The following is a 144,179-nucleotide window of genomic DNA, read 5'->3' as shown; positions in this document are numbered from 1 at the left end:
GAAGGAGTGGATTGGGACAATTTGTTTTATGGGAAGGAGGTAGTAGAGAAATAGAAGTCATTTAAAGGTGAAACTTTGAGGGTACAGAATCTTTATGTTCCTGTTAGATTGAAAGGAAAGGTCAATAGTTTGAGAGAGCTATGGTTTTCAAGGGATATAGGAAGCATGGATTGGAAAAAGAGAGATCTACAATAAATATAGGCAGCATGGAGTAAATGAGGTGTTCAAGGAATATAAAGAATGTAAAAAGAATCCTAAGAAAGAAATTAGAAAAGCTGAAAGAAGATATAAGGTTGCTTTGGCAAGTAAGGTGAAAATGAATCTGAAGGGTTTCTACAGTTATATTAAGAACGAAAGGATAGTGAGTGATAAAATTGGTCCCTTAGGGAATCAGAGTGGACAGCTATGTGTGGAGCCAAAAGAGATGGGGGGAGATTTTGAACAATTTCTTTTCATCTGTATTCACTAAGGAGAAGGATATTGAATTGTGCAAGGTAAGGGAAACAAGTAGCATAGTTATGGAAATTATGATGATTAAAGAGGAGGAAGTACTAGAGCTTTTAAAGAATATAAAGGTGCATAGTCCTGACAGGATATTCCCTTGGACCTTGAGGCAAGTTAGTGTGAAATTGCAGGGAGTCTGACAGAAATATTTCAAATGTCATTATAAATGGGGATGGTCCTGGAGGATTGGCATATTGCTCATGTGGTTCTATTGTTCAAAAGGGCTTCTAAGAATAAATCTAGCAATTATTGGCCTCTAAGTTTGACGTCAGTGGTGGGTAAGTTAATGGAAAGTATTCTTAGTGATGGTATATATCATTATCTGGGTAGACAGGGTCTGATTAGGAGCAGTCAACATGGATTTGTGCATGGAAGGTCATATTCGACAAATCTTATTGAATTTCCTGAAGAGGTTACTAGAAAGTGGATGAGTGTAAAGCAGTGGATATTGTCTATATGGACTTCAGTAAGGCCTTTGACAAGGTTCCACACAGAAGGTTAGTTAGGATGGTTCAAACATTAGGTATTAATATTGCAGTAGTAAAATGTATTTACCAGTGGCTGGGTGGGAGATGCCAGAGAGTAGTGGTAGATAACTGTTTGTCATGTTGGAGGCTGGTGACTAGTGGGTCCAATGTTGTTTGTAATATACATTAATGATCTGGATGATGGGGTGGTAAATTAGATTACTAAGTATGCAGATGATACTAAGATAGGTGGTGTTGTGGATAATGAAGTAGGTTTTCAAAGCTTGCATGAGATTTAGGCCAGTTAGAAGAGTGGGCTGAAAGATGGCAGATGGACTTTAATGCTGATAAGTGTGAGGTGCTAAATTTTGGTAGGACTAATCAAAATAGGACATACATGGTAAATAGAAGGGCATTGAGGATTGCAGTAGAACAGAGTGATCTAGGAATAATTGTGCATAGTTCCCTAAAGGTAGAATCTCATGTGGATAGGGTGGTGAAGAAAGCTTTTGATATGCTGGCCTTTATAACTCAGAGCATTGAGTATAGGAGTTGGGATGTATTGTTAAAATTGTACAAAGCATTGATGAGGCCAAATTTGGAGCATTATATGCAGCTCTTGTCACTGAATTATAGGGAAGATATCAAAAATTAGAGAGTACAGAGGAGATATTCTAAACTGTTATCTGTGTTTCAACACCTAAGTTACAGAGAAAGGTTGAACAAGTTAGGTGTTTATTCTTTGGAGCGTAGAAGGTTGAGGGGGGACTTGATAGAGGTATTTACAATTATGAGGGGGATAGATAGGGTTGATGTGGATAGGCTTTTTTTCCATTGAGAGTAGGGGAGATTCAAATAAGAGGACATGAGTTGAGAGGCAAAAGTTTAGGGATAACACGAGAGGGAACTTCTTTACTCAGAGAGTGGTAGCTGTGTGGAACAAGCTTCCAGTGGAAGTGGTAGAGGCAGGTTCAATTTTGTTATTAAAAAAAAATTGGATGGATATATGGACAGGAAAGGAATGGAGGGTTATGGGCTGAGTGCATATAGGTGGGAGTAGGTAAGAGTAAGCATTCGGCATGAACTAGAAGGGCTGAGATGGCCCGATTCCGTGCTGTATTTGTTATATGGTTATATAGTAATATCTTCTCCCATCTTCTTACTTCACCCCCGCCCCCACCCACCTGGCTTCACCTATCACCTTCTGGCATGGCCTCCTTCCCCCCCTCCATGTTCTTATTCTGGCATCTTCTCCCCCTTTCTTCTCAGAGCTGAAGAAGGGCCTCAGCTCGAAACATCGACTGTTATTCATTTCCACAGATGCTGCCTGACCTGCTGAGTTCCTCTGGCATTTTGTCTGTGTTGCTCTGGATTCCAGCATCAGCAGAATCTGGTGTCTGACAGTAGCATTGTGAATGCATCACTTGCCACTTCTCTGCCCGTGCACAGACATTGTCGGAAACTTGCATGCAAGTGCTGTTTCACTTCCCAAGGAGCCGGTAACAGAAGGGAACGATGCACACGGTAGGCTTATTCAGAACATGGGATCCAGGGCCTGTACTATTCTATGTTCTAAGTTCTATGTTGACACGTCAGGAGCGGACATGGAATGGACCCAAATGCAGGACACAGGCACTGAAGTACTAGGTGTAGGACAGGATGGGGATGCCATGGCATGCAAGGGGTAATGCAGGCGGGGCTGGATCTCGGAGTTCGTGGCGGGCAGGAGGATCCCAGAGTTCGTGGCGGGCAGGAGGATCCCAGAGTTCGTGGCGGGCAGGAGGATCCCAGAGTTCGTGGCGGGCAGGAGGATCCCAGAGTTCGTGGCGGGCAGGAGGATCCCAGAGTTCGTGGCGGGCAGGAGGATCCCAGAGTTCGTGGCGGGCAGGAGGATCCCAGAGTTCGTGGCGGGCAGGAGGATCCCAGAGTTCGTGGCGGGCAGGAGGATCCCAGAGTTCGTGGCGGGCAGGAGGATCCCAGAGTTCGTGGCGGGCAGGAGGATCCCAGAGTTCGTGGCGGGCAGGAGGATCCCAGAGTTCGTGGCGGGCAGGAGGATCCCAGAGTTCGTGGCGGGCAGGAGGATCCCAGAGTTCGTGGCGGGCAGGAGGATCCCAGAGTTCGTGGCGGGCAGGAGGATCCCAGAGTTCGTGGCGGGCAGGAGGATCCCAGAGTTCGTGGCGGGCAGGAGGATCCCAGAGTTCGTGGCGGGCAGGAGGATCCCAGAGTTCGTGGCGGGCAGGAGGATCCCAGAGTTCGTGGCGGGCAGGAGGATCCCAGAGTTCGTGGCGGGCAGGAGGATCCCAGAGTTCGTGGCGGGCAGGAGGATCCCAGAGTTCGTGGCGGGCAGGAGGATCCCAGAGTTCGTGGCGGGCAGGAGGATCCCAGAGTTCGTGGCGGGCAGGAGGATCCCAGAGTTCGTGGCGGGCAGGAGGATCCCAGAGTTCGTGGCGGGCAGGAGGATCCCAGAGTTCGTGGCGGGCAGGAGGATCCCAGAGTTCGTGGCGGGCAGGAGGATCCCAGAGTTCGTGGCGGGCAGGAGGATCCCAGAGTTCGTGGCGGGCAGGAGGATCCCAGAGTTCGTGGCGGGCAGGAGGATCCCAGAGTTCGTGGCGGGCAGGAGGATCCCAGAGTTCGTGGCGGGCAGGAGGATCCCAGAGTTCGTGGCGGGCAGGAGGATCCCAGAGTTCGTGGCGGGCAGGAGGATCCCAGAGTTCGTGGCGGGCAGGAGGATCCCAGAGTTCGTGGCGGGCAGGAGGATCCCAGAGTTCGTGGCGGGCAGGAGGATCCCAGAGTTCGTGGCGGGCAGGAGGATCCCAGAGTTCGTGGCGGGCAGGAGGATCCCAGAGTTCGTGGCGGGCAGGAGGATCCCAGAGTTCGTGGCGGGCAGGAGGATCCCAGAGTTCGTGGCGGGCAGGAGGATCCCAGAGTTCGTGGCGGGCAGGAGGATCCCAGAGTTCGTGGCGGGCAGGAGGATCCCAGAGTTCGTGGCGGGCAGGAGGATCCCAGAGTTCGTGGCGGGCAGGAGGATCCCAGAGTTCGTGGCGGGCAGGAGGATCCCAGAGTTCGTGGCGGGCAGGAGGATCCCAGAGTTCGTGGCGGGCAGGAGGATCCCAGAGTTCGTGGCGGGCAGGAGGATCCCAGAGTTCGTGGCGGGCAGGAGGATCCCAGAGTTCGTGGCGGGCAGGAGGATCCCAGAGTTCGTGGCGGGCAGGAGGATCCCAGAGTTCGTGGCGGGCAGGAGGATCCCAGAGTTCGTGGCGGGCAGGAGGATCCCAGAGTTCGTGGCGGGCAGGAGGATCCCAGAGTTCGTGGCGGGCAGGAGGATCCCAGAGTTCGTGGCGGGCAGGAGGATCCCAGAGTTCGTGGCGGGCAGGAGGATCCCAGAGTTCGTGGCGGGCAGGAGGATCCCAGAGTTCGTGGCGGGCAGGAGGATCCCAGAGTTCGTGGCGGGCAGGAGGATCCCAGAGTTCGTGGCGGGCAGGAGGATCCCTGGGGCGGCAAATAACTCCTGGGCAGGGATGCCTCCCAGGCAGGAACATGGAGGCCTGGGCAAGACACGGAACCCTGGGCGGGTGCGGGAACAAGCCAAAGGGAGCAATGGGTGGAAAGGGTCGGAGTCCTCAGGACGGGCCGCATCCTGGGCAAGACTGCCTCCCAGGCAGAGACACGGAGGCCTGGGCAAGGTATGGACACATGGGGAGGTGCAGGGAACAACCCATCTGAGGTGAGGGGTAGAAAGGGATGGAGTCCCTCTGCTAGGCAACGGCAGACGGCCTGGCTTCCCCGACGGAGGCGAGGGGCAGGAAGGGGCAGAACCACCCATAGGGTAATGGCAGTGGCCTGGCTTACCCGGGTGAGGCGAGGGAACAGAAGTGATCTGGGTCCAGGATAAGCAGCAGGACTACAGTGATACACCAGTAAATTGGGAAAGGCAACCGACAACGTGACAGCATGGGCAAGGTGAAAAAGCCGGAACATCGGGACCAGTGCACGTGAGAGAAGCAGGGTAACAAGACCAACTGGACACAACAGATACAGAGCAGGCCGACAACTTGGGCAGAACAGGATTCCGAGCAGGCTGGCAACCAGAGCAGAACGGGATACAGAGCAAAGCAGGATTCGGAGCCGGCGGACCAGGTGCGGAGCGGGATTCGAGAGCCGGCGGACCAGGTGCGGAGCGGGATTCGAGAGCCGGCGGACCAGGTGCGGAGCGGGATTCGAGAGCCGGCGGACCAGGTGCGGAGCGGGATTCGAGAGCCGGCGGACCAGGTGCGGAGCGGGATTCGAGAGCCGGCGGACCAGGTGCGGAGCGGGATTCGAGAGCCGGCGGACCAGGTGCGGAGCGGGATTCGAGAGCCGGCGGACCAGGTGCGGAGCGGGATTCGAGAGCCGGCGGACCAGGTGCGGAGCGGGATTCGAGAGCCGGCGGACCAGGTGCGGAGCGGGATTCGAGAGCCGGCGGACCAGGTGCGGAGCGGGATTCGAGAGCCGGCGGACCAGGTGCGGAGCGGGATTCGAGAGCCGGCGGACCAGGTGCGGAGCGGATTAAACCAGCTTCGGAGCAGGATGCCCCCCCCCCCAACTAGGCTCAGTCCCCGAGCCCCTTATAAACACCTGCCCCCTAATAGGCGACAGGTGTACCTCCTTAAGCCAAGATGATCCAATGGTTCCGTGTGACAGGAGGGCTGGCTGCAAGGCCCGGAGTCCAGAGTCTGCAGACCGGAGCAAGACCCGGAAGGCGGGCTCTGGACCGGACCCTAACATGATACCCTTCAGTCAACATCTCCCTCTGATCTTGCAAAGGAAGATAGGGCTCTGAGGACAGAGGGCTTTCCACTCCCTCCATGCAATTTCTGATCTATACAGCTGTTGGAAGCCAGTGTAATGAGATCTGAAGGATTATACAATATGGACTGTTCCTTTAAAAAGTTAGAGAGAGCAGAAAGCATGTGTGCTATTTCAGCGAGAGAGAGATCAACAAGAGCCTGTGAGTTACCTAGGAAACAGCAAGGTGGAACTTTATGATGGACAGCTGGTGTTCAGCACTTGTGGAATATATACAAGGTCAACTGGCTTTGTAATCAGACACACCAGAGGTACAAGGAAGACACTGACTGTGGCTGAGCTTTCTGTGCCCACAACAAAGGTGGGTTTTGCTCAGAGTGTGGACAAAGGGGTGACCGTGGAAAGCTATCAGTGTGTTTATCCCTCGTCTTGGTTGATAGCTTTACTGTGGGAAACTGGCACTCTCTTTTGTATGGTCACAGTCGGTGACTTTAAAAAGCTTCGGGAGCAGGAGGATGACATGGAAGTTTCGACGACATCAGCACTGGGAAGACAAATCATATCTCGTTCTCTCTCCAATCTATTCAATTAAATATCCAGAATTGAACTGACTTCATACCTGTACTGACTGTACAGACTGTATCATTTCACCACCTAAGCTTGAAGAAATTTGGGAACTTTATTTACTCACTTACATATGCACTTACTCTGCTAAACTGTTTGCCTTATCTTGTTTTATATTACTTTATCACATAGTTATTAATAAAATAGTGTTTATAACAGAAAACTCGGACACCCGGTGTGTCCATTTCTGCTGGTCCTTTTTAACCTGTTACGTGGTACGTTTCACCAGATTTTCTTTTTATTTAACAATAGAAGTTCTAACAGTTTGTTTATTTCTCACTGAGCTTCTCCTTCACCTTTTGCTGAATTTCTCAATCCTTGGACTTTTATTTGGATCATCAAAAGGTGAATCCTTTGATGCTGAACTTCCTTTAACTGGGTTACGGTGGTGCCAAAGGATCTGTTTCTATCTTGTAGTGCTCAATGACTCTAGGAAGCAATCTTCCAGGTGAGTTTGGAAGACAAATATGCCTTGCACAGTAACATGAAGGTATAGGTCTCACAAGGTTTGGATATGGCCCAAGTGCAGAGTGAAAGACACTGAATCAGATCGATAGTTCACAGACTTTAATGCAAACCGTATTATTGGCACTAGGCCAAACAGGACCATTAACTGAAACTCTCAAACTCTACACTGAGAATGAAAAGAACAATGAAAAGTAATACAAATACTACTAGCCTTCAGAGTCAGTTGACTCGACAGTCCAATTTATGAGGCAAGGTGGAATGCAAGGAGGCATCCAATCATAGCTGTGTCCAAGTCTTGACACACACATTATGACAGAATTAATGGAGTGTGATGGGGTCCAGAAATTACCCTAGTTTGTGACGGGGTTCAGGATTAACCCTATGAACGAGGGAGAGGGAGAGATGTTATGGTTTCTCTACAAGCTTGTTTACCTTTCCACAAAGACTCTTGCCTGCTTGTAAAACTCTTACAGAGAGGAGGACGAAGCAGGTTGATGGACAGCAGGTGTCCAACATGTGGAGATAAAAACAAGGTCTGCTGATACAGCCAGACACACGGTTTTAGATACTGAACGAGTTTTTGCGCCCACAGGAAGGCAGGGTTTATGGAGTATCGATTCAGGGAAATGGATCAGTGGCTCCATCACTGAAGAATGGTCACAACTGTTATGGTCATAGTCGGTGACTACAACAGGGCTTCGGAAGACAACGGGAAGATCGACGGCATCAGTCTCTCTCTCTCTCCCTCTCTCCCTCCCTCGAAGTGAACTGAACTCGCTTCATCCATCCACCCCAGGTTTGAAAGAGCCTAGTTTTGTTCCTATTTCCACACTCATGTAGATATATATCATTGCTAACCTGTTTGATATGTCTGCATTTATAGCACTGTATTGCATAGTAACTAATAAACGCTATTGGTTAATAGCAATCCCAGACTCCAAAATGTGTTTCCATTTCTGCTGTTTCTTTAACCCGGCACGGGTACGTACCAAAATTGGGGGCTCGTCCGGGATTTGAACAATTGTTTGGGGGCTTGTTCGAATTGATTTGGAGAAAATCCCTTATTTGATTTTGTTGTGTGGAAAAACAGCATAAATGTATGTTGAGGGTTTTCTAGAAAGACCAGACCCTATGCCCTTAAAGACAGCTAAAAAGGAAGTGTTGTGGGAAGTTGTTGATGCATTGAGACTGACAAAGGGCAAGAAGGGTATGACAAAGGCAGAAATTCAACCGAAAATAGCTGAAAATTATGTCTGGGCAAAGGAATTTGATGAGGAGGCGTTAGAGGGCTTTCCTATAGGGAAAGGGGAAGTCCAGGTACATCTGAAACATCTGAAGTTAGAGGAGCTTAAGTAAGAGGCTGATGAAGCAGAAAAGAAGAGAAAAGAAGCAGAAAGACAGAGACAGTTCCAGAGAGAGAGAAATGGCAACATGCAGAGCACGTGGCATACCGTGGGGAGAGGTTTAATGTCAGTTGAGAATTAAATTGGTACCTCCATTTGAGGAAACAGAAATTGATAAGTACCTCCTGCACTTTGAAAAACTGGCCATAAATCAGCACTGGCCATGAGATAAGTGGGCTGTGTTGTTTCAAAGTGTATTAAGGGGAAGGCTCAATGTGCATATTTGGTGTTGTCCACAGCAGACGCAAATGATTATGATGAAGTGAAAGGTGTTATACTTAAGGCTTATGCCAGAGGCATATTGACAAAAGTTCAGAGATTTGAGGAAGCAATGGAACCAAACTTTTGTGGAATTTGCCTATGAGAAACGTGTGTACTTTGATCGTTGGTGCACTTCAGAAGAGATGGGTGAGGATGTTGGCAAATTGAGGGAGTTGGTTTTGATTGAAGAATTTAAAAATTGTGTCACTGACAACATAAGAACATACCTGAATGAGAAAGAGGCTAAGACCCTGTCAGAATCTGCTAAGTTAGCAGACGAGTATGCTTTAACCCACAAGGTAGAGTTTTTCCCGAGCAACAGCTATCAAAAGGGTAACAGGGATAACAGAGATAGCCCACCGACAAAGCCAGAAAGTAAGCTGGGGACTAGCGACAAAGGTAAGGAGGAAGAGAAGCAGTCAGGAGAAAAGTTCCCCAGTTTAACGTGTTTCCATTGTGGGAAGCCCGGTCATGTAGTGTCTAGGTGTTTCACTCAAAAAACAGATAAGGGAAAAGGAAAGGCGACAACCCCAAATGCCTGTATCAAGCCGGTTAAAATACCACTGAGGAAGGAGGGGTCAGGCCGAGTTCAAGAAGGATGCAAGAGATTTATTTCCAATGGGTTTGTGTCTAAAGGAGGGGTTAACCCCAGTTCCAATGAGAAACTGGAGAGATACTGGAGCTTTTTAGTCATTAATCTTAAAGAGTGTTTTGGAATTTGGTGTTGAGATGGAGACTGGTGAAGTGAATGTTATCAAAGGTATTGGAAAAGGGACTGAGGCTATACCTTTGCATAAGATAATTCTGAAGTGCAACTTGGTATCCAGTCCAGTCACAATATGGGTGCAATCTGAACTACCAATAGACAATGTTGGGGGGACGTCACGTGATGACATAGGGTCGAGACGTTGGGAATCCAGCTCCCTCGTAAAAAGTAATGAAATAGGGTTTAAATGAAGAAGAAGTTAATAAATATCTACTCGAAACTATTTATAAGAAACTCAGGATTATTTTTTGATATGGCTCCTAAACCGAAACTGAAGAAAGCTACTACTTTGAAGACAACGCAAATCGGCGTGGAAAAAGGCCTTACTGTCTCGGCGAAGCCTCGGACTCCAGTTGGATCTCCTCCCGGTGAAGTGCATGGCACTTCTGATGATGCGGTACAGGAAATTACAGCAATGTCGGCGGTCTCTGAGAAGAAACGGCAAGAACAATGCACGCACGAAGAAACAAATATGCATGAACAGATATTAACAAAACTACAAATCCCAACTATGGCTGGAAGTGAATCGGAAGTGGAATCAGACTCTTTGGGAAATACAGTGGATGAAGAAGATGAAAAGAAGAAAGAGATTAAAGGAGACATAAGAGATATCCTGATATATATGATGAATGAATTAAAAGCTATAAGAACAGATATAAGAAGGATGCAGAATACACTTGATAATGTGGTGGAAAATCAAAAGAAGATGGATAATAAAGTTAAAGAGATGGAAGTAAAAATGGAAGAAAACACTGAAAGAATAGATCAGATAGAAGACAATCATCTTGCCTGGACATTAGAAAGAAAATGGATGTTGGAAAAAATAGATGCGCTTGAAAACTCTAGTAGACAAAATAATATTATAATTGTTGGTCTTATGGAAGGTACAGAGGGAGAAAATCCAATAAAATTCTTTCAAGAACGGATTCCGAAAATATTGGAAATGAAAGAAGGAAGCCAAGTAATTGAAATTGAAAAAGCACACGGAGCTTTAAGACCAAGACCACAACAAGATCAAAATCCAAGATCAATTTTGATAAAATGCTTAAGGTATCAAGATAAAGAAATAATCTTGAAGGCAGCTACTCAAGGTGCTAAAAAGAGAAATGGGCCATTGATAATAGAAGGGAAAAGAGTTTTTTTTTTATCCAGACATAAGTTATGATCTTCTGAAGAGGCGAAAGGAATTTAATCCAGTGAAAAAATCTTTATGGGAAAAGGGCTATAAATTTTTATTGAGCTACCCAGCAAAATTGATAATTTTCCTGGATAACGAAGAAAGAAGAGTTTTTGTTGATTACCGGAAAGTGGAGAAATTTGTACAAGAATTACCTGATGTCCACGAAGAGGAGTAAAGAATTATAGAAATGAAGTGGACTAATGATGAAGACTGAAATAAGGTTGGACTTGATGGACATTTATAAGGAAAACAAAAATAGTTGAGGAGTATTAATTGGGAATAGAGACATTAATTATTTTCTTTTTTTTTCTTCACTAATGTATTTACTTTCTGTTTTTTTTGGCGGGGAAGCTGGAGGAGCTCCTGATCGATGACTGTGAGTTTCACATGTACAATCATGGCGATTACCATGACCCGTAAAATGGGGGGGGTGATGTTGTGTTCTTTTTATTCGCAACATTAATGTGGGGTATTTTGTTTTTTTTTTCTTATATATTAGTTACCTTTTACTTCTTCTTTGCCTGGATGGTTGGGGACAAACTCATAGCAACATGGAGAATTTCAAAGAGTCCCCAAGGTATTATGAATGATTAATTTACTTAATTTTTTAAGTTCTAATGTTAATGGACTTAATGGACCTTTGAAAAGAAAATGTGTTTTGAAACAGAACATAAGAAATTAAAGAGAGATTGGTTTGGAAATGTCATTGCAGCTTCATTTAATTCAAAATCGAGAGGAGTTGCAATTTTGGTTAATAAAACTTTACCAATTAAAATACAAAATGTAGGAATTGATTCTGTGGGGAGATATGTGATTATACATTGTCAATTTTTTTCAGAATTATGGATTTTTATGAATATTTATGCACCAAATAAAAATGATGCAAAATTCATACAAGAAATTTTTTTGAACTTGGCTGATGCACATGATAAAATATTAGTAGGTGGAGATTTTAATTTTTGTTTAGATCCAGTTTTGGATAGGTCAAATAAACTTGCTACAAAATCAAAAGTAATAAAATTAACTTTAGCATTAATGAAAGATTTTAACCTGATTGATATATGGAGAAAAATTAATCCAAGGAGAAAGAGATTATTCATTTTATTCATATAGACATATAACTTACTCAAGGATTGATTTTTTTTTATTATCAAAAAATATTCAGGATAGAGTGAAAAGTGTGGAACATAAAGCAAGAATACTGTCAGATCATTCCCTCTTGATAATGACAATGATAATGATGGATAAAGAGGAATCGATCTATAGATGGAGATTTAATTCAATTTCAATAAAACGTCAAAATTTTTGTGATTATATGAAAAAACAGATTCAACTTTTTTTGGATACAAATTTACATTCAGTTGAAGATAAAATTGTATTAGGGGAAGCAATGAAAGCATATTTAAGGTGTCAGATTATAAGTTCTACATCTAAAATTTAGAAGGAATACATGGCAGAAATAGATCAATTGGAAAAAGATATCATAAAGTTAGAAAAGGAATCTCAAAGATATATGACAGAAGAAAAATGAAGACGACTTGTTAATAAAAAATTACAACATAATACACTCCAGACATATCGTACAGAAAAAGTAATTATGAGAACTAAACAGAAATATTATGAATTAGGTGAAAGATCTAATAAGATTCTTGCTATATATATAGGTGATTGTTTTGAAGGAGGTATATTGATGTTGTTTGATCACTTAAAAATAAATATAACATATCAAACAAATCTCTTTTCTGTTATTTTCTATTAAAGGCTTATTTACAAGAAAAGCTGGGTCAAACAATGTTGATGCCAAAACCTAGTGAAATAGAAATATTAATTCAAAAAGGAAAAATTAAAAAAAATAACTTTTGTATGTACAATTTGATTCAAAAACAGTCAATTGAATCTGGAATTCATAAATCAAGACAAAAATGGGAATCTGATTTGAATGTTAAAATTGATGGAAAAAGTTGGTCAAGATTATGTTCTGACAGTATGATAAATAAATGTTTGACTTAGATTAATACAATATAATTTTTTACATCAATTATATATAACACCACAGAAAATAAATAGATTAAATTCAAATATGTCTGACCAATGTTTTCGATGTAATCAAGAAACTGGTACTTTTTTACATTCTACTTGGTCTTGTTTTAAAATTCAATCATTTTGGATAAATCTAAGACTTTTATTGGAACAAGTTACTGGAGTACAACTCCCACATAGTCCAATATTATTTTTATTAGGAGATATTGAAGGGACAATACGGAAATTTAAATTGAATAAGTATCAGAAAAAATTTATAAAAATTGCATTGGCAGTAGCTAAAAAAGTTATCGCAGTTACTTGGAAATCTGATCTATATTTAACTATGGATCGTTGGAATAATGAAATATATAGTCGTATTCCACTTGAAAAAATTACATATAATCTAAGAAATGAATATGATATATTTTTGAAAATTCGGCTCCCATACCTACAAAAGATGGGGTTAAATATATAGGTCCTTTGAAGATTAAATTATAAATTAATTGGGGAAAGTAAAAATAAATATTAAAATTATTTTGAACTCCATGGAGCATGTGGGGATCCTCCGATATCCAGGCAATCTTTTTCTTCTTTTTTTCTTTAGATAAGGGTTAAGGGGGGGGAGGGTTAAAGGGAGGGGGGAGCATTAATATTATTTTTCTTTTTCTTACTAATTTTTCATTACATTTATTCTTTGTAATTTTCTAAAAAATTAATAAATAATTGTAACACTTGCCCAACAGGCTGGTATATGTCTAGGGGAAAAGGAGATCCAGCCACACACCAACCCCACCTCCCGTACACGCAGGTGCTGTGAAATCAAGTTTATGCCTTGCGCCGGCCCACAGTATCAAACCCATAACAAATACCGTTATGAAATACACTTTAAAGTGTTTACTAAAATTAAAAGAGTACTAGGCAATACAATATATATGCAAGGGAAAAAAACAAAAAGGCGCCAACTTATCAAAGTTCAGTCAGTTTAGTGCACATCGTTGGAGCTCAAACATCGAACTATTCGACCCCTCGTCGCTTGCCTCCGACCTCCACGTCTTCGCACCGAGGACCACCCCCGGTGGTCTTCCGAGCAGTGCAGCGCACGTCCACCTTCCTCGGTGTCTTCCTCCCGACTCTCCACCAAAAGCCTGCGAAAACCCCCTCCCCCAAGTTCCCAGCCTCACAAGACTAAGTAACATTCCCCATTGGTTAACAAATGAATACAATTAACATATCAGCAAGTATAAAGCAAAACAACTGCGAGAGAAACACTTATCAGACAAAGAAGCATTCCTACTCTTAACAAACCAAAAAACAAACCATTTTGCGTAACATACACAGGACATTGTACATTCTCTCCCCACCAGCAAATGTCATGCCCTCATGGCATTACCAGAGTTCCCCAACGCTTCTTGCAACACACAAAACCCAACCCAGGTGCAGAAAACAGTGACATAACTATCCAGAGCAGTAGACAATAGACAATAGGTGCAGAAGTAGACCATTCGGCCGCTCGAGTCTGCACTGCCATTCTGAGATCATGGCCGATCATTCACTATCAATACCCAGTCCATGCCTTGTCCCCATATCCCTTGATTCCCCTATCCATCAGATATCTATCTAGCTCCTTCTTGAAAGCATCAAGAGAATTGGCCTCCACCGCCTTCCGAGGCAGTGCATTCCACACCTCCACAACTCTCTGGGAGAAGAAGCTCTTCCTCAACTCTGTTTTAAATAACTGACCTCTTATTCTCAATCCATGCCCTCTGGTACTGAACTCTCCCAACATCTGGAACATATTTCCTGCCTCAATCCTATCAAATACTTTAATTATCTTAAACGTTTCAATCAGATCCCCTCTCAATCTCCTCAATTCCAGCGTTTACAAGCCCAATCTCTCCAATTTCACTGCGTAAGACAGCCCTGCCATCCCAGGAATCAACCTAGTGAATCTACGCTGCACTTCCTCAATTGCCAGAATGTCCTTCCTTAAACCTGGAGACCTAAACTGTACACAATATTCCAGGTGTGGTCTCACCAGGACCCTGTACAAATGCAAAAGGACATCCTTGCTCTTGTACTCAATTCCCCTTGTAACAAAGGCCAACATTCCATTTGCCCTCTTCACTGCCTGTTGCACTTGCTCATTCACCTTCATTGACTGGTGAACTAGGACTCCGAGGTCTCTTTGCATTTCTCCCTTACCTAACTCTACACCGTTCAGACAATACTCTGCCCTCTTGTTCCTGCTTCCAAAGTGGATAACTTCACATTTATTCACATTGAATGACATCTGCCAAGTATCTGCCCACTCACCCAGCCTATCCAAGTCTCCCTGTATTCTCCTAATGTCCTCTTCGCATGTCACACTGCCACCCAGTTTAGTATCGTCAGCAAACTTGCTGATATAGTTTTCAATGCCCTCATCTAAATCGTTGACATAAATCGTAAAGAACTGTGGTCCCAATACAGAGCCCTGTGGTACCCCACTAGTCACCCCCAGCCTGTCCGAGAAACACCCATTCACTGCTACCCTTTGCTTTCTATCTGCCAACCAGTTTTCTATCCATGTTGAAACCCTGCCCCCAATGCCATGAGCTCTGATTTTACTCACCAATCTCCTATGTGGCACCTTATCGAATGCCTTCTGAAAATCTAGGTACACAACATCCACTGGCTTACCCTCGACTAACATCCTTGTTACACCCTCAAAAAACTCCAACAGATTAGCCAAGCATGATTTGCCCTTGGTAAATCCATGCTGGCTCGGCCTAATCCTATTTCTGCCATCAAGATGTGCCACTATTTCGTCCTTAATAATGGACTCAAGCATCTTCCCCACGACTGACGTTAGGCTAAAAAGGCGATAGTTCTCCGTTTTCTCCTTCCCTCCCTTCTTGAAAAGTGGGATAACATTAGCCACTCTCCAATCTTCAGGAACTGATCCTGAATCTAAGGAACATTGGAAAATGATTACCAATGCATCCGCAATTTCCTGAGCCACCTCTTTTAGAACCCTCGGATGCAGACCATCTGGACCCGGGGATTTATTAGCCTTCAGTCCTACCAGTCTACTCATCACAGTTTCTTTCCTAATGTCAATCTGTCTCAATTCCTCTGATATTCTATGACCCTGACCCATCCATACATCTGGGAGATTGCTTGTGTCCTCCCTGGTGAAGACAGATCTAAAGTACGCATTAAATTCTGTTGCCATTTCCCTGTTTCCCATAACAATTTCTCCCAATTCATTCTTCAAGGGGACAACATTGTTCTTAACTATCTTCTTTCTCTTCACATAGCTAAAAAGGCTTTTGCTATCCCCTTTTATATCCCTGGCTAGTCTGAGCTCATACCTGATTTTTTCTCTCCGTACTGCTTTTTTAGTTAAGATCTGCTGTTCCTTAAAACCTTCCCAATCATCTGTATTCCCACTCATCTTAGCCCTGTCATACTTCTTTTTCTTTAATGCTATACAATCTCTGACTTCCTTTGTCAACCACTGTGGCCCCTTCCCCCTCTTTGAATCCTTCCTTCTCATTGGAATGAACTGCTTTTGCATCTTTTGTATTATGCCCAAGAATATCTGCCACTGCTGATCCACTGTCTTTCCTGCCAGGGCATCCGCCCATTTAACTTTGGCCAGCTCTTCCCTCATGGCTCCGTAGTCTCCTTTATTTAATTGCAACACTGACACCTCTGATCTGCCCTTATCCCTCTCAAATTGTAGATAAAAACTTATCATGTTATGATCACTACGGCCTAATGGCTCCTTTACTTCAAGATCACTTATCAATTCCTGTTCATTACACATCACCAACTCCAAAATAGCCTCGTTCCTGATTAGCTCAAGCACAAGCTGTTCCAAAAATACATCCCTGAGACACTCCACAAACTCCCTATCCTGGGGTCCAGCACCTACCTGATTCTCCCAGTTCACCTGCATGTTGAAATCTCCCATAACGACTGCATTACCTTTAGCACATGCCAATGTTAACTCCCTAATCAACGTGTACCCAATATCCACGCTACTGTTTGGGGGTCTGTACACAACACCCATTAGGGTCTTTTTACCCTTAATGTTCCTCAGCTCAATCCACACAGACTCTACTTCCCCTGTTCCCAAGTCACCTCTTGCTAAGGACTGAATCTCATTCCTCACCAACAGGGCCACCCCACCCCCTCTTCCCATATTTCTGTCTCTACGATAGCACATATACCCTGGTACACTCAATTCCCAGGCCTGATCCCCTTGCAGCCATGTCTCCGTTATCCCAACAATATCGTAGTTCCCCATTTTCATCTGAGCTTCAAGCTCATCTGTCTTATTTCTGACACTACACGCATTCAAGTATAGAATTCTTAGCTCATTCCTCCTCTCTTTGCTTAAAACACTGTCTACTGTACCTAAACCAGCTCCTTGAACTTCCATCGGGCTAATTGCACCCTGAATTTTGATGACCTTCTCAAGATCACCCAAACATTTAACCCCATGCTCCTTCTGACCAACCCTCTGGATCTGGATCCCTGCACCCTGCACATCTAGTTTAAACCCCCCCCCCCCCGAGCAGCACTGGCAAACACTCCTGCAAGAATGTTAGTACCCCTCCGGTTCAGATGTAGACCGTCCCTTCGAAACAGATCCCAATGTCCCTGGAACAAAGACCAATTATCCAAAAACCTGAACCCTTCCTTCCTGCACCATGCTCTCAGCCTCGTATTAATGTGCATAATCATTCTATTCTTCGCCTCACTCGCACGTGGCACAGGTAGCAATCCCGAGATTGTCACCCTGGAGGTCCTGCCTTTCAGCTTCACTCCTAACTCCCTGAACTCTCTAAGCAGGACCCCCTCACTCACCTTACCTACATCGTTGGTCCCTACATGGACCACTGCATCTGGGTTCATGCCCTCGTTCTCAAGAATAGCCTGCATCCGATCTGAGATGTCCCAGACCCTGGCACCAGGGAGGCAACATACCATCCGAGACTCCCGATCTGCCCCACAAAATCTCCTATCTGCCCCCCAACTATAGAATCCCCTAAAACTATCGCTCTCTTCTCTTCCCTCCTCCCCTTTCTAGTTGAGGGTTCAACCTCTGTGCCAGAGGCAGGACCACTACAACTCATTCCTGGTAGGTCATCCACATCAACAGTATCCAGTACGGTATACTTATTGTTAATGGGAATGGCCGCAGGGGTGCTCTGCTCTCTCTGCCTGCTCCCCTTGCCTCTCTGGACCGTCACCCATCTGCCTACTTCTTGGTTTTTTGGTGTGGCTATCTCCTGATAACTCCTATCTATCTCTGCCTCTGCCTCCCGAATGATCCGTAGTTCATCCAGCTCCAGCTCCAACTCCCTAACTCGGGCTGATAGGAGCTGCAGCTGGACGCACCTCTTGCAGGTGTGGTCATCAGGGACAATTGTGTTGACCCTGACTTCCCACATACTGCATACGGAGCACACCACTGCTCTGACTGTCTTCCCCATACCTGAACTGAATTAATAGAATAAGTCTAAAAAGCACCTAGCGACCTTACCTTCTTCCCCTCAGCGAGCAATCACACAGGCTTACCGAAGTCCCCTTACGCCGAAGCCCACTTAGCCAAAGCCCAGGACTCTGCTTCCACGGACTCCGCTGCCCGCTCTGAAAAGAAGTCCTGCCTTTTAAAGTGCGCGCTCGACGCTGACGTCACTCGCGCCTGCGCAGTTCCCCCTCCTCCACAGGTATTGGCCAGGTTGGCTTCAATCCTACCTACACGGTCGAATTCTTTGAGCTCCCAGCTGAATCACAAGCTGTAACTTGCTCCCGAGTAGAAATCACACTTGGTTCTCCTGGCACCACATATGTCAACCGCTCCGGGGGGGGGGGGGGGGGGGGGGGTGCGCCTAATCCTCTGAGATCTCCGTACCCCTTCTACACCACTGGGCTCCCTCTTCACCTGCGAACCCACTGTCTCGGACTCCCCAGGTCTGCCTGACAGACCCTCACCCCCCTTCTTCGCGGGGGTCCTCTCTCACCTGAGATCTCTCCGGCTCACGCTCGGGTTCCACCCTCTCTCCCCCCAATGTTGGCTGCCTCTCCATCTGACCCCTCCTCTCACCCAACTCAGTATGGGAAGGGCCAGGAGCCTCCTCTTCTGGTACGGGAGCGACAGCGAATGGGTACAGAGGCCACTCATCTGAGTGGTCCTCTTTCGAATTGGTAGCCATTCCCGGGTGAGGGACCCGTCCCCGCTCTTCAGCAGCGGCTCTTCCCTTTCTCCGCGCCCTCGCAGAGTCCTTGTACTAGGCGCAACCTCCCACTCGGGCTCCTTATCCACCTGCACCGCTTGACCCAGGGGCAGCAGGTGATTCCGATGGAGTACCTTGATAGGTCCTTTCCCATCCTCAGGTTTCACCTGGTATACTGGCAGGTTCGGCATCTGGCTCTCTATTACATAGGGGCTGGCCGCCCATCGATCGGCCAGCTTGTGCATACCAGGGAGTCCCAAAATCCGTAAAAGGACCCGGTCGCCCGGCAATAATCGGACAAACTTCGCCTTTCGATCATACCGCATCTTATTCCTCTGATTTTGTTTGGTAGCCGCCGCCTCGGCCAACTCGTACGCCCGCTGTAACTCCCTCTTCATGTCGGACACATAGTTTAGATAGGACTTCCCGGGTAATTCACCCACTTCACCCCCAAAACATGTCAATTGGCAACCTCGCTTCCCGCCCGAACATCAGATAATAGGGCGAGTACCCTGTAGCATCATTGTGAGTACAATTGTAACAGTGAACCAATTGTCCAATATGACGACTCCATCTACTTTTCTGCCCAATCTCCACCGTCCCGAGCATATCCAACAGGGTCCTGTTGAACCTCTCTGGCTGAGGATCACCCTGGGGGTGATAAGGGGTAGTCCTGGATTTTTCAACCCCAAGCATAGTCAGTAATTCATGGATAAGGCGGCTCTCAAAGTCCCACCCCTGATCACTATGGATTCGCCTAGGAAGGCCGTAATGAACAAAATACTTTCCCCATAACACCTTCGCCACTGTCGTCGCCTTCTGATCCTTAGTGGGAAATGCCTGAGCAAAGCGAGTGTAATGATCGGTGATGATTAAGACATTCGCGGTTTTGTTCGTGTCAGGCTCAATCGACAGGAAATCCATACATACCAAGTCCAGAGGTCCCGCACTCTGCAAGTGCGACAGTGGAGCCGCCGACGCTGGCAGGGTCTTCCTCCGGATGCAACAACTGCATCCCCTACAGTATTCTTCAACTTCCCCCCTCATCCGGGGCCAGTAGAACCGGTCTTTGAGTAATCCATAGGTCTTTTCCATCCTCAAGTGTCCAGAATCATCATGTAAGGCCTGGAGTACAGCCTGTCGATACTCCTCCGGCAGGACCAGTTGCCAACAGCGGGGTTGGTCCGGAGGCGCCGTTACCCGGTACAAGATCTGGTTCTTTAACTTTAACCGAGACCACTCCTTCAATAACAGAGGCACGAATGGGTGTTTCGCCTTCTCAGCCAACGCCACATTCCCCTTCTCGACCGCTCTCCATACTGTGCCAATACCCGGGTCATTTTGCTGAGCAGCTGCCACTTCCCCCGGACTCAGTTCCAGCAACTGTTTAGTCCGCAGTGCGGTCAGGTCACAGTAAGCTAGGGGTATGGCGTCGTCAAAAAACCCCAAATGGTCCACAGCTCTTTCCATCCTCCCTCTTCTCTCGGCCTTCACGGTGATAGCAAACTGACACATCGCCTTCACTCCAGGGGCAGGGACACTCTCCCACTCCTCCTCCTTCTCCTGTTCCCCCGGCTCCCGACGTGACAAAGCATCTGCATCGACGTTCTTGCTTCCGGGGCGGTACCTCAGGCTGAAATCATATACAGACAAGGCCGCCAGCCACCGATGTCCTGTGGCATCCAGCTTCGCCGAAGTCAAAATATAAGTGAAGGGATTGTTATCCGTTCTCACCTCAAACTTGGCTCCGTACAGGTAATCGCCCAGCTTGTCCACCACCGCCCACTTCAGCGCCAGGATCTCCAATTTGTGAGTGGGATAGTTTCTCTCAGATGGCGACATGCTTCGGCTGACAAAGGCTACCGGCCTCAATGCTTTGCCATGCTCCTGGTACAGAACAGCCCCTAGACCCTCTCGGCTGACATCCGTGTGCAGCACATATGGCTTCTGGGGATCGGCAAAAGCCAACACCGGGCCCTGGGTCAGTGCTCTTTTAAAGATCGGAACGCCTCTTCACATCGATCATCCCATCTCGAGCCAAAAGGTTCCGGCGGGTTCCAGTATCCTCCAGTATCCTGCCTCTGGTCGCCCTTCCTTTTCTTTCCCACCGGGGGATAGCCACACAACAGCTGAGTCAACGGGTGACACATTTCGGCGTATCCTTTCACAAATTGGCGGTAATACCCACAGAACCCCAAAAATGAGCGCAGAGCGCCCACTTTCTGGGGTCTCGGCCAGGTAGTTACGGCCTCTATCTTGGTTGGATCAGTAGCCACTCCCTCTCGCGAAATGATATGGCCAACATAGCTAACCGATGACTTGCAGAACTGGCATTTGTCCAGGGAAAGCTTCAACCCTTCTTCATAAAGCCGGCCCAACACCTTCAACAGCCTCTCCTCATGTTCCTCCAAAGTCGATCCGAACACTATCAAATTGTCCAGGTACACCAGCACCTCTAACAGATTCATATCCCCCACAGTTCTCTCTATGAGCCTCTGGAAGGTGGCTGGGGCTCCCGATATGCCTTGGGGCATTCGTTCGAACTGAAAGAACCCCAGCGGGCAGATAAAAGCGGTCTTCTCTTTATCGGGATCTGGTAATACCCACTTCCTAAGTCCAGCACACTGAACCACTTCACACCGCTCAGGCAGGCCAACGCATCTTCGACCCTCGGGACGGTATATTGATCAGGGACAGTTCGCCGATTCAAAGTCCTGTAGTCAACACACATGCGCACTCTCCCATTCTTCTTCCGTGCCACCACTATTGGGGACGCATAAGGACTTCGAGACTCAGCTATGATTCCGGCCTCCTTCAACTTGCACAAGTGCTGCCGCACATCCTCAATATCTGCCGGAGCCAGCCGCCGGGATCTCTCTCTCCGTCACCTGGATGGTGTGGCGAGTGCTTTTGGAGCAGCCAACATCAAACTCGCCCCGAGAAAAAACAGCTTCCATCTTCAGCATTTTCTCCACTAGCCTGCGTTTCCACTCCGGCGACACTGGGGAATCCCCGAAGTTAAAGGCTTCAGCGGTCAGCTCCCTTCGATGCTCCGATCCCTCCCCGGTAGGGGTCCTCACTGGTGCGCTAGACATTACCGTCACCGGGGACAGATGTGCCAGCGGCATTCCCCTCTTAAAGGTGATTTCTCTCGCCGTGGTGTTCCTGACACTTATAGCTATACGCCTCGCATGTACCACCTCTGGTCTCTGCACTTCGGGCCTCACCAGCGCCCCCGCCGGAAATCGTGTCTCCCCTTCAAGATCGTCCAGGGCGTCTACGAACAGGGCTTCGCCCTTCGGCACTCCGGAGAATCTGGGGGTCCCCATCACTAGTGCTACCTCCCCTGGTCGGATCACCTTGGGCCTCGCCTGCGTACACCACACCGTCCCTCGTTTACACTCCGGGTCCAGCCCTTGGGAGGCAACCCCTTCTTCGAACACCGCTCGAAACACTGAATGCACCGAGAGGATTTCTATTCATTGGAGCATAGAAGGTTGAGGGGGGATTTGATCGAGGCATTTAAAATTTTGAGAGGGATAGATAGAGTTGACGTGAATAGGCTGTTTCCATTGAGAGTAGGGGAGATTCAAACGAGAGGACATGATTTGAGAGTTGGGGGCAGAAGTTTAAGGGAAACACGAGGGGGTATTTCTTTACTCAGAGAGTGATAGCTGTGTGGAATGAGCTTCCTGTAGAAGTAGTAGAGGCCAGTTCAGTTGTGTCATTTAAGGTAAAATTGGATAGGTATATGGACAGGAAAGGAGTGGAGGGTTATGGGCTGAGTGCGGGTAGGTGAGACTCGGTGAGATTAAGAGTTCGGCACGGACTAGGAGGGTCGAGATGGCCTGTTTCCGTGCTGTGATTGTTATATGGTTATATGATCTACAGAAAGTCTTCCCCCCCCCCCTTTCTCCTTACAAGCTCCCAGGAGCCGTCGCACAACGGGGGAGTTAGTCCCCACCAGGAGGGCAGCACCACCGGTTTCCACCGGGTCAGGACACACCAACACCAACGTCTCAATAGCTTCAGACATTCCCACATCGCCCTCCGAGAACTCCAATCTCACCGATAGGTACCCATCGTACGGGTAGTCACCCTCGCTCACACCCCGAATCTGCAGGGCGTCAAATGGGGTTACGGGCAAATGCTTTATATATTGATTGTAGAAAGACCGGTACAATAAGGTCACCTGCGATCCCGTATCAAGAATGGCTTTTGCGTAAACTCCCTCTATCCGTAGACCCACACTGGCACGGGGTCCTACCAGCCCATCCGGAATAGAGGCGTGGGCACCCGGTGGTCTTCCGGCTGATCTCTGGGAACATGTTCCTCCAGAGGCTCCAGTCCGTTCCCTCACTGAGCCTCTCCTAAGTTTCCCGACACCTCTCCCTTCTTAGTCGCAGGAGGGCTTGTCCTCCGCGGGACTCCTTGTCTCTCACAATCCCACCTAAAGTGTCCCTCCTCTCCACAGCTATAGCACACCCTCGGCCGCCCACAGTCCCGCCTGAAATGCCCCTCTTTCCCACAGTTAAAGCACACGCGGCCTGCCGCCCCTCCTCTCCCAGGACGGCTCCCGCTCCCAACCCACTGCACTGGTCGCCCCCGGGAGTGGGTACCTCCCCTGTCCCTCCCCTCCAGTGGAGGTTCCCTACTCCCCGGGGGGTTGTCAGTCATCTACCCAGCCACCACTTCCTGTATCCCTGAGGATCGCTCCCGTAGGCCTGGCCCCTTTTCCGCCCCAACGCTCTCTCTTCCTCCCGTACTTCTCTAATCAGTTGCCCGAACGATGGAGGGGGGCCTTTCCTATAAGCCTGCCGGATAGTCCACGCCACCTTGTCCTCCTCCAGAGAGCCACTGAATATCTGACTCATCCTCACACTAGCCACGTCAGGCGCCTTCACTACCCCCCCCCCCCCCCCCAGCGCCGCAACCCCGTAAGCATCCCTTCCATCCTAAATATGTACATATGTAAATATGTACCCTCTCCGTTGTTCCAGGCGTTGGAACTCTGCTAAAAGCAGCCAGGGTGCCCCTGACAACCCAAACGCCCCCTCCAAAACTTCTATGCATTCCTCCACTGAGGCCCCAGGCTTCTCAGCTTTCAACTCCCGGACTGTTTTGGCTGCTAAACCCCTCAAACTTCCCACCAATCGCTGCCTCTTCTCCTCCTCTGAGCCTGGTCACTCCTCTAACATCAAAGACGTATGTTCGATCCAGGTCTCACAGTCCTCCCACCCACTCCCCGTCCAGAGTAGGCTTGGCTCCGGAGAACAACACCAGCTTCAGCCGTGGCCTCTCGGCCACTCCCACCAGGGAGTTAAGTACGGCTGCCAGCTCCGAGGCTTCCACCCTACCTGGGGAGCGGGGCCTAGTCACATCTCACTCCTCCCACCTCCCTTTACTAGTTCCAGGCACCTCTCTGGGGTCCACCTCTAGCTCTAGTTCCTCAGCCTCATCCTCAGAGAGGGTGTGGAGCCCCCACGGCCCCACCTCCCCCAGAACACTGACCGTCACCGGCAGTTCCGACGTCCTGACGTCAGCACCCATACGAACCAACACCCAGCTAGACTCCACTTCTTTACCACACCATCTAGCTACCAATTCTACCTGCCCAATACCCTTCACCGAACTTAAGCCCCGCACTAACGCTTCTCCCGAAAATCGAAAATCCACTCTGCTCACTGCACAGGCATACTGCACCGGTACACCTTCAAATTCGCACCAGCTAACAATCTTATCTCTGTCCATCTCTGCTCTGTTGCCTGCGCGATTCCACAGCCCCTGGAAATCCAATCCCGGACGAACCCCCACAAATGTAACACTTGCCCAACAGTCTGGTATATGTCTAGGGGAAAAGGAGATCCAGCCACACACCAACCCCACCTCCCGTACACGCAGGTGCTGTGAGAATCAAGTTTATGCCTCGCGCCCGCCCACAGTATCAAACCAACAACAAATACCGTTATGAAATACACTTTAAAGAGTTTACTAAAATTAAAAGAGTACTAGGCAATACAATATATATGCAAGGGAAAAAAACAAAAAGGCGCCAACTTATCAAAGTTCAGTCAGTTTAGTGCACATCTTTCGAGCTCAAACATCGAACCATTCGGTCCCTCATCGCTTGCCTCCGACCTCCACGTCTTCACACCTAGGACTACCCCCGGTGGTCTTCCGAGCAGTGCAGCGCACGTCCACCTTCCTCGGCATCTTCTTCCCGACTCTCCACCAAAAGCCTGCGAAAACCCTCTCCCCCAATTTCCTAGCCTCACAAGACAAAATAACATTCCCCATTGGTTAACAAATGAATACAATTCCCATATGAGCAAGTATAAAGCAAAACAACTGCGAAAGAAATACTTATCAGACAAAGAAGCGTTCCTACTCTTAACAAACCAAACAAAAACCCATTTTGAGTAACATACACAGGACATTGTACATAAATAAATATTTTTTAAAAAGTCAATGTTGATGTCTTACTGGGTAATGACCTTGCAGGTGGAGATGTGTATCCAGCATTTCAGCTAACAAGCAAGCCTGCTGCTGCTGAGGACCCGTCCATAGATTCTGAAGTTTATCCTGCCTGCGCAGTAACTAGAAGCATGTCGAAAAAGGCTGCTGATACAAATGTTGATTTGTCCGAGACTTTCCTACCATCCCTGTATCAACAGGACTTAGAGGATAGTATGGCTAAGGAGAGTCAGGGGGATGAGACAGATTTGTCTTTATCGAGGAAAGAATTTACGGAGGAACAGAATAAAGATTCGGAAATTGTGGCTTTGAAAGAGACAGCTCTCTCTGTGGAGGAAATTCAGAATGAGTCAGTGGGATATTACCTTAAAGATGGGGTGTTGATGAGGAAGTGGAGACCTGCTACGGTGCCTGCAAATGAGGATTGGGTGATTGTGCATCAAGTAATGGTTCCAAAGGTTTACAGAGCTGAAATTTTAAACCTGGCCCAGAAGATTATGAGGGAGGTTTATGGGCCTAACATGAGGAAAGCCATTGTTAATTACTGCAGAAGGTGTCATACATGCCATGTGGTGGGAAAGCCTAATCAGGCCATCCCAAAGGCACCACTTCAGCCAATACCTGCTTTTATTTAACCATTTTCACTGGTCATAGTGGACTGTGTGGGCCATTGCCAAAGACTGCAGCTGGTAACCAGTATGTGCTAACAGTTATGTGTGTTGCATCTGGGTTCCCTGAGGCTGTGCCTCTTAGAAACGTTCAAGCAAAAACTGTGGTAAAGGCACTCATAAAGTTTTTCACACTGGTAGGTCTGCCTAAAGAGATTCAATCAGATCAGAAAAGTAACTTCACATCAAGAACATTCCAGTGGATAGTTTCTGAGCTGGGGGCTAAACAGATTATTTTATTTGCCTACCACCCGGAGTCTCAAGGGGCTATGGAGCGGTTTCATTCAACTTTAAAAAAGATGATTAAAACCTACTGTCAGGAGAATGACAGAGACTGGGATGAGGGTATACACCTATTACTCTTTGCCATGAGGGATACCATTCAGTCCATTTGACTGTTTTAGTTGGAATGGAATGGTTTAGTCCACTTGAGCTCGTTTTCGGCCATAGGCTAAAGGGACCTTTGACCTTGCTTAGGGAGCAGAGGTCTAACCTGACAGTGTGTGTCAGTGTGATAGATTATATTCTGAAATTCCGTGAAAGACTTTGTAGGGTATGCGACCTTGCAAAGAAGAATTTGCAAGACTCCCAAGTCAAAATGAAACATTGGTATGATAAGAGAGCTTGGGAGCACTGTTTGAAGTTGGAGATAAAGTTCTGGTTTTGTTTCCTTTGGTGACCAACCCCTCCCAACGAAATTTCATGGACCCTATGAGGTAATTAAGAAGATTGACTCTTTGAACTATGTTATCAGAACTCCTGATAGGAGAAAGGCTAGCCAATTAGTGCACATAAATATGCTAAAGCCGTATTATGACTCTGAGATAGCACCAATCAGTACTGTCATGAAAACAAATGAGGTTGTGGAATCTGATAATGAGGGGCAAGACCATTTTAACAAGTTAAATATCATGTCAACCAGACTGGAGAATTCCATTATTTTGACTGACCTTACTGATGAAGTCTGTCATTTGGAGCCTACACAGAGAACCCAATTGACAGAGTTAATTAACAGGCATAAGGATTTATTTCCAGATATTCCAAGACAGTGCATGATGTCATTGTAAATTCAGCCCAGACCATTAAACAACATCCCTACAGAATGAACTTAGAGAAAAGCAAGTTGATGGAAAAAGTAATTTGAATACATGCTAGCAGCCGGTATCATTAGGTGATCTACCTCAGACTGGCCGGCATCTTGTGTTCTTGTTCCCAAACAAGACGGTAGCATGAGATTCTGTACCGACTACAGGAAAATAAATGCATTAACCAAAACAGATGCTTATCCTATCCCGAGAGTAGATGATTGTATTGATAAAGTGGGAAAGGCTAAGCACCTCACAAAAATTGAGTTGCTGAAAGGATATTGGTGTGTTCCTTTGACTGAAAGGGCTAAAGAAATCTTAGCATTTGTCACACCTTCAGGGTTGTACGAATATAATGTTTTACTTTTTGGAATGAAAAATGCTCCAGGGGCATTTCAAAGAATGATTGATTCAGTGATTAGAGGTTTGGAAAACAGGGGCTTATATCGATGACTTAGTGGTCTGGAGTGACACGTGGGAAGAGCACATTGTGGCTGTGGAAAAATTGTTCAAACGGCTGTCCGAGGCAAATCTCACAGTGAATCTCGCTGAAAGTGAATTTGGCCACGCCACTGTCACGTATCTCGGGTATGTGGTAGGCCAGGGCCAACTGGCTCCTGTACAAGCCAAGGTACAAGCTATTGCTGAGGTTCCCATTCCGACTGGCAAGAAAGCTTTGAGCAGGTTTTTCGTAATGGTGGGGTATTACCGGAAGTTTTGTAAAAACTTTGCAGATATCGCTTTCCCCCTAATAAATCTCCTGGGGAATAGTGACAGATTTGTATGGACTGACTTTTGCATGGAGGTGTTTGAATGACTAAAAACTATATTGTGTTATCATCCCGTGCTCAAAGCACCTGATTTTTCAAAACCATTCTCTGTAGCAACAGATGCCAGTGACAAGGTTGCTGGGGCAGTATTGTTACAAAAAGATGTGGATGACATTGAACACCCAGTAGCTTATTTCTCCAAGAAACTTAATGTGCACCAAAAAAATTATTCCACTGTTGAAAAGGAGTTAGTATCAATTATTCTGACTTTACAATATTTCGAAGTCTATATTTGTCCCGCCCAGGTAGTTTACAATGATCATAATCCGTTGGTATTTCGGACTAATTTGAAGAATAGGAACAGAAGGCTATTGAACTGGAGTCTGATGTTCCAAAAATTTGACCTCAAAATAAGACATGTAAAAGGTACCGACAACGTGTTAGCTGATTGTTTATCTAGATGTTAAATTTGAAATTGCACACTTCTTACTTTGTTATCCGTTGATTATATATGTGTGGTTTCAAACCCTGTGATGTACATTTAAACCAAAAAAAAATTTCCTTCGTCAAAATTTTCTTAAAAGGAAGCGGGTGTAGCGGGGTCCAAAAATGACCCGAGTTTGTGACAGGGTCCAAGATTGACCCTATGAAATGTGCTGCTATTAAGAGAGAAAGGGAGACATCTAACACAGTGAGAGAGAGAGAGAGAGAGAGGGAAAGACTGCTCCAGAGGTTGATGTTATGGTTTCTCTACAAGCTTGTTTACCTTTCCACAAAGACACTTGCCTGCTTGTAAAACTCTTACAGAGAGAGGAGGATGGAGCAGGTTGATGGACAGCGGGTGTCCAACATGTGGAGATAAAAACCAGGTCCACTGATACAGACAGACACACGGTTTCAGACGCTGAATGGGTTTGTTGCACCCACAGGAAGGTGGGGTTTTTGGAGGATCAATTCGGGAAAATTGATCAGTGGCTCTCGCAGTGTGAAAAGGTGTGACCGGTGGGGAATTATTTGTGTGTCCACCCTTGCCTGCCATCACTGAATGTCATAGTCAGTGACCACAACAGGGCTTCAGAAGACAACTGAAAGATAGACGGCATCAGCTCACCTCTCACCTCTCCAATGTTACTCAACTACCTCGAACTGAACTTCACTCTCTTCATCATCGTAAGACTATATCCATCCACCCCGAGGTTTGAAAGAGCCTAGTTTTGTTCCTATTTCCACACTTATGTGTGTATAAATATATATATAATTGATAACCTGTTTGATATATCTGCATTTATCATACTGTATTGCGTACTTACTAATAAACACTATTAGTTAATAGCAATCACAGACTCCAAAATGTGTTTTCCATTTCTACTGGTTCTTTAACCCGTCACGGGGTACGTGGCAGGAGTTAAATACTATCACAATGAAATAATAATTAGGTGACACATGCATATTCATGAGCGCAATTGCCATATCTCCTGCGTTGCCAAATCCGTGGTTGTGACAGGGCCCCGCGCTCTAGGCGGAGCCCCTGAGGCGCCACTGACTTGTGTCCACTGGAAGTCCCGAATGAGGGATTTGTCCAAGATGTCCTTCAGTGATGCTGGTAGATAAGTGTCATGGTGTGCACTGCCAATATCGGAGCCAAAGACTTCCACGTAGAGACAGAAACAAGAACTTTTATAAAAATAACTCGACCAAGTGACATCGTGAGATGAATCATTCTCAAAATGAGAACCCACCGATCGGAGCTAATCGGGCATCTGCTTCAACAATAAAACTAACACAGAATCCCTGAGTCGACAAAATAAACTTAACAAATTTAAACAGAAAGCACCAGGAAACAGCATCACAAAGAGCGAGAAAAACACAAGGACTCTTGGACCATTAATAATTGTTGCTAAGCAACAATTAGCCAATTCAGGTGCTCTGAAGGCCTCTGAGCCCAATGCTCACTGATGCCCTGCAAAGGCCTGAAGAAGTCACGACAGGACCCCCTCCCTATAGCTGGCAGCTGATGGCCCAGGAAGACCTGATACCTTGAGATCCAGGAATGACTCGAGAAGAGGGAGGCATGGGGAACTTGAGAGGCAGGGAGACTCAGGAATCCAGAGGGACCCGAGAACCCCAAGAGACGGAGAGACCAGGGAACCCCAACAGACTGATTGACCCGGGAACCCCAACAGACTGAGAGACCCGGGAACCCCAACAGACTGAGAGACCAGGGAACCCCAACAGACTGAGAGACCAGGGAACCCCAACGACCAGTTTGTCTTTGGACTGTGGGAGGAGAATGTACAAGCAATTGAACCCAGGTCACTGGCACTGTAAAAGATTTACACCAGCTGCTACCTTACCATGCTTTTATCTTGATTTTAAGGTGGAATTGGCAACTCTTTGGCTGTAAAGGCCACGGGGAGATGCCTCATACCAAGTCTATTTTATGCTTAATGCTTCCCCAGTGACCCGGAGACTTGACATCAGTGCCCTCACAGCTCAGTGCAACATTCAGCCTTGCTCCTCAGCAATACGGGTGTCGGTGTCATCAAGCTCCAATAACACACAGTGATTCCAGTTAATGGGCTCATCAGGACCAGCGCATCTCAGCACAAAGAAGCAGCCGTCCTAATCAGCCAAAGATTCATGGAAATAGTTAAAGAGATATAAAAAAGACAAACTGAGAAAGAAATTATGTATTTAAATGAAATACAGAACAAATTAGAACACCATCAATAGTACTACAATACCATCAGACTATATTAGTCTGATAATTATTGACGGAGGAATTCATCCAATGTAAGCTGCTGTTTCGTTCTGATTGACTGTAATTAAAACTATCTTCTTCAATGGCAAAAGGGGATGAGTGACCAGTGTGACACGTAGACAGCTCTCTCTCTCTCTCTCTCTCTCTCTCTCTCTCTCTCTCTCTCTCTCTCTCTCTCTCTCTTCAATGAGGATGAAAACCTGTCAGTTCCTTGAGATGGGTGGGTGGTTCTTGGAGAAGCGATGTGGAAGGTTGTAGAATCAGAACGGTGAGCTTTGCTCTCCACTCCCGTTGTTGCAGGTGTGATCTCTCTCCCTCTCTGAGCCTGTCTGAGACACCAATGTGCTGGATTATGGACTGCAGATTTGATGGACTCTGGATCAAGGTCTCTTTGAGGGGTTTCTGCTGTTGCTTGCATGGTGGGGGGTGGGCGGTGGGGGGGTGGTTAACGGTTTTGCTGCTGCTTGTGTGGGTAGATTGGCGGCGCGGATTCAGGGCTTCGATGTTTCTCTCATTCATTCTAAGGGGTTTCTTCTTTTGTGGATGTCTGTGAAGAGTAAGATTTTCAGGTTGTATACAGTATACATTCTGATATGAAATTAACCTTTAAGCACTTGGATACTCTTCTAGACAAATGTCTGAACAGCAATTCACTGCAAACTTCAGTTTTCCTTTGAGGATGTACCTTTGAGACAACTAAATGATCTGGCACTTTTGTGATCTCCTGGGAGGTCTAGCGAAGATGAGAGTGGAGAATGCCATCACTGGAGATGGCAGTTTCAAGGCCTGATGGTGGAAGACAAACTCATGATTAGTTCCATTACTCAGTGCCAAGATTAAAATTGTCCATTTCCAAGCTCCTATCACAATTAAGCAGCAGAGTGTCTCAATGAACTGAAGGGAATCGTGTCTATTTTCTCAAACAGTTTTTGTTTTTTAAGAGTCATCCCAATAGGTGGCTGCCCCAATTAACTAGAATACACTGTATTTCAGAAGCAAAGACATGCCAGGAGGAGTCAGTAGTGAGTGCTGTCTCTCCTGGACTGAGGATGGAAATGGTGCAGCCTCCTCCCCCGGGTTCAGTCGTCTTTGCCGATTACTATTTCTTCACCACCTCCGCATAGATCACATCTGAAACACAAAAATCAGATATTAGTTCAGACAGTGAGGGAAGATTGAAGGCTGAGGATTGAAGACTGAAGGTTGGTGACTGAAGTTTGAAGACTGAGGATTGAAGACTGAAGTTGGCCTGCCCAGAAGTTAAGGCCCAGGGTTGGCATGTCTAGAAATCCAAGACCTGATGTCTGTGAGCCCACTGGCAGCTGAAGGTCCGGAGGTGGTCTATCCCAGGTTTGGAAGCCTGACAGTGTGGGGATGGGGTGAGAGGGAGGAAAGGGCTTGTATGCAGTGCTTGTTTCTTTCATGGTTGTTGTTCTCTTGTTGCTTGTGTTGTTCTGCTGAATATTGTGGGTGTGCGATTTTGGTGCCAGAACGTGTGGTGACACTTGCGGGCTGCACCCGGCACATCCTTGTGTTGTGTTGGTTCTTTACGCAAATGACATTTCACTGTATGTTTCGATGTATGTGTGATAAATACGTGAATCTGAGTCGGAGACTGGCCAGGCCTCTCTGATGAACAGGAAGCTCAAAGGGCCTGTGCAGTCAGCTCACCATTCCCGATTCCTGTCTCGTATGCCACTGTTTCCTAGCTAGTGTCCTCACCTGTGCAACAAGAGCAAACGAAGTTTGCTTCCCTCCTCTTCTTCCCCCTCCCCTTCCTTTTTCTCCCTCTCCCCACCTGCTCCTCATTCCTCCTCCCTCAATGTTCCCCCTTCCCCTCCCTCTCTCCTTCCATTGCTCCATACATTTCCCCCTTCCACCACTCTCTCCCTTCCTACCATTCTCTCCCCCTCTCTCCCTTCACCGTTCTCACCCCCTTCCTCTCTCTACCCCTCCCTCTCTCTCTTCCCCACTCAGTCCCCTCTCTCTCTCCCACTTCCCTTATGCCTTTCCTTCACCCCCTTCTCTTTCTCCTTCGTCCCTCCTCCTCGCTCTCTTTTATTCCCTTTCCCCTCCCTCACCCTCTCTCCCCTTTCCCCTCCCTCTCTTTCGTTCTCCCTCCCCTCTCCTCTCCCACTCTTCATTGCTTCTCCAATCCTTCCCTCCAGTCTCAGTGCGGTGGACTGCAGGACCCAGTGGCAGCCAGACACACACCCTGTGAGTGGGAGGGACGGGTGAATGGAGCAGTTGAAGGAGATCATTTTCAAGAATACCTTGAGAGAAAGCCTCACCTGGAGGTCCAGCTTCCTGCTTCTGCCCACCTGGAATTGAAGAAGAACTTTCTGTTAGTCAGCAGGATGACCTCGAAGTGATCCAAGAAATGGTGAAAGGTAAGCGGAGACTGTACCTTGATCTTCAGCTTGTGGTTTGCTTGCCTTCTCACCTCTAATCAAAATAGTGGCATAAGTGCAGGAATCTGGCTGCTCTGTAAGGAGAGGGATTCGTCTGAATCGACAGCAAATCGAAGTCAGGAGTTGCAATGTTATGTTGAAACTGTATAAGGCCCAGTTTAGAGTATTGTGTGCAGATTTGGTCACCTAACTACAGAAAAGATATGAATAAGATTGAAAGTGCAGAGTGCAGAGAAAGTTTACAAGGATGCGGCCAGAACTTGGTGACCTGAGTTATAGGGAAAGATTAAAGAGGTTGGGTTTTATTCCCTGGAGTGTAGGGGAATGAAGGGAGATTTGATAGAGGCATGTGAAATTATGAGGGGTAGTAATAAGATAAGTGCAAGCAGGCTTTTTTCACTGAGGTTGGGTGAGAAAACCCACTGAGGGGGCACAGTCCTAAGGTGCTTGGAAGTAGGTACAGAGGAAATGTCAGGGGTAAGTTTTTCACAGACAGAAAGTGGTGGGTGTGTGGAATGCACTGCCAGCGAAGGTGGTAGAGGTGGATACAATAGGGTCTTTTAAGAGACTCTTAGATAGGTAAATGGAGCTTAGAAAAATAGAGGACTACTCAGTAGGGAAATTCTAGGCAATTTCTAGAGTAGGTTACATGGTCGGCACAACATTGTGGGCTGAAGGGCCTGTAATGTGCTGTAGATTTCTATGTTTCTATGAGACTAGAACTAGAGGTCATAGGTTAAGTGTAAAGGTAAAATGTTTAAAGAAAACATAAGACCATAAAACAGAGGAGCGAATTAGGCCATTCAGCCCATCGAGTCTGCTTCACCATTCCATCATGGTTGATTTATTTTCCCTCTCAACCCCATTCTCTTGCTTTCTCCCCATGATCTTTGACACTCTGACTAATTAAGACCTTATCAATTTCTGCTTTAAATATACCCAGTAACTTGGCTTCCACATCTGTCTGTGGCAATGAATTCCTCACTACCCTCTGGCTAAAGAAATTCCTCCTCATGTCTGTTCTATAATGACATCCCCCCATTCTGAGGCTGTATCCTCTGGTCCTAGACTCCCTCACTTTCGGAAACATGCTCTCCAATTCCGCCCTATCTAGGTTTTCAATATTCGATGATCAGCAGGAAGTCTGAGAAATGGTGAACAGGAAATGGAGATTGTACCTTGATCTTCAGCTTGAGGTTTTCTTGCCTTCCCAAGTCCTGTCAAAATGCTGGCATAAGTGAAGGAATCTGACTGCTCTGTAAGGAGGAGAGTGATTAGTCCGAATCGACTAATGTCTGAAAGCAAGAAATGTTACAACACCTTGCAGCTGACATTTATATGGAGCCTTAAACTACCTACAGACTGTACAAGACCTTGGAGAGTGGTGTCCACAGGTACATAGTGTTGTCAAAAGAGTTTTGTACGATAGCCTTCATAAATCAAAGTACTGAGTCAGGTGTACAGGTGTACCTAATAAAGTGGCCATTGAGTGTAAATACAATATTCTCAATCACTGACTCATATCTGTTTCAGCATCTTTAAGAAAATTGAAAGGTTCTGTTGATCATTTGCTTAAGTTCTGAATAAAAATTGGATAAAATTCCTCAGCAAATGAGGCACTGATGTTGACCTCTCTCACTGCGATTGAAGAGAACGCTGTCGTACACACTGCCATTGTCTTGTGCTGTCACAAAACACAGGATGGTCACGGGACAGAAGGAAGTTTGGCCCTTGGAGTTTATTCTGGGTCCTCGTTCCATGGGACTTGCTTTTTCCCCTGTGAATTAGCTGAAATGTTCGGGCTGTTTGTTTCTGTAGGCCTTACATATCTGAGTCTAAAACCTCTCCAGAGTAACACACTCAAATGCTAAAGGAACTCATCAGGTCAGGCAGCATCTATGGAGGGGAATGAAGGTCTCATCCTGAAACATCAAACGTTTATTCCTCTCCAGAGATGCTGCCTCTTCTAAGAGGATCACAACCTTGTCATAGGGTTCTGAGGCCCGTGTTCCTCAATGACTCGGAAAGCTATGTTGGCTGGAGCTTAGGTTTTATGCTTTGGCTCTTGGTAGGGTCAGCCATGCCAAACAGGTCAAAGGGCAGAGGCCGGTGTAAGAATGGTCCACCGGTTCTCCAGTTTTGGGGTTCAGCTCAGGGCTAACAACCCTGACTGGTCAATCAAATCTGTTATGGAAACAGCAATGAAGAATCCTTCTACATCTGAGTGCAATGGTATTCCTGAGTCTCCACTTGGGACTTGCGTGACTGACAGTTGTGAAAGCTACCGATATGATGAAGTAGGCCAGAGATGGAGGTCCGCCATTGCTGCCCGAAACCTCAGTGGTGTAACAGACAGGAGAGTAGATAGGTGCTGAGTTCCTGAATTGAACTGAACTGAATTGACATTATTACTTACATCCTTCATTTACATGAGAGTAAAAATCTTTACGTTACGTCTCCATTCAAATGAGCAATGTTCAATTTAGAGTAATTTATAATAAATAGTATGTACAACAGAATAGTCAATATAACAAAGAAATAAAATTGTATCAGAGCCTGTTGGCCCTGGCTTTTATGCTGCGGTACCAATTCCCGGATAGTAACAGCTGGAACAGAGATGTCGTGATGGGAGATTTTAATTTCCCAAATATCAATTGGCATCTCGTAGACCAAGGTGTTTAGATGTGGTGGAGTTTGTTAGATGTGTTCAGGAAGGTTTCTTGACACAAGAGGAGAGGCTGTACTTGATCTGGTACTGGGAAATAAACCTGGTCAGCTGTCAGATCTCTCAGTGGGAGAGCATTTTGGAGATAGTGATGACAATTCTGTCTCCTTCACAATAGCATTGGAGAGGGATAGGAACAGACAAGTTAGGAAAGCATTTAATTTGAGTAATGGAAAATATGAGGCTATCAGGCAGGAACTTGGAAGCTTAAATTGGGAACAGATGTTCTTAGGGAAATGTACGGAAGAAATGTGCCAAACGTTCAGGGGATATTTTTGTAGAGTTCTCTATAGGTACGTTCCAATGAGACAGGGAAGTTATGGTAGGGTACATGAACCACGGTGTACAAAGGCTGTAATAAATCTAGTCAAGAAGAAAAGCTTACGAAAGGTTCAAAGAGCTAGGTAATGTTAGAGATCTAGAAGATTATAAGACTTTTAAGAGAGTTTTGGATAGGTACATGGAGCTTAGAAAATTAGAGGGCTATGGGAAGCCTAGTAATTTCTAAGGTAGGGACCAAAGGGCCTGTATTGTGCTGGCTGTAGGTTTTCTATGTTTCTTACCTACTGACTCACTTTCAAGAACTCTTCATCTCATGTTCTCAATACTTATTGCTTATTTATTTACTATAATTATTTCTTTCATTTTGCATTTATACAGCCTGTTGTCTTTACACACTGGTTGTTTGCCTTGTTGGTGAGCTCTTTCATTGATTCTATTATAGTTATATGATTTATTGAGTATGCCCACAGGAAAATGGATCTTAGGGTTGTATATGGTGACAGATGTGTACTTTGATAATGAATTTACTTTGAATTTTGAAATGTTAGCAGGAACTCAGCAGCTCAAAGGAACGGAATTGTTGACATTTCAGATTCAGACCCTGCAAACCATTGATAATTTATTTCTCCCCGACAGACACAGTTCAACCTGCTGAATTTCTCTACCAGATTGTGTGTAATTCCAGTTCCCAACACTCTTGTCGCTACAAATGAAGTCAAAACTCTCAACCAGTAAGGTGCTGGTATTTACCTTTGTTGTTGCTGCTCGGGGCAATGTTGTCGTACAACAGGCTGCTGTCTTGCACTGTAACACAGATCAGAGAATCAAGTTCAAGTTTTAAGTTTAGTCACAAAATAATATCAGCACAAGTCCCTCGGTGTTAAGCATGAAGATTGGTGTAGCATGGGATGCTGTCCTGGAGCCATGTTTCTGTAAGAATAAGCATGTAGCAGTTCCTCATCTCACGCCTGTGCACCAGTGCATATGCAGACCAATGCAATCCCGCTTGTTTTCATTGAGTGAACACTGGAGGGCAGCACTGATAGCATACAGCAGGAGATTCAGCCCATCAAGTCCATACTAGCTCTTAGAAGGACAATTCTATCATCCCATTGATCCTTCTCTTATCCCATGGTCCTGGACGTTATCTCCTGCCAATCCAATACTCTGACGAATGCCTTTCCTTTTACAGATTTAGGGTCAAAACAATCTTAACCCCTCCCCTTCTAACTTCTGGCCAGCTTTATCACACTATGCATCTTGTTTAAAAAGGGAACAGGTTCTCTCTTGGATTTATGGGTGAGAAACTGAAGTGCACATAGTAGACCATACTCTCTGCTCCGCCATTCCATCAAGGCCAATTTATTTTCCCTCTGAAGCCCCATTCTCCTGCCTTCTCCCTGTAATCTCTGGACCTGCTCCAATGTAGCACACGCTTCCTTAGATATGGAGTCCAAAACTGCTGACCAAGTGTGGCTCGGCCGATGCCTCGTGCCTTGCAGAGGTGGAAATGCATTGGGGTATCAGGAGGTGGGCTGCTTCCCCCAGAGACACAGCCTCTAGCTTGCTTGGTGCTTACAGAACTAGTCCAGATGAGTACCTGCTCGGTGGTAACCTCCTCCCAAGGTATGAGGGTCCCAAAGTGGTAATGCAACTGAATATGTCCTGCAGAGCTCTGTGGGGAGCCGTAGAGTGCTGGGTGTCTCAGTTTCTTCAGCACCTGTATTTGCTGATTGTTGCCTTAACGAGAGTCCTTAACTGAATTGACTTTATGAAGACTAAAAATCCTTACATTAATTCTCCATCAAAATGTGCAATTTATAGTCATTTATAATAAATAGTAAGTAGAGCGGACAGTCAATATCATATAGAAATACAATTGTATCAGCATGAATTAATCAGTCTGATGGCCTGGTGGAAGAAGCTGTCCCAGAGCCTATTCATCCTGGCTTTAATGCTGCGGTATCATTTCCTGGATGGTAGCAGCTTGAACAGTTTGTGGTTGGGGTGACTCAGGTCTCTAATGATCCTTCGGGCCCTTTTTACACACCCGTCTTTGTAAATATCCTGAATAGTAGGAAGTTCACATCTACATATCTGCTGGGCTGTCCTGCGATTGAGGGGAGTACAGTTCCCATACCAGGCAGTGATGTGGCCAGTCAGGATGGTCTTAGTTGTGCCCCTGTTAAAAGTTCTTAGGATTTGGGGGCCCATCCCAAACTTCTTCAACTGTCTGAGGTGAAAGAGGTGCTGTTGTGCCTTTTTCACCACACAGCCAGTATGTACAGACCACGTGAGATGCTCAGTGACATTTATGCCAAGGAACTTAAAGCTGTTCACTCTCTCAACTCCAGATCCATTGATGTCAATAGGGTTGAGCCTGTCTTCATTCCTCCTGTAGTCCACAACCAGCTCCTTTGTTTTTGCGACATTGAGGGAGAGGTTGTTTTCTTGACACCACTGTGTCAGGGTGGTGACTTCCTCTCTGTAGGCTGCCTCGTTATTATTTGAGATGATCAGTGTAGTGTTGTCAGCAAAATTAATTACAGATTGGAGTGGTGGGTGGCGACACAGTCATGGGTATACAGAGAGTAAAGGAGGGGACGTAGTACACAGCCCTGAGGGGCACCTGTGTTGAGGGTCAGAGGGGTGGCGGTGAGGGAGCCCACTCTCATCACCTGCTGGCAATCTGACAGGAAGTCCAGGATCCAGCTGCACAAGGCAGGGTGAAGGCCGAGGTCTCTGAGCTTCTTGTCGAGCCTGGTGGTGGGGTGGGGGTGGTGGGCGGGATTCTGGTGTTGAATGCTGAACTGTAATCCAAGAACAGCGTTCTCACATAAGCATCCTTCTTCTCCAGATGTGTAAGGACAGTGTGTAGAGCTGTGGCTGTTGAATCATCAGTCGATTGGTTGTGTCGGTGGGTGAATCGTAGGGGGTCCAGTGTGGGTGGTAGCAAGCTGTAGATGTTGTCCTTGACCAGCCTCTCAAAGCATTTGCTTATTACTGAGGTGAGTGCAACAGGACGCCAGTCATTCAGGCACGTTACCTTGGCCTTGTGTTTTCTGTTTAATCTGGTCAAGTTAATTGTGACTGGCACGGGCTTTCTGCTTTCCATGATTATTGAAAGGGGACTCTCATTTAGTGCTGAGTGCAGTGCTTGTGTTTGTGGAGAATGATTAGTCTCACAGTGTCACTCGATCGTCTCTCTGATACTCTGTTGGTATTCCAATGTCTAATCCCTTGTTTCCGTCTCTTCATGGGAGCACCTGGGTTCAGTCACGCCGGCGTTCACCATGACAGAGTCTGCTGTTCCTCCGCTCCTGGGTTGAGTCATCGTCAGCACTCACTGTGACAGAGTCTGCCATTCGCTCACTCCTGGGTTCAGTTGTCGTCAGTGCTCACCGTGACGGAGTCCAAAGTTCCTCTGCTCCTGTGTTCAGTTGTCGTCATCACTCACAATGACGGAGTCTGCCGGTCCTTTGTCCCTGGGTTGAGTCATCGCCAACACTCACTGTGACAGAGTCTGCCATTCCTCCACTCCTGGGTTGACTTGTGCTGGTGCTCACCGTGACAACGAGGCAGCCGGTCAGACTCCTGGTGGCAATGGTCACGGTCTGGCATGGCTTTCAAATGATGGTTCCTTCCCACTGACAGGCAGCCTCGAAAAGTTATTGACGCTCAACTGTCAATCGTCTGCTGAGTCTAGTGTTCATTCTGATCAGAAGGGACAGCAGATCGCAGTCACCCTTCAGAGAGAGAGACATTCTTATATCCATTACTCTCACTCTCCTGAGAGCATCAGAATGGGAATGCAAGGGAATGAGAGGGTTACCAGATGAGGAACGTCTGACAGCTCTTGGGCTGTACTCCCTCGAGTTCAGGAGAATGACGGGGATCTCATAGAAACATTCCAAATGTCAAAAGGCCTGAACAGATTAGAGATGGCAAAGTTATTTCCCATGGTAGGGGAGTCCAGAACAAGAGAGCACAACTTCAGGAATGAAGAACATCCATTTAGAACTGAGATGAGGAGAAATTACTTTAGTCAGAGGGTGGTAAATCTGTGGAATTTGTTACCACAGTCAGGTGTGGAAGCCAAGTCATTGGGTGTATTTAAGGCAGAGATAGATAGGTTAGTGATTAGCCGGGGCATCAAACGGAATGGGGGAGAAGGAAAGTGGGGATGACTGGAAGAATTGCATCATCCCATGATTGAATGGCAGAACAGACTTGATGGGCCAAATGGCTTACTTATGCTTCTATAGCTTATGGTGGTTAAGTGGTTAAGTTAGAAACATTGAAACTCTACGGCACAATACAGGCCCTTCGGCCCACAAGGGTGTGCCAAACATGTCCTTACTTTAGAAATTACCGAGGGTTACCCATAGCCCTCTATTTTTCTAAGCTCCATGTACCTATTGAGGAGTTTCTTAAAAGACTCTATTATATCCAACTCCACTGCCATCACCAGCATTCCATTCCACACACTCACCATCCTCTGTGTAAAAAAACTTACCTCTGACATCTCCTCTGTACCTATTTCCATGCACCTAAAAACTGCTCACTCATGTTAGCTATTTCAGCGCTGGGAAAAAGCCTCTGACTATCCACACAGTCAATGCCTCTCATCATCTTATACACCTCAATCAGGTCACCTATCATCCTCCGTTGCTGCAAGGAGAAAAGGCCGAGTTCACTCAAACTATTCTCATTAGGCATGCTCCCCAATCCAGGCAGCATCCTTGTAAATCTCTTCTGCACCCTTTCTATAGTTTCCACATCCTTCCTGTAGTGAGGCAACCAGAACTGAGCACAGTACTCAGAGTGGGGTCTGATCAGGGTCCAATATAGCTGCAACATTACGTCTCAACTCCTAAACTCAATCCCACAATTGATGAAGGCCAATGCACCGTATGCCTTCTTAACCACAGAGTCAACCTGCACAGCTGCTTTGAGTGTCCTATGGACTCAGACCTCAAGATCCTCCTCATCCTCTACACTACCCAAAGTCCTATCATTAATGCTATATTCTGCAATCTTATTCAACCTACCAAAATAAATCACCTCACACCTAGCTGGGTTGAATTCCATCTGCCACTTCTCAGCTCAGTTTTGCATCCTATCGATGTCCCGCTGTAAGCTCTGTCAGCCCTCCACACTATCCACAACGCCCCCAATCTTCGTGTCATCAGCAAATTTACCAACCCATCCCTCCACTTACTCATCCACGTCATTTATAAAAATCACGAAGAGTAAGGGTCCCAGAACAGATCCCTGAGACACTCCATGGGTGACCGGTCTCCATGCAGAATATGACCTGTCTACATCCACTCTTTGCCTTCTGTAGGCAAACCAGTTCTGGATCCACAAAGCAATGTCCTCTTGCATCCCATGTCTCCTTACTCTCTCAATAAGCCTTGCATGGGGTACCCTGTCAAATGCCTTACTGAAATCCATATACACTACATCTACTGCTCTTCCTTCATCAATGTGTTTAGTCACATCCCCAAAAAATTCATCAGGCTCGTAAGGGACGACCTGCCTTTGACAAAGCCATGCTGACTACTCCTAATCATATTACGCCTCTCCAAATATTCATAAATCTTGCCTCTTAGGATCTGTTCAATCAACTTACCAACCACTGAAATAAGACTCACTTATCTATAATTTCCTGGGCTATCTCTACTCTCCTTGAATAAGGGAACAACATCCGCAACCCTCCAATCCTCCGGAACCTCTCCCTTCCTCATTGTTGATGCAAAGATCATCGCCAGAGGCTCAGCAATCGCCTCCCTCACCTCCAACAGTAGCCTGAGGTACACCTCCAACTTGATTTATCATACTTGATGCTTTCCTAAAGCTCCAGCTCATCCTCTTTCTTAATATCTATATGCTCAAGCTTTTCAGTCTGCTGTCAGTCATCCCTACAATCGCCAAGATCCTTTTCCGTAGTGAATACTGAAGCAAAGTACTCATTAAGTACATCTGCTATCTCCTCCAGTTCAATATACACTTTATCACTATCACACTTGATTGGTCCTATTCTCTCCATCTTATCCTCTTACCCTTCACATACTTGTGGAATACCTTGGGGATTTCCTTAATCCTGTCCACCAAGGGCTTCTCCTGGCCCCTTCTGGCTCTCCTAACTTCATTCTTAAGCTCACTCCTGCTAGCCTTATAATCTTCTAGATCTCTATTCATTATCTAGTTTTTAGAACCTTTCATAAGCTTTTCTTTTCTTCTTACTAAATTTACAACAGCCTTTGTACACCACGGTTCCTGTACCCTACCATCCTTCCCATCTCATTGGAAAGTTCCTGTGCAGAACTCTATGCAAATATCCCCTGAAAGTCATTAAGAAGGCATACGGTGGTTTGGCTACATTAGTCGGAGGACTGAGTTCAAGACCTGTGAGGTAGTGTTACAGCTCTATAAAACCCTGCTTAGACCACACTCGGAGTACTGTGTTCAGTTCTGGTTGCCTCATTACAGGAAGGCTGTGGAAGCTTTAGAGAGGATGCAGAGGAGATTTACCAGGATGCTGCCTGGATTAGAGAGAATGTCTTATGAGGATTGGTTGAGCAACTTAGGGGTTTCTCCTTGGAGTGAAGGAGGATGAGAGATGACTTGATAGAGGTCTATGAGATGATAAGATTGTGTGGTCAGCCAGAGGTGGAAATGGCTAATACGAGGGGCATACTTTTTAATGTGATTGGAGAAATACATTGGGGTGAATGTCCGAGAAGGGATTCTCACACGGAGAGTGGTGGGTGTGTGGAATATGCTGCCAGGGCTGGTGGCAGAGGCAGATACGTAACAGACATTGAAGAGACTCTTGGATAGGCACATGGGTGATAGAAAAATGGGGGGCTGTGTGGGAGGGAAAAGTTGGATTGATCTTAGAGTAGATTGAAGGGTCAACACAACATGGTGGGCTGAAGGGCCTGTTCTGTGCTGCACTCTGCTACGTTCCAGTGAATCCAAAGCTGCTCTGATCTTTCCTCGGCTGGTGGAGCTCCCTGCCTGTTCTAGATTTGTTATTGATCGTTCCGCTGGGAGCCGTGACTGGTTCACCCCCTCACGCTGTCAGCTCAGTACCTGACTGAGGCGGCTTCTGTTCCTGCTCCGATCGTGAAACATTCCTGTCGAGAAAAGAACCGATATCATGAAATCACAGCATGCTCCCAGTTGTGGTTATCCAAGATTACAATGGACCCAGTGGGCCAAGAAGGTCTAGATGGCCTGTTTCTGTGCTGTAATTGTTATATGGTTACATGGTGATAACTGCATCAATATATTGGGACCAGGTTAGATCCTCAGAGATCTTGACACCCAGGAACTTGAAGCTGCTCACTCTCTCCACTTCTGATCCCTCTATAAGGATTGGTATGTGTTCCTTCATCTTACCCTTCCTGAAGTCCACAATCAGCTCTTTTGTCTTACTGACATTCAGTGCCAGGTTATTGCTGTGGCACCACTCCACTGGTTGGAATATCTCACTCCTGTACGCCCTCTCATCACCACCTGAGATTCTACCAACAATGGCTGTATTGTCTTGAAATAAATAGATTATATATATATAAAAAACATATAGATATGAGATAGATAAAGAGAGACAATTAAAATAAAGAAAGCTTTTGGCACACTGGCCCTGATTATTCAGAGTATTGTGTGCAGGAGATGGGCTGTTATGTTGAAGTTGTATAAGACGTTGGTGAGGGCTAATTTGGTATATTGTGTACAGTTCTGGTCACCAACCTACAGGAAGTATGCCAATAAGGTTGAAAGAGTGCAGAGAAAATTTACAAAGATATTGTTGGGACTTGAGGACCTGAATGACAGTAATAGGATGAATAGGTGAGGATGATATTCCCTGGAGTGTAGCAGAATGACAGGAGATTTGATAGAGATATACAAATTATGAGGGGTATAGATAGGGTTAATGCGATCAGGCTTGTTTCAGTGAGGGTGGGTGAGACGAGAGCTAGAGGTCATGGGTTAAGGGTGAAAGGTGAAATATTTAAAGGGAGCATGAAGGGGAACTTCTTCTCTCAGAGAATGGTGAGAGGGTGGAATGATCTGCCAGCAGACATGCCGGATGCAGGTTCCAGTTTAAAACTTAAGAGAAGTTCAAGTCACTGCCCTCAGGGGGTCACTGGTTCAAGCCACTGTCCTCAGAGGGACCACTGGTTCGAGTCACTGCCCTCAGGGGGTCACTGGGATGAGTCACTGCACTCAGAGGGACCACTGGTTCGAGTCACTGCACTCAGAGGGGTCACTGGTTCGAGTCACTGCACTCAGAGGGGTCACTGGTTCGAGTCACTGCCCTCGGAGGGACCACTAGTTCGAGTCACTGCCCTCAGAGGGGTCACTGGTTCGAGTCACTGTCCTCAGAGGGACCACTGGTTCGAGTCACTGCCCTCGGAGGGGTCACTGGTTCGAGTCACTGCACTCAGAGGGGTCACTGGTTCGAGTCACTGCCCTCGGAGGGACCACTAGTTCGAATCACTGCCCTCAGAGGGGTCACTGGTTCGAGTCACTGCCCTCAGAGGGGTCACTGGTTCGAGTCACTGCACTCAGAGGGGTCACTGGTTCGAGTCACTGCACTCAGATGGGTCACTGGTTCGAGTCACTGCACTCAGAGGGGTCACTGGTTCGAGTCACTGCCCTCAGATGGGTCACTGGTTCGAGTCACTGCACTCAGAGGGGTCACTGGTTCGAGTCCCTGCCCTCAGAGGGGTCACTGGTTCGAGTCACTGCACTCAGAGGGGTCACTGATTCGAGTCACTGCACTCAGAGGGGTCACTGGTTCGAGTCACTGCCCTCAGAGGGGTCACTGGTTCGAGTCACTGCCCTCGGAGGGGTCACTGATTCGAGTCACTGCACTCTGAGGGGTCACTGGTTCGAGTCACTGCCCTTGGAGGGACCACTGGTTCGAGTCACTGCCCTCGGAGGGGTCACTGGTTCGAGTCACTGCCCTCAGAGGGGTCACTGGTTCGAGTCACTGCCCTCGGAGGGTCAATGGTTCAAGTCACTGCCCTCAGATGGGTCACTAGTTCGAGTCACTGCCCTCAGATGGGTCACTGGTTCAAGCCACTGTCCTCAGAGGGACCACTGGTTCGAGTCACTGCACTCAGAGGGGTCACTGGTTTGAGTCACTGCCCTCGGAGGGATCACTGGTTCGAGTCACTGTCCTCAGAGGGACCACTGGTTCGAGTCACTGCCCTCAGGGGGTCACTGGGATGAGTCACTGCACTCAGAGGGACCACTGGTTCGAGTCACTGCCCTCAGATGGGTCACTGGTTCGAGTCACTGCCCTCAGATGGGTCACTGGTTCGAGTCACTGCCCTCGGAGGGGTCACTGGTTTGAGTCACTGCCCTCGGAGGGGTCACTGGTTTGAGTCACTGCCCTCGGAGGGGTCACTGGTTTGAGTCACTGCCCTCGGAGGGGTCACTGGTTTGAGTCACTGCCCTCGGAGGGGTCACTGGTTTGAGTCACTGTCCTCAGAGGGACCACTGGTTCGAGTCACTGCACTCAGAGGGGTCACTGGTTCGAGTCACTGTCAGAGGGGTCACTGGTTCGAGTCACTGCCCTCAGAGGGGTCACTGGTTCGAGTCACTGTCCTCAGAGGGGTCACTGGTTCGAGTCACTGCCCTCAGAGGGGTCACTGGTTCGAGTCACTGTCCTCAAAGGGGTCACTGGTTCGAGTCACTGTCCTCAGAGGGGTCACTGATTCGAGTCACTGCACTCAGAGGGGTCACTGGTTCGAGTCACTGTCCTCAGAGGGGTCAGTGATTCGAGTCACTGCACTCAGAGGGGTCACTGGTTCGAGTCACTGTCCTCAGAGGGGTCACTGATTCGAGTCACTGCACTCAGAGGGGTCACTGGTTTGAGTCACTGTCCTCAGAGGGGTCACTGATTCGAGTCACTGTACTCAGAGGGGTCACTGGTTCGAGTCACTGCCCTCAGAGGGGTCACTGGTTCGAGTCACTGCACTCAGAGGGGTCACTGGTTTGAGTCACTGCCCTCGGAGGGATCACTGGTTCGAGTCACTGCACTCGGAGGGGTCACTGGTTTGAGTCACTGCCCTCAGGGGGTCACTGGGATGAGTCACTGTCCTCAGAAGGGTCACTGGTTCGAGTCACTGCACTCAGAGGGGTCACTGGTTCGAGTCACTGCACTTGGAGGGAACACTGGTTCGAGTCAATGCCCTCGGAGGGGTCACTGGTTCGAGTCACTGCCCTCGGAGGGACCACTGGTTCGAGTCACTGCCCTCAGAGGGACCACTGGTTCAAGTCACTGCCCTCGGAGGGTCACTGGTTTGAGTCACTGCCCTCAGGGGGTCACTGGGATGAGTCACTGCCCTCAGAGGGACCACTGGTTTGAGTCACTTCCCTCGGAGGGTCACTGGTTCGAGTCACTGCCCTCAGAGGGACCACTGGTTTGAGTCACTGCCCTCGGAGGGTCACTGGTTCGAGTCACTGTCCTCGGAGTGGTCACTGGTTCGAGAGGGGATGCTCTCAGAGGTGGTATTGAAATTCTGAGATTTATAGATTGGACTGTAGTTCACATTGGCCTCTTTTGGTTCGATGTGTTTTTTCCGTGTTCGTATCCATTCTCTCTTGTTGCCGATTGGCAGTCTGGGGGTTTGGGTTGGATGTTCTTGTTGCTGGGTCTCCGTGTGGGGGATCTGTTAGTTTTTGTGCGAGGGAGGAGTTTGGGGTTTGCAACTTTTTGTTTCTCTTTGTTTTCATGTGGGAGGGATTTGATATCTTTTCTTTCAACTGCTTCTATGGTTTTCTATATTTCATGGCTATCTGGAAAAGGCAAATCTCAGAGTTGCATTCTGCATACATACTATGATAATAAAATTAACATTTGAACATTTAAAGTTTAGGTAAGTATACAGATGGGAGGGGTAGAGGGATTTTGATGGCTATGATCCTGTGCAGGTTGATGGGAATAGACAGAATAACAGTTTGGCATGGATTAGATGGGCCAAAGGGCCTGTTTCTGTGTGTTGTGATCTGTGAGTTTATGACAAACCAAGGCAAGAGTTCAGAATCAGGTTCAATATCACTGACATATGTTCTGAAATTTGTTGTTTTGTGGCAGCAGTGAAGTGCAATGCATCAAAAATCTAGAAATTACAAGAAGAAATATACTTAAAAATATTGTGAAAAGAGAGCAAAAATAGTGAGGTAGTGTTTGTGGGTTTGTGGACTGGTCAGAAATCTGATGCTGGAAGGGAAGGAGTTGTCCTGAAACATTGAGGGTGTGTCTTCAGGTTCCTGTGCCTCCTCCCTGACGGTAGCACTGAGAAGAGGGCGTGCCCTGGGTGATGGGTCCGTCATGGTGGATTGCTGACAGAGTGAATGGTAGGGCTCAGGAGATAGTTGCAGAAGAGAGACTGAGGGATACAGGTACATTGTTCCCTGAAAGTGGAGACACAAGCAGTCAGGGCAGTGAAGACATCACTTGGCACGTTTGACTCCATCACGGACTACATTGTACATCAGCCATACCGGACTGCATTTGGAGTACTGCGTACAGATCTCGTCACTCTGGATAGGAGGGACGTCAGTGACAGAATGCAAAAGTGTGGATGGTACTGGGACTGGTTATGAGGGGAGACTGGACAGGCTGGGTCTATTGTACCTGAACGTAGGAGACTGAGGGGACTTCACAGAGATAAGATGATCTTTCCCCCAGGGGAGGGGGTTTAAAACTGGAGGGTATACAGTACTGGCTGAAAAGCTGAGACACATACAGTATATAGACAGTGTGCCTAAGACCTTTGCACAGGACTGTAGTAATTTTATGCACTGCTGCCATTAAAAAAAACAAATTTCATGACGTATGTGAGCAATGATAAACCTGATTCTGATACGGGTCTCTATTGTGGACTGAGAGTGGGAAGGGGGCAGGGAGAGGGGAATCACGGTTGGGAAAAGGGGGAGAGAGAGAGGGAGCAGAAAGCGCCAGTGAGACATTCTGTAATGATCAATAAACCAAGTGTTTGGAATCAAATGATCTTAACTAATTCTCAGGCCTGGTGTGACTTCACCCACACCACCCCCACCCCCGGCACACCATCTCTGCCACCTGTCCCACACCACCCCCACCCCCGGCACACCTTCTCTGCCACCTGTCCCACACAACCCCCACCCCCAGCACATCTTCTCTGCCACCTGTCCCACACCACCCCCACCCCCAGCACACCTGCTCTGTCACCTGTCCCCCACCACCCCCACCCCCGGCACACCTTCTCTGCCACCCGTCCCTCACAACCCCCACCCCCGGCACACCTTCTCTGCCATCTGTCCCACACCACCCCCACCCCCGGCACACCTTCTCTGCCACCTGTCCCGCACAATCCCCACCCCCGGCACACCTTCTCTGCCACCTGTCCCACACCACCCCCACCCCCAGCACACCTTCTCTGCCACCTGTCCCGCACCCCTCCCGCAGCGCTCCACTCTTGCCATTCCCAACATTGCTCCTGCCAGATTTACAAGCTCGCTGTCCACTCCTGACAAATTCATTGCCGTGCAGAAGCTGTTGGCACCCCAGCTTATACAGTGTCATTTGCAAATCAGCGAGCACTGTGCAGGGGGCAGCCTGCAAGTATTGTCACGCTTCCAGCACCAACACAGCATGTCCAGAACTCACTAAGCCTGACCCAAATGTCTTTGGAATGTGGGAGGAAACCAGAGGCTTCACTGGAAACCCGCACAGTCACAGGGGGAACACACAAACTCCTTACAGGCAGCAGCTGGAATCGAACCCAGATCTCACCGCTGGCACTGTGAAGCACTGCTACTGTGGTGTGTAAGGTGAAAGATCAAAGGGGAAAGGTTTAAAAGGAAGCTGAAGGGCTGTGTTCTCCACATAGAGGGTGGTGGGTGTGGAACGAGCTGCTGAGAGACCTACAGTTACATCATTTAAGAAGCATTTGGAAGGCACATTGATAACGAGGGTTAAGAGGGCAGGCATGGAGTTGGGCTGAAGGGCCTGTGTTTCTACTGTATAACGTGTCAAAAATATGATAAACTGTGGTCACCTTCCCGTCACACCAGACAAAGGCAGATTTCAAAGTGTTGGGTGAATCGATTGAAACCTGTCACATATTGAAAGGCCTCAATAGAGTGGATGTGGAGAGAACGTTTCCTGTAGTCGGGGAGTCTAGGACTGGGAGGCACAGCCTCAGAATCCAAATAAGTCCATTTAGAATAGAGATGAGGAGGAATTTCTTCAGCCAGTGGGTGATTAATCTGTGGAATTCTTTGTCACAGATGGCTGTGGAGGACACACTATTGGGTATATTTAAAGCAGAGAGTGATTGGTTCTTGATTAGTCAGGGCATTGAAGGTTACGGGGAGAAGGCAGGAGAATGGGGTTGAGAGGTATAGTAAATCAGCCATGATGGAATGGAAAAGCAGACTGGATGGGCTGAATGGCCTAATTCTGCTCCTCTGGTTTTGGTAATTATCATTGAATCGATAAACCCTGGTGCAGGTATGGAAATATAGAAAACAACTCGTCAATGTAGACCTGTGACCATCCACATGGTACTCGACATTTCTAGGAAGTGAGGGCATTTCAGCCCTGGAAAATTCTAATCTCCATGGGTGGATGCCTCAAGGCTAGGGACAGTAACTGGTCTGATAGGACGGTAAGAACCTGCAGAGAGTTGTGGACACGTCTCAGCACATCACAGAAACCAGTCACCCCTCGCTGAACTCTGTCTACACTTCCCACTATCTTTATAATCAAAGACACCCCACTCACTCTGGATAGTCTCTCTTCTCCCTCTCCCACTGGGCAGAAGGTACAGAAGCCTGAAAGCATCTGCAGATTTTCTCTTGTTAATGCTAACACTTACATCAGGATTCTGTGTATTGACTACAGCTCAGCATTTAACACAATCATTCCTGCAGTTCTAATCGACAAGCTCCAAACCCTGGGCCTCTGCACCTCCTGGATCCTCGACTTTCTCACTGGAAGACCAGTCTGTGTGGATTGGAAATAACATCTCCACCTCACTGATAATCAACACTGGTGCATCTCAGGGGTGTGTGCTTAGCCCACGGCTCTACTCTCTCTACACTCATGACTGTAAGGCTAGGCACAGTTCAAGTGTCATCTATAAATTTGCCCATGTCACAAATATTGTTGGAAGAATTTGAGGTGGTGACGAGGAGGCGTACAGGACTGAGAGATCAGCTAGTTGAGTGGTGTTGCAACAACAATCTTGCCCTCAACATCAGTGAGACCAAAGAACTGATTGTGGACTTCAGAAAAGGTAAAACAAGGGAACACACACCAGTCCTCATAGGGTTCAGAAGTAGAAAGGGTGAGCATTTTCAAATTTCTGGGTGTCAACATTTCTGAGAGTCTATCGTGGCCCCGACATATCATTGCAGTTACAAAGAAGACAATACGATGGCTATGTTTCTTTGGAGTTTGAGGAGATTTGGTGTTGTTATGTACCCCTAGGGTTCATATTTTCTGTGGACAATCATTTTAAAATGTCTGGAGAATGAGACTGGCTTTTGGACACTGTTTGAGCTGTTACAAAGAGAGAGAGGGAGGTGTCCAGTGTAATATGAAAGAGAGAGGGGGGGTGGGGGGAGAAGAGAGAGAGAGAGGAGAGAGAGAGAGAGGGAGAGAGGGAGAGAGGGGAGAGAGGGGAGAGAGGGGAGAGAGGGGAGAGAGGGGAGAGAGGGGAGAGAGGGGAGAGAGGGGAGAGAGGGGAGAGAGGGGAGAGAGGGGAGAGAGGGGAGAGAGGGGAGAGAGGGGAGAGAGGGGAGAGAGGGGAGAGAGGGGAGAGAGGGAGAGAGGGGAGAGAGGGAGAGAGGGAGGAGAGGGAGAGAGGGAGAGAGGGAGAGAGGGAGAGAGGGAGAGAGGGAGAGAGGGAGAGAGGGAGAGAGGGAGAGAGGGGAGAGGGGGAGAGGGGGAGAGAGGGAGAGAGGGAGAGAGGGAGAGAGGGAGAGAGAGAGAGAGAGAGAGAGAGAGAGAGAGAGAGAGAGAGAGAGAGATGTTGTGGTTTCTCTGAAAGATGTTTACCTTTCCACAAGGTCAGCTGTCTGCTTGTTAAAGTTCCTTCAGAGAGAGGAGGACGTAGCAGTTGATGGACAGCTGGTGTAAATACCAGGTCCGCTCTTACCCAGACACACACACGGTTTTGGAGACTGGGTGAGCTTCTTGTGCCCACAGGAAGGTGGGGGTTTTTGGCGGATCGATTCGGGAAATCGATCAGTGGCTCGCGCAGTGCAGAAAAGATGTGACCGGTGGGGAGTTATTTGTGTGTCCAACCCTGGCCTGGGTTGATAACTCTACCACAGAAGAACGGTCACCTTGGTTATGGTCACAGTCGGTGACTTTAAGGAGAGAAGAGGGGAGAGGAAGGTTTGAAACAGAAGAAACCTAGTGACAAAGAGGTCACTGTTTGGACTCTCTCCTCTGTAGCCTGTATGGGTGAGTTTGAGTTCCATTCGAATACTAGGTGTGACTGTCACATAGTTAATCCACAGGAGTGGATTCTCTGGTGAGGGGGAAACCTTTGTGATTACCACTTGTGTGTTACCCTTGTTTGGGTGTGGTAGTTCACCTGAAGAAAGGCGCCCCTGTGGCAAATCGCTGTAGGGGTTATTTCATATGTCATGGAACTGGATAAGTGGCTATCACGGTTTGTGTGTTTGAGGTAACCTTGTGGAATCTACCTGTGTGTGATAATCCTGGCCTGGGTTGGTAGTTTTACCACTTGAAGATGGTACTAATAAACACTATTAGTTTCTAGCAATCCCAGGCTCCAAAGTGTTTTCCATTTCTGCTGGTTCTTTAAACCGTCACGGGGTACGTGACAGTACGTCAACAAAGACTCCAGCAAATTTCTACAGATGTAACATGGAAAGCATTCTAACTGGTTCCATCTCTATCTGGTATGGGGGAAATTCCAGACAATTCCCCTTCCCCCTCCCGCTCTTTCTCTCCCTTCCTCCCTCTCAATTCCCCCTCTCTCTTTCCCTCCCTACCCCTTCTCTCCCTCTCTCCCCTGTGTAATGATTTGATCTGTATGAACAGAATGCAAGACAAGCTTTTCAGTGTGTCTCAGTACATGTGACCGTATTACCCCAATTCTCTCCTAAATCTCAAGGTCTAAGTTAATTCAGGTCAGCAAGGTGGATGTTTAAATTTGAGGGTCAAAAGCGAGTGAGAATCGAAGTGAGGGTGGTCACTGCTGCCTTTGGAATGCCTCCTTCGGCAAGTCTACGTTTAACCCGGCATTCACCCCTCGTTTGCACAGATGGATCGACGCTCACTCACAAACGAATCTCAGTGGCTAAACTGCAGGTGGAAAGGCAGTGCAGTGGTTAGCGTAACACTCTACCCCACCAGCAACCCGTGTTCAATTCCCACCGCTGTCTGTAAGGAGCTTGCACGTTCTCCCCGTGACCACGTGGGTTTCCTCCGGGTGCTCCGGTTTCCTCCCACAGTCCAAAATCATACAGGTTAGGGTCAGTAAGTTGTGGGCATGTTATGTTGGTGTTGGAAGCATGACAACACTTGCCGACTGCCCCCAGCGCAATCTCAGACTGTGTTGGTTATTGACACAAATGACACATTCACTGTATGTTTTGACATTAAGTTCCAGCTGCCATTTTTCAGCCCATTTTTCCAGTTGGTCCAGATCCCTCTGCAAGCCGTGATAGTCTTTCTCACTGTCCACTACACCCCCAATCTTGGTGTCATCTGTAAATTTGCTGATCCAGTTAATCACATTATCATCCAGATGATTGATAGAGATGACAAACAGTGGACCCAGCACCGATCCCTGTCGGACTCCACTGGTCACAGGCCTCCAGTGACTAATCAGATCTCTGAACAACACTGTGCTCGACCTGTGGGTGACAGACCTCCCATTCAACCCCAGCCTGGTCTCCGTATCGATTCACCTTACCTTTTCGTACCTCTGATGAAACCCATCAGCCAGATGTGAACTGAAGAAATAAAAAGACAATCAGTATTGTACTTAAAAACTGAAATCCGTGTTATGCACCAAGAAGTGCAGAGTAAGAAAGGTTTGTAGACAAAAGGAACTCTGCCCCCTCCCACCACTGAATCCCCTCTCACATCCCACAGACACTCTCCCCCCACCCACTCAATCCCTTCCCACAACCCACGGACACTCTCCCCCACACACCACTGAGTCCCCTCCCACAACCCACGAACACTCTCCCCCATCACCGACTCCCCCACTCACTGAATCCCCTCCCACATTCCACAGACACTCTCCCCCACACCCACTGAGTCCCCTCCCACAACCCACGGACACTCTCCCCACATCATCCCCCCGATCATGGATAAAGATAGATCTGGTCCTCGGGTTGAAGTTCTAAACTGGAAAAAGGCCAAATTTGAAGAAATAAGAAAGGATCTAAAACGTGTAGATTGGGACAGGTTGTTCTCTGGCAAGGATGTGATTGGTAAGTGGGAGGCCTTCAAAGGAGAAATTTTGAGAGTGCAGAGTCTGTATGTCCCTGTCAGGGTTAAAGGCAAAATGAATAAGAATAAGGAACCTTGGTTCTGGAGGGATATTGGAACTCTGATAAAGAAGGAGAGATGTATAACATGTCTAGACAACAGGGAGCAAATAAGATGCTTGAGGAGTATAAAAAGAGTGAAAAAATACTTAAGAAAGAAATCAGGAGGGCTAAAAGAAGACATGAGGTTGCTTTGGCAGTCAGGGTGAAGGATAAGAGCTTCTACAGGTATGTGAAGAGCAAAAGGATAGTAAGGGATAAAATTGGTCCTCTTGAAGATCAGAGTGATCAGCTATGTATGGAACCAAAAGAAATGGGAGAGATATTAAATGGGTTTTTTTGCATCTGTATTTACTAAGGAAATTTGAATGGAGTCTATGGAAACAAGGCAAACAAGTGGGAAGTCATGGAACATACAGATTAAAGAGGAGGAGGTGCTTGATGTCTTGAGGCAAATCAGAGTAGGTAAATCCCCAAGACCTGACAGGGTATTCCCTTGGACCTGGAAGGAAACTAGTGTTGAAATTGCAGGGGCCCTGACAGAAATATTTAAAATGTCAATATCCACGGGTCAGGTGCCGGACGATTGGAAGATAGCTCATGTAGTTCCGTTGTTTAAAAAAGGCTCAAAAAGTAAGCCGGGAAATTATAGGCCAGTAAGTTTGACATTGGTAGTAGGTAAATTATTGGAAGGAATGCTAAGAGATAGGATCTACAAGTATTTGGATAGACAGGGACTTATTCGATACAGTCAGCATGGCTTTGTGCGTGGTAGGTCATGTTTAACCAATCTATTAGAGCTTTTCAAGGAAGTTACCAGGAAAGTGGATGAAGGGAAGGCAGTGGATGTTGTATATATGGATTTCAGTAAGGCCTTTGACAAGGTCCTGCATGGGAGGTTAGTTAGGAAGATTCAGTCGCTAGGTATACATGGAGAGGTTGTGCTGTCTTTACGACAGTTATTTATAATATTTTAGCTTAGTAATTCACTCGATAGTATTTTCTAGTTAGAATTAGAAGTGTTTAAAGTATATTCATTGCATGTAAAATATATCGGCATGCGATGACGTCACATCCGGTTTCGTGCGTCTTGTGGGAAAGTACCAGTTTGAAATTAACGCGAGGGTGGGGGCTCACCACGAGGCATACCTGAGCAGAAGTTGTTTTGCAGGCATTAGAAATCACAGTGAGAGCAACGCTGTAAGTTAATAGATAATCGATATATTGAACTAAGATGTTAATGCCGATCCTGTTAAAAGTAACGACGGTCGATAATGTTTATGCTTTAAAGAGTTAAAGAGTTGCGGATAGTTTGCATTGAAGTGTATTTAAAGTAGTCAATGGAGCAGGTAAACTCTCCCTGTATACTGCACCTTAATGTAATGTAGTTATAGTCACCTTTGCAAGTATTTACAATTGAAATGTGATATTAAGAAAGGAACAAATACTGTATCAATCTTGTATTGTTTTATCAACAGTTTTCACCATATGTTAATGTGAAGAGTTAACAGTAAATGGTTAATCTTACTGCGATCTGGTTTCATTGACTGTGGTTTATCTCGACGTTGAATTTGGCGTTATTAGTTACACCCAAAGGAGAACGTTACAGTGAAAAAGCAGCATTATCAGGTGTTTCAAGTGCTGCAATGTCAGCTCGATCCAGCATCAAGTCGACGCCGCCCAGCGACAAGGGCAGTAGACCGACATCAAGTAAGCCCACCCTGGCGTTATCAGGTGTTTCAAGTGCTGCAATGTCAGCTCGATCCAGCATCAAGTCGACGCCGCCCAGCGACAAGGGCAGTAGACCGACATCAAGTAAGCCCACCCTGGCGTTATCAGGTGTTTCAAGTGCTGCAATGTCAGCTCGATCCAGCATCAAGTCGATGGCGCCCAGCGACAAGGGCAGTAGAGTGACATCAAGTAAGTCCACCCAGGCAAGAGCCAGGGCAGAAGCCACCAAGGTGCGACTGCGCTACGCCAGACAAGAAGCAGCTTTGAAAATGAAACAGGCCACCAGAGAAGCCGAAATCCAGAAGGAAAAGGCCGCCAGAGAAGCCGAAATCCAGAAGGAAAGGGCCGCCAGAGAAATGGAAGCGGCCGCCAGAGAAAAGGAAAGGGCCACCAGAGAAGTCGAAACCCAGTTGGAAATGGCAAAAATATCAACAGAGTTGCAAGTGCTGCAGCTAGAAAGAGAAGAAGAAGCTGCCAAGGCGGAAGCAGAGTACATAGAAGAAGCTGAAGGGACTCATGATCTGACCGAAGTAAGATCTACTTTAGAAAGGACCAGATTGGAACGCACAAGCGACTATGTACAATCTCAAATAGACAGGCAGGCTCGTCTCTCCTCTCCATACGTATTCGATAACTTCCCCAGCTACAAGGAACCTCAGAGAGGCACGATTGCATCACATCCATACGAGGAAGACAATTTACCCTCGCGACTCCGTGATGAAGTCAAGAATGAAACAGCTGACAACCGATACTTCTCGACACCAAACTTACAAGGTTTGATGCGAAGAGATGCAGAGGTCGAATCCAGGACGGCAAATTCCATAAGAAACGTACGCTCTCAGTCATATAGGCGCCAACGTACTTCTCCAGCCCACATGCCGCTTACAGCTGATCCCACGATGCAGTATTTAGCACGACGGGATCTCGTCACTTCGGGACTGTACCAGTTTGACGATAAACCTGAAAATTACCGTGCATGGTACTCCACATTCACCAACGCGATCGACGGAGTCCAGCTCAGTGCAACCCAAAAGTTGGACCTTATGGCGAAATGGCTGGGGAAAGAATCACGCGACCAGGTGAGACGCATATGTTCAGTGTACATCAACAAACCCGAGCTAGCCTTAAGCGAAGCGTGGGAGAGACTTCAGGAGAGATATGGGGCCCCCGAAATTATTGAAGCGGCGCTATATCGACGTCTGGAAAACTTTCCTAAGGTGTCAGCCAAAGATCACTTTAAGTTAAGAGAATTCGGAGATTTACTCATGGAGATCCAAGGCGCCAAAGAAGATGGCTACTCAGCTGGTCTAGTATACCTAGATACTCCATCCGGGATTAGACAAATCGTGGACAAACTTCCATTTGGGCTGCAGGACAGGTGGCTGACTGTTGCCTCAGAGTATAAGGAAGGCCCCGGTGGTCAATTTCCTCCCTTTAAGCACCTCACTGAGTTTGTGCGCAAGGAGGCGAAGAGGCGAAACGACCCTAGCCTCGTGGGTCCAGGAAGCAGTTCGATTTACACCAAGCCAGGTAGATCCTCTTCGAATGTTTTCAACATTGATAAACCCGTGTCAGTGCTCAAGACTGAAGCCCTTACAACTAACAACGACCCTGGCAAGTATTGTCCATTGCATAACAAACCTCACCCCCTCAAAGGATGCAGAATGTTTAGGGAAAAACCCCTTGCAGAGAGGACGGCCCTTCTCAAAGAGAAAAGAATATGTTTTAGGTGCTGTTCCTCAACCTCTCGCCTCGCCAGAGAGTGTACGATCGCCGTGAAGTGTCCGGAATGTGATAGCACGGATCACGTCGGGGCCATGCATCCCGGCCTGTCACCGCAAACCGACGGCGCTCCTTCTCCCCCACAACAGGACGGCGGGGAGGGAGAGGCTCACTCTAGGTCAACAGTTGTCAGCACGAACTATACAGAAGTTTGCGGTCAGGCTCGATCAAGCCGTTCTTGTTCCAAGATCTGCCTCACTAAGGTGTACTCTAAAGGAGCCAAAGACAAGGCCATCAAAGCCTATGTGATTCTGGACGATCAGAGCAATCGCTCACTAGTCAGTCCAGAGTTCTTTAAACTGTTCAACATTGAGAGTGAGCAGTTCCCATACTACCTCAAAACTTGCTCAGGCAACATGGAAACCCAAGGAAGGAAGGCAGAAGGCATCCAGATCGAGTCCCTGGATGGTAAAGTCGTCATCTGTCTCCCTCCGCTCTTAGAGTGCGATGGAATCATGAATAACCGCGCTGAGATCCCGACACCAAGTGCGGCGCTACACAAGCCACATCTCCACCATATCGCCAAACACATCCCAGAACTGGATCCAAAAGCGGAAACACTCCTGCTATTAGGAAGAGATGTTATCCAGGTACACAAGGTTAGGCAGCAGGTCAATGGACCACTCGACGCCCCCTTCGCGCAACGTCTGGATCTGGGCTGGGTGGTGATAGGAGAGGTGTGTCTCGGTGACGTACACAAACCGACGGTTAACACACTCAAGACCAATGTGCTAGAGAGTGGCCGCCATTCGATTTTTCAACCCTGCACAAGTTCCATGTATATCAAGGAAGCACAACAAGGCGTTAACAAGCGCGAGGCAAGCGACGAGTCGCTGAGCCAGTCAGTCTTCGCTCAAACGAAGTATGACAATAAACTTGCTCCATCAGCTCAAGACGTCTTCTTCTTAAAAATGATGGACACCAAAGTCTTCAGGGATGAAGCAAATAATTGGGTCGCCCCACTACCCTTCAGAGAACCACGCCAGCGCTTGCCAAATAACAAAGAGCAAGCGGTCAAGCGGTTCATGTCCTTACAAAAAACCCTGAACAGGAAACCCGAGATGCAACAGCAATATATAGCATTTATGGGAAAGATCTTCGCTAACGGACATGCCGAAGTAGCGCCACCACTGCCGGAAGGCGGGGAGTGCTGGTACCTCCCAACATTTGGAGTTTACCATCCACAAAAACCCAATCAGATCAGGGTGGTCTTCGACTCCAGTGCCCAGTGTTCCGGCGTCTCCCTAAATGACGCGCTTCTCACAGGCCCCGACCTTAACAATACCCTACTCGGGGTCCTGCTGCGCTTCCGGAAGGAGAAGGTCGCAATCTTAGCGGACATCCAGCTTCTTAGTACAGGAGGACTATCGTGATTTCCTCCGTTTCTTATGGTATAAGGACAACGACATCAACAAGGAAGTTATCGAGTACCGGATGAAAGTCCACGTTTTCGGCAATAGTCCGTCACCTGCCGTGGCCATCTATGGGCTGCGAAGAGCCATCAGAGAGGGTGCACAGGAGCACGGTGACGACACCGTTAAGTTTGTAGAAAGGCACTTCTACGTCGACGATGTTTTGATATCACTACGGACAGAAGATGAAGCAATCGATCTGCTCCGACGTACACAAGCCTCACTCGCGGAGTCAAACCTCTGCTTGCATAAGTTTGCATCAAACTGTCAGGCAGTAATGGAGGCCTTTCCACACGATGACTGTGCTCCGGCAATCAAAGACCTAGATTTAGATGGAGAAACCATACCTACACAAAGGAGCTTGGGTCTCCTCTGGGAGATAACGACCGACTCGTTCACATTCTCTGTGCCGACCGTGATCAAACCATTTACCCGCCGTGGAGTCCTCTCCACTGTCAACAGTATTTTCGATCCTTTGGGTCTACTGGCACCAGTTACGATTCAAGGAAGAGCCCTTCTCAGGGAACTTACGTCTGAGTCCTCTGACTGGGATACTCCTCTGCCTGAAGACAAGCTAAGCAAGTGGGAGGCTTGGAGAGATTCACTCTCGGATTTAAAACAGCTTCATATCCAACGCAGGTACACTGCGACCTCACCCACTGAGGCAAGGCACACTGAATTGTGTGTTTTTTCGGATGCGTCCACCAAGGCCATCGGCGCTGTGGCTTACTTGAAAGTAGTCGGAAAGGACGGCCAAGTCGAAGTGGGATTCGTAACGGGTAAGGCGAAGCTCACTCCTCCGTCGGAGCCGACGATTCCAAGGCTTGAACTGTGCGCAGCCGTCCTGGCCGTGGAAATGGCAGACCTTATCCAGGATGAGCTGGACCTTGAGTTCGACGATATCAAGTTCTACACAGACAGTAAAGTCGTGCTTGGTTATATTTACAATGAATCAAAACGCTTCTACATGTACGTTCATAATAGAGTTCAACGCATCCGCCTGTCATCAAAGCCCGAACAATGGCATTATGTACGTACCGAGGATAACCCTGCAGACCATGCATCGAGATCCTTACCTGCATCCCGTCTGGCTCAGACTACCTGGTTTACCGGACCCCCCTTTCTGCATCAGCCACCATCGGAAAGGACTCAAATGAACGAGATATTTGAACTGATCGAACCCGAGAGAGACTCGGAAATTCGGCCGCAAATACAAACAGGAGCCACCAACCTCACGGAATCGATATGTACCAACGAACGCTTTCAGCGGTTCTCCACTTTGAATTCTTTAGTGAGAGGACTTGCGTTCCTCATTCATATGGCCAGATCACATAAACATTCATCCCGAAACAGTAAATGTAGGGGATGGCACAAATGTACTTTGCCTCGCACCGCGGACGAATTAGCCCAGGCAAAGGACGTCATCTTCAAAGCAACGCAAAGAGCGGCTTTCGCAAGGGAGTTTTCAGCTCTCCAAGTCAACAAACCAATACCAAAGGACAGCCCTTTGAGGAAATTCAGCCCGATCCTGAAGAACAATATCATCTGCATTGGAGGCCGGTTAATACACTGCCAACTTCCGGCCGCAGAAAAGAGTCCAGTACTCCTGCCCAAAGGCAGCCATGTATCCTTACTGCTCGCCCGCCATTATCATGAACAGGTAAAACACCAGGGCCGTCACCTTACCGAAGGAGCAATAAGAGCAGCGGGACTGTGGATCTTGGGAGGTAAATCACTGATCAATTCGGTACTTCATAAATGTGTAACCTGCAGGAAACTACGAGGCAGATTCGAAGTTCAACACATGGCGGACCTCCCACCTGAGCGCCTTGAAGCCTGCCCTCCCTTTACAAATGTGGGACTCGACGTATTCGGCCCCTGGTCTATCACTACGAGACGCACCAGAGGAGGACAAGCAGAGAGCAAGCGATGGGCCATCATGTTTAGCTGCATGAGTTCAAGAGCGGTACACATTGAGGTCATCGAATCTTTGGATACATCCAGCTGCATCAACGCTCTCAGGTGGTTCTTTGCGATAAGAGGCCCTGCAAAACAGTTAAGATCTGATTGCGGCACGAACTTTGTAGGAGCATCAAAGGAGCTGGGGATGGACAAAGCAGTGCAAAGGTACCTCAGTCAACAGGGATGCAACTGGGAGTTCAACACACCACACGCCTCCCACATGGGAGGCGCATGGGAGCGGATGATTGGGATCGCCAGAAGAATTCTGGATTCAATGTTTCTGCAGCAACGCACCCGATTGACCCACGAGGTACTGTGCACCCTAATGGCACAGCCATTATAAATGCACGACCACTCCTGCCTGTGTCCTCTGACCCAGAAAACCCCTTCATACTTTCGCCATCAATGCCCCTTACGCAGAAGGCAGGAGCACCTCCTCCACCAGGAGACTTCTCAGACAAGGATTTGTACACAAAGCAATGGAGACAAGTCCAGGCTCTGGCAAATCAGTTCTGGTCTCGCTGGAGACAGGAATATCTACCTTTGTTGCAACAGAGACAAAAGTGGACAGAACCCCGCAGGAATCTTCAAGTTGGAGACTTAGTCCTGCTCAGGGACAAGCAAATCGCCCGCAACAGCTGGCCAATGGCCAGAATCACTGCTACATTCCCTAGCGGGGATGGACATGTCAGGAAGATCGAATTGAAGACTACCGACCAAGGCGATGTGAAAATTTACCAAAGGCCAGTTACAGCAGTTATTCTACTTCTACCTAATGACTGATTAAGAGACTAAGTTTTGTACTCTGTTCATTATGACCTTACGAAGGTCAAGCGGGGAGTGTGCTGTCTTTACGACAGTTATTTATAATATTTTCGCTTAGTAATTCATTCGATAGTATTTTCTAGTTAGAATTAGAAGTGTTTAAAGTATATTCATTGCATGTAAAATATATCGGCATGCGATGACGTCACATCCGGTTTCGCCGCGTCTTGTGGGAAAGTACCGGTTTGAAATTAACGCGAGGGTGGGGGCTCACCACGAGGCACACCTGAGCAGAAGTTGTTTTGCAGGCATGAGAAATCACAGTGAGAGCAACGCTGTAAGTTAATAGATAATCGATATATTGAACTAAGATGTTAATGCCAATCCTGTTAAAAGTAACGACGGTTGATAATGTTTATGCTTTCGTTAGTTAAAGAGTTGCGGATAGTTTGCATTGAAGTGTATTTAAAGTAGTCAATGGAGCAGGTAAACTCTCCCTGTATACTGCACCTTAGTGTAATGTAGTTATAGTCACCTTTACAAGTATTTACAATTGAAATGTGATATTAAGAAAGGAACAAATACTGTATCAATCTTGTATTGTTTTATCAACAGTTTTCACCATATGTTAATGTGAAGAGTGAACAGTAAATGGTTAATCTTACTGCGATCTGGTTTCATTGACTGTGGTTTATCTCGACATTGAATTCGGCGTTATTAGTTACACCCGAAGGAGAACGTTACAGAGGTAGTAAATTGGATAAGACATTGGATGAGACATTGGCAGAAGCCAGAGAGTGGTAGTGGAGGATTGCTACTCTGAGTGGAGGCCTGTGACTAGTGGTGTGCCACAGGGATCAGTGCTGGGTCCATTGTTATTTGTCATCTATAGCAATGATCTGGATGATAATGTGGCAAATTGGATCAGCAAATTTGCTGATGATAGAAAGATTGGAGGTGTAGTGGACGGTGAGGAAAGTTTTCAAAACTTGCAGAGGGATTTCGACCAGTTGGAGGAATGGGCTGAAAAATGGCAGATGGAGTTCAATGCGGTCAAGTGTGAGATATTGCACTTCGGAAGGTCAAATCAAGGTAGAACATACAAGGTAAATGGGAGAACACAGAGGAGTGCAGCAGAACAGAGGGATCTGGGAGTACAGATACATAATTCCCTAACAGTGGTGTCACAAGTAGATAGGGTCATAAAGAGAGCTTTTGGTACATAGGCCTTTATAAATCAAAGTATTGAGTATAAGAGTTGGAATGTAATGGTGAGGTTGTATAAGACATTGGTGAGACTGAGTTTGGAGTATTGTGTGCAGTTTTGGTCACCGAATTACAGGAAGGATATTAATAAGGTTGAAAGAGTGCAGAGAAGGTTTACAAGGATGTTGCTCGGACTTTAGAAACTGAGTAGCAGAGAAAGGTTGAATTGGTTAGGACTTTATTCCCTGGAGCGTAGGAGAATGAGGGGTGATTTGATAGAGGTGTATAAAATTATGATGGGTATAGATAGAGTGAATGCAAGCAGGCTTTTTCCACTGAGGCCAGGGGAGAAAAAAACCGGAGGTCATGAGTTAAGGGTGAAGGGCAAAAAGTTTAAAGGGAACATTAGGGGGGCTTCTTCATGCAGAGAGTGGTGGGAGTGTGGAATGAGCTGCCAGATGAAGTGGTGAATGCAGGCTCACTTTTGAAATTTAAGAAAAACTTGAACAGGTATATGGATGAGAGGGGTTTGGAGGGATATGGCCCAGGTGCAGGTCAGTGGGACTAGGCAGAAAAATGGTTCGGCACAGCCAAGAAGGGCGATAAGGCCTGTTTCTGTGCTGTAATGTTCTATGGTTCTAATCAAACTCCCACAGTCCACCGACTCTCCCCCCATCACCCACTGAATCCCCTCCCACAGCCCACTGTGTCTCCCCCCATCACCCACTGAATCCCCTCCCACAGCCCACTGACTCTCCCCCCATCACCCACTGAATCCCCTCCCTCAGCCCACCAACTCTCTCCCCCATCACCCACTGAATCCCCTCCCACAGTCCACCAACTCTCCCCATCACCCACTGAATCCCCTCCCACTGCCCACTGACTCTCCCCCCATCACCCACTGAATCCCCTCCCACAGCCCACTGACTCTCCCCCCATCACCCACTGAATCCCCTCCCACAGTCCACCAACTCTCCCCATCACCCACTGAATCCCCTCCCACAGACCACCAACTCTCCCCATCACCCACTGAATCCCCTCCCACAGCCCACTGTGTCTCCCCCCATCACCCACTGAATCCCCTCCCACAGCCCACTGACTCTCCCCCCATCACCCACTGAATCCCCTCCCTCAGCCCACCAACTCTCTCCCCCATCACCCACTGAATCCCCTCCCACAGTCCACCAACTCTCCCCATCACCCACTGAATCCCCTCCCACAGCCCACTGACTCTCTCCCCATCACCCACTGAATCCCCTCCCACTGCCCACTGACTCTCCCCCCATCACCCACTGAATCCCCTCCCACAGCCCACTGACTCTCCCCCCATCACCCACTGAATCCCCTCCCACAGTCCACCAACTCTCCCCATCACCCACTGAATCCCCTCCCACAGACCACCGACTCTCCCCATCACCCACTGAATCCCCTCCCACAGCCCACCGACTCTCCCCCCATCACCCACTGAATCCCCTCCCCCAGCCCACCGACTCTCTCCCCATCACCCACTGAATCCCCTCCCACAGCCCACCGACTCTCTCCCCATCACCCACTGAATCCCCTCCCACAGCCCACTGACTCTCCCCCCATCACCCACTGAATCCCCTCCCACAGCCCACTGACTCTCCCCCATCACCCACTGAATCCCCTCCCACAGTCCACCAACTCTCCCCATCATCCACTGAATCCCCTCCCACAGCCCACCGACTCTCCCCATCACCCACTGAATCCCCTCCCACAGCCCACCGACTCTCTCCCCATCACCCACTGAATCCCCTCCCACAGCCCACCGACTCTCCCCCCATCACCCACTGAATCCCCTCCCCCAGCCCACCGACTCTCTCCCCATCACCCACTGAATCCCCTCCCACAGCCCACCGACTCTCCCCCCATCACCCACTGAATCCCCACCCCCAGTCCACCGATTCTCTCCCCATCATCCACTGAATCCCCTCCCACAGCCCACCGACTCTCCCCCCATCACCCACTGAATCCCCACCCCCAGTCCACCAACTCTCCCGCCATCACCCACTGAATCCCCTCCCACAGCCCAATGACTTTCCCCCATCACCCACTGAATCCCCTCCCCCAGCCCACCAACTCTCCCCATCACCCACTGAGTCCCCTCCCACAGTCCACCGACTCTCCCCCCATCAGCCACTCTCCTTCATGGAGAGGAACAGTCATCTTCACTTGCCAGCCAGTTCTCCGCTCACCTTTCTTCTTCCAGGAGACTGCCAGGAGGACACAGACTAGGAGCAGGAGAACCAGAACGACCAGCACGTAAATGAGAGGGTTTGAGTTGGCTGTGAGACAGAGAGCAGCTTTAACACCAGACCTCAGTACAGTGCTTCCATTTTCACTGTGCCTTAGCAGCTTTCTCCCGATCGATACCTGAGTTGTGGAGACACACTGTACAGCCCAACAGACCCTTCGGCCCGATGGTCCATACTGACCAAGGTCATCATCCAAGGTCCTATTTGCAAGCGTTTGGCCCATAACCTTCCAAATCATTCCTATTTCATACTATTTATTCATTTAATTTTGTATCTTGTGGTGATTTTTATTTCCTACACTTCACTGCTGCCACAAAACGACAAACTTCACAAAATAGTTGTGTGATAATTAACTTGATTGTGATTGTATCGATGACCCGTCCCACTGTCTTTTAAAATGGGTGGCATTCATCACCACAGACCCCCTCCACCCAGGACATGTCCTCTTCTCATTGCTAATATCAGGGAGGAGGTACAGGAGCCTGAAGACTCACATTCAATGTTTCAGGAACAGCTTCTTCCCTCCACTATCAGATTTATGAACGGTCCATGAACCCGTGAACACCACATCCATTTTGCTCTCTTTTTACATTACTTATTCATTTTTAGATATTTCTTATTGTAACTAACTTACTGTGAATTCACAGCTGCCTGTGGCAAAGAATTCCACAGATTCACCACTCTCTGGCTAAAGAAATTGCTCCTCATCTCTGTTCTAAAAGTACGCATCTCGATTCTGAGGCTGTGTCCTCTAGTCTTTGACTCTCCCACCATCGGAAATATCCTCTAAACATCCACTCTATCAAGGCCTCTCACCGTTCAAAAGATTTCAATAAGGAAACACCTCATTCTTCTGAATTCTAGTGAATACATCCTTGCTTTTATATTCTTCTCCTCTTGAAATGAATGCGAACATTGCATTTGCCTTCCTCACCACTGACTCAACCTGCAAGTTAGCCTTTAGGAAACCCTGCACAAGCATTTCCAAATCTCTTTCTGCCTCAGATTTTTGTATTTTCTCTCCATTTAAAAAGTAGTCAATCCTTTCATTTCTTTTACCAAAGTGCACGACCATACACTTCCCAACACTATTCCATCTGCTATTTCTTTGCCCATTCTCCTCATGTCTCAGTCCTTCTGCAGCCTCTCTACCTCCTCAAAACTACCTGCCCCTCATATGTTCATTTCATCTGCAAACTTTGCAACAAAGCCATCAATTTCATTATCCAAGTCATTGACACATCACGTAAAAAGAATCGGTCCCTACACAGACCCCTGTCGAAAACCACTAGTTGTCAGCTGCCAGCCAGAAAGGGTTCCCTTTATTCCCACTCTTTGTCTCCTGCCAATCAGCCACTGCTTTATCCAAGCGAGTATCTTTCCTGGAATACCATGGGCTCATAACCTGTAAAGCAGCCTCACGTGTGGCACCTTGTCAAAGACCTTCTGAAAATCCAATTCACAACATTCACTAATTCTCCTTTGTCTATCCTGCTTGTGAGTTCTTCAAAGAATTCCAACAGTTTTGTCAGGCAAGATCTTCCCTTAAGGAAACCATGCTGACTACAGCCCATTTTATCATGTGCCTCCAAATACCCTGAAACCTCATCCTTAATAATCAGCTCCAACATCTTCCCAACCACTGAGATCAGACTAACTCACCTATAGTTTCCTTTCTTCTGTCTCTCTCCCTTCTTGAATATTGGAGAGACATTTGCAATTTTCCCGTCTTCCAGAACCATTCCACAATCTAGTGAATCTTGAAAGATCATTACTAATGCCGCCCCAATCTCAACAGCCACCCCTTTCAGAACTCTGGGATGTACAGCATCGGGTCCAGGTGATTTATCTACCTTCAGATTTTTCAGTTTCGCAAGAACCTTCTCTCTAGTAATGGTAACTTCACACACTTCATGACCCCTGACTCCTGGAACTTCCACCATACTGATACCATCTTCTGCAGTGAAGACTAATGCAAAATACTAATTCAATTCATCCACCATTTCATTGTCCCTCATTACCACCTCTTCTGCATCAGTTTCCAGCGGTCCAATATCCACTCTCACCTCTCTTTTACATTTCAAATATCTGAAGAAACTTTTGGTATATACTTTAATATCATTGGCTAGCTTACTTTCATATTCATCTTTACCTTCATAATGACTTTTTAGTTGCCTTCTGTTGATTTTTAAAAGCTTCCCAATCCTCTAACTTCCCATGAATTATTGCTCTATTATATGCTCCCTCTTTGGCTTTTATGTTCTCTTGTTAGTCACGGTTGTGTCATCTTGCCTTCAGAATACTTCTTCCTCTTTGGGATGTATATATTTTGTGCCTTCCGACCTGCTTCCAGAAATTCCAGCCATTGCTGTTCTGCCATCATCCCGGTGAGCGTTCTTTTCCAATCAATTCTGGCCAGCTCCTCTCTCATGCCTCTGTAATTCGCTTTACTTCACTGAAATACTGATACAGCTGATTTAGTTTCTCAAAATCCAGGTTGAATTTGATCATATTATGATCACTTTCCCCTATAAGGGTTCTTTTACCATGAGCTCTCTAATCAATTCTGGTTCATTACACAACAGTATAGTTGATCCCCCAGTGGGCTCCACCACGAGCTGCTCTAAAAATCCATCTCATAGGACTCTTGATTTTCCCCCGGTAATCCAGCACCAAGCTGATTTTCCCAATCTACCAGCACATTGAAACTCCCTGTGATTATTGTCACATGCATTTTCTTTCTCCCGTTGTAATTTGAAGACCACATCTTTACTACTGTTCAGGGGGTCTGTATACAACTCCCATCAGGGTCTTATGACACTTGCAGTTCCTTAGCTCTTTCCATAATGATTCAACATATACTCAGCTCAGGACACGAGTCCCACCAGGCTCAACCTATCTTTGTCTGAGGTTTTATGAACATCTGCCTCCACAACCTCTCCACTGACTGTTCTGGCACTCTAGTTCCCATCCCCTGCAACTCCAGTTTAAACCTACCATGCAGCCTTCCCACAGGGATATTAATCTCCCTCCAGTTCAGGTGCAAACTGTCCCTTCTGTACAGGTCCACTTTCCCGGAAGAGAGCCCAATGATCCAAAAATCTGATGCCCACTCTCCTCCACCAACTCCTTAGCCATGTATTAAACTGTGCAATCTTCCTAGTTCTAGCCTCAGTAGCATGTGGCACAGGTAGCAATCCTGAGATCACAACCCTGGAGTTCCTACCCTTCAACTTAGTACCTGACTCCCCATGCAGAACCTCGTCACTCATCCTACCCATGTCATTGGCACCTACATTCTTCACGACCTCTGGCAACTCATCCTCCCACTTCAGAATGCTGAGGACCCGATCTGAGATATCCCAGACCCTGGCACCCGGGAGGCAACGTACCATCCGGAATCGTACAGCACATTACAGGCCCTTCAGCCCACAATGTTGTGCTGACCCTCAAACCCTGCCTCCCATATAACCCTCCACCATAAATTCCTCCATATACCTGTCTTAAATTTCACTTGTGTATCTGCCTCCGTCACTGACTCAGGCAGTGCATTCCACGCACCAACCACCCTCTGCATGAAAAACCTTCCTCTAATATCCCCCTTGAACTTCCCTCCCCTTACCTTGAAGCCATGTCCTCTTGTACTGAGCAGTGGTGCCCTGGGGAAGAGGTGCTGGCTGTCCACTCCATCTATTCCTCTTAATATCTTGTACACCTCTATCATGTCACCTCTCATCCTCCTTCTCTCCAAAGAGTAAAGCCCTAGCTCCCTTAATCTCTGATCATAATGCATACTCTCTAAACCAGGCAGCATCCTGGTAGATCTCCTCTGTACCCTTTCCAATGCTTCCACATCCTTCCAATAGTGAGGTGACCAGAACTGGACACAGTACTCCAAGTGCGGCCTAACCAGAGTTTTATAGAGCTGCATCATTACATCGTGTCTCTTAAACTCTATCCCTCGACTTATGAAAGCTAATACCCCATAAGCTTTCTTAACTACCTATCTGCTGTGAGGCAACTTTCAGGGATCTGTGGACATGTACCCCCAGATCCCTCTACTCCTCCACACTACCAAGTATCCTGCCATTTACTTTGTACTCTGCCTTGGAGTTTGTCCTTCCAAAGTGCACCACCTCACACTTCTCCGGGTTGAACTCCATCTGTCACTTCTCAGCCCACTTCTGCATCCTATCAATGTCTCTCTGTAATCTTTGACAATCCTCTACACTATCTACAACACCACCAAACTTTGTGTCTTCTGAAAACTTGCCAACCCACCCTTCTACCCCTACATCCAAGTTGTTAATAAAAATCACGAAAAGTAGAGGTCCCAGAACAGATCCTTGTGGGACACCACTGGTCACATCCTTCCAATCTGAGTGTACTCCCTCCACCATGACCCTCTGCTTTCTGCAGGCAAGCCAATTCTGAATCCACCTGGCCAAACTTCCCTGGATCTTCTGATTTTCTGAATAAGCCTACCGTGTGGAACCTTGTCAAATGCCTTACTAAAATCTACGTAGATCACATCCACTGCACTACCCTCATCTATATGTCTGGTAACCTCCTCAAATAACTCTATCAGGCTTGTTAGACACGATCTGCGCTTTACAAAGCCATGCTGACTGCCCTTGATCAGCCCATAATTCTCTAAATGCCCATAGATCCTATCTCTAAGAATCTTTTCCAACAGCTTGCCCACTACAGACGTAAGGCTCACTGGTCTATAATTACCTGGACTATCCCTACTACCTTTTTTGAACAAGGGGACAACATTCACCTCCCTCCAATCCTCCGGTTCCATTCCCGTGGACAACAAGGACATAAAGATCCTAACCAGAGTTTCAGCAATCTCTTCCATCGCCTCATGGAGCAGCCTGGGGAATATTCCGTCAGACCCCGGGGACTCATCCGTCCAAATGTATTATCCAGAAAATCAACCTCACTCATATTGTCCTCACCGTCCGTTACTGTCCGGTCCCCTAATGAATCCCCCATTACCACAGTGTGCCTCTTCTCCCCCCCCTTCCCTTCTGAGTCACAGAGGCTGACTCAGTGCCAGAGACTGAACCACTGTGACTTTCCTCTGTTATGTCATCCCTCTCCACCCACTCCCCTCCCCATGACAGTATACCACTTTGAGGGGGATGGCCACAGGGATACTCTCCTGCACCTTGGGTGTAACTGCCTCTCTGTGTGACCTATCCATCACCCTCTCATCCTTCCGGATGATCCGGAGTTCATCCAGTTCCAGCTCCGACTCCTTCACGCGGATGGTTAGAAGCTGCAGCTGGATCCACTTCTCACAGTTGTAGTCGTCAGGGACACTGGAGGTCTCCCTGCCTTCCCACATCCCACAAGAGGAGAATTCCACTATCCTGCCGGGCATCTCCATTGTCTCAGTTCAGCAGATATAAAGACAAGATGGGTGTCAGAGTTCAGAGTTCAATTCCTGCACCATCTGTAAGGAGTTTGTACGTTCTCCCTGTGACCGTGTGGGTTTCCTCCGGGTGCTCCGGTTTCCTCCCACAGTCTAAGGATGGACCGGCTCGTCGGTTAACTGGTCATTGTAAATCATCGTGGGTTCAATAGGTGGGTTTCTGGGTGGTGTGGCTCGTTGGGTTGGAAGGGCCTGTTCCGTGCTGTATCTCTAAATGAATAAACAAATAAATAATGAGGTGGAGAGTCCATCTTATCATACTGGGGGACCACTCCATAGTTATAACTGTAGGATAAAAGCTGTCCTTCAGCCTGGTGGTCCGTGCATCCAGGCTGTTGTACCTTCTGCCCAGTGGGAGAGGGCCGAAGAGAGAATGTCCAGGGTGGATGGGAGGGTCTCTGATTTTGCATTCTGTTTCACAGAGACGGTGAGAAGTGCAGACAGAATCCATGGTGGGGGGCTGGCTTCTGTCTTGATGAAGGGGTTAACCTGTGAGGGGAGGTTCAGTCGCCTGGGACTATACTCTCTGGAGTTCAGAAAAATGAGAGGGATCTTATAGAAACATACAAAATTTTGAAAGGGAAAGATAAGATAGAAGCAGGAAAGTTGTTTCCCTTGGTAGGTGAGACTGGAACTAGGGGGCATTGCCTCAACATTCGGGGAGAAGATTTAGGATGGGGATGAGGAGAAACTGTTTTTCCCAGAGAGTGGTGAATCTGTGGAATTCTCTGCCTAGGGAAGCAGTTGAGGCTTCTTCACTAAATATACTTAAGAAACAGTTAGATAGGTTATTCCATAGTAAGGGAATTAAGGGTTATGGGGAAAAGGTAGGTAGATGGAGCTGAGTTTACGGACAGATCAGCCATGATCTTATCGAATGGCGAGACAGGCTCGATGGGCCGGATGGCCGAATCCTGCTCCTATTTCTTATCTTCTTATGGATCAATGTGACAGGTTGAGCCCTGTAATCGTGTCCTGTCTGCCTCCTCCCCCTGACATTCTGCAGAATCGCAATCGGGATTAGGATAATTTCACCGGCTTGTGTTTTGTGCAGCAGTACATTGCAATCATCATCATCGGTATGTGCTGTGTTGTGTGATGTGGGCAATCACAGTCTCGTAACCATGATGAACACACAAAATGCTGGAGGAACTCAACAGGCCAGGCAGCATCTCTGGAGAAGAGTAAACAGCTGACGTTTCAGGCTGACCCCTTCATCAGGACTCACACCGTGCAGAACAGGCCCTTTCATGAGTTCTGATGCAGAGTCTCAGCACAAAACATCGACTGTTTACTCAATTCTGGTGCGAGGAATGTTTGAAATTCTGAGACTGATGTGGCTGTTGGGCTGTAGTTTATTTTGCTCTCCTTCAGTTTCTGTTTTCTTTCTTGTTGCTGATTGGTGGGTTGGGGTTCTAGAGGGATGATGTGTTGTTTTTTGTGTGAGGGAGGGGTTAGGGATTGATGTTCCTGTTGCTGATTGGTGGGTTGGGGTTCCAGAGGGATGATGTATTGTTTTTTGTGTGAGGGAGGGGTTAGGGATTGGTGTCTGATGTTCCTGTTGACTGGTGTTGGGTTTGGTGTTGTCTGCACTGTATTTTTTGAGAGGGAGGGGGTTGGGGGCTTGAGGCTTTCGATCTTCTGACAATTGTCTTCAAGGTGGGTGATCTGTGGGCTTTTGTGCGAGGGAGAGAGGTGGGGGGGGGTTTGAGGTTTGCGAGATTTTTCTTTTTCCTTTTCGTGTGGGGGTATTGATGTCTTTTCTTGTAACGAATCCCATGGTTTTTCTAGTTACCATGGTTATCTGGAGAAGATGAATATCAGAGTTGTATTCTACTTGTAAACTTTGACAATAAAATGAACCTTTGATCCTTTCCCCATAGAAGCTGCCCGACCTGCTGAGTTCCTCCAGTATTTTGTGTGTGTTGCTCTGGATTTCCAGCAATGGCAGGTTTTCTCCTGTTTATGACTATAAATGTTCTTGGCAATTTTTCTACAGAGGTGGTTTCCATCACCTTCTTCTGAGCAGTATCTGTACAGGACGGAGCCCAGCCATTATCAATACGCTTCAGAGATTGTCTGCCTGGTGTCAGTGGTCGCATAACCAGAATTTGTGATCTGCACCAGCTGCTCATTCGACCATCCACGTGACCCTGATCGGGGGCGAAGCAGGGGCTACACCTCGCCCAAGGGGAAAGTGAAGACTAGTGGAGGGAAGGAGTGACTTACACCTCCTTTGGTAAAGACGTATCTTCACCCTGACACCCCGTTATACATTGCAATACATATTAATTAAAAACTGTAAATTTCAATAAGAAATATATACCTACATGTATAATTTTAAATTAAATAAGTAGCACAAAAAGAGGAAAAAATAAGGAAAAAGTGAGATGGCCCTCACTTTTCTGATTGTCCATTCAGAAATCAGCAGGAAGGAAGAAGCTCTTCCTGAAACGTTGAGTGTGCATCTTCTCTGAGAAGCTTCCTGATCCCCCGTTAGAACTCCACTCATTCCTCCCAGGCTCAGGCAAGGCCCTGCCAGGGGGCCTGTTGAAGGTCTGGGGGCCACCCTGTGTGAGGGACCGTCTGAGATGGAGTTGTGGTGGGGAAATGGAACTCATCACCAGCTGAGGCTGGGAGTGGCCGATATAACATTCATCCCCAGAGTCTGGACACAGAATACAATGGGTGCTGGAGGTTCTGACCCATCCCTGAACACTGCAGAAGATGCCGAGATGGTGTGGGAGAGAGCAGAGGCCTCTGTGGACGTGCTGGAGTCCGTCGTGGGTTGGGGACAGGCCCCTCCCATTGGTGCTGCCTTCCTCTTTTGCTCAGTGCTGCCCCCCAGTGTTCACTTAGTGAGAGACAAGCTGGACCAGGACAATATCCAATCTACCATCCAGCTCCAAGCCAGACCACTCAGGAACTTGGGCTATATTATGTCTTTTTGTGACTGTATGCTTTTCTGCGATCGTAACGATGTGTACTGTGTGCTGTTGCTACTCTGCTTTACACCTTGTCCCTGGAGGAACACTTTTGTTTTGCTGTATGCACGTGTGGCTGTTTGACAATTAAACTTGAACTTGAATGTGGTGACGGGTTCTTTTCCGGGTCTGATCTACAGTCAGATCTCACTCGGGGACAGACAGATAAACACGGGGGTGGGGATTGATTAGAGAAAGGATAATGGTAGCAGGCTTCCCCCCACCCACCCCTAAAACCCTCCCCATGCCCTGCAGAATGTGTCAATGATTTCTTACCTGATCTGACCTGCAGCCGGATCTCACTCTGGAACACATGGATATATGGGGGTTTGACGTGGTCTCTGGTGGGCCAATAATAATAATAATAATGCTGGCTTTTCCTGAACTCAGCCAGACACAGGTAGCTGTGACTGTCCTCCACTCTCAGCTGCTTTATACTGGTCGAGGCGTTTCCATGCTCTGGGTCCCCGACGAGCTCGTACCGAGTCACTCCGTTTTCTGCTGCCCACGATCCATTTCGAATACGCCTGAAGGTGACGATGTGTCGATAGGGATCCTTCCTCATCCACGTCACCGTGTGTGCGGTGAATCTCTGCTGAGGCCGTGTGAACACACAGGGTAACGTGGCCGAAGCTCCTTCAGTCCCGTTCAGCACTGGAACACTCTCGCCGGGAGCTGAGGGAAGGACAGGTGCCTGAATATATCAGTTAACACCCACCAAACATGTTTAACCACTGACAAAATTTCCAGCCAACAAAACAATAAATACTCCCCTCAGTGACCACCAGAATGAAAAGACCCCCACATGTGTCTCACTCATTGCAAACCATTCAAACTAGGGAACCTCTTTCGAATATAAAACAGCCCCATCGGACTGGAGGCAGAGAAGCCTAAATCTCACACCACCACGTTCAGGAACAGCTAATTCCCTTCAGACATTCAGTTGTTGAACCAACTGACACCATCACTAATCAGTGGAGTGTAACAAGACCAATCAGTACAGTCTAACAACACCGATCAGTACAATGTAACAAGACCAATCAGTACAGTGTAACAACACTGATCAGTACAGTACAACACCAATCACCAGTAGATACAGTCACTGTACAATGTCATTTCAGCGTAACAACACTAATCATTACAGTGTAACAACACTAATCAGTACAGTGTAACAATACTAATCACTACAGTGTGAATACACTAATCAGTACAGTGTAACAACACTAGTCACTACTGTGCAATAATGCTAATGACTGAAGTATAACATTAACCAGTACCGTGTAAGAACATCAGTCACTACATTGTAACACTAGTCACTGTAGTGTGACCACACTATTCACTAAAGTGTAATAACACTACTCACTACAGAGTAACATATCTAGTCACAACAGCATAACACTAGGCATAACAGTGTCATGGCACTAGTCACTACAGAATTATAACACTACTCAGTACAGTGTAACAACACTGATCTGTACAGTGTGATATCACTAATCAGTACAGTGTGACAACACAATCACCACAATGAAACAACACCAGTCAGTATTGTATAACAACACCAGTCAGTCCAGTGTAATGGCATTAGTCACTAACTTATTAACTTAGCTGTGGGAATATTTTGCATTATGAGCTGTGTGTGATGTGATACTGTAGATGTTTTCTGGGTGCACCGTGATCCAGAGGAACACTGTTACATTTTGTTGTGGAGATGTACACTCAGACGACAATGATCTTCATCTGTACTTGAATCTCCTCTACACTGAACCCTCTCCAGTGTAATACTTACTGTACTGAAAGTGTTCAACAGCCTGAGCTGGTGTGTTTGAGAAGGAATTCTACAGTGAACCCTGCTTTCTACAAAGATAGTGCACTGAGCTGTTTACTGTTTACCTGTGCTGCAAACTACATGCATTCTCAGTTATACTTAAAGAGTAGGGGTCCCAGGACAGATCCTTGTGGCACTCCACTAGTCACCGACCTCCAGGCAAAATACTTTCCTTCCACTACGACCCTCTGCTTTCTTCCTGTAAACCAATTTTTTATCCAAACAGCCAAAGTTCCATTGATTCCATGCCTCTTGACTTTCTGGATGAGTCTCTCATGGGGGACCTTGTCAAATGCTTTGCTAAAATCCATGTTGACCACATCTACTGCTCTACCCTGATCAATTTTTTGTGTTACCTCTTCAAAAAACTCAGTCAGGCTCATGAGGCACAACCTTCCCTTCACAAAGCCATGTTGACTATCCTTGAGCAGACTGGACTTCTCCAAATGCTCATAGATCCTATCCTTAAGAATCCTTTCCAATAGTTTTCAGAGCACCGACGTAAGACTCACCAGTCTCTAGTTCACAGGATTCTCCCTATTAACATTTTTAAACAAGGGGAACTACATTTGCCATTCTCCAATCCTCCGGCACCTCCCCTGCAGCCAAAGAGGATTCAAAGATTATAGTACTGTTCCAGTGATTTCTTCTCTCACCTCCCACAACAACCTGGGGTATATCACGTCCGGTCCTGGAAACTTATCAATTTTGATGTTTTGAAGAAGATCCAATACTTCTTCCTTAATCTCCACATTGTCCAGCACACAGACCTGCTCTACTTCGACCTCACCCTCATCAAGGTCCTTTTGACTTGTGAATACTGAAGCAAATTATTCCCCAACTTCCTGCGCCTCCAGGCACATATTAACCTCTTTATCCTTTAGTGGCCCCACCTTCGTTCTCATCATCCTCCTATTCTTCACATATGCATAGAATGCCTTGGGGTTCTCCTTAATCCTACATGCCAAGGCCTTCTCATGCCCCCTTCGAGCTCTCCTAAGTCCTTTCTTAAGCTCCTTCCTGGCTACCCTATATTTCTCATGAGCCCCTCCTACTTCCTGCTTCTTATATCTAACATTTGCTTCTTTCTTCCTCTTGATGAGTTGCCTCACGTGTTTTGTCAGCCACAGTTCCCTTTTCCTACCATTTTTTCCTTGCCTCCGTGGGACAAACCTATCCTGAACCCAGCACAACTGGTCCCTAAACTTCTCCCACATTACTTCTGTGCTTTCACCCTTGAACATCTGTTTCCAATTTACTCTCACTAGTTCCTGCCTCATCCCTTCATTGTTTGCCCTCCCCCAGTTAAGCACTTTCCCATTTTGTCTGTTTTATCCTTTTCTATAGCTATGCTGAAGCTAAGGAAGTTGTGGTCACTCTCACCAAATGCTCCCCCACCAAGAGGTCTGTCACCTGACCAGGTTCATTTCCCAGAACCAGATCCAGTATGGCCTCTCCTCTCGTCGGTAGGTCCACATACTGTGTCAGGAATCCTTCTTGAACACACCTAACAAATTCAGCCCCATCTATCCCCCTTGCAGTCAGGAGATGCCAGTCAATGTGAGGGAAGTTGAAATCACCCATAACTACAACCCTATATTTCCTGCACCATTCTAAAATCTGCCTGCTTATCTGCTCCTCGGTGTCCTGAGGGCTATTTGGTGGCCTGTAGACTACTCCCAGCACAGTGATTGATCCCTTCCTATTGCTGACTTCCACCCACACTGACTCAGTGGACACTCCCTCTGCAGCATCCTCCCTTTCTATAGCCATGATACTATCCCTGACCAGTAATGCTACTCACCCACGCCCCCCCTTTCTACCTGCCATCCTGTTCCTTTTAAAACACCTAAACCCTGGTACCTGCATCAGCCAATCCTGCCCTTCCTCCAGCCAAGTTTCAGTAATGGCCACAACATCATAGTTCCATGTTCTGATCCATGCTCCAAGTTCATCCCCTTTATTCCTAATACTCCTAGCATTGAAATAGACACATTTCAACCTCTCTAACTGGCTACATTTATGTTATGTTCCTACCCTCTCTGTCTCGTGGCACAGGCAGCAATCCCGAGATTACCACCCTTGACGTTCTGTATCTGTGTACAGTCAGATGGCAATAAACTTGACCTTGATTGCTGCTTTTCTGATGCAACGCTCTGTGCCTGTGTTGCTGCGGCAACTGGATTTTCACTGCACCTGTGCAGACACGTAGGCAGACATGCAATGAAAATCAAACCTGCAGCAGCAAGTAAGTTCAGTTCCACTCACCTCATTACAGGAAGGATGAGGAAGCTTTCAAGAGGATGTAGAGGAGATCTACCAGGATGCTGCCTGGACCAGAGAGGATGTTTAATGAGGAAAGGTTGAGCGAGCTGGAGACTTTCTCTTGGGAGTGAAGAAAGATGAGAGGCGACTTGATAGAGGTGAACAAGATGATAAGAGGCATAATCGAGCAGACAGCCAGAGACTTTTCTGGAAAGTATTGAGGGGATGTCAGAGTTCAGGGGCAGGTTCATTACACAGAGAGTGGAGGGTGTGTAGAACAGATGGAGTTCAACCCAGATAAGTGTGAAGTGATTCATTCTGGTAGGTCAAATTTGAATACAGAATATATGAATGGTAAGACTGGTGGCAGTGTGGAGGATGAGCTGGATCTTGGGGACTCTGTCCATAGAACACTCAAAGCTGCTGCACAGGTTGACAGTGGTGTTAGGAAGGTGTCTGGTGTACTAGCATTCATCAGCTGTGGGATTGAGTTCACGAGCCCTGAGGTAATCTCTCTAGAGTAGGTTACATGGTCAGAACAGCATTGTGGGCCGAATGGCCTGTAATGCGCTGTAGATTTCTGTTTCTATATTCTCTGTAAGAGAGGATCACTGATCCTCCAGGTTTGGGGGTTCAGCTCAGGGTAACAACCCTGACGGGTAAAACAATGTTGTTATGGATACAGCAATGGAGAATCCTTCGACATCTGAGTGTGACGGTATTCCTGAGTCCCACTCGGGAATTGTATGACTGACAGCAGTGAAAACTGAGAGGAAGCTACTGACACGATGAAGGAAGCCCTGAATGCTGCCAGAGATGGAGGCCCTTCATTGCTGACTGAAATGGCAGCAGCGTCACGGACCGGGGAGAGGGGGAGGGAGAGAGAGGGAGGGGAGAGGGAGGGGGAGTGGAAGAGGGGGAGGTCGGAGAGTGGGAGGGGGGAGGGAGAGAGAGAGAGACTGACTGAGACAGGTACACGGATGTTGTAGAAATGGCGGGGTATGTGGGAGGCAAGGGGGTGAGATTGATCTTGGAGCAGGTTTAAGGGTCAGCACAACATTGTGGGCTGAAGGGCCTGTACGGTGCTGTTGTTCTATGTGCTAGTGCACATGACCATCACATCTATTTGACATGATATCCTGCAAAATGTACTTGCAAATTATGAATAAAATGAGTTTTCAGTGAGATAAAATGTGAAATGATTAGTTTTACAACTCAATGCTTAAACATCGGTCCTCACCTCCCACAGACAGATTTGTTAGAACCACCGTTTGAAATTTGCCAACATTGAGCTCCACCCGGCACCGATACCAACCACCGTCACTCCAGTTCAGACGCTCCACCATTATCGAGGCATCTCTCCGACTGAGGTTCCCCACGAATCCGAACCGCCCTCCTCCAGCCTCCTGTGTCGTTGTATCGCACCCGGAGGGGCCGGAACCGGGATGTGTGCAGTTAAACACCAGATTACCTGCACTTTGTTTCCCCCTGTACCAGATCACGGAGCCGTTCAGGGCGACACCAGGAGGTGGGAGGGTGAAAGTACACGGTAACACAGCGGAGGTCCCTTTCACCGCAGAGACCACATCAGCGCCGGACATTGACCAACCATATATCGAATAGTCTGGGGACAGAGAGATAGTGAGAGTGAGTGAAAGAGAGAAAATGTGAGTGAGTGAGATAGAGAGATACTGAATGAGAGAGGAGGGAGAGAGAGAGTGAATGAGAGAGAGAGAGTGAGTGTATGTGAGTGAGTGAGAGAGTGAATCAGAGAGAGAGAGAATGTGAGAGAGTGAGATAGAGAGAGATAGTGAATGAGAGAGGCAGTGATAGAGAGAGAGAGTGAGTGAGAGAGAGATAGAGGACGATATTTGAACAACAATCTGCTGAAGGAATTCAGCCGGTTGAGCTGCATCTGTGGGTGTGAAAGGACGTTGAAGTTTTGGTTTGCATCGGGACTGATAGAGGAATGTCGAATGGCCAGAGGGAAAGGGGAGGTGAGACTGGAGTCTGAGGGAATAGATGGATTGCGGAGGGTGAGACCGTAATCTGAGGTGATTGATGGACTGAGAAGGGGTGAGAGAGGACTCAGAGGTGATAGAGGGGGTGGGACAGGATTCTGAAGTGATTGAGGATTGAGGAGGGTGGGACAGGAGTCTCAGGTGATTGATTGAGGTGGGGTGTGAGATTAAGGGTAAATTGTGCTGGGTAGGGAAGGGGGAAGGGAGATGTGGTAAGTGGTAAAGATGGAGAAGAGGGAAGGAAAGGAGATTCAGATGGAGGGAAGTGATTGTAATCAGTTGTTTGAGGGAGGGCCACCAAGGACTCACTCTCCAGCCTGATACTCTGAGATGAGAATGGGACCCACTGGGGGAGATGCGACTGGCAGCTGGAACCGGGTCAAGAGTGGGGAAGGTGGGGAAAGTGGGTGAAAATCTGGGAAACAGACCTGGAGTTTCACTACTGTCACGAGTGGATCTTCAGATGTCAGTGGGCCTGACGACCATCAAACCAGGGGAGTGGGTTACAGACTGGGCCCTGACATGGGGGAGGGGAATCAGAATCAGCTTTAATATCACCGGCATCTGTCCTGAAATTTGTTGTTTTGCCGCAGCTGTACAGTGCAAAGCATAAAATAAAAACTATTATTTACAATAAATATATACAAAAGTTCAATTCGATAAGCAGTGCAAAGGTTTTGCTGTTGTCCGGGTGAGCCAAGGCCACGTGAGAAGCCAGTGAGATTGCATCCACTGTAGACCTGTTGTGGTGACGGGCAAATTGCCATGGGCCCAGGCTCTTCCTGAGGCAGGAGTGGATTCCAGCCAAGACCAACCTCTCAAGGCATTTCATGGCAGTAGATGTGAGTGCCACTGGGTGATGGTCGTTAAGGCAGCTCACCCTGCTCTGCCTGGGCACCGACCGGTCTGATGTTACCCTTTTGAAGCAGGTGGGGCCTCTGACTGCAGCAGTGAGGGATTGAAGATATCCTTCATCTTTCCCAACAGTTGATTGACACAGGCTTTCAGCGATCTTCCAGATACACCAGCAGGGCCTGACAACTAAATGATCAGTAATGGATAGTCAGGACTGGGAACAGGCTGTGATCCATAGGAGGGTCCAGGCTGGGGGGTTTACATGTGCAATAATGGATACTCAGGAGTGGGCTACACGCTGCGGTCTGGTGCTGTAGAGACCGGAGTGGGGGTTACGTCAGAATCAGAATCAGATTTAATATAGAAACAATAGAATAGACAATGAGATTTGTTGTTTTGCAGCTGCAGTACAAGGCAATGTATAATAATAAATTCTATAAATTACAGTCAGTGCATATAAACTAAGGAAAGGAAATAAACAAGTTGGGCGAAAAGAGTGAAAAAATTCTGAGGAAGAGCTCATGGATTCATTGACCATTCAGAAATCTGATGGCGGAGGGGAAGACGCTGTTCCTGAATCATTGACTGTGTGTCTTCAGGCTCCTGTTCCTCCTCCCTGATGGTGGCAATGAGAAGAGGGCATGTCCTGGGTGCTGGGTCCTTAATGATGGATGCCACCTTTTTGAGGCGTTGCATTTTGAAGGTGTCCTGGGTGCTGGGGACACCAGTGCTCACGATGGAGCTGACTGAGTTTATAACTTTCTGCTGGTCTTTCTGATCCTGAGCAGTGGCCCCACCAGACCAGACGGTGATGCAGCCAGTTAGAACACTCTCCAGGTATCTCTGTAGAAATTTGCCAGTGTCTTTGGTGACAAACCAGTTCACCTCAGACTCTTATTGAAATATAGAGCGTTACAGGCTGGGGTCAAGTCAGGGTTTCGGGGGTTTGTCAATCTCTCGTGCACACGTTTCCACCATCGCACCTAATGAGTCCAATTCTCACACGGATCATCCTCTTGCTCTTCACGTACTTGTACAATGCTTCCCTTAATCCTCATCACCAAGGGCTTCTCATTCTGGTTCTCCTAATTCCATTTTTAAACTCCTTCCTCGCAACCTTGTAATTTTCTAGAGCTCTAACAGTACCTAGTTTCTAGAACCTTTTGTAAACTTTTCTTCTTAACTATATTTTCTACATCCTTTGTTCGCCATGGTTCTTTAACCCTACCAACCTTTCCCTGCCTCAATGGAACATACCTATGCAGAACTCCATGCAAATATTCCCTGAATATTTGCCACATTTTGGCCGTGCATTTCCCTGACAAGGTCTGCTCCCAATTTATTCTCCTAAATTCCTGCTTGTTACCAGAATGGTTTAAATGAGCAGTGATAGTCCACACCTGGAGTCTGGTTTTGATGTTGAAACCACTATCTTTATTAGTATCTACTTAATATAGCAATGTAAACAAGAATAGTCAAAAGTTAACAGTGTTATGAGTATCCATATGTGTAAATATAACTCCCAAACTACTGAGCTCGGGGGGCGGGGGGGCTCCAGGCTTAAAATCGTGAGATGGTGAGGTATGAAAGTTCAGTTCATCCACAGATTAAATGATGTGAGAGAGAGATTTGTAATCCAAGGTGAATGTCGAGAGAGGGCATTTATGTCGTATTCCACAGGTTCCACGGTGGTAAAACAGGGTAGCAATCGGTGTAGGTTTTATCCGTCATCGTTCCAAATCCGCTTACGAATTATCACCAATAGTAGCTTATCACAGGGGTACCGTCTTCAAAGGGAACTACCACCCAGGCAAGGGTTAACACATTGGTAGATTCCACAAGATTGCCCCCAGTCACACAACGTGATAGACACTTATCAATGTGCTGGGTCATTGCTCAACCCACCCTTGTGGACACTCGGAAGTTCCAACCAGTGACCCCTTAGTCAGTGGCTTCCTTCCCTTGTCCGACTCCAACTGCGACTGACTGTGTGTGAGTGAGTGTCCTCGCTTAAATCAAAACAAGCTGCAGAGTTGAATAGTTCCGCTCCTCTCTCTCTCAGTAAGAATCAAACAGGAGCCGAGAAAGCTGGTGGTTGACGTCACTCAGGCACTCTCTCTTAAAATGACAGTCCACAGCAAGATAGACCTAGGGGTTCATCACACTGCCTAACAGCATCATATTTCCCCCGACCCCAATTACGTGTTTTCCCAAATTGTCTGCTCCTGTCCCTCTCCAGCACTATGGTGAAGAAGACAGAGTTGTGCTCATTACCTCCAAAATGTTCTCCCACCGAGAGATCTGACACCTGACCAGGTTCATCTCCCAATACCAGATCAAGTACAGCCTCTCCTCTCGTTGGCTTATCTACATATTGTGTCAGAAAGCCTTCCTGAACACACCTAACAAACTCCACCCCATTAAACCCCTCTCTCTAGGGAGATTCCAGTCAACTGTAGGAAAGTTAAAATCACCAATCACAACAACCCTATTATTAAAATAATCTGCCTATCTGCTCCTCGGTATCCATGTTACTATTGCAGGGTCTATAAAAACACCCAGTAGGGTTATTGCCCCTTTCTGTTTGTGACCTCCACCCACACTAACTCAGTAGACCATCCCTCCATGACTTCCTCCTTTTCTGCAGCCATGACACTATCCCTAATTAGCAATGACATGCCCCCACCTCTTTTGCCTCCCTCTCTGTTCTTTTAGAAACATCCAAAGCCTGGCATACTCAGCAGCCATTCCTATTCCTGAGGCATCCAAGTCTCTGTAATGGCCACTACGTCAATGTATTGATCCATGCTCTAAGTTAATCAGTCTTGTTTATGATGCTCCTTGCATGAAAATAGACACATCTCAAACCAAAAAGCTGAGTGCATCTTCGCTCTAACATCTGCCCATCCCTCCTCACAAACTCACTACTATCTCTACTTGTGCTCCAACTTCCCCATCCTCTGCCACTTCACTTCAGTTACCACCCCCCTGCAAATCTCGTTTAACCCCTCCCCAACAGCTTTAGCAAACCTCCCCACAAGGATATTGGTCCCCCTCAGATTCAAGTGCAACCCGTCCTCTTTGTACAGGTCATACCTGCCCCACAACAGGTCCCAATGATCCAAAAATCCTTCAGCCACACATTGATCCTCCATCTCATTCTATTCCTATACTCACTGTCGTGTGGCACAGGCAGCAATCCCGCAATTACTATCTTCGAGCTCCTGCTTCCCAGCTCCCTTCCGATCTCCCTCTATTCTGTCTTGAGGACCTCCACCCTTTTTCTGCCTTTGTCGTTGGTACCAATATGTACCACGACCTCTGGCTGCTCACCCTCCCATTTCAGGATATTGTGGACTGCCCCCGTCCTTTCCAGCCCAAATCGATGACTGTACATTCCTCTCAGTAGTTGATGCCTGATCTGCTGAATTCCTCCAGCATTTCCTGTGTGTTACTCCACAGGGCACAGCTTCAGCTTAGAGGGACGTACCTTTAGAATGGAGATGAGGAGGGATGTCTTTAGCCAGAAGGGGTTGAATCTGTGGAATTTATTGCCACAGATGTTTGTGGAGGCCGTCATTGGGTGTACTTAATGCAGAGGTTGATAGATTTTTGACTTCTAAAGGCATCAAAGGTTACATGCAGAAGGCAGGAGAATGGAGTGAAGAGGGATAATAAATCCTTCTAAAATTTCGAGTTGCTACAGTAGTACAGCGGTTCGTGTTACGCTGTTACAGAGCCAGCGACCTGGGTTCAATTCCCACAGTGGCCTGTATGGAATTTGTATTGTCTCACTGTGACCGTGTGGGTTTCCTCCAAGTGATCTCAGTTCCTCCCACATCTCAAAGACCTACAAGTTAGTAGGTCAATTGGTCACACCGGTGTAATCGGATGGCACGGACTTGCTGGACCAGAAAGACCCATTACTCTGCAAGTCTGAAACTCTCGAAACTAAATCAGACATGGATGAACGTGCAGCAGAGTCTATGGGCCGAATGGCCGGGTCTGCTCTTGTTGCCTATGGTCCTATGTTTCAGCTGTATTAAACTTCGGTCAGACTGCACTTGGAGCATTGCACACAGTTCTGGTCACCCCATGTCGAGGGTGTCGAGTCCAGAGAGGGTGCAGAACAGGTTCACCAGGGTGCCACCTGGATTAGAGAGCATAAGGAGAGGTTGGACAAATGAGTTGTTTTTATCTTTTCATCCTTCACCCTTCTGAAGAAGGGTCTGGCCCGAACCATTGACTGCTTCTACCCCTGCATAGATGCTTCCTAACCTGCTGAGTTCCTCCAGCATTTTCTGTGTGTTACTCTGGATTTACCGCATCTACAGAATCCCTTGTGCCTCATTTTGCTCCACAATGAGGTCTCTTAGAAAATGACAATTCTGAAGGGCAGCACGATTAGCGTAACGCCTCACAGTGTCACCAATCAGGGTTTGATTGTGGTGGTTGTCTGTGGGGGTTCTTGATGTTCTCCCCGTGACTGCCTGGGTTTCCTTTGGGTGCTCCAGTTCCCTCCCACATTCCACACACATGGTTAGGGTCAGTAAATTGTTTCACGTTGGCATCAGAAACGTGGTGACATTTGTGGGCGGCCCCCAGTACATCCTCAGACTGTGTTGCTCGTTCAAGCAAACGACACATCTCACTGTGTGTTTCCATGTAGATCTTTTAAATCCTCCCTTCGACAGGAGTTAACTGAGATCCTCTCACTGGTCCTCTCTCAGCTCCAGTCCTGATGAAAGGTCTTGGCACAAAATATCAACAGTTTATTCCCCTCCATAGATTTCGCCTGACCTGCTGTTTCTCCAGCATTTTATGTGGCTCTGGATTTCCAGCATCTGCCAAATCATTTCTGTTTGTGCTTTTGCATGGAACCAGCCTGAGGTCAATGGGCAGAATGGCCTTTTAAAAGGGCTACAACCAGTGCTCAATGCCATCAAGCAGTGAAACCTCTCGCTTCAATGCATTTCAGTGGAATCTGTGACAGCTTTGCAAACATCAATGTTTAGCTTCCCCCGATCTAACCGCACGCCTGAAGTTCTTGCATCCTTTACAGACAGGGTAAGTGCAAGCAGGCTTTTTCAACTGAGGATGGGTGGGACTACAAACAGAGGTCACGGGTTAGGGGTGAGAGGTGAAAATTTTAAGAGGAACTCAGAAGGTGGTGAGACTGGAATGAGCTGACAGTATAAACGGTGCATAGAGCTCGATTTCAACGTTTGAGAGAAATTTGGACAGGTACACTGTAGGAATATGGAAGGTTATGGTCCCAGTGCAGGTCGATGGAAGTAGGCAGATTAAATGGTTTTGGCATGGTCTAGGTGGGCCAAAGGGCCTGTTTCAGTGCTGTACTTCTCTATGACTCTATAAACAACAAGGCTTCATTGGGAGGTTGAGATGGGGGTCAAACTATGACCATGTCCAACAAGACAGAGTTACTTACATTCCCAGAGCAGAACTGGCTAATATGAGAGGGTCTAATTTTAAGGTGACTGGCAGAAAGTATAGGGAGTAAGTTTTTGACAGAGAGTGGTGGGTGTGTGGAACATCCTGGTGGTCGTAGAGGCTGAGACATTAGGGACACTTAGGTAGACACACTGATGGAAGAGAAATGGAGGTTATGTGGGAGGGAAGGGTTAGATTGATCTTGGAGCAGGATAAAAGATTGGAGCAACATTGAGAGCTGAATGGTCTGTACTATGCTGGACCATCCAGTGTTCTCTGCGTCCTTTTGGTGTTCAATAGATGGCCACAAGTGTGAAGCAGAACAAAACCATTGTTACTCTGGATCCAATGCAGCACAAAAATATAATAAAATAAAGAGCACAATAATAATAATAACACAGTATAAATACTGTACATATAATAGTTCCTATACATAGATTGATATATAGATTGACAGATAGACTTTATGTCCATAAAGTGACTCCAGGCTCAGGAGTGTCTGTACTTCAGGTAACTGACAGGAAATGATAAAGTTGTCATTCATATGGAACTTTATGTATATACAATCAATCCATGTATATAAGCTGTCTAATGTACTAATACTTACTGTGTTCTTTAGTATTATAAATTATTATGTTATCATTATTCAACATCAATATAACATCCCAACTCTGTACTCAATATGTCTTCACCAACATCTTGTACAACTACAACATCACACAACCCAGGACAACAGTGACCACTTGAGCACCCAGTCAGTACTCCCTCCTTCCATCGCCAGCGCACAGTGGCCGCGGTGTGCGCTGTCTGCAACACGCAACGCAGTTACTCGCCCTGCTATTCCAGCAGCCACCACCTCTCCACATCAGGGTATCGGGTGGATGTGAACACCACCACCAGCAGGCTCCCCTCCCAATATATTCATTAACTGAGACTCAATGCAGAATAGGCCCCCTCCGGCTTTTTGAGCCATGATGCCCAACAATCCGAGCCTAATCACAGGACAATTCACAATGCCCGGTTAACCCACCAACCAGTAGATTGTTGGAGAAAACCAGAGCACCTGGAGGAAACCCATGAGGTCACAGGGAGTTCAGAGTTCAATGCATATATAGATTATACAACCTTGTGATTTCTCTCCTTACAAGCAGACACAGAACAAAGAAACCCAAAAGAACCCATCATTGCTACAGTCCTGATTGATAAGTTACAGAACCTGGGCCTCAGTACCTCCCTCTGCAACTGGATCCTGGAATTCCTAACTGGAATGCCACAATCTGTGCAGATTGCTAATAACATCCCCATCTCACTGACAATCAACACTGGTGCACCTCAAGGATGTGTGCTTAGCCACTGCTCAAGTCTCTCTACACCCATGACTGTCTAGCTCAAACACCATCTATAAATTTGCTGACAATACCACCATTGTTGGTAGAATCTCGGGTAGTGATGAGAGGGCGTACAGGAGTGAGATATGCCGATTAGTGGAGTGGTGTCGCAGCAACAACCTTGCACTCACCGTCAGTAAGACCAAAGAGCTGACCGTGGACTTCAGAAGGGTAAGACGAGGGAACACAAACCAATCCTCATCAAGGGATCAGAAGTGGAGAGAGTGAGCAGTTTCAAATTCCAGGGTGTTTCAAAACATCGGAGGACTGAACCTGGTCCCAACATGTCGATGTAATTACAAAGAAGGTCCGACAGCGGTTATATTTCACCAGGAGTTTGAGGAGATTTGGTATGTCACGTAAAAGACTCGCCCATCTCTACAGACGTACGGTGGGGAGCATTCTGACTGGCTGCATCACCGCCTGGGATGGGGGGTGGGGGGTGGGGGGCTACAGCTTAAGATGGAAGGAATCTGCAGAGAGCTGTAAAAGTAACTGGGCGCCATCATGGGCTCGAGCCTCCATAGTTTCCAACACATCTTCGAGGAGTGGTGCCTCAGAAAGGCAGCATCCATCATTAAGGACCCCCATCACCCAGGACATGCCCTGTTCTCGTTGCTACCACCAGGCAAGAGGTACAGGAGCCTGAAGACACACACTCAGCGATTCAGGAACAGCTTCTTCCCTCTGCCATCCGATTTCTGAATGAACAATGAACCCTGAATACTACCTCATTATTTCTTTATTTCTGTTTTGGTGCTATTATTTAACTACTTCATACACATATATACACTTACTGTGATTCAGTTTTTCTCTGTTATTAGGTATTGCATCGTACTGCCGCCACAAAGTCAACAAGTTTCACAACATATGTCGGTGATATGAAGCTTGATTCTGATTCTGAAGGCCGTCGTACAGCCAATGTGCAAAGGGGAAAGATCGTGAAAACAATAAAAATAAGCAAATAGCATTGAGAACTGAAGAACGTACAGACAGCGGCGAGAATTGAACCTGGGTCACAGGGAATGTAAAGCATCACGCTAACCACCACACTACAGCTTCGCTCCAAATTCATCACCACCCAGGCTTGGAATTGTGCCTGGCCTTTAACTGGGATCAAACTTGGACGTCTCTTCCCAGTAGTACTGGGGTTCATCGTCACCGGAAGGCAGTCCACCCCAGCACTCAGGGAAGGACAGGGTCCCAACGCCAACCCTCCACTGGCAGAACCAACGTCCAAATAGATCGCGCTGCACCACAAAGTAAAACGAGCCTTTAGGAGAGAGACAACGGGGAGACAGGGGACAATGGAAAACACCTACTGTATCCCCGGACTGAGATGGACAACAGGACGGTGCAGAGACAAACCCGGAGAGAGAGCATTTCCAGCGCTTCAGTGTGGAGTCCTCTCACACTTCAGTTCTTTCTTCATTCTCTCGCTGAAATACAGAAGCTGCTCGATTTGCTGCTTCACTTCCTCAAAAAAATTCTCAGGAACTGTCGAAGTTAGTAGCTGGCAGGAAATCATTTCAAACACAGTGCAGTTTCTCATGACGGTAGTTACAAACTCTTCGCGTTTACTGGAAGCAAATTTTATGCAAGTATGATGCTGTGGAAAAGTCTTAGGCACATACATATATATAGCTTGGTGCCAAAGACTTTTGCACAGTCCTGCAGTAACTTGCAAACACCAGATTCTGCAATCCAGAGCAACACACACAAAATGCTGGAAGCACTCAGCAGGCCGGGCAGGAGGGGAGTGAACAGTCGATGTTTCAGGCTGAGACCCTTTCATTTCAGTCCTGAAGAAGTGGGGATGGGGGGTTGATTTACTTTTTTGTTGGTTCAGTGAACATTATGGGCCGAATAGCCTGTTCCTTCACTGTACTCTTCAATGTTCTCTGTTCTGTGGCATTTGTGAGTGATGATAAACCTGATGCTGATAGGGGACTCGATTGTGGACTGAGAGTGGGAAAGGGGACAGGGAGGGGGCAATCATGGCTGGGAAAAGGGGAAGGGAGTGGGAAACACCAGAGAGTGTAATTTGATTGGAATCAAATGATCTTGGCGTCTCAGGTCTGGGGGTGTCTGCACCCACACCATCCCCTGCCCCAGCACTCCTTCTCTGCCCCCGTCCCACACTTCATCCTCACCATTCCCAACACCCTTTGCTTCCACCAGATTTACAAACTCGCTCTCCGCTCCACGTTGACAAATACAGAACTGCAGAAGTCTTTGGCACCCCAGCTATATATAGGTGTCTAAGACTTTTGCACGGAACTGTAGAATTTACAGAGAATTCTGCAGGAGGCTGGATAGAAAGTCATAGAACAGTATAGCACGGGAAAAGACATTTCGGTCCACAAACTACTTAAACTCGTAATTAAATGCTTAACTAAACCAACTAACTGCTTCTGCTACACCAAGTCTATATCCCAAACCACAATTCATGCATCAGTCCAAGAGTCTCTTAAACGCCTCTACGGAATCTGTCTCCCCCGCCTCCCCAACCCCGGCAGTGCGTTCTGCACACCCACCACTCTCTCTGTAAAGGTAAATTTGTCCCCATACCCCCTTTTAACTTACCTCCTCCCAGCTGAATCACACACCCTCTGGTATCAGACATTCTTCAGCCAGACAGTCGTGATTCTGTGAAATTCATTGCCACAGACGACTGTGGGAAGCCAAGTCACTGCGTATATTTAAGACGCAGTCTGATAGTTTCTTCATTAGGAAGGTGAGAGGGCATGAAAATGGGTTTGAGTGGGAAACTAAATCAGCCATAATGGAATGGGGGAACAGACTCGATGGACCAAATGGCCTAATTCTGCTCCTATATCTTGTGACCTTACGCTCCAATTCCTAGAGTGAACATGGATAAGATACATGGATCTGGCAATTGCAATTAGTGGGTGAAGTCAAAGGGAAAGAGACCATAAAGTAGGGGACTGGAGGGGAGAGAACTGACCAGGAGGAAGAGGTCCTGCAGGTAACTGGACACAGGAGGAGTTAGTGCCCAGGGTTTCACCGAAGGCAGTGTGACCATCATCACGGGGGTACAGGAGACTGCAGATGCTGGAAACAAAACACACTGCAGGAACCTCGGATTCAACATTCAACATTCAAATTGTTTCAGATCATTTCCAGTGGACAAGTGTAAAGGAGAATGAAATCATTGTTACTCTGGGTTCGAAGCAACACAGAAAAACACTGAGATAAAGAACACAATAATACAAAAAATACACAAAATAAGTATAAACTCATAAGATAGTTTCTATGCACAGATCAATTATGTGTCCATAAAGTGACACGAGGCACAGGAGAGTGTGTACATAAGGTGACTGTCAGGAAATGATGAAGTAGTGGTGGTGGGGGTGTGGAGAGGGGAGGGGTTGATCAGACTTGCTGCTTGGGCAGAGTAACTGTTTTTGAGTCTGGTGGTCCTGGTGTGGTGCTGATGGGAGTGGGACAAACAGTCCATGAGCGGGGCGGGGTTTAAATCATTCATGATGTTACCTGGTCTTTAATGGCACATTCCTGTGTATATATGAGTTTGATGCTGGGTAGGCTGGTGCTAGCGATGCGTTGGGCAGTTTTGACTACCCGTTGTAAAGGGTTAATGTTGTTATAGCTGAGGGTGCTAATACGGACAAGCTCCCACTACCTATTAAATGCTCCCAATGGCGTGTGCCTCAAATAGCCCCTGACAGCCAAGTCCAGCTCCTGGCCATCACGTGTGGCTCAGCTACTAAACCCAGAGGAACTGTTTCTAATGACAGGAGAAGGGGCATATGTGGGTTACTGACACTTTAAAACCAGTTGCTTTGGGCAGATGGGGCCCGTCAGCCATGGTTGGCAGCTCATCTCGGAGAAGGAAAACTCTGATCTCAAATCCCCACCCCTTGTGACTGTACTCACTCATGAGGAAGGCCTCGGGAGTAAACCCCCAAGGTGAAATTCTGGAGCTGGAGTCCATCAGGCAGCTCTACGTTAAGTTCAACAGACAGACAGACATACTTTATTGATCCTGTCACGTACCCCATAACTGGGTGTCTAACCAGCAGAGAGAAGAATCCGTTGGAGTCTGGTGGTACCAAACTAAAGGTGTTTATTAATAAAAATAAGCAAAACCCTATCAATAATGCAAATATACATATAAAACAAGTTAGCAGTAATAAACCTAAAAGTGTAGGAATAATAATAATCAATAATAAACAAGCTCTATCGATGTCTAGGGGTAAATAAATTGTCATAGAAAAGTATAAAGTTTAGTTCAGTTCATGAGTGCTGATGTAGTTATGGTTGTTGTATTGTAATCGTTGGGGAGAGAGAGAGAGAGAGAGAGAGCGAGCGAGATATAACAGCTACAGCAGCCAAACCTTCCTTTGCTTTCTTAAACCGTTGTATCTTTGTGGTCATTCAGTTATGACCCCTCTGGTCTTCAGCCAGACCGTTCTTCTGTGGTGGACTCGTCACTCTGGCATGAATGGACACACACACAAGTCCCCACCTTTAACACTGCTTTAACCCTGATAGTCTTACTGACCAATCTCCTGGTTCAGTCTCCGAAGCCCCCACCTTTCTTGTGGGTTCCAACACTCAATCAGTGTCCACTGGCGTGTCTGGAGGGTGTCTCTCCAGACCTGTCTTTTATCCCTACTAACGGGGTCTCAGCTATCCATCAATTCTGAATGACTGTGTCCATCAAATAAGGCCACTCCTTCAGTCCACTGAGGAATGTTTATGAGTGAAATAGTAGGATAAATAACCCTTGCAGAAGTCATAATATAGTAAATCAACAGTCTTTCTCCTCTCTCTTATCTGTAGCAATTGTTCTTTGCTAGTTTTTCGTCTCTTTCTCATGGTCAGCATAGCAACAGTAATAGTTTGTGTTTCTCGGGGGGGTGGTTAACTCTGTACCCCATTGTCCATCAGATCTGTTCATCACTCATAACAATCCCAAGGGAAATTGAGGGACACTGACTGCCAACTGCTGTGATGCAACTGGTGCCAAACTGTACCAGTCTCTGCCGTTCCTTTGGGTTCATCAGATGCTTGGAGAGGGGGAACAACCTCCCTCTTAGATATACATAATGACTCAGCCTCCATAGCTGCCTACGGCATCAAATTCTACAGATTCACCACTCTCTGGCTAAAGAAATTCCCCTTCATCTCTGTTCTAAAAGGATGCCCCTCTATTCTGAGGCTGTGTCCTCTGGCCTTAGACTCCCCACCATAGGAAACATCCTCTCCACATCTACTCTATCGAGGCCTTTCACCATTTGATAGGTTTCAATGAGGTCACTCCTCATTCTAATGAATTCTGGTGAGTACAGGCCCAGAGACATCAACCACTCTTAATGTGACAAGCCATTTAATCCTGGAATCATTTTCGTGAATCTCCTTTGAACCCTCTCCAGTTTCAGCACATCCTTTCTAAGATAAGGGGCCCAAAACTGCTTCCGATATTCAGAGGAACAAACAGAAGATTCTGTGGATGTGAACAGGACACCCAGATGCTATGTTGCCTCCCAGGTGCCAGAGTCAGGGGCATCTAGGATTGTGTCCACAGCTTTATGTAGAGGGAGGGAGAGCAACCAGACGTTTTGACACATATAGGTATCAATGACATTGGAAAGAAAAGCAAAGAGAGAATTTAGACAGCTCGGTAGAAAGCTGAGAAGCAGGACCTCCAGGGTAGTAATCTCTGGATTGCTGCCTGTGCCACGCGGCAGTGATGGTAGAAACAGGATGATTTGGTAGATCAATGTGTGGCTGAGAAGCTGGGGCAGGGGGCAGGACTTTGGTTTTGGATTATTGGGATCTCTTCTGGGGGGAGGTATGACACTGTTCAAAAGTGACAGGTTGCATCTGAACTCAAGGGAAACCAATATTCTTATGGGCAGGTTTGTTAGAGCTGTTGGGGAGAGTTTAAGCTAATTTGGCAGGGGGGATAGGAACTGGAGTTCAGGGACTCAGGATAGGATGGATGGTAAAAAAGCAAAGATTGGCCGTCACATGGGGCTCAGCTACTAAAAGATAGGCTTTTATTAGCTGAAAATGTGACCACGACATCTCGGAGACTGAGGGAGGAGCAGTGCCTCCAATATCCTTTATACAGGGGTCTGTGGGAGGAGCCACAGGAGCAGTCAGCAGAGGGGCGTGTCCAGACAGGTATACACATAGTTTACCACAATGGTATAAAAGCAAAGATTGCTTGCAGTCAGACTGTCAGGAAGGGCAGGCAGCCATCAGGGTGAGTGTCAGTGCATTAGGGGTGCAGAATCAAAAAGGGTAGCAAATACAGTAGGCAGCCGTCAATCCCAGGGGATGATGGGTTTGTGCCTCTGGTGGACTGTGTCTTCTCCAGGGTGTAAGCCTGGGTGGGAAGATTTGAAGAATCGGCTGTTTCCCATGCAGCAGGTTCACTGATGGAGTGCAAGGGAAGGGCAAACACCGATACAGCCTGCCACCAGTGTCATCCCTGGGGTTGCCAGAATGAAGTGGTAAACAATATAAAGCTGCCTTTGGGACCCGGCTGCAGACTTCTTCCTCAGGGTTTACTCCCGAAGCCTTTCCCGTGGGTGGGTACGGCCACAAGTAATGAAGACTTAAAATCAGAGTTTTCCTTGTCCTCAGCAGGCTGCCGTCCAAGGCTGATGAGCCCCACCTGTCTGAAAAGCAAATACAGTACTCAAAGTGTTATATCACAATGTACTGAGAATAAGAAATGAGGTGGATGATCTTGTTGCACAATTACAGATTGTCAGGTATGATGTTGTGTCCATCACTGAATCATGACTGAATGATGGTTGTAGTTGGGAGCTGAATGTCCAAGGTTACACGTTGTATCAGAGGGATATGAAGGTAGGCAGAGGGGGTGGTGTGACTCTACTGGTAAAGAATGGCATCAAATCAGTAGAAACATGTGACATTGGATCATAAAATACTGAATCCTTGTGGGTTGAGTTAAGAAACTGCGGGGTTAAAAGGACCCTGATGGCAGTTATATACATGCCTCCAAACAGTATTTGGAATTTGGACTACAGATTACAAAGGAAAATAGAAAAGGCATGTCAAAAGGGCAATTTATGATAGTCATAGGAGATTTTAACATAAAACTATAGAACTATAGAACTCTACAGCACAGTACAGGCCCTTCAGCCCTCCATGTTGTGCTGACCCATATAATCTTTAAAAAAGTACTAAACCCACACTACCCTCTAACCCTCTATTTTTCTTTCATCCATGTGCCTGTCCAAAAGGCTCTTAAATACCCCTAACATTTTAGCCTCCACCACCATCCCTGGCAAGTGATTCTAGGTACCCATTACCCTCCTTGAGGGATGTATGGATTTGAACCCCAAGGTCCCTTTGTTCATCCACACTCTTAAGTAACTGACCATCAACCCTGTACTCAGTCTTCTGGTTTGTCCTTCCAAAATGCATCACCTCACACTTATCCGGATTGAACTCCATCTGCCATTTTTCTGCCCAACTCTGCAGCCTGTCTATATCCCCTTGTAACCTTCGACAACCTGCAGCTCCATCCACAACTCCTCCAATCTTCACATCATCCGCAAACTTACTCACCCATCCTTCCACCTCTACATCCAGGTCACTTATAAATATCACAAATAGCAGGGGTCCCAGGACAGATCCCTGCAGCACTTCACTAGTCACCGACCTCCAGGCAGAATACTTTCCTTCCAAAAATACCCTCTGCTTTCCTCCTTTAAGCCAATTTTTTATCCAAACAGCCAAGGTTCCACTTATCCCATGCCTCATGACTTTCTGGACAAGTCTCTCATGAGGGACCTTGTCAAATGCCTTGCTAGTCCATATAGACCACATCCACTGCCCTACCCTCCCCTCATCAATTTCTTTTGTTACCTCTTCAAAATACTCAATCAGGCTCGGGAGGCATGATCTTCCCTTCACAAAGCCATTGACCATCCATGAGCAGACTGTACTTCTCCAAATGCTTGTAGATCCTATAATTAAGAATCCTTTCCAATAGTTTGCAGACCACCGACGTAAGACTCACCAGTTTATAGTTCCCAGGTGTCTCCCTATTACCTTTTTCAAACAAGGGAACTACATTTGCCATTCTCCAGTCCTCCGGCACTTCCCCTGTAGCCAAAGAGGATTCAAAGATCATAGCTAATGGTCCAGCGATCTCTTCTCTCAATTTCCTCAACAACCAGGGGTGTATCACATCCGGCGCTGGAAATTTATCAATCTTGATGATTTTAAGAAGATCCAGCACTTCTTCTTCTTCCTTAATCTTCACATTGTCCAACACACAGGCCTGCTCTATTTCGACCTCACCCTGATCAAGATCCTTTTCATTTGTGAATACTTGTGGTGGTTCAGTCCGAAGTCCGTGGTCCAGTCTGCGGACTCTGGACTCCGGGTTTTCTGGCGGTCCCTTGATGCAGTTGGACTTGACTAGAAACACCTGAGGTTCATATTGGCACTGGGAATATAAGTGGCCCTGGTGTTGAGTGTGGTGGTGGGTCGTCTTGTCAAGATTCTCATGGCACAGATGGCTGGTGGAAGGCTAGAACGGACTCTTGCCACCCTTGGGGCTGAGTTGGAGAGCCATGGCTTCTGGGAGTGTGATGAACTACATATACCTGTCTGGACACACCCCTCTGCTGACTGCTCCTGTGGCTCCTCCCACGGGCCCTGGTATAAAGGCGATTGGAGGCACTGCTCCTCCCTCAGTCTCCAGGATGTTGTATGATGGTCTCTTGCTGCTGATAGTGCTCTCTTCCAGCTAATAAAAGCCTATCTCTCGTCTCACATCTCCGAGAGTTATTGATGGTGCATCAGGGAGCCTTGCTGTCAGTAGTCGGAGCTGTCATTGCAGTATGGATTCAGTTGCTTCCCGGGCCAGCTGGGTGGCCGTCAGACTCTCCGAGCGAGGTAGAGATCTGGTTGCTTCTGTAGCCAGCCAAGGCTGCCGGCCGCAACGGCTACTCGGAGCTACCCCGATGCAGAGGTGGAACTGTCTGTCATTCCTTGGTGTTTGTCTCGTCCTGTCCTTGCCCCTGTGGGGTAAGTCTGGCCATTCTGCCATTGCCCTGCGGGGGAAACAGGTCACACCCACCCCAAAAGAGGTCCCAATGATCCAGAAATCTGAATCCCTGCCCCCTGCTCCATTCCCTCAGCCACTCATTTATCCTCCACCTCATTATATTCCTATTCTCACTGTCACGTGGCACAGGCAGTAATCCCGAGATTACTACCTTTGATGTCCTGCTTTTCAACTTCCTTCCTAACTCCCTGTAGTCTTCTTTCAGGACCTCTTTCCTTTTCCTACCTATGTCATTGGTACCTATATGTACCATGACCTCTGGCTGTTCTCCCCCCGATCACAGGATATCTCGGACACGACCTGAAACATCCTGGACCCTGGCACCTGGGAGGCAAACTACCATCTGAGCTTCATTCCTGTGTCCACAGAATCGCCTGTCTGATCCCCTGACTATAGAGTCCCCTATCAATACTGCCTTCCTCTTCCCTTCCGAGCCACAGGGCCAGACTGTGCCAGAGGCACAGCCACTGTTGCTTCCCCCACGCAGGCTGTTCCCCCAACAGTACTCAAACAGGAGTACTTACTGTCAAGGGGTACAGCCACTGGGGTACTCTCTAGTACTTGACTCTTCCCCTTCCCCCTCCTGACTATGACCCATTTCTCTGACCACCGTGGCCCCGGAGTGACCGCCTGCCTGTAACTCCTCTCTATCACCTCCTCACTCTCCCTGACCAGACGAAGGTCATCAAGCTGCATCTCCAGTTCCCTAACACTGTCCCTTAGGAGTTGCATCTCGATGCACCAGGTGCAGATGTGGTCACCCGGGATGCTGGGAGTCTCCGCAACTTCCCACATCTGACACCGACCACAGAAAACTGGCCTCACACACATACTACTTCCTTCTGCAATCAACAACTGCTTTGCCTCGTCCCGTTACCGCTGAAGCCCTTTCACTCTGCTGCTTCTCTCACCGCTGCCCGCTCGCTGGATATGTCTGCCTTTTAAAACTGTTCGCGCTCAACTGGCTGACATCATGTGCCTGCGCAGTCTGGCCTCTCTGTTTCCCCCAGAACTCAAAATATCTTCCCACTGGAAATCAGTAGGTGCTCTCCCACTGCCTCCTTGTTCCAAACATGCAGGTCAATCGGGAAAATCAGTTTGGTAATGGATCTCAAGAGAGTGAGTTTGTAGAATACCTGAGTGATGGCTTTTTAGAGCAGTTTGTCATTGAGCCGACTGGAGAATCAGCTCTACTGGATTGGGTGTTATGTAATGAACTGGAGGTGATTAGGGAGCTTAAGGTAAAAGAACCATTAGGAACCAGTGTTCACAATATGATTGAGAGTTCAACTTGAAATTTGATAGGGAGAATGTAAGGTCTGATGTAGCAGTATTTCAGTGGAATAAAAGAAATTACAGTACATCACCAAGACAAAGGAGTTGGTGGTGGAGTTCAGGAAGGTGAAAGCACCCTGCATTCCCATCTCCATCAGGGGAACAGGTGTGGAGGTCGTCCAAGACTACAGATTCCTGGGAACTCACATGGACAATAAACTGGACTGGACTAAAAGTACAGTGGCTGAGTACGAGAAGGGACAGAGTCGACTATACTTCCCGAGGAGGCTCCGGTCATTCAACGTCTACAGTACTCTGCTGCAGATCTTCTACAACTCAGTGGTGGCCAGCATTCTACTCTGCATTGTGGTCGCTGGGGCAGCAGGGTGAGAGCAGCTGATGCTTAGAAGATCGATAAGCTTGCCAGGAAGGCTGGTTCTGTTCTGGGGGTGGAACTGGATCCCCTGGTGGCTGTCTGAGAGGAGGATTATGCAGAAGCTACAGTGCATTATGGAAATCCCTCTCACCCCTCCATGACACACTGGACAAAGAGAGGAGCACCTTTAGTAACAGACTGATTCCACCGAGGTGCACCACTGAATGCCACAGGAGATCCTTTCTCCCTCTGGCTCTAAGTCTCTACAACTCCAGCTCCTTAATTATATTAGTATATGGTTTCATTGTTCATCTGTATTTTCCACTGTTAATTTTTAATGCATATTTTGTATTTTCTAATAGCCCAATGCTTACATTTTGTATGTTAAAGTTTATATTTCTGACTGAGCAACCTTGCAACAATAATTTCCTTTGGGATAAATTAAGTGTTATCTTATACAAGAAAGCAAAAATGAGCAGGAAGATAGAGGATTTGGAAGCTTTTAAATCCCTAAAAAAAGTCATCAGGGGTTAAAGATGAAATATAAAGCAAGCTAACAAACAGTATCAAGGTGGATTGAAAAAGCTGTTTTCAAGTACACAAAACATAAAAGAGAGATGAGAGTAGATACAGGACCGCTAGAAAATGAGGCCAGAGAGATAGTAAGGAGATGGCAGGTGAACTAAATGAGTATTTTGGAAGGCACTAGCAGTGAGCCAGGTGTTGAACAGTGTGAGGGAAGAGAAGCGAGTGCAATTACTATTACAAGGGAGAAGATGCTCAAAAAGCTGAGACCTAAAGATACATAAGTCACGTGGTCCAGATGAACTGCACTCAAGGGTTCTGAGAGGCAGTGGTAAAGATTGCGGAGGCATTTGTAATGATATTTCTGGCATGGTTCCAGAAGATTGCAAATGTCACTCCGCTCTTTAAGAAAGGAGGGAGTCAGCAGAAAGGAAACAATAGACCATTTAGCCAGACCTCCGTGGTTGGGAAGATGTTGGAGTCAATTGTTAAGGATGAGTTTATGGAGTACTTGGTGACACAGGACAAGATAGGACGAAGTCAGCATGGTTTCCTTAAGGGAAAATATTGCCTGATAAACCTGTTGGAATTCTTTGAGGAGATTAGATGTAGGATAGATAAAGTGGATGTTGTATATTTGGATTTTCAGAAGGTCTTTGACAAGATATCACACATGAGGCTGCTTACCAATTTAAGAGCGATGGTATTACAGGGAAGTTACTGGCATGATTAGAACGTTGGGTACTTGGTAAGAGGCAGTGAGTGGAAATAAGAGTTTTTATTGTTTGGCTGCCAGTGACTAGTGGTGTTCTGTAGGTATTGGTTTTTATGCTGTATGTAAATGATTTAGATGATGGAACAGTAGTTGTGTGGCCAAATTTGCAGATAATATGAAGATTGGTGGAGGGTCAGGTAGTGTTGAGGAAGCAGGTAGACTGCAGAAGGACTTGGACAGATTAGGAGAATGGGCAAGAAAGTGGCAAGTGAAATACAATGTTGGAAAATGCATGGTAGAAGAAATAAATGTGCGGACTATTTTCTAAACAGGGAGAAAATCCAAAAATCTAAGATGCAAAGCGACTTGGGAGTCATGCAGAACACCCTAAAGGTTAACTTGCAGGTAGAGTCAGTGGTGAGGAAGGCAAATGCAATGTTACCATTCATTTCAAGAAGACTAGAATAGAAGAGCAGGGATGTGATGCTGAGGCTTTATAAGGCACTGGTGAGGCTTCGTCTTGAGTATTGTGAATAGTTCTGGGCTCCCTATCTAAGAAAAGATGTGCAAGCATTGGAGAGGGTCCAGAGGCAATTCACAAGGATGATTCCGGGAATGAACAGGTTATCATATGAGGAACATTTGATGACTCTGGGCCTGTACCCACTGGAATTTAGAAGAATGAGGGGGATCTCACTGAAACCTTTCGAATGTTGAAAGCCCTAGACAGAGTAGATGTGGAAAGGCTGTTTCCCTTGATGGGGGAGACACAGCCTCAGGATAGATGAGTGTCCATCTAAAACAGAGTCGCGGAGAAATTTCTTCAGCCAGAGGTATTGAATTTATGAAATTTATTACCACAGGCAGCTGTAGTGACCAGGTTGTTGGATGTTTTTAAGGCAGAGATTGATATGTTCTTGATTATCCCCGACATTAAAGATTACCTGGAGAAGGCTGGGTAGTGGAGGGGGAAAAAAAGATCAACCCTGATTGAATGATGGAGCAGACTTGATGGGCAGAATGGCCTAATTCTGCTCCTATGTCTTATGGTCTTATTTTCTAGTTTTTGCTCTATTATATGCCCTCAACACACAAACAAAGATGGACATACAACCAATATGCAAAAGACGGACTGGGCAAAAAAAATGAGATAAGTAAAACTGAGAACATGAGTTACAGAATGTTTGAAAGTGAGTCCATAGGTTGTCGAATCAGTTCAGAGTTGTGGTGAATGAAGCATTCCACTCTGGTTCAGAAGCCTGATCGTTGAGAGGTCATAACTGTCCCTGAACCTGGTGGTATGGGTCCAGAGGCTTCTGTACCTCTTGCCTGATGGCAGCAGTGAGAGGTGAGCATGGCCTGGATGTTGGGGGTCCTTGATGATGGAAGCTGCTTTCTTGTGGCAGCGCTCCTTGTAGATGTGCTCACTGGTGGGGAGGGCACCTCCTGTGATGGACTGGGCCGTACCCATCTCTCTTTGTAGGATTTTTTGTTCTTGGGCATTGGGGTTTCCATAGCAGGTTAGGATTCGACCAATCCACATACTCTCCACTGTGAATTACAGAAGTTAGTCACACCAGAGATCATAGGTTCATGCTACAATATTGGTTACAATAGTGACAATGAGAAAAAGGAACTTAAATGGTGACAGTGACTGCTTCGAGCTCGTCTGTGAAACAGCTCAAATTCCACTCTTTAACATCATTTTTCCCTTTTCAAGGGTGCAGCAGTCCTGTCGGAGTCCATGATCTCCGACTGCACTCAAACTACAGTTCTTCACGGCAGTGGGTTCCAGCTCCCAGAGGTTGCTGACTGCCCATTTTTGATATCTCCAGGAGTGGCCTGGACGATGTGTATCTTCCAGATGTGTATCTTTGGGGTGCAGCCAGCACAGCCCCTTTGCAAAAGATTGAAACCTTGAGTCAGGGGGCTCTCTCGCTCTCGCTCCGCGATCTGTGGTTTGATATTTTATATTCTGTGTTTTATTTGCTTGTTTTTTTTGTTTGCACAACTTGTTCTGTTTTTTGCACGTTGGGTGTTTGAGCTTTTTCTTTGAATCAGTTCCACGGTATTTCATTGTTTTGTAGTTGTCTGTGGGAAGACAAATCTCAGGGTTGAATACTGCACACGAACTTTGATAATAAATGTACTTTAAACTTTAAATAAAATAAATAAATCTTGCTAGTATTCATCACTGTTTTATGTTTCAAAAATAACCTTCATACATATTAAAAATACATACAAACAAGGAAACTACAAAATCTTCATATTCAGGTCGTTAATTAATGTTCACCTAACTTTAACAATTATACTACCCACTGTCATGCAAGTGGCCGCTAGGGTGTTTAAGGGGCTGGACTCTGGACCCACTGGACAGCCCTCCAATTGAGGTACTGGACATCTCGCTGCCCTGGGTGACCAACAAGTTTTGGGCAGATCAAAGTGTCAGGCACAGTCACATTGACAACCCCAGCCTGCACATTCAGGCACCTCGCATCTCCACCCAGCCAATGGGATTCACCTGCCGATCGTTCCAGAATCATCACCGGCAGCCTATTTCAACCCAGCTCTCATCCACACTCCTTGTTCACTCATCGAATGAGCTGACCTTAAATAGTTGCTCCCAGTCCTCACTCTCCCTGCCTAGTTTACCTTGTTGCCTGTTGTGTTCAGTTTCTGTCTCTCTCAATTTACACACCCCCCATGGATTGTTATTGTACAGTCTGTTATTAAGGTTATTGCTCACGGCTGAATCATCTCCACTGCTTTGCTTTTGGGATAAGCCTCCTCGACATCCCCTGACACGAAGTAGATCCATCACTGAGTTGATGATCTTCCAGCAGACTTGTAGTCTGCCGGGGTACACCCATACATCAGAGAGTCAGTCCACTGTTACACAGCTGCTGGGAATGAACTGCAACACGGGCTCTTGCATCTTCTCCACATCCTCTCAGCAAATCCACAGCTGGGTGACCTCAGAAATGTGTGTTTTTAATTTATTATACAAACAATTTACAAGAATAAACTGTTTTTACATCACCATAAGACATAGGAGCAGAAGTAAGCCATTCAGCCCATCAAGTCTGCTCCACCTGGCTGATTTATTTTCCATCTCAACCCCATTCTCCTCCCTTCTCCCCACAACCTTTAACTCCCTGACTAATCAGGAACCTATCAAGCTCTGCTTTAAAAATGCTCAATGATTTGGCCTCCACAGCTGCCTGTGGAAATGAATTCCACAGATTTACCACTCCCTGGCTAAAGAAATTCCTCTTCATCTCTGTTCTAAATGGCCGTCCTTCTATTCTGAGGCTGTGCCCTCAGTTCCAAGACTTACCCACAATTGGGAACATCCTCTCCATGTTCACTGCATCTAGGCCTCTCAGTATTGCATAGGTTTCAATTAGATCCCCTGCACCCCCCAACATTCTTCTAAACTTCAGCAAGTACAAGACAAGAGTTATCAAACACCATACACAGCACCCTGTCTGGGTGCATCTCGGCTAGATGTGGCACATTTCTGTCTGTGACACAAGAAGCATTTCGATTAATGCTGACAGATAAAGCCAATCTATCACTTTATCTTGCACAAGTCACTGATACTTCTGTGTTGTTTTTCCTACCGCAATGAAAGAGGAGATATTTCCAGCTACTTCCTCATTTACCACATCCCCAAAAGGCAAGTTCAGTCCTTTCAGCTGTGAAACTAATTGGGCATTATCATTATCTTCCCTCAGACCAAACCCAGTCTGTCCGATCTCCCCTCAGACCAAACCCACTCTGTACGATCTCCCCTCAGACCAAACCCAGTCTGTCTGATCTCCCCTCAGACCAAACCCAGTCTGTCCAATCTCCCCTCAGACCAAACCCAGTCTGTCCAATCTCTCCTCAGACCAAACCCAGTCTGTCCAATCTCCCCTCAGACCAAACCCAGTCTGTCCGATCTCCCCTCAGACCAAACCCAGTCTGTCCGATCTCCCCTCAGACCAAACCCAGTCTGTCCAATCTCCCCCAGACCAAACACAGTCTGTCCGATCTCCCCTCAGACCAAACCCAGTCTGTCCGATCTCTCCTCAGACCAAACCCAGTCTGTCCGATCTCCCCACAGACCAAACCCAGTCTGTCCGATCTCCCCCAGACAAAACCCAGTCTGTCCGATCTCCCCTCAGACCAAACCCAGTCTGTCCGATCTCCCCACAGACCAAACCCAGTCTGTCCGATCTCCCCCAGACCAAACACAGTCTGTCCGATCTCCCTCAGACCAAACCCAGACCGTCCAATCTCCCCTCAGACCAAACCCAGTCTGTCCAATCTCCCCCAGACCAAACACAGTCTGTCCGATCTCCCCTCAGACCAAACCCAGTCTGAGCGATCTCTCCTCAAACCAAACCCAGTCTGTCCCATTTCCCTCAGACCAAACCCAGTCTGTCCCATCTCCCCTCAGACCAAACCCAGTCCCTCCGACCTCCCCTCAGACCAAACCCAGTCTGTCCAATCTCTCCTCAGACCAAACCCAGTCTGTCCCATCTCCCTCAGACCAAACCCAGTCTGTCCTATCTCCCCTCAGACCAAACCCGGTCTGTCCGATCTCTCCTCAGACCAAACCCGGTCTGTCCGATCTCCCCTCAGACCAAACCCAGTCTGTCCGATCTCCCCTCAGATCAAACCCAGTCTGTCCCACCTCCCTCAGACCAAACCCAGACTGTCCGATCTCCCCTCAGACCAAACCCAGTCCCTCCGACCTCCCCTCAGACCAAACCCAGTCTGTCCAATCTCTCCTCAGACCAAACCCAGTCTGTCCCATCTCCCTCAGACCAAACCCAGTCTGTCCCATCTCCCTCAGACCAAACCCTGTCTGTCCGATCTCCCCTCAGACCAAACCCAGTCTGTCCTATCTCCCCTCAGACCAAACCCGGTCTGTCCGATCTCTCCTCAGACCAAACCCGGTCTGTCCGATCTCTCCTCAGACCAAACCCGGTCTGTCCCACCTCCCTCAGACCAAACCCAGTCTGTCCGATCTCCCCTCAGACCAAACCCAGTCTGTCCGATCTCCCCTCAGATCAAACCCAGTCTGTCCGATCTCCCCTCAGACCAAACCCAGTCTGTCCGATCTCCCCTCAGAACAAACCCAGTCTCTGTGATCTCTCCACAGTCTTTCATCAGAACAAACTGACTCTCTGAAAACACCTCAGTCACTCCAAAAAACAAAGCCAGTCTCCCTCTGATCTCACCTCCGAGCAAACCCAGTCCCAGGCGGGGGAAGGTGATCTGTATGTGGTGTATGTTATTCATGACAGTTGGCATCTGCCAAATCATACAATTAACTGGATCAAAGCAAAGCCCCACTTTGGCCAAGTAATCAGTCCCCAGAATATGTTCCCGCTCCCTGGGTAATTCCACCAGCACTGTTGAATGTTTCGATGCTATGTCTCCTATCCTTAATTCCAAAGTCACACTCACACGTCCCACTGGTGGATGTCTGAGAATCCAATGAGGATAACTCTACCTTGTATCTCCCAATTTACGTTATTTACATTAGTGGTGTTGACGGTGGTTCGGGATCCTCCAGTGTCCCATAAAAAGGTAACAGGGCGGCCTCTGACCCTACCAATCACTCAAGGACTTCCAGTTTCACCCCATCTTGTGTCACACCCATGTTGGTGAAGCCTGACACCATCATTCAGACTCAGGGTACAATTCCCTGGATGGTGGTGTCTCCATCATGTTATATTGTGGGCTCCGTCTTTCTGGCTCCTCCAATTACAAACCCTATTGCTCTGCTCTTTCTTGTCTCAGGTTTGGAAATTCTCTCTTCATGTGTCCCTCTTGACCACAGTTATAGCATTTAATTACTCCACCTTCAGTTCTCCCTGTTGCTGGCCCTGTTCAATTTCCTCTGCCCTTCCTTGCCCCTTGATGGTGTGGCAGGGAGGCCCTCGGGGTGGGTCCCCTACCCTTATTTCTCCAGGCAGATGCCTGACTTTTAATAGCCATCACCTTCCCATTAGGGAGTTTAGATGGTCTCTGTATCTCCTTTTCCCTCACTCTACACATTTTCCTCAGTGCCTCAGTATGTGTGGGTTCAGAAGGATCAAACATTTCCAGTGCCTTTTTAGATTCAACGGTATAGTGAGACGCCAGTATCCACAACCATCTAAATGGCCGCACTCTACTGCTGTTCCTACACTCCTTGGAACACAGTCCATAAATGGGATGCAAATGCAGTGGGATGTTCACCTCTCCTCCGGTAAAATCTGTCTAGTGCGTCGACTGGGTCCCCTCTGTTAACACCCATAGCAGTCAGTTCCCCACCATCTCACTGTAGATCCGGCAAAGCCAAGTGCATATTTGGATGGGACACATTATAATCAATCTCCTTTCCTTGAAGTTCTCTCTGATGGCTAGTTGCTTGGAAAAGCTCTTGAGTATTGTCTCTGAGCACACGTGTCCTGATTAATCTAGTAGCAAAAGTAGCATATGCATTTTCGAGAACCCCGCATGCACTAAATGCTTGCAAGCTACAGTCTGGTGAAATCGGCATCTCTCACTGTATTCTCACAATGATCTGGCAATGCTGTTGTTCTCATGTTGGGGGAGCTGTATGGTATGTGTGTGCAGGTGTGTGTTGGCTCATTGCTGTGTCGTGGTGACCTTTGTGCTATCTCCCATGCTCCCAAGCTGCTGCAGCGTGCACTGTACGCTGCTAGAGGATGCGCTGCCATGGTGAGCCTGCGACAAGGAATGAGCGACTCAGCAGTTCTGTGTGACCCAGTTCATGATTCCTCAATTTTTTCCTGATTTTAGGTAATCTGAACCAGCTCAGGAACATACAAGATTGGATTAGATTGTGAGCTTCGTGTCGCTAAATGAGTCGGGTCCCACCTTGTGAAAGAAATGGAGACCGAACAAAAGTATTGGCGCACACTTCTAGAGCAAATAATTGAAGTTGTAAAGTTTTTAGCAGAACGAGGCCTTTCATTTTGTGGTAATGATGAAGCTGTTGGCTCACCTCATAATGGAAATTACTTGGGGTTGTTAGAATTACTGGCCAAGTTCGACCCTTTTCTGGCAGAGCATATAAATTGCTCATGCAAACAAAGGAAAGGGACATAACTCATACCTATCTAAAACAACATATAACCATATAACAATTACAGCACGAAACAGGCCATCTCGGCCCTTCTAGTCCGTGCCGTCCCACCTACCTGCACTCAGCCCATAACTCTCCATTCCTCTCCTGTCCATATACCTATCCAATTTTTTTTAAATGACAATATCGAACATGGCTCTACCACTTCCATTGGAAGTTCATTCCACACAGCTACCACCCTCTGAGTAAAGTAGTTCCCCCTCATGTTACCCCTAAACTTTTGCCCCTTAATTCTCAACTCATGTCCTCTTGTTTGAATCTCCCCTACTCTGAATGGAAAAAGCCTATCCATGTCAACTCTATCTATCCCCCTCATAATTTTAAGTACCTCTATCAAGTGCCCCCTCAACCTTCTATGCTCCAAAGAATAAAGACCTAACTTGTTCAACCTTTCCCTGTAACTTAGGTGCTGAAACCAGGTAACATGTGTGGAAGTCATCAATCTGATTGGATCCAGCATACTGCATCACATTAATGGTGATGTGAAGGAATACAAGTACTATTCTGTTTCATTGGATTCTGCTCCAGATATATCTAATGTGGACCAGCTGACTTTGACTGAGTGCTATGTTTTGCCGTCTGGAGCAGTTGAAAGATTCATGAAGTTTTTGGATATGGAAGGTCATAGTGCTGAACAGCTCGTTCAAAGTTCACTTTACTTTTTAAAGGAAAATGACATTGGTATAAAAGTCTGCCCTGGTCAAAGTTATGACAATGCCAGCAACGTAAGTGGCAAGTCTAGTGGCTTACAAGCACGAATTAAAGAGCTGAATGAGTTTGCGGATTACATTCCATGTTCTGCACGTTCACTAAATTTGGTTGGAAAATGTGCTGCTGAATGTTGTCAAGAAGCATTAATTTTCTTTCAATTTGTAGAAAGCCTGTGCACTTTTTTTTCTGCTTCTACTTACCAGTGGGGTCTCCTTTCTGCTGCATTATCTGGTGGTGGTGCTCATTTGCCCATTGTGAAAAGAATGTCAGATACCAGGTGGTCAGCTCATGCAGATGCAACAAAGCACTTTTACACAGCTTTTCTGCAATAAAACAAGTCTTGGATGACATTTCAAATAACAATGATCAGAAGGCAGTGTCGACAACAGGCTCGTGGACTACTTTCAACCATGATGAAGTTGGAAACAGGAATAATTATCATATTGTGGGTCAAGTATTACAGCATTTTCAAATGACCAGTGCTTCTTTGCAATCTTCTGGCCAAGACTTGAACACAGCTTGTGCACTCTATGAATCCTTGCATGGATATATTCAAGCTATGCGGTCTACTTTTTCAGACATTGAGCAAAAAGCCAAGGATCTGACTAAGTGTGAAGGTTATCAACAGCAAACTCGAAGAAAACACAAGCAAAATCACACGTATGATGACTTCAGTGGTTCCAGCACTCTTGATCCACTTATTGAATCGCAAACACCTTCTCAGAAGTTTAAAAGCTGAACATTTCTTGCCATTATTGACAGCTTGCTTTCTGCCCTGTCAAAAAGGCAGAAAGCTTATCTAAAGGTGAATGGTGTTTTTGGATTCCTTCATCAGTTACAGTCATTTACACCAGAAGAGATCATAAAGAGGTCATCAAACCTTATTAAATCATATCTGGAAGATCTAGAAGAAAGTCTTGATGAAGAATTTGTGCAGTTTACTGAACTGTTGAAAGCTGATCTTGCTTCTCATATTGGCGCCAAACAAGACCTCATAGAGTTACAGTTGTACCATTTGATAAGTGACGATTCTTTGGAGTCATGTTTTCCAAATGTAGAAAATGCCATGTGCATCTATTTGTCACTCATGGTTACCAACTGCAGTGGAGAACACTCATTTTCAAAACTGAAAAGGATTAAAAATGAACTAAGGAGCACCATGGGTCAAAACAATTTGAACAACCTCACTCTAATGAGCATTGAAATTGAACTTCTGCATGAAATAGACATTTCCAGTATCATCAACAAATTTGCTCATGCTCGATCTAGAAAATCTAACTTTTAAATTGTGGTTTTGTTACTTTTGACATTTGAAGTTGATACCTATGTGTAAGTAATACTATCACTTAAGTGTCAGATATTTGTTGTATTATCTGGATGTATAGCAAATGAAAAAAGTGAATTACTTTACTATGCAAGTAAATAATTTATGTTTTAATACTTATGTGCATTTTTTAAATTTAGGGCCCCTTTATAACATATGCTACAGGCCCCACACTAGCTTAATCCAGCCCTGTCCAGACCCCAAACCACTAAACCAATATGAATTTCCAAAAAGTGGTCAGACAGAATGAAAGAGTAGAATGGTCCACAGTTTTAAACATAAATAATGGGTTTTGGTCATGGTCAAGTTTGCATTTGCCTTTCAGAGACAGCAGTGTACGTGGACTACCCTACCACAGGGGTTCCATAATTCCCCATCTATATTTCACCAGCGCTCAGGGGAAAGGTTTAAACGGTTTTCAAAACCCAAGTGCTTGATTCAGTACATATGTGATCTACTCCTGCAGAGTGAAACCAAGCAGGAGCTTTATCAGCTATTGACAGAACTGGTGCAGTTATTAGCAACACACACAAAATGCTGGATGAACTCAACAGGCCAGGCAGCATCTTATAGGAAAGAGTAGAGTCAACATTTCAGGCCAAAACGCTTCAGCAGGACTGGAGGGAAAAAGCTGAGGAGTAGATTTAAAAGGTGGGGGGAGGGAGAGAGAAACACCAGGTGAAACCTGGAGGGGGGAGGGATGAAGTAAAGAGCTGGGTTGATTGGTGAAAGAGACAGAAGGCCATGGAAGAAAGTAAAAGGGGGAGGAGCACCGAGGGGAGGCAATGGGTGGGAAAGGAGATAACATGAGAGAGGGAAAAGGGGATGGGAAGTGGTGAAGTGGGGGGAGGTGGGGGGGTATTACTGGAAGTTTGAGAAATCAATGGTCATGCCATCAGGTTGGAGGCTGCCCAAACAGAATACAAGGTGTTGTTCCTCCAACCTAAGTGTGGCCTCATCACGACAGCGGAGGAGGCCGTGGATTGACATATCGGAATGGGAATGGGAAGTGGAATTAAAATGGGTGGCCATTGGGAGTTCCCGCTTGTTGCCACTTGTTCTGGCGGACAGAGCGTAAGTCTCCCAATCTATGTCAGATCTCACCGATATGCAGGAGGCCACACGGAGAGCACCGAACAGAGTGTACAACTGCAAAAGATTCACAGGTGAAGCGTTGCCTCGCCTGGAAGGACTGTTTAGGGCCCTGGATGGCAGTGAGTGAGGAGGTGTCGGGGCAGGTGTAGCACTTGTTCCGCTTGCGAGGGACATGAGTGGGGGGGGGGGAACGAATGGACAAGAGAGTCACGTAGGAAGCAATCCCTGAGGAATGCAGAAAGTGGGGGGGGTGAATACATGTTTGGTGGTGGGATCCCATTGGAGGTGGGGGCAGTTTCAGAGCATTATGTTCTGGACGCGGAGGCAGGTGAGGCGGTTGATGTGGACAGGAGGAACCCTATCCCTGGTAGGGTGGCGGGAGGATGGGTTAAGAACAGATGTGTGTGAAAAGGAAGAGGTGCATTTGAGGACAGAGCTGATGATGGAGGAAAGGAAGCCGCTTTCTTTGAAAAAGGAAATTCGTTCAAGAATGAAAAGCCTCATCCTGAGGGCAGATGCAGCGGAGACAAAAGAATTGAGAGAATGGGGGGGTATTTTTACCAGTAGCAGGGTGGGACAGGGTGTAGTCCAGGTAGCTGTGAGAGTCCATTGGTTTGTAATGGACATCAGTGGATAAGCCGTCTCCGGAGACAAAAACAGTGAGATCGAGAAAGGGAAGGGAGGTGTCAGAAATGGACCAGGTGAATTTGAGGGCAGGGTGGAATTTGGAGGCAAAATGGATGAAGTTGATGAGTTCAGCGCGGGTGCAGGAACTAGCACCAATGCAGTTGTCGATGTAACATAGGAAAAGTGGGGACGGTCACCAGTGAAGGCTTGGAACATAGACTGTTCCACATGGCAAACAAACAGACAGGCATAGCTGGGACCCATGCCACTGCCCATGGCTGCCCCTTTTTGCATTGGGACTAAAGATAAACTCCAGAAAAGCACAGGAAATGAAACAAAAGTTAGTTGTTTGAGAATGGTCTTGACACTGGGAAAAAGAGAAATTAAAAAGCAAGGAGTAGAATTGTTTATGAAATTGCGGTCCTTTCTGGGGCTGGTAGGCTACTGCAGGGATTACGTTGATGGATTTTCTACTGAGGCAGCTCCTTTAATGGAATTACTGAAAAAGAATGTGGTGTGGGAATGGAAATCAGAACACACCCAGGACATCACAGATCTGAAGCAAGCGTTGGCCACTCTGCCTGCTTTAAAAACCCCAAATCCGAATGAGTCATTCTCATTGGAGGTGGCTACAACTGATACCAGCTTCTCAGCAGAACTGTTACAGCAGACGCACGGAAAGTTGACACCAGTAGCCTATGCATCACTCATGCTCTCACCATTAGAACAGGGGTAGACTATATCTGAAAAACACTTGTTAGTGGTTTTCTGGGCAGTACAACATTTCACCTACAAAGTGGGACCTAATCCACTTTCAATACTGACAGAAAAGACCTCCATACATTTACTGTTAGATGGAAGGATTCACGATTGGTCAGTAAGCCAAAATAGAATTGCAAGATAGACATTGCTGTTGCAAGGGGGAAATATTAGTGTAAAGTGAGTTTAAACACTACCTTTATGTTAGTCGATAACCTGATACACCAAGGAAGTGAACATGAGTGTCAAGTTATGATAGCAAATGATCCCAAGGGTCCATTTGTATCAAAACAAAAAGGACGGGTGGAAGCAGATCAGATAAAGTACTGACTGAGAACAGAGACACAAAGAAAAAAGACAATCCTACTTTAAAATTTTTGTGGATGGCTCCTCATCAGTACAGGATGGTGAGAGAACTGGGTGTGGCATATATGTAGAGGATGAACATGGCCAGGAAAGGTAACGTTACCCAAATCCATGGGTGTACAGGCAGCAGAAATGGCAGCTGTGGTATTTGTGGTTAGCCACCCAAAGCGGTTTCTGCCAGGGTCAGTCATACACTCTGATAGTATGTATGTTTGTAACAGCCTTACAGTACATTTACCCTCTCATCTGCTGCTTCATTACAATATATATTTGAAGAGGCAAAGGGAAAATAATAAGGAGTCATAAAGGTGAAGTCCCACTTTAAACCATCTCCTGAGGGAAATTGAAAGGCTGACAAATTGGCGAAGCAAGGTGCTTTTATTGGACAGGAATGGCAGCTACAGGTTTGCAGATTGGAAGGCAGAAGGGAAAACAGATTAAGGTTATGGATTTAACAGAGGAGCAGAAGAAAGATAAAGAATTTTTTAAAAAATGCTTGAAGGACAGGGTCTGAAATATACAAAGAGGACAAGGGAGTGTTTGTCAAAGAAGGAGTTGTCCTTCAATGAGGAAAGTTTGTGGTTCCAGAGGGAGGAAGAAACCAGATGATCCATTGTTTCCATGATCTATGGGGACATCAGGATGTGAAAGCACCCTGGAAAAGATCATGAAAGTGGGCTGGTGGCCTAAAATGAAGGATGATGTGGAGCATTATGTCAAAAATTGCTTGATTTGTGTACAATATAATCCTGACAGACATGTAAAAAAAGGAGCCCTTCGACACACCAAGCCAGTGGAAGGGCTTTGGTCTATTTGCAGATAGGTTATGTTGGTCTCGTTCCACCCACCCCAGGAGGGTACAAATATATTCTGGTAGAAATAGATCCAAAGTGGGTGGAAGCTTTTCCAGCTAAAATAACAACAAAGGTCACTGCAAAAATCTTATTGGAAAGGATATTCTCTCATTGGGAACTACCCCGGAGTATCGAATCAGATCCAGAACACATTTCACAGCCCAGATAATTCTGGGCTGTGAAATGTGTTCTGGATCCGATTCGATACTGTCATGGCACTTTTAAGGATCAAGCAGAGATTTCATATACACTATAGACCACAGTCTGGTGGAATTGTGGAAAGGATGAATTGAACACTAAAATATATAGAACCATAGAACACTACAGCACAGAAAACGGGCCATTCAGCCCTCCTAGTCTGGGCTGAAACTTTATTCCGCTAGTCCCATTGACCTGTACCCAGTCCATAACCCTCCAACCTCTCTCATCCATGTATCTATCCAATTTATTCTTAAAACTTAAGAGTGAGCCTGCATTTACCATGTCAGATGGCAGCTCGTTCCACATTCCCACCACCCGCTGAGTGAAGAAGTTCCCCCTAATGTTCTCCCAAACGTTTCCCCTTTCACCCTAAAGCCATGTATTTATTTCTCCTAATCTGTGGAAAGAGCTTACTCATATTTACTCTGTCTATACCCCTCATAATTTTGTAAACCTCTATCAAATCCCCCTCATTCTTCTATGCTCCAAGGAATAAAGTCCTAACCTGTTCAATCTTTCCCTGTAACTCAACTCCTGAAAACCCAGCAAAATCCTGGTAAATCTTCTCTACACTCTTTCAATCTTACTGATATCCTTCTTATAGTTAGGTGACCAGAACTGCACACAATACTTCAAATTTGGCCTCACCAATGTCTTATACAACCTCACCATAACATCCCAACTCCTATACTCAAGACTTTGATTTATGAATGCCAGGATGCCAAAAGCCTTCTTTACACCCCTGTCTACCTGTGACGCCACTTTTAGGGAGTTACGTATCTGAACTCCCAGATCCCTTTGTTCATCTGCACTCCTCAGTGCCCTGCCATTTACTGTGTATGTCCTACCTTGATTTGTCCTTCCAAAATGCAACACCTCACACCTGTCTGCATTAAATTCTATCTGCCATTTTGTAGCCCATTTTTCCAGTTGGTCCAGATCACTCTGCAAGCTTTGAAAGCATTCCTCGCTGTCTACAACACCTCCAATCTTAGTATCATCAGCAAACTTGCTGATCCAATTTACCACTTTATCATTTAGACCATTGATATAGACAACAAACAACAATAGTCCCAGTGCAGATCCCTGAGGCACACCACTAGTCACAGACCTCCAGTCTGAGAAGCAATCATCCACTACCACTCTCTGTCTTCTCCCACACAGCCAATTTTGAATCCAGTTCACAACCTCTCCATGGATACCTAGTGTCTGAACCTTCTGAACTAACCACCCCATGTGGGACCTTGTCAAAGGCCTTACTAAAGTCCATGTAGACAACATCCACAGCCTTTCCTTCATCTACTTTCTTGGTAGCCTCCTCGAAAAACTCTACAAGTTTCGTTAAACATGATCTACCGCACACAAAGCCATGATGACTATCCTTAATCAGCCCTTGGCTGTCCAAATACTTGTATATCCGATCTCTCAGAACACATTCCAATAATTTACCTACTACTGATGTCAGGCTCACCAGCCTGTAATTACCTGGTTTACTTTTGGAGCCTTCTTTAAACAACGGAACAACATGAGCTACCCTCTAATCCTCCGGCACTGCACCCGTGGCTGAGGACATCTTAAATATTTCTGCCAGGGCGCCTGCAATTTCTACACTAGTCTCTCTCAAGGTCCGAGGAAATATCATGTCAGGCCCAGGGGCTTTATCTACTTTTATTCGCTGTATGGCAGCAAACACCTCCTCCTCTTTAATCTCTTTATGTTCCATGACACTTCTGCTTGTTTTATAGAATATAGAACATAGAATAGTACAGCACATTACAGGTCTTTTGGCCCACAATGTTGTGCTGACCCTCAAACTCTGCCTTCCATATCCCCCCCACCTTAAATTCCTCCATATACCTGTCTAGTAGTCTCTTAAACTTCACTAGTGTATCTGCCTCCACCACTGACTCAGGCAGTGCATTCCACGCACCAACCACTCTCTGACTGAAAAACCTTCCTCTAATATTCCCCTTGAACTTCCCTCCCCTTACCTTGAAGCTATGTCCTCTTGTACTGAGCAGTGGTACCCTGGGGAAGAGGTGCTGGCTGTCCACTCTGTCTATTCCTCTTAATATATTGTACACCTCTATCACGTCTCCTCTCATCCTTCTCCCCAAAGAGTAAAGCCCGAGCTCCCTTAATCTCTGATCATAATCCATACTCTCTAAACCAGGCAGCATCTTCTGTACACTTTCCAATGCTTCCACATCCTTCCTATACTACCAGAACTGGACACAGTACTCCAAGTGTGGCCTAACTAGTTTTATAGAGCTGCATCATTACATCGCATCTCTTAAACTCTATCCCTCGACTTATGAAAGCTAACACCTCATAAGCTTTCTTAACTACCCTATCTAACTGTGAGGCAACTTTCAGGGACCTGTGGACATGTACCCCCAGATCCCTCTACTCCTCCACACTACCAAGTATCCTGCCATTTACTTTGTACTCTGCCTTGGAGTTTGTGCTTCCAAAGTGTACCACCTCACACTTCTCCGGGTTGAACTCCATCTGCCACTTCTCAGCCCACTTCTGCATCCTATCAATGTCTCTCTGCAATCTTCAACAATCCTCTACACTATCTACAACACCACCAACCTTTGTGTCATCTGCAAACTTGCGAACCCACACTTCTATCCCGACATCCAGGTCGTTAATAAAAATCACAAAAAGTAGAGGTACCAGAACAGATCCTTGTGGGACACCACTAGTCACAACCCTCTAATCTGAAAGTACTCCCACCACCACAACCCTCTGCCTTCTGCAGGCAAGCCAATTCTGAATCCACCCAGCCAAACTTCCCTGGATCCTATGCCTTCTGACTTTCTGAATAAGCCTACCCAGTGGAATCTTGTCAAATGCCTTACTAAAATCCACGTAGATCACATCCACTGCACTACCCTCACCTATATGCCTGGTCACCTCCTCAAAGAACTCTATCAGGCTTGTTAGGCACGATCTGCCCTTCACAAAGCCATGCTGACTGTACCTGATCAGACCAGGATTCTCTAAATGCCCATAGATCCAATCTTTAAGAATCTTTTCCCAACAGCTCACTGGTCTATAATTACCTGGACTATCCCTACTACCTTTTTTGAACAAGGGGACAACATTTGCCTCCCTTCAATCCTCTGGTACCATTCCCGTGGAAAACGAGGACACAAAGATCCTAGCCAGAGGTTCGGCAATCTTCCTTGCCTCGTGGAGCAACCTGGGGAATATTCCATCAGGCCCCAGGGACTTATCCGTCCTAATGTATTTTAACAACTCTAACACCTTCTCTTCCTTAATATCAACATGCTCCAGAACATCAACCTCACTCATATTGTCCTCACCATCATCAAGTTCCCTTTCAGTGGTGAATACAGAAGAGAAGTATTCATTGAGGACCTCGCTCACTTCCACATCCTCTAGGCACATCTTTCCAATTTTATTTCTAGTCGGTCCTACCTTCACTCCTGTCATCCTTTTGTTCTTCACATAATTGAAGAATGCCTTGGGGTTTTCCTTTACCCTGCTTGCCAAGGCCTTCTCATGCCCCCTTCTTGTTCTTCTCAGCCCTTTGTTAAGCTCCTTTCTTGCTACTCTATATTCCTCAATAGACCCATCTGATCCTTGCTTCCTAAACCTCATGTATGCTGCCTTCTTCCACCTGACTAGATTTTCCACTTCACTTGTCACCCATGGTTCCTTCACCCTACCATTCTTTATCTTCCTCACTGGGACAAATTTATCCCTATCATCCTGCAAGAGATCCTTAAACATTGACCACATGTCCATAGTACATTTCCCTGCAAAAGCATCATCCCAATTCACACCCGCAAGTTCTAGCCTTATAGCCTCATAATTTGCCCTTCCCCAATTAAAAATGTTCCTGTCCTCTCTGATTCTATCCTTTTCCATGATAATGCTAAAGGTCAGGGAGCGGTGATCACTGTCCCCCAGATGCTCACCCACTGACAGATCTGTGACCTGACCCAGTTCGTTACCTAATACTAGATCTAGTATGGCATTTCCCCTAGTCGGCCTGTCAACATACTGTGACAGGAATCCATCCCGGACACACTTAACAAACTCTGCCCCATCTAAACCCTTGGAACTAATCAAGTGCCAATCAATATAGAAGAATTTCCTTTCTTTCCATATACGCTATGCCAGTTTCCTGAGTAAATACTGATGCAAAAAAAACTGTTTAAGATCTGCCCCATCTCGTGAGGCTCCACACATAGAGGACCTCTCTGATCTTCTAGGGGACCAATTTTGTCCCTTACGATCCTTTTACTCTTAATATACTTGCAGAAACCCTTCAGGTTTACCTTCACATTATCAGCCAAAGCAACCTCATGTCTTCTTTTTGCCTTCCTGATTTCCTTCTTTAGTATTTTCTTATATTTTCTATACTCTTCAAGTACCTCATTTGTTCCTTGTTGCCTATACCTGCTATACACCTCTCTCTTTTTCTTAAACAGATCACCAATATCCCTTGAAAACCAAGGTTCCCTATGCCTGTTGACTTTGCCTTGAATCCTGGCAGGAACATGCAAACTCTGCACTCTCAAACTTTCGCCTTTGAAAGCCTTCCACTAACTGAACACATCCTTGCCAGAAAACAACTTATCCCAATCCAGTCTTCCCAGATCCTTTTTCATTTCCACAAAATAAGCCCTTCTCAAATTTAGTACCTCAACTCGAAAACCAAACCTATCCTTATCCATAATTAACTTGAAACTAATGACATTATGGTCACTGGACCCAAAATGTTCACCTACACATACTTCTGTCACCTGACCCATTTGGTTCCGTAATAGGAAATCAAGTATTGTATCCTCTCTCATAGGTACCTCTATATATTGATTTAGAAAACTTTCCTGAATGCATTTGACAACCTCTAATCCATCTAGCCCTTTCACAGTGTTGGAGTCCCAGTCAATATGTGGGAAGTTAAAATCTCCTACTATTACAACTTTCTGTTTCTTACATCGGTCTGCTATGTCTCTACAGATTTGCTCCTCCAATTCTCTCTGACTATTGGGCAGTCTATAATACAACCCTATTAGTGTGGTCACACCTTTCCTGTTCCACAGCTCCACCTATATGGCCTCATTAGACAAGCCCTCCGAGCTGTCCTGTCCACACACAGCTGTGATATTTTCCCTGACTAGTAATGCCACTCCTCCCCCTTTCAGCCCTCCCCCTCTAACACGTCTGAAACAACAGAACCCTGGAACATTAAGCTGCCTGTCCTGTCCCTCTTGCAAGCAAGTCTCACTAATAATAATAATGTTGTAATTCCACATGCCAATCCATGCCCTAAACTCATCTGCCTTATCTACAATACTCCTTGTATTGAAATAGATACATGAGAACATTTTTATCAAGTACAAACATTTGATTTCGGTCTATACATGCAGTCTTCGCATGACCTTTATCCTCCTCCACCTCACTATCTGCTCTAACACACTGGCTCCCCTCCCCCTGAAAATCTAGTTTAAATCCCCCGGAGCAGCACTAGCAAACCTTCCCACAAGGATGTTAATCCCCCTCCAGTTCACGTGCAAACCGTCCCGTCAGAACAGGTCCCACCTTCCCTGGAACAAAGCCCAATTGTCCAGAAACATGAAGCCCTTCCTCCTGCACCAACTGCTTAGCCACGTATTTAGCTGCATTATCTTCCTATTTCTAGCTGCACTAGCACGTGGCATGGCTAGCAATCCTGAGATTGCAACCCTGGAGTCCTGTCCTTCAACTTTGCACCTAACTCCCTAAGATCTCTTTTCAGGGCCTCCTCCTCCTTCCTATTCACGTCATTGGCCCCAACATGGACCACGACATCTGGCTGCTCACCCTCCCTCCTGAGAATATCGAGAACTTGATCCGAGATATCGCGAACCCTGACACCGGGAAGATAACAGACCATCCGAGATTCTCTATCTCTCCCACAAAACCTCCTATCTGTCCCACTAGCTATCAAATCCCCTATCACTACTGCTCTCTCCTTTTTCCTCCATCCCTTCTGAGCTGAGAGTCCAGTCTTGGTGCTAGAGACGCAACCACTGCAACTTGTCCCTGGTAGGTCATCCCCACCAACAGTATCCAAAACGGTATACTTATTATTGAGGGGAACAGCCACAGGGGTGCTCTGCTCATTCTGTCTAATCCCCTTATCTCTTCTGACAGTTACCCAGCTACCTGCCTCCTGACTTTATGGGGTGACTATCTCCCTGAAACTCCTGTCTATTTCTGCCTCTGCCTCACAAATGATCCGAAGTTCATCCAGCTCCCTAACTCGGTTTCTCAGGAGCTGCAGCTGGATGCACCTTTTGCAGGAGTAGTCATCAGGGACAGCTGTGCTCACCCTGACTTCCCACATACTGCAAACGGAGCACTCAACTGCCCTAACTGCTGACTCCATTGCCTACTCCTAAGTTAATTAAGTTAGTTAAAGGAACTTATCCAGCCTTACCTTGCTGGGAGCAAGGTCAGCCTCAGCCTCTGCTCGCCGAAGCCTCATGAGCCAAAGCCTCAATGCTCCACTCCTACCCTGAGCCACTCACACACTGGCCACTCCTCTTCAGTTACCCCTCCATTTGTTTGTCCCTGCCAATTATCACCAGTACTCACTCCCTCTAAACAACTAATCAACACTCTGTTTAACCCTTCAGTTGCCCTCCAAGCTCCTTTTAAAGCACACTCACCTCAGCTCCTCAGCTGCTTCCCTGCACTAGGTGATCTCCCGAGTCTCTCACTCCTCCTCCTGCTGTGATGGTCCTGAGATCACACTGTTCCTTCAGAACAAAATCCAGTCTCTCAGATCCCCCCCAACAACAAACCCAGTCTGTCCAATCTCCCCTCAGACCAAACCCAGTCTGTTTGATCTCTCCTCAGACCAAACCTAGTCTGTCCGATCTCCCCTCAGACCAAATCCAGTCCTCTGATCTCCCATCAGACCAAACCCAGACTCTCCAATCTCCCCTCAGACCAAACCCAGTTTGTCCGATCTCCCATCAGACCAAACCCAGTCTGTCCGATCTCCCCTCAGACCAAACCCAGTCTGTCCGATCTCCCGTCAGACCAAACCCAGTCTGTCCGATCTCCCCTCAGATCAAACCCAGTCCGTCCGATCTCTCCTCAAACTCAGGATTGCTGTCAGTGGTACGTTGTAGTGAAGGTAAGAATTGGAGAAGATGGCAGTTCAATGCGTGGCTGAGGAGCTGGTGCTGGGGGCAGGGTTTTTGATTTTTGGGTCATTGGGCTCTATTCTGGGGAAGGTGGGACATGTACAGATTGGATGGGTTGCACCTGAACTCGAGGGGGAGAAATATCCTTGCAGATAGGTTTGCTAGCATGGTTCAGGAGGGTTTAATTTGCAAGGAGGATGGGACCCAAGTGATAGAGCAGTGGAAGAAGTGCATGGAGTAAAGCCAGATCTAACATATAGAGAGGATTTGAGGAAAGAGAAGCAGAATAAAGGGTGTAAAGATGGCAAGGTAGAAGGGCTAAAGTGTGAGTACTTCAATGCAAGAAGCATCAGGAACAAAGGTGATGAACTGAGAGCTTGGATACAAACATGGAATTATGATGTAGTGGCCATTACGGAGACTTGGCTGGCACCAGGGCAGGAATGGATTCTCAATATTCCTGGATTTCAGTGTTTTAAAAGGGATAGAGGGGGACAAAGGGGAAGAGCGGTGGCATTACTGGTCAGGGATACTATTACGGCTACAGAAAGGGTGGGTAATGTAGCAGGATCCTCTTTTGAGTCAGTATGCGTGGAAGTCAGGTACAGGAAGGCAGCATTTACCCTTCCTGACACGGTGGTCAGCAGCACAGGAGCGCCGCAGGGGACCGTGCTCTCTCTGGTCCTGTTCACCCTGTACACATCAGACTTCCAATATAACTCGTAGTCCTGCCATGTGCAGAAGTTCGCTGATGACACGGCCATAGTAGGGTGTGTCAGGAATGGTCAGGAGGAAGAGTATAGGAAACTGATACAGGACTTTGTGATATGGTGCAACTCAAACTACCTGTGTCTCAATATCACCAAGACCAAGGAGATGGTGGTGGACTTTAAGAGACCTAGGCCTCATATGGAGCCAGTGATCATTAATGGAGAATGTGTGGAGCAGGTTAAGACATACAAGTATCTGGGCGTGCAGTTAGACGAGAAGCTAGACTGGACTGCCAACACAGATGCCCTGTGCAGGAAAGCACAGAGTCGACTGTACTTCCTCAGAAGGCTGGTGTCATTCAATGTTTGTAGTGAGATGCTGAAGATGTTCTATCGGTCAGTTGTGGAGAGCGCCCTCTTCTTTGTGGTGGCGTGCTGGGGAGGCAGCATTAAGAAGAGGGACGCCTCACGTCTTAATAAGCTGGTAAGGAAGGCGGGCTCTGTCGTGGGCACAGAACTGGAGAGTATGACATCGGTGGCAGAGCGGAGGGCGCTGAGTAGGCTACAGTCAATCATGGAAAACCCTGAACATCCTCTGAACAGCACCATCCAGAGACAGAGAAGCAGCTTCAGCGGCAGGTTGCTGTCAATGCAATGCTCCTCAGACAGGATGAAGAGATCATTACTCCCCAACGCCATTCGGCTCTACAATTCAACCACCAGGGGCAAGACATGATAAAGTGCCGGGGTTAGGACTGAGCTTAAGTTACCACTCAATGCACTTTAGTAAACTATTTAAGAACTTTTTAAAAGCTATTTATTAATGCTTTTTGGGAGGGTGATTTTAGATGCATATCATATTTATATTGAGTTAAATACTGTATGTAATTAGTTTTGCTACAATAAGTGTATGGGACACTGGAAAAATGTTGAATTTCCCCTTGGGGATGAATAAAGTATCTATCTATCTATCTATTGGCAGTATTCTATAGGCCCCCTGGTAGCAGATGGGAGGCAGATTTTGGGAAGTTGCAAAACAACAGGGTTGTTATCATGGGTGACTTAAACTTCCCTAATACTGATTGGCACCTGATTAGTTCCAATGGTTTAGATGGGGCAAAGTTTGTTAACTGTGTCCAGGACAAATTCCTGTCACAGTATGTTGACAGGCTGACTAGGGGGAATGCCATACTAGACCTAGTATTAGCTAACGAACCAGGTCAGGTCACAGATCTGTCAGTGGGTGAGCATCTGGGGGACAGAGACCACCGATCCGTGGCCTTTAGCATTATCATGGACAAGGATAGAATCAGAGAGGACAAGAAAATTTTTAATTGGGGAAGGGCAAATTATGAGACTATAAGGCTAGAACTTGTGGGTGTGATTGGGATGATGTTTTTGTAGGGAAATGTACTATGGACATGTGGTCAATGTTTAAGGATCTCTTGCAGGATGTTAGGGATAAATTTGTCCCGGTGAGGAAGATAAAGAATGGTAGGGTGAAAGAACCATGGGTGACAAGTGAGGTGGAAAATCTAGTCAGGTGGAAGAAGGAAGCATATATGAGGTTTAGGAAGCAAGGATCAGATGGGTCTATTGAGGAATATAAATTAGCAAGAAAGGAGCTTAAGAAAGGGACTGAGGAGAACAAGAAGGGGGCATGAGAAGGCCTTCGAGTAGGGAAAAGGAAAACCCCAAGGCATTCTTCAAATATGTGAAGAACAAAAAGATGACAGGAGTGAAGGTAGGACCGATTAGAGATAAAGGTGGGAAGATGTGCCTGGAGGCTGTGGAAGTGAGCAAGGTCCTCAATGAATATGTCTCTTCAGTATTCACCAATGAGAGGGAACTTGATGACAGTGAGGACAATATAAGTGAAGTTAATGTTATGGAGCATGTTGATATTAACGGAGAGGAGGCATTGGAGTTGTTAAAATACATTAGGACGGATAAGTCCCCGGGGCCTGACGGAATATTCCACTGCTCCACGAGGCAAGGGAAGAGGTTACTGAACCTCTGGCTAGGATCTTTTTGTCCTCGTTGTCCACAGGAATGGTACCAGAGGATTGGAGGGAGGCGAATGTTGTCCCCTTGTTCAAAAAAGGTAGTAGGGATAGTCCGGGTAATTATAGACCAGTGAGCCTTACATCTGTGGTGGGAAAGCTGTCGGAAATGATTCTTAGAGGTAAGATCTATGGGCATTTAGAGAATTGTGGTCTGTTCAGGGACAGTCAGCATGGCTTTGTGAAGGGCAGATCATGTCTAACAAGCCTAATAGAGTTCTTTGAGGAGGTGACCAGGCACATAGATGAGGGTAGTGCAGTGGATGTGATCTACATGGATTTTAGTAAGGTATTTGACAAGGTTCCACACGGTAGGCTTATTCAGAAAGTCAGAAGGCATAGGATCCAGGGAAGTTTGGCTGGGTGGATTCAGAATTGGCTTGCCTGCAGAAGGCATAGGGCTGTGGTGGAGGGAGTACATTTGGACTGGAGGGTTGTTTCTCGTGGTGTCCCACAAGGATCGGTTCTGGGACCTCTACTTTTCGTAATTTTTATTAATGACCTGGATGTGGGGTAGAAGGGTAGGTTAACAAGTTTGCAGAAGACACAAAGGTTGGTGGTGTTGTAGATAGTGTAGAGGACTGTCGAAGATTGCAGAGAGACATTGATAGGATGCAGAAGTGGGCTGAGAAGTGGCAGATGGAGTTCAACCCGGAGAAGTGTGAGGTGGTACACTTTGGAAGGACAAACTCCAAGGCAGAGTACAAAGTAAATGGCAGGATACTTGGTAGTGTGGAGGAGCAGAGGGATCTGGGGGTACATGTCCACAGATCCCTGTAAGTTGTCTCACAGGTAGATAGGGTAGGTAAGAAAGCTTACAGAGTGTTAGCTTTCATAAGTCGAGGGATAGAGTTTAAGAGTCACGAGGTAATGATGCAGCTCTATAAAACTCTGGTTAGGCCACACTTGGAGTACTGTGTCCAGTTCTGGTCACCTCACTATAGGAAGGATGTGGAAGCATTGGAAAGGGTACAGAGAAGATTTACCAGGATGCTGCCTGGTTTAGAGAATATGTATTATGATCAGAGATTAAGGGAGCTCGGGCTTTACTCTTTGGAGAGAAGGAGGATGAGCAGAGACATGATAGAGATATACAAGATATTAAGAGGACTAGATAGAGTGGATAGCCAGCACCTCTTCCCCAGGGCACCACTGCTCAGTACTAAAGGACATGGCTTTAGGCTAAGGGGTAGGAAGTTGAAGGAGGATATCAGAGGAAGGTTTTTTACTCAGAGAGTAGTTGGTGCGTGAGTCTGTGGTGGAGGCAGATACACTAGTGAAAAACTAATCTATCTAAAATTAACCAATAACTAAAAAAAAGGAAGGAAATAGAAAAAGAAACTTGGGCTGTTTATAATATCTAAAAAAGAAAAAGAACCATACGTGTTATCAACTCTGACCCTCTGTACATGTGTAAAACCAGAAGAGAAAAAAAGAGGTTTGGAAAAGTAGGTTTGGAAAAGGTCGAATTACATCTTATGAAAATATTGAATAAATGGCCTCCAAGTCTTTTTAAAATTTAATAGAAGGATCATATATAATGCTTCTAATTTTTTTCAAGTTTAAACATAACATAGTTTGAGAGAACCAATGAAATGTGGTTAATCTCTTTCTAATTCAACAAAATAGATCTTTTAGCCATTAATGTAAGAAATGCCATCATCCAATGAGCTGAGGGAGTCAAATGAATTGGCTCTATCATTAGTAAACCAAAAATTGTGGTGATAGGATAGGGTGAGGTTGTAAATCAATACTCAATACAGTTGAAATAATATCGAAGATATCTTTCCAGTATTTTTTCAAAGACGGACATGACTGAAACATATGAGTTAGAGTGGCTGTCTCAGAATGACATCTGCCACATATAGGATTTATATGAGAATAATAATGACCTAATTTATCCTTGGGCATATGGGCCCTGTGCACTACTTTAAACTGTATTAATGAATGTTTGCAACATATAGAGGATAAGTTAACTAATTGAAGGATTTTTCCCATTTTTCAATAGGTAAAGTAAACTTAAGTTCCCTTTCCCAATCATTCTTAATTTTATAAGATACATCTGAATGGATTTTCATAATTATATTGTAAACAGTTGATATTACATCTTTCTGAAAAGGGTTTAAATCTAAAATGTTTTCCAAAATATCCATAGAATCCAGATTTGGGAAGGTACAAAGCACAGTGTTTAAAACGTTTCTAATCTGTAAATATCTAAAAAAGTGGGATCTAGGCAAATTATATTTATTAGATAATTGTTCAAAAGTCAGTGGTGGAGGCAAATACACAAGTGAAATTTATGAGACTAGTAGACAGGTATATGGAGGAATTTAAGGTGGGGGGTTCTATGGAAGGCAGGGTTTAAGGGTCGGCACAACATTGTGGGCCGAAGGGCCTTTTCTGTGCTGTACTATTCTATGTTCAATGTTCAAACCAAACCCAGTCTGTCCGATCTCCCCTCAGACCAAATCTAGTCTGTCCATTCTCCACTCAGACCAAACCCAGTCTAAATGATCACACATCAGCCACTCTTGAAATCAAACATGGTCTCTCAGATCTCATTTCAGTCCCTCTGAACCTAGAGTACTTGTCAAAGTAAAGCCAGACTCTCCATTCACTGCCCAGTCTGTCGTCAGAACAAACCAAGTCTGTCCAACCTCTCGTCAGAACAAAGTCAGTCTCCAGTCACAACACCCAGTCTGCCCGATCTCTATGCAGACGAAACCCAGTTTCATTGATCTCTCTTCAGAGTGAACCCAGACTCTGCAATCTCTCATCAGCTCTTTCTCAGAACCAACACAATTTCTTGTCAGTCTCTCCTCAGAACAAATCCATCCGACCACAACTCAGATCAAACTCAATCTGTCCAATGTCCCCTCAGAACAAATCAAGTCTCATCAATCTCTCCTCAGAGAAAACCTAGTCCTACCTATCTCTTCTCAGAGTAAACCCAGTCTGTCTAATCTCTTCTCAGACGAAAACCAGTCCGTCCAATCTCTCATCAGAATAAACCCATCTCTCCGATCTCCCCTCAGACCAAACCCAGTCTGTCCCATTCCCCTCAGACCAAACCCAGTCTGTCCGATCTCCCCTCAGACCAAATCCAGTCTGTCCGATCTCCCTCAGACCAAACCCAGTCTGTCCGATCTCCCCTCAGACCAAACCCAGTCTGTCCCATTCCCCTCAGACCAAACCCAGTCTGTCCGATCTCCCCTCAGACCAAACCCATTCCGTCCGATCTCCCCTCAGACCAAACCCATCCATCTGATCTCTCCTCAGAACAAACAGTTCCTCCAACCTCTGTTCAGAACAAACCCAGTGTCTGTGATCTCTCCTCAGGACAAATATTGTCATTGGTGAGAGACCAGAGGAGGTTCACGAGGATGATTCCAGGAATGAAAGGGTTAACATGTGGGGAGCTTTTGGCAGCTTGGGCCTGTACTCACTGGAATTTAGAGAATGCAGGGGTATCTCATTGAAACCTACCAAATGTTGAAAGGACTAGGTATTGTGGATGTGGAGAGGATGTTTCCTGTGGTGGGGGTATCCAGAACTAGAGGGTACAGCCCCAAAATTGAGGGGTGAACTTTTAGGACAGAGGTAATGAGGAACCTTCTTAGCCAGAGAGTAGTGAATCTGTGGAATGCTCTGTCACAGACTGCGGTGGAGGCAACTCCATGGGTACATTTAAAGTGAAGCTGATAATTTTCTGACTGGCCGGAGCATGGTGAGAAGGCAGGTGTATGGGGTTGAGTGGGATCCAGGATCAGCCATGAAGAAATAGCAAAGCAGACTTGATGGGCTGAATGGCCTAATTCATCTCCTATGTCTTACGGCCTTATTTGGGCAGCATGTTGTGAACTGCTGTCGTTGTCAGCTTTACTGGATGTGAGTGTCTCTGACAGCTCAGCATTCATGGAGGAACATTCTGACGAAAGCCAGTGCCAATGAGTACAAGGGCTGTCAGGTAATGTTACATGTCTATCAAACCATGACCAGACCACACATGGAATATTGTGTTTAGTTCTGGTTACCTCATTATAAGAAAGATTTCAAGAGAGTGCAGAGGAGATTTGCCAGGATGCTGCCTAGACTAGAGAGCATGGCGTATGAGGAAAGTTTGAGCAAGCTCAGGCTTTTCTCTTTGGAGTGAAGGGAGATGAGAGACTTGAGGTGGGCAAGATGATAAGAGGCATTGGCAAGAGAAGTGTGAAGTGATTCACTTTGGAAGGCCAAACCTTATAACATAGAGCACAGGGTTAATGACAGGATTCTTAACAGTGGGATCTTGAGGCCCACGTCCAAGGCTGCAGTGCACGTTGATAGGGTTGTTAGGAAGGCATTGGATGTAGTTGGCTGTCATTAGTCAGAGGATTGAGTTGAAGAGACACAAGAGGGAATGTGGATGGCCAGAGACTTTTTCCCAGGGCAGAAATGGCTAACACAAGGGGTCTTAACTTTAAGGTGATTGGAGGAAAATCACAAGGTTCAGGGTTGTCAGAAGTAGTTTTTTTACACAGGCAGTTATCCCTCAACAATCAAGGGGCAAGCAAAGGGAACAACCACACTCAACTTCATGTGCCCCATCATTGAAATGTTCCTTCAACCTACGGACTCACTTTCAAAGACACTTCATCTCATGTTGTCAATATTTATTGCTTATTTATTTATTATTATTATTATTATTATATCTTTCATTTTGTATTTGCAGTATGTTGTCTTTTGCACACTGGTTAAATTCCTAAGTTAATGCAGTCTTTCATTGATTCTGTAACAGTTATTGTGTATTTATTTAGTATGGCTACAAGTAAATGAATCTCAGATTTGTAGACATTGGCATGTATGTACTTCCAAAATAATTTGATTTGGAACTTTGTTAGGTGTAACGCACTGCCAGGGGTGGTGGTAGACAGAGATATTAGAGATATTTAAGAGACTCTTAGTTTGGCACATGGATGAAACAAAAACTGGAGGGCTATGTAGGAGGGAAGGGTTAGATTGATCTAGAGCAGGTTAAAAGTTTACTACAACACTGTGGGTCAAAAGACCTGTATTGTTCTACATTCTGGGGTTCATGGACCATTCAGAAATATGATGACAGAGGAGGAAAATGTTCCTGAAACACTGAGTGTGAGGCAAAGTTGAAACTTCAAAATAAATTTTATTATCAGAGTACATCTAGGTCATCACATACAACCCTGAGATTCATTTTCCTGTGGGCATACTCAGCAAATCTACTGAAGAGTAACTATAACACGATCAACAAAAGATCAACCAGAGTGCAGAAGTCAACAAACTGTGCAAATACAAATATAAATAAATAGCAATAAATAACAAATACACGAAATAACAAGATAAGGATTTCTTAAAGTGAGCTCATTGGTTGTAGGAACATCTCAATTGATAGGCAAGTGAGTGTAGTTATCCCCTTTTGTTCAATAGCCTGATGGCTGGGGGCAAGTAACTGTTCTTGAACCTGGTTTTGTGAGTCCTGAGGTTCTTGTACCTTCTAACTGATGGCAGCTCCAAGAAGAGAGTATGGCCTGGGTAGTGAGGATCTTTGATGGTGGATACTGTGTTCCTACGACAGCGCTTCATGTAGATATGCTCAAAGTCTGGGAGTGCTTTATCCATGATGTACTGGGCTGAATCCATTCCCTTTTGTAGGATTTTTTGTTCAAAGACTTTGGCGCTCTCATGACAAACTGTGATGCAGCCAATCAATACACCCTCCACTACACATCTATAGAGGTTAGTCAAAGTTTTAGATGATATGCCAAATCTCCATAGACTCCGAGGAAGTACTTGTGCTTTCTTTGGAATTATACTTATGTATATGATGGGTTCAGACAGGTCATCTGAGATAGCGACACCCAGGAATTTAAAGTCACTGACCCTCTCCAGCCCTGATCCTCCAATGAGTACTGGCTCATGGACCTCTGGTTTCTCTCTCCTGAAGTCTACAATCAGTCCTTGGTCTCGCTGACATTGAGTGAGAGGTTGTTGTTATTACACCACTCAGCAGAGTTTTCAATCTCCCTCCTGTATGCTGATTCATCACCCCCTTCAATATGGCCCGCAACAGTAGTGTCATCAGCAAACTTAGATATGGTGTTCGAGCTGTGCTTAACCACACAGTCATAGGTGTAAAGTGAGTAGAGAAGATGGCTAAGCTCACAGCCCCGTGGTACGCCTGTGCTGATGGGGACCATCGAGAAGATGTCGTTGCCAAACTGAACTGACAGGGGTCTACAAGTGTGGAAATCGAGGATCCAATTGCATAAGGAGGTATTGAGCCCAATGACTTGCAGCTTATTGATTAATTTTGAGAGGATGATGTTATTGAATGCTCAGCTGTAATCAATAAAGAGCATCCTGATGTATGCCACTTTGCTGTCCAGATGTTCCGAGGTTGTGTGAAGAGCCAATGAGATGGCATCTGCTGTGGACCTGCGGCTCTGGTAGGCAAATTGGAGCAGACTGATTGGCTGTTGAAGACCAATCAATTTGCCTATAAAGAGACATGTCATCCACAGAGAGCTGGCACAAAACTGATGAGAGGAATAGTCTCTCCCTGTGCAGTAACCGGCCTATGACTAAGTAACCACAGGGAGAGAATAGAATTTGTGAAGTAATACCTCCCTCCCATCTTGGTCCAAGGGCTGCCACTTGCAGTGATTTAGTGCTAGCCTAGAAATGAGGGGAACTGATACCACAGGAAGATCTTAAAATTGATCAGTAATGCCAGCCACAGAGTTGGGTGTATCGGGTGTAGATGGCAATGCAAAATCAGTAAGTCAAGCAACTCACCACTCCTCAACAGAATCAGGTTAAATATCACTGGCATATATTGCGAAGCAGAGACCCTTCGTCGGAACTGGGCTGATGAAGGATCTCAGCCTGCAACATTAATTGTTTATTCAGATTTATAGATGCTCTCTGACCTGAGATCCTCCAGCATTTTGTGTGTGTGTGTGTGTTCCTCTGGATTTCCAGCATCTGCAGAATTGTGCTATCTCTGGCTTTTTTCCTCTTCTCCCCTGCCTATCACCTCCCCCTGGTGTCCCTCCTCCTTCCTATTCTCCCAATGTCCACTCTTCTGTCCTATCAGATTCCTTCCTCTCCAGCCCTCTACCTTTCCCACACACCTGGCTTCACCCATCACTTCTTGCTATCCCCCTTACCCTCTCCACACCTTTTTATTCCAGCATCTTACCCCTGCCTTTCAAGACCTGAAGACGGGTCTCTCCTGAAACGTTGACTGCTTATTCATTTCCACAGATGCTGCCTGACCTGCTGAGCTCCTCCAGCATTTTGTGTTTGCTGCTGTGAAATTTGTTGTTTTGCAGCAACAATGCATTGCAATGCATAACTACAAAAAACTATATGTTACAATAAAAATACATATAAAATAAATAATGCAGAGAAGGGAAAAAAGAAAACAAATACTGAGATGTTTATGGGTTCATTGTTGATTCAGAGGGTAAGAAGCTGTTTCTGAAATGTTTTCACATACAACCAGGGCCTCCATCACACCACTCCCACAGAACAATGACAAACTGTGAGCAAACACATGCACACACAAGGACTCAAATACTTGCACTATCAGCACTTTGTGCATTACTGTGATAGTCTGGTGCTGCTGCAACTTATTTTCTGCTACTTATCTATTTAATACTGTTTTTCTATTACTGTTTTATTTTTATCACCACTTTATTTAATTGCCTGAAAGGAAGCCAAACAGAGTTCCATAGTACCTATGCATAACAACAATAAAGATCATTCAATTCGAAATTCAAAAAAAAATTACTTTTGCAATCTATTTCATGATTTTTAAAAGTAATTTCCCTTATTCAGGAGAAAGAGATGTAGCCTGTACAGAATTAAACACTTCCCTGCACCAAGTTCCTATTTAAAGCTATTCAATCATCTTTGTTAAGCAAGAAATATGAACGGTCTTAGTCTGCAGTAGAACTGTCCTGAAGCTTCAGAATTGGTAGCAAGTTCATAGGGATTTAACAATTCAGCTCCAGGACTCTGTGTAAAAGGGTTCTGTTATAAACTTGTCTCCGACAATGCCCAAGGACAGAAAAGTCCACTAGAAGTGTGGACACAGCCCAGTCCATCAGAGGCAAAGCCCCCCCCACCATTCAGCACATTTGCGACGAGTGCAGCCACAAGAAAGCAGCATACATCATTGAGGACACCCAACATCCAGGCCATGCTGTCTTCTCATTGCTGTTATTGTTCGGGAGGTACAGGAGCCTCAGGACCCCAACCACCTGGTTCAGGAGCAGTTCTTATGCCTCAACCATCAGGCTGTTGAACCAGAGGAGGTAATTTCACACACTTCAGCACTAAACTGATTTCACGGCCTGCAAGGATTCTACAACTTGCTCTCAGTATTATTCATTTACCTATTCATTATTTTATTTGTACAGTTTGTCTTTTTGCACAACGATTGTCAGTCTCGGTGTGTTGTTTCTCAGTTTCTCATAGTTCTTTGTTCTGCTGTGAATGCCTGCAAGAAAATGAATCTCATGATGGTATATGGTGACATGTGTATATTGATAATAACTTCGGGAAAACTGAGGTGTATGTTGCTGATGTTTGACTCTGATGACACTGGATGTCTTCCTGGGAAGACTCTGATGTGAACACCAGATATTTGTCTCTGGCCACCCTCCTGGGAAGACTGTGGTGGACACATCTGACACTTAGCTCCAACCATATTGCACTTCCTGCTGTCAAGTTTTAGTGGTGCTGGATGTGAACTTACTCATGGCAGGCTGTGGCCCAGCATACGACCAGAACTAAGGTTTGAGGAAGTGGTTCAGATATAAAACAAACACAGTAACAAAGGAACAGAGCATCCAGGCACCATGTTGTGCCAAACCAATTAAGTGACTAATCAAACACCTATTGAAACTCATTCCATCTGTTTACACGAGGTGGATAACCCTTCATTCGCTGCATAATCATGTACCTATCGAAGAGTCTGAAAGTTTGAAGTAAATTTATTATGGAAGTATGTATACAGTACGTCACCATATATACTGTGTCTTCTTGCGGAGAAATACAATAGAATCATTGAAAAGCCACATGGGAACACTCACTACTCCTCCACTACTCCTACTGCAATTTCAGGCACCCAACACTCACAGTGTAAAAAAAATGCACCACCCACCTCCTTTGAATGCTCCAACCTTAAAATGCATGCCCTACAGTATTAGATGCTTTGATGCAGGGAAAACAGACACTATCTGCCCACTGTATCTACGCCTCTCATAATCTTACAAACTCAGTCTCTACAACTCCTGAGCAGTTTGTCCGACCTCTCCTGATTGCACATCAGAAAACGGGGCACGGGGCATGGCACGGGGACATTGGCACGGGGCATGCAGTGCACATCTCAAGTCTTCTGATTGCATGAATAAAGCACTGGCTGATTGGCAGGGAACAAAGAGTGGGAATAAAGGGAGCCTTCTCTGACTGGCTGCTGGTGACCAGCGGTGTTCCACAGGGTCTGTGTTGGGATCGATTCATTTTACGTTATATGACAATGATTTGGATGATGGAATTGATGGCTTTGTTGAAAGGTTTGCAGGGGATATGACGATAGGTGGAGGGGCAGGTAGTTTTGAGGAAATAAAGAGGCTACAGAGGAGAATGAGTAAAAAAAAATGCCAAATAGAATTCAGTGTCGGGAAGGGTGTAGTGATGCACTTTGGTAGAAGAAATGAAAGGGTTGACTATTTTCTAAATGAAGAGAAAATACAAAAATCTGAGGTGCAAAGGGATTTGGAAGTCCTTGTGCAGGATTCCCTAAAGGATAACATGCAGGTTAAGTCAGTGGTGAGGATGGCAAATCCAATGTTAGCATTCATTTTGAGAGGACTAGAATATAAAAGCAAAGATGTAATGTTGAGACTTTATAAAACACTGGTGAGGTCTCACTTAGAGTATTGTGAGCAGTTTTGAGCCCCTTATCTTAGAAAGGGTGTGCTGAAACTAGAGAGGGTTCAAAGCAGTTTCGCCAAAATCTTTCCAGGATTGAACTGTTTGTCATAAGAAGAGCGACAGATGGCTCTGCACCTGTATTCACAAGAATTCAGGAGAATGAGGGATGACCTCAATGAAACCTATCGTATGGTGAAATGCCTTGATAGAGTGGATGTGAAGAGGATGTTTCCTTTGGTGGGAAAGTCTAAGAGCCAGAAGGCACAGCTTCTGAATAGAGGGGGTGTCTTTTTAGAATGGAGATGAGGAATTTCTTTATCCAGGGATTGGTGAATCTATAGAATTCTTTACCACAGGCAGCTGTGGAGGCCAAGTCTTTTTGTATATTTAAGGCAGAATTAAATAGATTCTTGATTGGTCAGGGCATGAAGGGATACAGGGAGAAGGCAGGAGATTGGGGCCGAGAGGGAAATTGAATCAGCCATGATGAAATGGCGGAGCAGACTCAGTGGGCCAAATGGCCTAATTCTGCTCCTGTACCTTATGGTCAAGACTGAGCAAATCTCTGTTCAAGATCTCTATAGCACAGCAATTTGGGCACACATTCACAGAAAGGTCTGCCAGACCTGAAATAGTCAGGGAAGTTTTCTATGTGAGAAACTGAAATTACTTGGGGTTTTTTGAAGGATGTGACCAAGAAGATAGATGAGGGCAAGGTAGTAAACGTTATCCATGTAGATGAGAGAGATGTACAAGATGATAAAAGGGATTGAGTAGACAAACAGTACTGGATTATTTCCCCAGGGTGGAAATGGCTAACACCAGGGTCCTAATTTTTAGGTGATTGGAGGAGAGTATAGTTGGGGGCAGGGTTGGTCAGAGGTAGGTTATTTATTTTGTTTACACTAAGCATGGTGTGTGCGTGGAATGTGCTGCTGGGGCGGTGATAGAGGCAGATATATTAGGGGCATTTAAGAGACACTTGGACACATGGGGGAAAGAAAAATAGAAGGCTGTATGAGAGGGGAGGTTTAGATTGATTTTGTATAAAGAGGTTGGCACAATGTCATGGGCTGAAGGGGCAGTACAGTGAAGAACTGTTCTTTGCTCTATGTACACAACTTGCCCCAACTCTAGTCAACACCCTGGTAAATCTCCCCACTGTCGTGTTTAGTGACAGCTCTCCAACAACAGCATGAACAAAACAGTTCATAATGTTCCAACCAGCATCAACATCAGCTTCATAAATTTTAGTTGCGTCTCCCCGTAACTGCCTATTCCACCCCGGGAGAAATATACTGTCTGTTCACTCAATCCGGATCGTTGGATGGCATGGCTCAAAGGGTCAGATTGGCTGACTCCGTGCTGCATCTCAATAAATAAATAAGCCCCAGCTTGTTCAAACAAATGACATGCTCTCCAACCCATGAAGCATTCTGGTAAATCCCCTTCCCGCCACATCCTTCCTACGTTGAGACAACCAGAACCGAACACAATACGAAATGTCTAGTACCTGCAATACCTAGTATAAAGCAGGACTTTATTTCCTGGAATGCAGGGGACTGAGTGGTAAAGAAACTGGTAAAGACGCTGTCTCAAGAAGACAACATTCATCATCAAATATTTCCATCATCCAGGTATACCATCTTCTCGCAGTTACCATCAAGCAGGAGGAACTGAGGACGAAGTCCCACAACACCAGATCAGAAGGTTCAGAAGGATGAAGTCCCACACCACCAGATCAGAAGGTTCAAAAGGATGAAGTCCCACACCACGAGATCAGGAGGTTCAGAAGGATGTAGACCCACAACACCAGATCAGGGGGTTCAGAAGGATGTAGACCCACAACACCAGATCAGGAGGTTCAGAAGGATGTAGACCCACAACACCAGATCAGGAGGTTCAGAAGGATGTAGACCCACACCACGAGATCAGGAGGTTCAGAAGGATGTAGACCCACAACACCAGATCAGGGGGTTCAGAAGGATGTAGACCCACAACACCAGATCAGGAGGTTCAGAAGGATGTAGACTCACAACACCAGATCAGAAGGTTCAGAAGGATGTAGACCCACAACACCAGATCAGAAGGTTCAGAAGGATGTAGACCCACAACACCAGATCAGGAGATTCAGAAGGATGTAGACCCACACGATGAGATCAGGAGGTTCAGAAGGATGTAGACCCACACGATGAGATCAGGAGGTTCAGAAGGATGTAGACCCACAACACCAGATCAGGAGGTTCAGAAGGATGTAGACCCACACCACCAGATCAGAAGGTTCAGAAGGATGTAGACCCACAACACCAGATCAGGAGGTTCTGAAGGATGTAGACCCACAACACCAGATCAGGAGGTTCAGAAGGATGTAGACCCACACCACCAGATCAGAAGGTTCAGAAGGATGTACACCCACAACACCAGATCAGGAGGTTCAGAAGGATGTAGACCCACACGATGAGATCAGGAGGTTCAGAAGGATGTAGACCCACACGATGAGATCAGGAGGTTCAGAAGGATGTAGACCCACAACACCAGATCAGAAGGTTCAGAAGGATGTAGAGCCACAACACCAGATCAGGAGGTTCAGAAGGATGTAGACCCACAACACCAGATCAGGAGGTTCAGAAGGATGTAGACCCACAACACCAGATCAGGAGGTTCAGAAGGATGTAGACCCACAACACCAGATCAGGAGGTTCAGAAGGATGTAGACCCACAACACCAGATCAGAAGGTTCAGAAGGATGTAGACCCACAACACCAGATCAGAAGGTTCAGAAGGATGTAGACCCACACGATGAGATCAGGAGGTTCAGAAGGATGTAGACCCACAACACCAGATCAGAAGGTTCAGAAGGATGTAGACCCACAACACCAGATCAGGAGGTTCAGAAGGATGTAGACCCACACCACCAGATCAGGAGGTTCAGAAGGATGTAGACCCACAACACCAGATCAGAAGGTTCAGAAGGATGTAGACCTACACGATGAGATCAGGAGGTTCAGAAGGATGTAGACCCACACGATGAGATCAGGAGGTTCAGAAGGATGTAGACCCACACCACCAGATCAGAAGGTTCAGAAGGATGTAGACCCACAACACCAGATCAGGAGGTTCAGAAGGATGTAGACCCACACCACGAGATCAGGAGGTTCAGAAGGATGTAGACCCACACCACCAGATCAGGAGGTTCAGAAGGATGTAGACCCACAACACCACATCAGGAGGTTCAGAAGGATGTAGACCCACACCACCAGATCAGGAGGTTCAGAAGGATGTAGACCCACAACACCAGATCAGGAGGTTCAGAAGGATGTAGACCCACAACACCACATCAGGAGGTTCAGAAGGATGTAGACCCACAACACCAGATCAGGAGGTTCAGAAGGATGTAGACCCACACCACGAGATCAGGAGGTTCAGAAGGATGTAGACCCACAACACCAGATCAGAAGGTTCAGAAGGATGTAGACCCACACGATGAGATCAGGAGGTTCAGAAGGATGTAGACCCACAACACCAGATCAGGTGGTTCAGAAAGATGTAGACCCACAACACCACATCAGGAGGTTCAGAAGGATGTAGACCCACACCACCAGATCAGAAGGTTCAGAAGGATGTAGACCCACAACACCAGATCAGGAGGTTCAGAAGGATGTAGACCCACAACACCAGATCAGGAGGTTCTGAAGGATGTAGACCCACACGATGAGATCAGGAGGTTCAGAAGGATGTAGACCCACACGATGAGATCAGGAGGTTCAGAAGGATGTAGACCCACACCACCAGATCAGAAGGTTCAGAAGGATGTAGACCCACAACACCAGATCAGGAGGTTCAGAAGGATGTAGACCCACACCACGAGATCACGAGGTTCAGAAGGATGTAGACCCACACCACCAGATCAGGAGGTTCAGAAGGATGTAGACCCACAACACCAGATCAGAAGGTTCAGAAGGATGTAGACCCACAACACCAGATCAGGAGGTTCAGAAGGATGTAGACCCACAACACCAGATCAGGAGGTTCAGAAGGATGTAGACCCACAACACCAGATCAGGAGGTTTAGAAGGATGTAGACCCACAACACCAGATCAGGAGGTTCAGAAGGATGTAGACCCACAACACCAGATCAGGAGGTTCAGAAGGATGTAGACCCACAACACCAGATCAGGAGGTTTAGAAGGATGTAGACCCACAACACCAGATCAGAAGGTTCAGAAGGATGTAGTCCCAAACCACTAGATGCGTTCCCTCAACCATTCAGTTCTTGAACCAACTGGCACAATTGTATTTAACACTGCACCTTAGCAACAGTATGACCACTTTCACTTTGCTCTACAATGGACTCTATTTGGTTCTGTTTGTGTTCTTTCTTGTAAATATTTTATAAAATTATACATGTATACATGTATAAATATATACAGTGAAACCCTGTTATAATGCGATCATTTTGGTCCATAAAATGTCATCGCGAAAAAAGCGGAGTCACACTATATCAGGGTTTAAGCTGACCCAGTGCTGTCCTAACATCCTAAAACACCCCTATTTTCACCCTATTTGACCCATTTTTTGCACATTTACCTGATGGCAAGTAAATTACCTTCGAATTAAAGAATTCCTCGAATAAATCATTGTTGTTACTGTAGATATTAAAACACAAATTAACTTTTAGTAAAGCTTTTTAATACACAAAACAACAAATAAAAACATTCAAGAATATTAGCAATCATTATTTACAGTTTATTTCTTAAAAAAGTGATTGAGTGTTCCTTGCCTGAATGTAGCATGTCACTGGCTGCGAGCGAAATCTAGAATGCTTCTGAGTTGCAGGTTTTTTATGTGGTCCACCTCCTGGGTCTCCAGCCAACGGAGGCTAGCCGCAAGGTGTTCAATGGCTTCAGACAATTTTGGGGTAGGGGGTGGAGGCTCTTCATTATCATCTACTTGTGGCTCGAGAACCAGTATACTTGCCTCCGCCGGTGCTATAGTTACATTACGGATGATCTTGGCGTCTGTCAGTTGCTCATATGTTGGGCATTCGTCATCGGCTTTCAGTCCTGCTTCTTCAACTTTGCAAAATGACGTGCCTAACTTTTCTTCATGAGACTTCCAGCCACGAAGGGTTGATTCCGGTATCCCTAGGTCTTGTGCAACTTGAGTTTGACTTTTAGTCTCGATTCCGTCAAGTGTGTGAAGCTTACCTTTCACAGAAAAAGATTTTCTTTTTCTCACAGTTTGTTCCATTTTGAGCAAAAAAAAAGGTCCAATGACTCACACAAAATGCAGCAGAATGCAGCAGGCCAGGCAACATCTGGTCAAGACCCTTCATCAGGACTAACGGGAAAAAGAGATAGTAAGAGATTTAAAAGTGGAAGAGGGAGGGAGAGACCCGAAATGATAGGAGAAGACAGGAGGGGGAGGGATGAAACCAAGAGCTCGGAAGTCCATTGGCAAAAGGGATACAAGTTTGGAGAAGGGGGAGCATGGATTGACATGGACATGGAGTCCAAAGACTCATCGTGTTATATCCGAATTTGCGTTAATTTGGGGCACGTAAAATTGGGGTTTCACTGTAACTGTTTTTCTTGTGCATGCTGTTTATCTGACCCTCTGTATCTGTGATGCTGCTGTAAGGAAGTTTTTCATTACATCTGTGCACACACAGACTTGTGCAGATAACAGTAAACTCCACTTTGACCTTGCATACAAATTGGGCAAATTGCAACAGTACTGAAAATGGCCGTAAGACCATAAGGCATGGGAGCAAAATTAGACTGTTTGACCTATCAAGTCTGCTCCACCGTTCAATCATGGCTGATTTATTATCTCTCTTAACCCTATTTGCATGCCTTCTCCCAGGAACCTTTGACACCCTTAGTAATCAAGAACCTATCACCTTCCACTTTAAATATCCAGTGACTCACCCTCCACAGAAATCTATGGCAATAAATTTCAGTTTCACTACCCTCTGGCTAAAGAAATTCCTCAACATTTAATTAGGCATTCCTCAGTTCTGAGGCTGTTCCCTCTGGTCCTAAAGTCCCCAGCTATTGTAAACATCCTCTCCACATCCACTCTACTTAGGCATTTCAATATGTGATGGGTTTTAAAGAGATCCTCCCTCATTCTTCGAAAGTCCAGCGAGTACATTCTCAGAGCAATCAAACACTCCACATGTTAACCTTTTCCACAAAACCATAATGCATAGGAGCAGAATTAGGCCATCTGACCCATTGAGTCTGCTCTGCCATTCAATCATGGCTGATCCTGTTTTTCTACCTCCTCCTCAACCCCAGTTCCCGGCCTTTACCCCGTAACTTTTGAAGTCATGTCTGGTCAAGAACCTATCAATCTCTGCCTTAAATATACCCAACAACCTGGGCTCCACAGCTGTGCTTTGAAAGAGTGCCCCTCTATCCTGAGGCTGTGCCCTCTTGTCCTAGACTCTCCCACCATGGGAAACATCCTTTCCACATCTACTCTGTCTTGGCCTTTCAACAAATGAAAGGTTTCAATGAGATTCTCTCTTGTCCTTCTGAATTCCAGTGAGTACAGATCCAGAGCCATCAAACGTTCCTCGTATGATAAGCCTTTCATTCCTGGAATCATCCTTGTGAACCTCCTCTGAACCCTCTCCAATGCCAGCACATCTTTTCTAAGATGAGAGGCCCAAAACTGTTCACAATACTCAAGGTGAGGCCTCACCAGTGCCTTATAAAGACTCAGTGTCACATCCCTGCTCTTGTATTCTAGACCTCTTGAAATGAAAGCTAACATGGCATTTGCCTTCCTCACCACTGACTCAACCTGTAAGTTAACCTTCACGGTGTTCAGCACAAGGAGTCCCAAGTCCCTCTACATCTCAGATTCCTGGATTTTCTCCCCATTTAGAAAATAATCCGAATACTTATTTCTACTACCAAAGTACATGATTTTCATTCCTGGGTCACTCTCATAAACCTGCTTGGGACTCTCTCCAACGTAGCACATCTTTTCTTAGACAAAAGACTCAAGACTGCTCACAATTCTGACCAATGCCTGTAGAGCCTCAGCAGCACAATCTTCATTTTGTATTTTAATCCACTGGAAATGAATGCTAATGCTGCAACCTATCAAGGCCGAATGCAAAGGATAAGAAAGTGACCAAGCAACAGGTCATTATGAATCCAGTATTGTGAAAAAGAAAGGCTAATTAATTATAAACACAAGAGATTCGGCAGATGCTGGAAGTCCAGAGAAGACAAAATGCTGGAGGAACGAAGCAGATCAGGCAGCATCTACAGAGGAATAAAGAGCCAACATTTAAGGTCCTGATGAAGGGCCTTGGCCAAAATGTCAATGAATTATTTTATTTTGAAAGTCTGGTATCCAGAGGAGCCACTGGCCCAGAGTTATCAGCAGCACCAGTCCACGGCAGGGAACGCACCAGATGATAAATTAACCTGGGGATGGATCAGACTCGCGCTGCACAAGCCTTGTACCAATATCAGCACACAAGCGACACCAAGAAGATGGGCTAAACTGGGGACAACTTGAAAGACTGGCCAAGGACAGAGGACTCGTGACCTATTGTCACTGGCCTATGCCCCACTAGGGGTGGTGGGCTTATAATGGTTGTCCGTCATATCCAACAATGACAGGGGGGCTGTGCCAGAGAGTTTTTAGAGCGGAAAAGCCTTTGTACCGGGGCAGTTCCACTCTCTTGCCCTTGGAAGTCTGGGTCCAGTGGTACGATTAGTCGTCACAAACTGTAGTAGATTGTAGTAGATGACCATGACTTCTGTGTCCTGTCATGCCCTTCATTCTCCACGAACTGTTGCTGACCCACCGTTCTAGATGCTTGATCTCACAGTAGATGTCATCCTCCCAGTCTGTTGGAACCGACTTCACATGCTAGGACAGGCATATCCCTATCTCATTGGGAGTATGGAGCCCACCATCTATCCTGACCTGGTTTACTAATGTGTGGCCACGGTTGCATGTAAACAGCTACTTGGAACCACAAGTGAGAGCTGAGTGGGACCCAAAGGTAAGGAGCCAAGCTAGAATGGAGATGACAAGCCAGGAAGAAAGTGATGAGGATGTATCAGTAACTACCGACAGGCACAAACAAGTACAAATTGTCCTTTGATTTTTGCAATATCATGTCAGCATATGGAACTGGGAAAGGAACACAGAATTAATATGAAATGCACCAAATGTCAACCTAGATCTTAGAAAATGATTCATTATGCTCCTGTGTTAAAAAGCACAGTGACTGTTTAGATCTAACATATTCACATTGCATTCTTTAACATCACAAGACACCTTATTAGCACATTTGACCCTTAAGCTGGTAAGATTCTGACAGTCAGGGGTGACACTATTACCAGAGGGCATGATAAGCTGAGAGGGAGTAATTTCAAAGATGATATGAGGGGCAAGTTTTTTGTTAAAAACACAAGTGTGTGGTGGGTGTCTGGAATGCTCAGCCTGGAGTGGGGGTAGAGGCAGATACATTACAGAATTTTAAGAGACATTTGGATAGACACATGGATGTGAGGAAAATGAAAGGATATGGACAGAGGGGATCAGTTTAGCTGGCCAAGTGATTGCTAATTTAATCGGTTCGGCACAACGTTGTGGGCTGAAGGTCCTGTTCCAGTGCTCACTGTTCTCTATAAAAAAAAGTTTTGTCAGAATGGTAGGTTTTAAAAAACTGATAGAGACACAAGAGGAGGCAGATGCTGGAATCTGGAGAAATGCAGTCTGCTGCAGGAACTCACCAGATCTAGCAGCATCTGAGCCAGAAAGGTATGAACAATCTCATTCGTCCAGCTGAGCTCCTCCTGCAGGCTGCCCATTGCAAACAGATCAGCAAGTAACAGAGTGAGCTCCAAAGTTCGGGATTTCGGGATATCAGCACCAAAAGGAATGGACACAAATGTGGGAGGTTGTCAACTTGGGAATGATCAAAGCTGTGGGAGTGAAGAGATCTTCAAGGGTTGGACATATGGAGGGAGATGTAGATCAATTGTAGAGGAGACAGATTGAGGGAGACTGGCGGAGATCCCGGGATGAATTGAGGGAGACGGGTGGAGATCTGGACACAGATTGGGGGAGACGGGGGGAGTTCCAGGGATGGACTGGGGCAGACGGAGAAAGCTGTGGAGAAGATTGTGGAGACAGGGTGCTGAAAGGTCTGTGTGAGGGATTTGTTACCAATGATGGGAACTGGGGTATAATTTAACTAACAGCTGCTGGGATAAAAGAGGAATGGAATGTTAGGTTGGTTAGGATAAACTGCAGAGCTTTGGATAACTTCAGTTCAATGGCAAGTGGATGGAATGCTGGTGGAAAGGGATAGTCATGTCATAGAATCTACAGGCTATTCAGCTCACTGCATCCACACTGCCTAGTGAGTCTCCAGCTATATTAACCCTGTCCTCCAGCATTTGTCCTGCAAACTTCTGTGACTGGGTGAGTCAAGTGCCTGTTACAAGGGTGGCTTGAATTAGGAGTTCAATTCCAACACTGTCCGTGATCGCCCCGTGACTGCTTGGGTTTCCTCCCACATTACAAAGGCTTATCGGTTAGTCATTGCCAATTGCCCTGTGATTACGCTAGGGTAAATAGGTGGGTTACAGGCAAGATGGAAGGGCCCAATTCAAGGGAGAGAAGAAGGACACCTGCCTTGGGTGGTGTGTTCACTACTCTCTGGGTGAAGAAAATCATCTCACTATTTGCAGTGAAGAGGGCAAATGGAATGTTGGCCTTTGTTACAAGGGGAATTGAGTACAAGAGCAAGGATGTCCTTTTGCATTTGTACAGGGCCCTGGTGAGACCACACCTGGAATATTGTGTACAGTTTTGCTCTCCAGGTTTAAGGAAGGACATTCTGGCAATTGAGGAAGTACAGCGTAGATTCACTAGGTTGATTCCTGGGATGGCAGGGCTGTCTTACGCAGAGAGATTGGAAAGATTGGGCTTGTACACGCTGGAATTGAGGAGATTGAGAGGGGATCTGATTGAAACGTTTAAGATAATTAAAGGATTTGATAGGATTGAGGCAGGAAATATGTTCCAGATGTTGGGAGAGTCCAGTACCAGAGGGCATGGATTGAGAATAAGAGGTCAGTTATTTAAAACAGAGTTGAGGAAGAGCTTCTTCTCCCAGAGAGTTGTGGAGGTGTGGAATGCACTGCCTCGGAAGATGGTGGAGGCCAATTCTCTGGATGCTTTCAAGAAGGAGCTGGATAGATATCTGATGGATAGGGGAATCAAGGGATATGGGGACAAGGCAGGGACTGGATATTGATAGTGAATGATCAGCCATGATCTCAGAATGGCGGTGCAGACTCGAGGGACCGAATGGTCTACTTCTGTATCTATTGTCTATTATCTCTTTCCCCTCAGCCTGAAGCACTCTCCTCTAGGTACACCTCCCTCTGATACAGTGCCCTGTCTCTACATCCCTCATGGACACTATGTAAGGTCAATCTTAGTAACAGAACAGTAGGAGGGTCTGTCACTCCCCTCGGAGAGGAGGGTCATATATGGAACAAAAGTTATGAACAATGTGATTCAGTGTCAGACAGAGTTGTTGGGGAGGTGGCTGGAGTCAGTGGCTTAGAAAAAGAGCTGGTAAATGCCACTTGATACTCTCTGTGAGGTAATTACTTAGTTTTATTGCAATAGTATGGTGATAGATGGCAGTGAGATTGAGATGTCTTCATTATCATATATGTGGAAATTAACGTTTACTAAAGACGTTATCAGAGAACTATCACTAGGTTACAAAGTAAGAGAGAAGTAGAACACAGAGCAGTACAGCTCAGGAACGGCCCTTCGGCCCACAATGCTGTGCTAAGCCAATTAGTCATCAAATGGCCAATTGAACTAATCCCTTTGCCTACACAATGTCTATATCCTTCCATTTTTCTCACATTCATGTGCCTATCTCTCTTAAATGTCTCTAAAACGGCCCCAATGTATCTGCCTCTAACCTCAGCCCAGGCAGCACATTCCAGGCACCCACCACTCTGTATGCAAGAAACTTGCCCTTCACATCTCCTTGGAAATTAACCCCTCTCATTTTCAATGCACGTCTTCTGATATTAGACATTTCAACCATATAACCATATAACAATTACAGCACGAAAACAGGCCATCTCGGCCCTTCTAGTCCGTGCTGACGCTTACACTCAGCTAGTCCCACTGGCCCACACTCAGCCCAAACCCTCTATTCCTTTTCTGTCCATATACCTATCCAATTTTACTTTAAATAACAATACTGAACCTGCCTCTACCACTTCTACTGGAAGCTCGTTCCACACAGCTACCACTCTCTGAGTAAAGAAATTCTCCCTTGTGTTACCCTTAAACTTTTGCCCCCAACTCTCATATCATGTCCTCTTGTTTGAATCTCCCCTACTCTCAATGGAAAAAGCCTACCAAGTCAACTCGATCTATCCCCCCCCCATTATTTTAAATACCTCTATCATGTCCCCCCTCAACCTTCTATGCTCCAAAGAATGAAGACCTAACTTGCTCAGCCTTTCCCTCTAACTTAGGTGCTGAAACCCAGGTAACATTCTAGTACATCTTCTCTGTAGTAGCTCTATTTTGTTGATATCTTTCCTATAATTCGGTGACCAGAACTGCACACAATACTCCAAATTCGGCCTTACCAATGCCTTGTACAATTTTAACATTACATCCCAATTCCTTTCCTCAATGCTCTGATTTATAAAGGCCAGCATACCAAAAGCTTTCTTCACCACCCTATCCACATGACATTCCACCTTCTGGGAACTATGCACCATTATTCCTAGATCACTCTGTTCTACTGCATTCTTCAATGCCCTACCATTTACGATATATGTCCTATTTGGATTATTCCTACCAAAATGTAGCACCTCACACTTATCAGCATTCAACTCCATCTGCCATCGTTCAGCCCATTCTTCTAACTGGCCTAAATCTCTCTGCAAACTTTGAAAACCTACTTCATTATCCACAACGCCATCTACCTTAGTATCATCTGCATACTTACTAATCCAATTTACCACCCCATCATCCAGATCATTAATGTATATGACAAACAACAATGGACCCAGTACAGATCCCTGAGGCACACCACTAGTCACCGGCCTCCAACCTGACAAAGTTATCCACCACTACTCTCTGGCATCTCCCATCTAGCCACTGTTGAATCCATTTTACTACTTCAATATTAATACCTAATGATTGAACCTTCCTAAATAACCTTCCATGCGGAACCTTGTCAAAGGCCTTACTGAAGTCCATAGAGACAACATCCACTGCCTTACCCTTGTCAACTTTCCTTGTAACCACTTCAAAAATTTCAATAAGATTTGTCAAACATGACCTTCCACGC

At 46.4% G+C, this 144,179-nt stretch overlaps 2 protein-coding genes across 8 annotated transcripts in view; both read right to left on the bottom strand.

The window, feature by feature from the left end:
- Positions 1–30,382: 30,382 nt before the first annotated feature.
- LOC132396566 (uncharacterized) lies at positions 30,383–88,234 on the bottom strand. 2 transcript variants are annotated; one of them, XM_059974222.1, is made up of 11 exons: positions 88,125–88,200; positions 78,328–78,711; positions 73,274–73,672; positions 64,511–64,600; positions 52,854–52,893; positions 42,988–43,031; positions 36,637–36,690; positions 34,058–34,135; positions 32,876–32,953; positions 32,760–32,789; positions 30,383–31,599 (listed from the first exon to the last, which is right to left on the bottom strand). In XM_059974222.1, exons 1-11 carry the CDS (start codon positions 88,183–88,185, stop codon positions 31,568–31,570), a joined length of 1,290 nt encoding a protein of 429 aa, XP_059830205.1. In that variant the 5' UTR covers positions 88,186–88,200; the 3' UTR covers positions 30,383–31,567. The 2 variants fall into 2 exon arrangements, with proteins under 2 accessions (XP_059830205.1, XP_059830206.1); XM_059974223.1 differs by lacking the exon at positions 73,274–73,672 and having other exon boundaries at positions 88,125–88,234.
- A 9,764-nt stretch (positions 88,235–97,998) lies between these two features.
- LOC132396564 (zinc finger protein 131-like) overlaps positions 97,999–144,179 on the bottom strand; it is a 125,613-nt gene continuing 79,432 nt past the window's right edge. For 3 of the 6 annotated variants that reach the window (XM_059974214.1, XM_059974215.1, XM_059974216.1), the window contains exon 8: positions 136,479–139,693. In XM_059974214.1, the coding sequence (XP_059830197.1) occupies positions 139,535–139,693 (159 nt within the window). In that variant the 3' untranslated portion in view covers positions 136,479–139,534. Of the gene's footprint in view, positions 100,888–106,857; positions 106,981–136,475; positions 139,694–144,179 lie in introns of those variants that run through there. The other 3 variants (XM_059974221.1, XM_059974219.1, XM_059974218.1) reach the window with 3 other exon arrangements.

The sequence above is a fragment of the Hypanus sabinus genome, chromosome 7 (genome assembly GCF_030144855.1).
Source record: "Hypanus sabinus isolate sHypSab1 chromosome 7, sHypSab1.hap1, whole genome shotgun sequence".
Lineage (NCBI taxonomy): Eukaryota > Metazoa > Chordata > Chondrichthyes > Myliobatiformes > Dasyatidae > Hypanus > Hypanus sabinus.
The sequence above is the reverse complement of the archived record's forward strand: the minus strand, read 5'-3'. Positions and strand labels throughout refer to the sequence as shown.

Bases quoted from the DNA above. Each gene is read 5' to 3' on its own strand.
- LOC132396566 (XM_059974222.1), bottom strand. From the start codon at position 88,185: ATGCTCTCTCTCCGGGTTTGTCTCTGCACCGTCCTGTTGTCCATCTCA. The intron at 78,712-88,124 runs GTAGGTGTTTTC...CTCTGTCCCCAG, and splicing joins CATCTCAGTCCGGGGATACA to ACTATTCGATATATGGTTGG. The intron at 52,894-64,510 runs GTGAGCGGAGAA...TTATTTCTTCAG, and splicing joins AGTCTCCTGGAAGAAGAAAG to TTCACATCTGGCTGATGGGT.